The sequence below is a fragment of the Dermacentor silvarum genome, chromosome 2 (genome assembly GCF_013339745.2).
Source record: "Dermacentor silvarum isolate Dsil-2018 chromosome 2, BIME_Dsil_1.4, whole genome shotgun sequence".
In the NCBI taxonomy this organism is placed as follows: Eukaryota; Metazoa; Arthropoda; class Arachnida; order Ixodida; family Ixodidae; genus Dermacentor; species Dermacentor silvarum.
The window spans coordinates 26,911,685-27,033,776 of NC_051155.1; the positions used below are offsets into that span (position 1 = coordinate 26,911,685).

Here is a 122,092-nt window from a genome sequence, read left to right on the forward strand (position 1 = left end):
CGTGCACGTATCCCGACTGAAGCCGTACTTTTCCGTCGCCTCCTCGTGTAATTAGTCTGCGCCGAGACGGCGCTCAGCCCGCCGGGGCGGTTAGATGTTACGGGCCGCCTCCTTGCATTAAGGAACGATCGCCGAGAAAGGCTGCGCGTGTTCAGCCATCTTGGCCATCTCTGCCAAAAGTCCCTGTATATAAATACTGTCCCTGTTTTACCTGTTTTACCTATTTGACGCCCCGTCACAATATATTTATTAACAAGCCGCTAGCTTGCGGCAGACCAAGGTTACATAGTTCGTGACACAACTTCGGCAGGAAGGCTTAGGCGAGCCTCTGTCCGCCATACCGGCCAAAGGAGTACTGGTTTCCAGTTGCCCGCAGTCTGCACTTCAGCACACAGGGTTGCCAACACAACATTCGATGTCGTCGGAAGAGAGGCTCGACGCTCAGAAACCAGAGTTCTGAGTCCGACTGCCAAAACTCCGGTAGCTTGAGAGTAGCGACGACAGGTTCGGGTACCGTGGGATTCGGTGTGACGTCGCTGTTTGGTGTGGTGTCCGTGATCAGCCGGAATGAAGGAGGCTGAAGGTGTTTACCGTGGACACTCGGTGCGTTGGCGAAGGAACGAGCAGGTAGTGCGTTGACGTCGGAAGTCCAGGGTCACCACTTGTGGGAAGACGTGATGGCGTTTGGTCGGCCCACATTTATTTATGCACTGTCACAGACGCTGTCGCTCTTGCCGCCATTCTTGCCGTCTTGTCACCGTTCTACTCTCGCGCTCAGCTCGAACGTGCGGAGCAGCCGAGGCGCAACATCGTCGTCGTCGTCGAGACGCTGGAGGCTCGCCATAGAGTCAAGGTTAAGCTTGTATGTGATAAAAATGAAAGTCAAGAATGTTCTTTATGCATGGAATGAACACATGAAAGAGCTCTACCAGTGTCATGCGATCCTACAGAATGACTCCACATTTAATACCTTAAAGCTTTCGCTTTCCGAAATTCCCGTGAATGCAAGAAGCACGCTAAATAAAGTGGAGGATATTGAAGCAATGATGCTAGAGCATGAACCGGACTTTATAAAGATTACAGAGACATGGCTTCATAAATATGTGTTAGCGAAGTAACACCTAATTCTTATGTAATGGTTAGGAAAGACCGGTATAGAAGAGGTGGTGGGGTTGAGTTAACGATTCGCGATAATATCGATTTTACTATGCTCCATGTTCCACCTGACATTGAGGCTGTATGGATTAAGAGGATTTTAAATAATCGCACAGTTCACATTGGTGGTATGTATAGGCCACTAAATTCACGAGTCCAAGTACTTTTAAGTCTCCGACGCTTAATGGATTGCAATATGAAACGTGGTGATAATATTAAAGTTTTGGGGGACTTCAACCTACCTGGAATAAACTGGAATGGCGACTCTCCTGGAGCAACAGAATTTCCAAGTTGTGAACAACTACTAGAACTTGCTTGTTCCTTTGGTTTAAACCAGGTGGTGTTGAATTACCAGTTGACTCAGTTTAATTAGTGCACGTACTTCGTCTATCCTCGACCTTGTTTTTTCTGTGTAATCACATTATGCCTTTTCTACTTCACTGTGAAATTATTGATGGTATCTCTGACCATGAGCTAGCGGTACTGTCGTTACACCTTTCCCCCAGCACGTTGCGCCTTTCCCTCAAGAACGTCGTTTTCAACTATGCTGGCTCTGTTGATGTAGGGCTACTGGAATTCGACCATCATTCTGATAATTCCATTGTGTTATTGCATGTAGTTACAAGTTATGTGATGTATTTCTCGGAATAAAAACGTGCACGCGTCCTCTGCGTAGATAAATTTTGCTTGAGACGTAAGACTCACAATGTGATTAAGGTATAAGTTAAAGAGGACGGGTCCCAAAATACTGGCCTTGCGGAACACCGCAGAGGAGGGCTTTAAAGTCCGAGTTGGCATTACTGATTTGGACAAACTCTTGTCATTGTGATAAATAGGATATTAGTAATAACGAAGCCTGTGCACGGATACCGTACATATTAAGCTTACTGAGTCAGATACTGCGATTTACAAGATCAGTTCAAGCTCAGATCGTGAAGCCTACAAGTACATCGAGCACAACGCGTTTATTTTGAAGCCACCGAATGATGTATTCTTTCCGTTCTAGCAGTGGCGGACTCGGCTGACATGCATTTCGTAAAATCAAATTATATTTCGTTAATATTTTGTGTATTTATAAAATCTGATATCCGAGAGATCAGAATCTTCTCGAAAGCCTTCGAAATAATAGGCAGGATTGACACTGGCCTATAATTTTGCGGATTGGCTCAATCTACTTTCTGATACTGTAACTCGTGTAACATTACCCTTTTTGTGGAAAGATAGCCGATGCTATGCTAGAATGAAAAATATATTTGAACTAATATATATACGTTAGTTAAAAATATTTTTCATTCTAGCATAGCATCGGCTATCTTTCGGCTATTTATATATATATATATATATATATATATATATATATATATAGCTTGAACACCCTATGTAGTCCTACTATAGGTGGTCTTCCCATGAAATATGAAAATATCAATAGCGCAAACGATGAGAGGTAAGTTGGCGCAAAAAGTGTCGACAGTCTTACAGCGCGCTGGTTGCTCGTATTGTCTTCTATACTGCGGTCTCTAAACTATCTATACGCTAGCGTTACCCATAACCACTGCAATTGGAAATTTACTACTAGTCGTGCTATTACTGTAAATTGAAGTTGCATAATATCAGCGATTGCTGTGCAGTGCGAAAGTTATATAGCGAAAATTATATTCGCTAGCGTTAAGAAAGTAGATTAAACTTTGTGCAGAAGCCATCGTCGATCATGTCAATGCAAGCGCTTCAAGACGGCTGTTAACTTCATTAATGTGGCTACGCGCTTGACGGCGTATGTTTGTTGCAATAATTTTTATTGGAAGCGTTTGCTGTTTCATTCCGTACTTCCGTATGGAACAGAGTCGTTAACCAGCACAACTGTAGCGGTACTATAGAATGCACAGCACGTGCGTCTCAACAGCGGTAAAAGATGGCGTTCGGCAACGAATGCGCCGCGCAACTAGGTTGTGCGAATGAACGCGCACTTTGCATTTGCATCGATGGGGAAATTCCAACCTCCGACCGCGAGGAGGCGAAATAACGTTGGTGGGGCCTTGCAGTTCTCTTCTAAGGACTCCAAGTTCTCATCCAGGTCTAGCAAAATGTTCAGTAAAAGACAGCACAAATTGTATCGAAACGCTCATTTAATCGGCACGTAACAACGTTGTTTATACACATAGTTTATCACAGTGTTTCTTTTGCGTCGCTTTATCTAAAGATGTCATTTACAAAGCTGTATTCGACAGAGATGGCACATGGCAAACAGCGCGGTGGGATGTAAAATATGTTGGAATAACAGCGTTCATTGCGAACAAATTGCCTTGGCTGGTGCAACTAAAAGCAACAGGAAATCTTGAAGCTATAAAGTTAAGTATAAAATGGTAAGCATTGACATTAAAATGCATCAACAATAACTAGTCCGATTAAAAGCATGTTGCCGCCTAATGCGGCCCATTCGTTTAGAACAGCCCATACCAAAATACAGGATGCATACATGCACCAAGCTTCTGTGCAATAGCAAGGCACAATGTGTCGCCAAATAGGCAGTCATACAAATTAAAGAGACGCATGACAGAAGAAGAAACAAACGCCACACAACACCCGTCAGGCGATCAACCTTGCGTCAATCGATTCGCGCAGTAATTTTAAATGCACTGTATCTAATATATTCATCCTAGTTTCGCCCAACTGGAATGGAATGCCCATAACACAAGTGGTGTTCTATAAATGTGTTCTTTTATTTCATATCCCAATCTAATGAAGACCCCGTGCTTAGTGGCTATTAATGGGAATACAGATATTCTGCATATTGACCTCTGCAGCGTCTGCTGATCGTTACTTAATTGCAGAGCGTTAGAAAAATCCACCGTGTATACGACGAACGAGCTAATGTTTTTTTTTTTTTAATAACGATGTCATGACTAGCAAACTAGACGTCCCATATTTACAGTATCAAAAGAGCTTATGGTTAATTAGCGTTGAAAATCAAAGGTGTACAGTGCATGTGATGTAATAAGGAGTGCTGAATTGAGAAAAAATATCTATCACGAAAAGAAATCACTCTTACATCACTAACGCCCAAGTGCCAACACTACGGGTTCAGGTGCTGAAGTTTTATTGCGGAGGTTCCTAGCTTAAGCAGGCACTATCTGTCCAAACAGCAAGTAGGGCACCAATGAGCACAGGCACGTCATACGTAGTTTTGTCTCCTACATTTTAGTGCTCGTATATGATTTTTCCCTACAAATATTGGCCTCTATAATTGTGCATATAAGTTCAGGCGATGCAACAGTGTGGCAGTTTTTATATGCTTAACTCAAGACTCATTATTTCGATGCTACTACATGCAAGCGAGGCACACAATATACACCACTTCTTATTTACCATAGCTGTGACATAGTAGAGTGTTTTAACATGCAAGTGCAACGAGCACAACAATTTAACAATGATTTTCTGGAATAACGAAAATGACAAAATTACACATAATTAAGATCATTCTATGCCAGCCAATGTACCAAAGGTATATTACAAAGAATATTTTTCTACGCACAGGCTACTACACTTTGATCCCTGAGCGACTTCTACAAATACCACAAATATCGACTGCTTCATTTGCCAAGGCACATTAGGTGTACTCAAGTAGTGAGCCAGAAGCCACATTATCTGCGTTCTGGCTGGTTTAAACTATATTGTTCTCATAAGTAGGCCTGAATAGATAGTAATCTTAAAAAATCTTCGGAGTAGGGATCTGCTTGAGCTAAAAAATTAATAACAATAACAGACTGCATGACATTTGTAAACTTTCCAGCATCATGTAATGAAAGAACTGGTCCCTTGCGTTGTACGCGGTCGACATATATGCAAAGGCATCCCTGTAGAAAAGAAGGCACACTGAAATGTTATTTGGACCTGGAGTTAGCACTACTATGTGGGGCACACGCATTCAAATATTAGGGAAGAAGCCCACCAGCAAAGCACATGCAGGTTGAGCGTGCGCTCCTACGTTCTCCAGGAAATTAATATCAGTGAGTTGTACACCCGAATCCAAGCTGAATGCCAGCCTCCATCATTGTCGCCATGTAAAAAAACAGTAACATGTTGCAAACACAGATAGCCCATCTCTATGAGTAATGCTATCCTTAGGGTACATGCTTCACTCTCATTTGCACACAGTAAAGTGAACATAACTATGATGGGAAAACAATTCACATTATCCATAATGTTCCTCATGCTTGCACACTTCTCCTTCGCCGCCGTTCATGAACGTCAACAGCCAATAAGACCATCTCACAAAAACGTTGACAAAGATAACAAGCCACTCAACAACGGTCAGAAAGCTGGGACATGTTTTCCGAAAACTCCCTTCGACAGCATGATTCTCTGCGTTATCCCAAGCGAGATGCTAGGATCCACTTCATTCATATCGAAGCGCTAGTAAGAATACCAAACTTTCTCAAAATCACTATGGATGCACACGCAAGACTAGAACGTGCGAGCCAATGCGGAAAGGATTTGTTCGCAGTCGCATAAGGCATTGCCTCAAAAGCCTTAGCATATGGCCATTTCACTAGACACTTCCTAGAAGCGTGACTCTCGCTTTATTTTCGCTTAATATTCATGCTGTATTGCGTAAGTAAGCAGCTTGAAGAAAATGCACCGTCCGGCGCTTTACTCCGTCATAGTGATCGAAGTCGACCGCACATTCCCATTAAAAAGTGTAGTGCCTCTACTTACCGCGTGAGCCAAAATCAAAGCAGTCTTTTTTTTTTACGCAGCACTTTTTCTTTTTCAACGCCTTGTAGCTGCGCACAAAGGTAGAGACGGCGCCGTGTTTGCCGTACATGTTTCTAACCTAACTCCAGTCAGTAAGACGCTTTCGCAAGTAAGAATGGATTACCCACTGCCCAAGTTCACGACCTATTAAGTTCATAGTTCGTGTTTTCTATATGCGGGCAGCTTGAGCACGCTAATGGTACGAATTAAACATTTGTGAAAGCTTGCGATAGCCAGTCCTGATACTGAACGACGCTACGCGAATGCGATGGACAATGAGAACACTGTTCTCACGAGCGAAAATCTCTCCGAAATCCCTGAGCCCTTCCTTAAATTGTGTGTGTAGTTCACCCAGGAAAGATTGAGGACATCACTAAGTGGAGAAATTTACGCCGTTATAAGTGCACTTTGGTACTGCCGACGCATGCTGCCATTTTCGAAACACTAGGGTGTCGCGTATTACGGACACTTTTTTTCCCTCCTTTTGCCGCACCCAATTAACGTCGGCAAACATGCCTTACAAACGGCAAACACGTCGTCACAGCCACCTCGCTGTTCTCAGTGTTACCGTAACATTGCCATTTAAGAAGTACTGTTATAAACTTCGCATAATAATAAGTCAGGAATATAGACATTCGGCCACTTAATTCCGGTCACAACTGGCACAAAATAACGCACCGCCGACTGTCGTCGTTTTGTTCCCTCGTTTCCCCTTCTGGCGGCGCACGCTTCAAATGTGTGAACGCCAGAGGCAACCAAAAAACATGCACGCGCACACGGCAAAATAAAACGTCGTCCGGGCGGAGACAACAGTCCTTATTCGGGTCACCGCAGAAGGAGGGCGCCGAGCGCCGAGGCAATCACGGCAACCAGCTGAGCAGCCGGGATCGCGGCGGCGCCGGCGCCCGTATTTTCGTCGGGCGTGGCACATTTGTCGCCCGTAAAGTGGCCGATGCAGGCAGCGTGCGCCATCACGTGGGGGATGTACGACTGGTCATGAACGCCGGTGTAGAGGTGCGCCCAGGGCCCCGTGGCGTACACCGCCACGTCCTCGCCGCCGTGGGTCTCCTCCTTGAGCGGGAAGGCCGACCGCTGCACGTAGTCGGGCTTCGCTGCACCATGGAGGAGAGAGAACATCAATAGTATTGCTCTCTCTCTCAACCACTAGTGAAAATAAGTCTCAGTTTAGGCCGAAAGACCAAGCATCGAAGTTAGTGGACAGCCGTATACAAAGTAAGGATAGTAGTTTTGTTGGCTGTATAAACTTGTAAACATAGGCATACTAACTAAATTAATAAACATGATGTCCCGCCCGCACAAGCAAACATGAACGCACCTGACTCAATGACCGCGGAAACTCGCTGTCAAAACGCTGGAGTGAGCAAGCGCCGCTGCAGCAGTGAGCGATTTGTCCTGCGTGCCACCGCTCGCATCAACGCCGACTTAGGCGCGAAAACACAGCGCAAAGTGGACTCTGTCACCGCCGCAGATGGCTTTCAAGATACGGCGGCTCTAGCGGACGCGCGCGCGCGTTCTACGACGAAGGGAGCCCGTGTAGTGGGTTTTCCTTGGCACTATCCCATTGCTCTAGCTACTCAGAGGAAATGCTATGTTCATGCTCTTAGTATAGAGTGAAGGACTTTTCATCAGAGACGTTGAGACTCCATTGTGTGGTCAGAACAACAGTGGTGAGGGTCTAACACCGACCGTTCCGTTAAACCCACGAACCCTGCAGGTACACTATAGTCATTCCTAGGAAATACATTCAACTGAAGTGGGAAACATCTTGTGAGACGAGTTCGACAGATGCGTGTCTTTAACCAAAGCTGGCTCAAAGATATACAGGTTTAGACTACAAGGCAGCCAACAAAATCGTACAAAGTTATATTGGAGAATAATAGTTCAGATGTGCTGCACAGCTGGTGTTCAACTGTCCTCCCAGGTGGGACGGCCCCGTGAGGTGTTCCTGCTGCGTGGAACTTATTTCCAACTGCTGGATGCACGCTTCAATTTTCAATTCAGTTAGGTTAAGCTGCATGCTCAGGGGAAACAGACGAATTGTCCATCGCGCAGTTGACCCGAGACATGATTTAATTTAACAATGGCTTCCACGACACTGCGTCCTCTGTGCGAATGACCACACCGACAAAGCCTTTTGATCGGCCCGTACGACAGCGGCCGATGCGCTAACGTCGCGCTCTAGAGAACAGATTTAATTTCTAGAGTTTTCTTAGTGAGTCGTAGTCATACATTGGCCATGTGGGCCTCGAAAGTTTTCGGGAACACAAGCACGTTTTCTACGACACCTGATTCACACCTCTTTAACGCGCTCAAAAACTAACTCCCAGGGGCTTTACAGTGTCCCATTGTTCGCGTTGCATTAATTATTGGCATTAGAGAGCGATCACTGGGTCTTATTTATTTACCGTTTGTCTCGCTTCCCGGTAATCGTATCTAATTTGGAAACCTGTGGTCATGATGAGACATTAGCGCACCTATATTTTTTAGCTGCCTACGATACAATGCGGAGATCACTTTAGGACTGCCGTCACAGTAAAGACCTGCACAAAATGCTGCGCTACTTCGATTCATCCGTGTAGTACGGTCTTTCAAGTTAGGCTGCCCGTGCCTCTCTTCTTAGATTTTGTTTGTTTTTTTCCACGCACAGTGAACATAATGTAACAAACCACACCAGTTCCTGCTAAAGAGACTTCGGGTTATTATATTTCTTTTTATCTGTGGTGTCCACACACTTACACATTTCCCCCAACATTTGCACTCAAATCGGACATTAGCTATTCCTCAGCGCGTCGCGAAAGCCCGTCCTCGTGAAGAGGTGCCAGTTGCATAATTTTGTATTCTATATATAAAACAGGCCTTCTCACTATATAGAGCCCCAAACGAGAATTGCCTCACGGAAAACGCTTCAAATGTCCCAGACACAATTGGCTTATCCATTCTCCACACACGAATATTACACTTGTTTGTTTGTAAAATAAATTAAAATAATTGTGAATACTCTAGCCTTCTCCGGTCAATGCACAAACTAATTTCTCAATATCATTTGAGCTTGCCCTCTCTAAATATCTATGACAATAAAATACAAATAATTGTGCGAATTCTTTGCTTATCTCATCTGTTGCTTAGGCCAGTAGTGTAACACTTTCTACAGTAAGCGTTATGTCCAGTGTTTCTTTCTTTCTTTTTTTTCAGCTTCCCTTTATTTTTGCGTTCAATAGAACCGAAGATTAGAAACAAAAAAATAAGGCGCGGTGTCAACATCTTCACTGACTAGTCAAGAAGCAACGCAGCGCAATTTTACAACATAAACTAAGGTGCTACGACACCTTAATTGCGTGTGTATATGTCCCTTTGTTTTCGTTGATACGACAGCTCTTTATCTTCTCCCATACCGCCGGCATGACTCGTTTGTGCAGCTTCAAAATGAAGGTATCAAATGCGTTCACATTATAAAACTGTATGTCCATCAGGCTCCGTGTTCCATTTTTCCAATTCAACGAGCTCTGGGTATTTTTGTAAAACACAGATAACTTGTAAGAGTTGACATCAACAGTCGAGCTGTAAGACACAGTTTAACTTGGAGACAGTACACACTGAATATACCCACGCCAGATGAAATCATGCAGGTCTGGGCATGTATTTAGAGAAAAAAAAAAGGACTTACGCTAAAGTTGTTCGTTAGAATGAATTGCAAACCAGTCGTGACGTTGGAGATATTATTAGGGAAGGTGATCGGCCAAAGAGCACTTAGGTACGGAAAATTTTGCAATTACGGCCAAATACGGCGTTTTGTGTAGAGGCTTATCGGAGAGACGTTAATGAGTAGAAAAAAATAACGAAGTTGCCTACGCCGACATGTTCAAAGGTTTTATTTGAATAATAATAACGAGTAGTAGTAATAATAATAATCGTTTTATTTGAATAATAATAATTTTCCGACCATTTGAATAATAATGGTCGGAAGAATTGCGTGAGAAGAGCGGCTTACCAACTTCTTCGTTGGTGAAGTTTTCTTTGGAGTCAGAGAAACCGGGGCCATTTCCATACGTGATGACAGTAAATGGCAGCTGGGTGACGTCTGAATATCCAGCAATACCTGCCGAACACAAAACATACAGAAGCAGTGGTTAGGCTGATACATAGTTTTCCTTAGGACTTCGTTACTAAAGAGCGGTTAAGCCGCAAAACCTTGGAAATGTAAAAAGCTACAAAAAATAGTGCAGCGAATGAGTGAGCGAGTGAGTTAAATGAAATTGCAAATGTTGCCAACTACTGTGCCTAATCGCTTCTCCAGAATCAAAGGAAGATAGCATGAGGTGACTCGTGCCGACAATAAAGCACATTTCACAAACGTGCTTAAAAGCTCAATATATATAAACAACAACAAAACGGCACGTTCTGCAGTTCCTTCAGTTAAACGCAAGTCATTTATTGAAGTTAATAGAGTAACACAGCATTGAACCGACTAATTTCCGACCTGAGCAACGTATCTTCGGTGTAAGCAAGAAACGAACTTCACATCGGCTATTCTAAAACTCAGTGTATACACACAGCACCCTGCAAGCGGCGAGTGCGGAAGGCTCCACCGCCGCTCCCCTTTTCACGAAGGCGGTTAGTCGACCACGTTCCTGACGTGACAGTCGCCGCAGCAGCCCGTACCCTAGCTGGAAGTGGAAAACCCCTCTTAGCGTGTTATTCTCTTCGAGGGAACTCTCCGTTATGTATACCATAGCTAGTCTGCCCGCAAGAAGTGTAGGTTGCAAGCGTAATAGATGCGGTCTGAGTGTAGATGTGGTTGTCGTCCGTGGTTTCCTTGAGCTTGCACCGGACTTCAGTTAATGAGCAGACGTACGCCAACCGCTGTCTGCGGTTGGCGTACGTCTGCTCGAGGCAACCCCGAGGCATAGCGCCGTTGGCATCCTGCTTTATCCTTACAATCTATAGCCAGCGTTTAGTATTTGAACACTCTATACGTTGGTTGTGTTCCCCTGCTACAAAGTGAAGGGCTGCATATATTTAATCATTTTATAAATGGCGCAGCTCTCCAGATGATGTAGCCAGCATACTCGTAGTTGGTTGTAGGCACGTTGGCCGAGTGCAGCTTTCATTTATCCGGCTGCGCAGTATCTCAGTCACCCTTAGATCTGCTCTGATCGTTTGAAGCTTCCCAATGAGACCAGGTGCAGACAAGAAATGGTTACAGCACTTTTTTCTAGCTATTTATCAGGGTTACTGCTCAATGTACTAGCAGTTATTTACCAGTTTGTCCACATATACGTTAATTGATATTTGTCAGTGACTCTGAAATTTCGTTATTTTCATTCACACTGGGAAACCCGCCGCGGTCGCTCAGTGGCTATGGCGTTCTGTTACTGAGCACGAGGTAGCCGCTTCGAGTCCCGGTAGTGGCTGCCGCATTTCGATGCAGGCGAAATGCACAACGTTGTTGTACGCAGACTGAGGCCCACGGTGAGGAAACCCAGGTGATCGAAATTACTCCGGAGGATTCCACTACGGTGTCTGTCACAGTCAGAGTTTTGGTTTCAGACGTGATACCCCTAGAATCAGTGAATGAATGAATCAATTACATTAGAAAACGTTGAAATTAATATTGTGACGGTGAAGGGAAAAAAGAAGGTGACGCGAACGAGTGGAAGACGAAGACTGGTCGTTGCCTGAACGCCATATTTCTTCGCTTGTAAATATACATCCTTCTACACTCGTGGGCCTGCTTTCTTCCTGCAACATTTTGGTGGAGGTGCTGGGTACAAACACGGAACTTCGCAGTGGACGTCATCTACCTGCCGCCACAATGGCAGATCAACCGACACAACCGACAACGCCTCAGCAGTCCACGCCAACGGTCATCCTCAAATTCTTCCAAAGGAGTGATAAGTGCGACGGCAATGCCGTGTGGCAGCACATGCGTCGAAAATCCAAAATTGAGGATGGGCACCCGAGCGCAGTTTTCGAGGATCCAGATTAAGGTGCTCGGTAGGGCAATATTTCGTGACAAAACCACGTCAGTAAACGGAGACATGACGTACTCGCCATCAGGTACGGGAGGACAGGGCGTCAGGAGGACAGACATTGGTAGCCGCCTGTGGAGACAGCCTTGCAAACTCAGCAGAACATAAGCAGGGTGAAGCACAAGTTGTTGCGTCTGCGTCGGCAGGAAGCGGGAGATCCAGCTGTACAACACCTGCGGAGCAGTCAATTTGGGTAGAGTGTTTCGAAAGGAAGTCGAGGTCGAGAATTAGGTCGTGTGGACAGTGCTCGAGGACGATAAATAAAACAACGCTATAATGGCCCGCAATGGTCCCACGTGCTGTGCACATTCCAAGAACAGGTGAAGTACTCCCATCGGCGACTCGCACAGTGCACGGTACGGCGGGCGTCAGAACCTTTTTGAGCCTTCGGCGGAGAGCAGCGCTCATAACTGAAAGCTGCGCTCCTGTGTCAACGAGAGATGTAACAGGAACACCATCAACTTCAATGTCCAGTAGGTTTCCACGTGTAGGCAGGGTCAACAGAGGATTTGTGGGCCGGGTTGGAGTTGCAGCTTCACCTCCGGGAGCTGCACCGCCTAGTTTCCCGAAGGGAAGCGACCGGTTTCAGATGGGGACGAAGAGCGGTGAACGAGAGGCGAACGGGACCGACGGCCTTGCGGAGACGGGGAGCGACTGGATCTTGGTGGAGCACTGTCGGCGTTGATGTTTCTAGGCGGTGTGTAGGCCGAGAAAGTGCGATTGTCTGGTACTTGGCGGTAGTGACTCGGAGACGACCACCGAGCAGACGACGACCAGCGATTACGGCAATGACGGGCGATGTGTCCAATACCGGAACAATTAAAACAGATGGGTCTGTCATCTGGTGTGCGCCAGTCAGCGGGGTTGCGGCGGAGTGGCGGAAAGCTTTATTCCTGCAACAATATTTTTGAACCTTCTTGTCACTTTTATACGAACCGCTTCAAAAACTCCAGAATTCTGAGTCATGTGGAACCTCATGGCCTGAGAAAACGAAGTGCTGAATGCAGGACAAATACAACCACAAGGCAGTTTTCTTAGGCGTCCCTTTCGTGTTAGCTGATGAGGTGTTCAAAAAATGTCGCATTTTCGCCCGAAAACCGACGCTTGAATTGCGATAGCAAATTAGTAGAGAGGGATACGGAGTATGGATAGCAGTTTTATCGGCTGTATAAACTTGTACACATTCGCTAACTAACTTAATTACCATGGATGGTGTCAAAAATAAGCAAACTTCAATAGATCTCACTCGACAACCGCAGACCACCGCTGTCAAAACGCTGGCGTGAGCAAGCGCAACAGCAGCAGCGGGCGAAGGTTCGTGCGGTCTATTGCTTCAACGGAGGCGTGTGCAGTTCCCTTTCAAGATAGGGTGCGGGCGTCCCCCCGCCACCGCCCAAAGTACAAGTACGCAGGTACGGCCAGAGTAGAAGCCGCACCCTCTCCATCCCGCGCTCCCTTCCCGCTTTCCTCCTTTCGCAAGCGAGACTGAGTCACCAGTTCCCCTTGCGCCGTTGGTGCCGTAGCACAACGTCGCCTCCCCCCCCCCTCCCTCCCTACCTCCCTCCCGGCCTTTCGCGCGACTGTCGCGTTTGCTCTCTGCCATGCTTACGCTCTTCGTGAAAGAGCGTCCCTCGCGCGCTTTCACTCGCACATACAGCATACGGTGCGCGGCGAAGATTTTATCGCCCTTAGACTTTATACGAAACGTCACAGCGACGGCGACGCCGACGGCAGAAATCCGCTTGGAGTATCACCATAATTGCTATCGCAATAACAGCGCGCGTCCGCAATGCACTCACCGAGGATGTTGGTGCCTCTCTTCGGGTACCCGCCCATGGTGAACGTGTGCGAGTGGTCGGCCGTCACCACCAGCAGGGAATCTTCCATTTTTAGCGTGTCGCGCGTCTCCTGAACGGCCTGGTCGAACTCCAGGGCTTCTTCCAGGGCCGATCCACCCTTGCTTTTGTGGTGGGCCATGTCGATGCGCGCGCCTGTTGCGGTAACATGGGAAGGAATAAAGACACTCGTACAATACCTACGATACCAGGCAATTGTTTTTATCTTGTTTTGAAATCTCGCTCGTTATTACAGTGATATGCAGCACGCAAAAGGGTAACCTGTTCTTGGTTTGCCTGAAAAATACGCTGTTCATTGAACTCAATAAAAAACACATTTCGTGCAGTTATCGTTCCCTCCAGTTTTATTGCTTTTCTACAAGGGCAGAGGGAACCCACATTAATAAAGTTTACCAGTTCAATACAATAATACGACATGTTTGCCCACATCCGATCTCCATTAATAAGATATAACGTCGCGGAAGGGTCCGGGTACTCCCAGCGTGGGAATAAAATGACATACAAGTTAAAGGCAGTAATTCAGGGTAGTTAGTCTGTCATACTGGGATCATAAGTAGCGTTAAAATCAATAGGACACAAATAAGAAAGACAACACACTGCGTAATGCGAGCTGCATCGTGCCCTTTAAACACTAATTGTGATCCAAGTATGAAGGTAGGTGTCACTGTGGCAATTGTGCGAATCAAGCACGTCTCGAGAACTAAAGAACTAGTATTAGAAAAGAAAGGTTCTGAAAAGCGTCGCGCTGTAGCTTTACTCGTGTGCAGAGTAGATACAATTAACAAGAAGAATCCCAGAATGACGAAGTGAAAGACTGTGGCCTGCAGGTGTCGCTTGCTTACCTTCGACGAGCAGCACGAACCCCTTGGGCGCTTTCTTAAGGATCTCCACAGCGACTCTGGTCATCTCCGGCAGGGTGGGCTTTGTGGAGTCAGGAGTGCTGCGCTCGATCACGTAGGGCACGTGGTCGTTGTCGAAGATCCCTGCCGGAAGAAAGGCAGACGTCAAGCACGTATTGGGCGCGCAGTGAACTCTTTCGCAACGGAAAGCACAACGAGATGCACAGAACAACAGCCGTAGGGGAAATAAATTCAACATCATCACCATCAGCTTATACAAGCGAAGCTTGTATACGGTAGCCTGCGCCGGCATTGTAATGGTAAAAAAACAAGCTGCTGTGAGAGCTGCACGGGTGGCTCGTGCTCGGCTCGTGCTTGGCACATGCTCGTGCCACTGCTCCGGCGTTCGTCGTCGTCGTCTGCTTCCACAGCTGGCTGGGTTGCCGCTGATCATTCCATCGTAGAATTTCACTTTTCTTCTGTCTTTGTAGTGGAAAGGCCGCGTCCACGGGTGTGTGAACCATTGCTTAAGGGGGTATGAGCCATTGATTGTCTTACGTAACAGACAGATTTAGTTTTGAAGAAATTTCATGGAAATCCTTCCAGAATGAACACGGTTGGGAAAGGGCTCGTCGTCGACGTGTCGATTCTAGAGTGAGGGCTTCTGAAGCCCAGGCGAAACGTCAGCGAAGAGTCGCGAACCTTGAGTAGCGGGAGCGCGATGTTGAGGCCAAACGACAGCGTCGCTTAGCCCTCCGGGAACCTGACAACGATGGTGCACCCATCGGCAACGCTAGCGCCAACTTCCCTGGTGCAACGGCCAGGTTTAAACGCCAGTTTCTCAACCGGAACTTCGGAGCCAGCTGCAGTGCGTGTGACCGGTTGTGGTTCGAGCCAACGTGGAACTCGTCAGTGCAATTCGTTCGCAGGAACACCGAAGAAACACACGACAAGCTTCGCTTACCCCCGTCTCCTCAACAGGAGAGGGGCTACATATTTCTTTATGTCCACTGGCAGGGTGACATCCTACGATCTCCAATTACCCCTGTCTTGCGCAAGCTGCTTCCAACTTGTGCTTCCTAATTTCCTAATTTCATCACCCCACTTAATTTTCTGCTGTCCTCGACTGCGCTCCTCTTGATTCCCATTCTGTAACTCTAATTGCCCACCGAGGGAAGTCCTTGGAATTCACCCAAGGCATTACATTGCCTGACAAGCTCCATATTTTTTGTCTTTATGTCAACTAGAATATGGGCTATCCCTGTTTGCTGTCTGATCCACACCGCTCTCTTCCTGTCTCTTAACGCTACGCCTAACATGGGAGCGGACCAAACATGCTTTTTTTGTGCTCACGAGTTGCGAAGGGAATTCAGGGCACAGGCTCCTTTCCCAAGTGTGTATCCACTGAAGGAAGTCGAACGCCAAGCCGGGGTACACTTGTGTCCATTTGAACCAATGATGCCCGGCGGCGGTGTGAATTGAAACCACCACCTCCCGCTGCCGAGGCGGGCGCTCTACAACTAGGCCAATACATCGCATCTCACGTCACAGATTTTGAACTATTTCTTGCACGTGGGCTCTTCGATGCAGAAACCGTTCTCGAAAGTTGCAACGTTGAGTACCGAGTCCTTCAATCCTTTGCAATGCAACCTATTCCTCCACCGATAAAGTGTTTACCAGACCCGAAAGCACACTGTCAAAATTCATTGCGAGACACCGCGAGCTCAGGCCATAACTTAAAGCTTTATCTCGGCAAGCTCTATCTGGGAACATGAGAACGGAGAAATTCTTTCTCTCAGTAGCCATTGCACCAATTTTGTAGAAGTTCGTTGCATTTAATTAAGGAAAAGGAAATTGTAACTCTAAGATGTTAATGGTTAACTTATGCCATAATTGTTTTGATTTCTGAAAAATTATTTTTTAAAAACACTGAAATATAAATTTAATTCTAACTCAGCAATAAGAAACGGTATCACGACTGTATAAACTGAGCTATTCATACATGCAAAGCAGACATGTTGCTGTACTGCACCCTCAACGACTCCACTGCGTAGGTCTTTGGCAACACCCTTCTAAACTTATCTGTTTGAGGTAAGCTGCATATTCATATACCGTATTTCCCGTTTGACAAGGACAGCGATATTTGTTTTTAATGCCAGAGTTGCATAGTATTTGTAAATTCGTCCTTCTGTTCCGTTGGAACTTAGCGGTTTTCGGCACTTTTATAAACTATTGTGGGTCTTAAACATAATTTATGCTAGAATTGCTGCGATTTACCTTTGCTTCTATCTAAAGCGAAACAAATGTAATCGGTTGTATCAAAAGCATTTCTGCTTCTTACAGGCATAAGAATTGGGAAGTCGGAGTTGTCTGAGTTGTCTGAGTTAAAGCTTCTCTTAAGGGGAGCGTCACCACATGTATTTCGAATTTGCGCCTTTCCCTGCTTACAATGGTCCTGTTGCGGTAGTAGCGTAGGTATAGGTATCGCATAAGCAGGATTTACTGATACACTCTAAAGTTATATTCCAAAATTATGGTGTTTTACATGCTAACACCACGATCTCATTATGAAGCACGCCGTAGTGGGAGACTCCGGAATAATGTGGACCAGCTGGTGTTTTTTAGCGTGCACCTAAATTTAAGCACACGGGTGGTATCGCATTTCGCCCCCATCGAAATGCGGCCGCCGTCGCCAGGATTCGATCCCGCGACCTCGTGTATAGCAGCCCAACATCATAGACACTAAGAAACCACGGCGGTGAAATTTCCATTCCTATTTACTGCCGCTTTCTAGCTGTGGTTCACGAAGAAGGTTCTCTAACTGCTTTAACTGCTTAGCTAGTAAAAAAGTAAAGACAATCCTGTGTCACGTATGTTCTCAGTTCTCACCGAGCAGGAAGTCAGTCTTTCCAGGCATGACAGAGAGCAGCTGCTGACGGTTCCACACGTAGCTGGCATTGCCCATTTTGGACCTCGCCTCGTGCCATTCCTTGATCAGGTCTTTGCCATCTTTGCGCATGCCATCCTTGCCTTCCTCGTCCTGGGTGGCACGGAACATCTTCCTTCCACCACCAAGGATCACCTGATAAGTGAGAGATAATTGCGCGAAAAGCTCACTACGCATGATGCAAGGAATCTCAGCGAAACGATCGCAGCGGACTTTAACGGAGTTGACACGGTTTCATAAAAACAACAGTTGTCGCGCACAAAGTACTACAGCACGAATCTTGGGCGTGTTGGCATCGCATATTTCACTGCAAAACGTTAAGAGAGAGAGAAAAAGCATAATGGAAGCTGAATACTGGTATATGCAGGCAGTACCCAGCACCAATGAACAAGAAAAGGGCACTACACAGAAGCATTAGGCAGACCATAAATTCACGCTATTATGCCGTTGTTTCTTCCTCTATCGGCTTCAGTTCACAGTCCTTCAAGATGACCTCAAACCATGTGTTTTTTTGTGCGCATCTTGTCTTCATCTTCTCTACAAACGTACTCATTGAATTACTGTTATCGCTGAGGCAGCTTTTTTCCCTGTGATCGCTTTTTTCCCCCGTTTTATTCTGTAAACTGGAGGTGACATGCTGTGACTCAGGGCGTAGAACCGATCAAGAACTCTTCCTCGAACAAAATTCATGACTGCGCCACTGCTTTGATTAGTATTACACTCGCCTAATCGCTCAACTCGTCGCGCATTGCCCGTAGTAACCGAAGAGTGACACTTGTCCCAGTCAGCGCAGCAATGCAAACACAAAAACAGGAATTCGTTGTAAATCCTATTTCCGCCATCAGTCGTTATCATCCAAGCTGCAAATGGGTGTCGCACTAGACAACAAATGGCCCATATCAACATCTATAAAAGACGAAGTTTATTCGGAGACAGCCACATATCTGCAATGACACAACCAAACGTCTACTGGAGAAGACATTTGTTTCGGTGCAGTCTCAGCTTGATTCTTACAACAGAACGGATCATTGTGATAGTGCTACGTACAAGCAAGGAAGGAGAATAAAAAAGACACGAAAAGGCAGCCAGGTTAGCCAGCGTAAGTACCGAATGGCTACACTGTGCTGGGAAAGTGGTAAAGGTAATAAAAGTGATAGAAGGAAAACGAATAAAGATAAAAAAGCATACAATAACGCGATGCAACGCACTACACCTTTCAATGTCGGATGCACAATTCACAAGTCCTTAAGAATCTGAGCACTGCATTTAAGGCCTTGAGTGCCGAAACCTGTCTAGAGCAGTATCCTAGGACGTTTTCCTCCGTCAAGAGGCGATCGTCCAGTTTTTTGAGCGCAGTCGCGAACACTTTTCTTGCTACACCGTAACAGGGACAGTCTCGGAGGAGGTGCTCGATCGTCTTCTCGTATCCACAGTTGTCGCAAGCAGGGCTGTCGGTCATTCCAATGCGAAAAGAATACGAGTTCCCGAATACCACGCCGAGCCACAGGCGGCAAAGAAGTGTTGATTTTGCTCGTGGTATCCCTGCTGAAAAACAGAGTTACAGACGTCGATCCAATATGTGAGGACTTGCGTTGCTCAATTCACTTGTGTCCATCAGTGTCAGTGTGAGCTCGCAGACGATCGAGTGGCTGCATCTGTTCTCGACAGTGGTATTGGTGCACAGCGGACATCGTCGTGGGCGGCTCGGGCGGCGTCATCAGCACTCTCGTTACCAGAAATTCCGCAATGACCTGGTTATTCAATAAATATATGACAGACGATGTTGTGGCCCACGCCTGATGGTCAAGTAGTCGGATGTCTGCGACTAGCTGCAAGCTAGTCCGTCATTGAACCTGGACAGCAGACATTGGACAGCTTTGAGACAAAATACGGACCATGACTGAGGGTTTGTGACCATTAAACTCCAGAGCAGTACGGATAGCTGTGAGTTGTGCAGCCAGCGATGATTTAACGTCAGCCGTCTTGAACTGGGCGATAATAGATTTCGCGGGAGTTACCACGGCTCCAGCTGAAAAAAACGGAACCATCCATGTAAACGTATAGGCGTTCGCTGTGCTTGTCAGGCAGGAATAAAGGTACGCTTCATTTTAGAGCGACAGCTGACATCCTTGCTTTCGTTTTGATGCCGCCAGAAATTACTAGAAGGGCATGCAGCGTGTGCAGGCACCACATCGGTAGGGATGGTCGTGCTGATAGTTTGAAATTCGATGGGAAATTTCCGCGGTTGGCGGTGAGAGTCCTGCTAAACGTTGTATGAAGTCTAGCGGCAGGAAAGCAGGCGCGATGATGCAATGCAAGTCGGGTGAAGTGCTTGATGTGCATCTCTAAATCGTCGACTTGAATGGACGTATTGATGGGGTTGTCATGCGCGGTGGCTATTCGTGCTGCCGTGGATGCACAGCTGGGAAGGCCGAGACATTCCCAGAGCGCGGGCTTGCACCGACTGGAGGGCACGGAAGTTGGTCCTACCCGTCCCAGCCAATACAGGGAAGTTAAAGCGTAGAAGACCCAGAAGCAATGTGTTATAGAGTTGGAGCATCGCTCTCACTGATGCACGCGACGACTTTCCCACCAGAAGTCAGGGGACATTAATGAGTATGGTTAGCTTTTCTTTTCCAAGTAGGTGACTTGAAGGCTCCAGGAGAAGTCACGATCTAACATCACTCCTAGAAACCGGTGCGTCTTGTCATAGGTAAGTGGCTAGCTGTTCATGAATTCTGATGGCGTACGGTCTCATTGTTTTGAGCGTGAAAGCGACCACGGAGCGCCCAAGGCGCCAAGGATGGCTGGATCAGTTATGTTGTCGTGAGCGCTTTTAACGCCCAATCTCCTTAGGCTTTTATTATGCCGGATTGACAAGACAAGTTGAATGAAGTTGTATACAGAAGTAAGTCCACGTCGGAAGCCTGCCATAGCGTCAGGATATATCTCGTAATCTTCTAGACACACCTCTAGACGGGCCAGCACCATCTCTCCGTCACTTTTCCTAGACAACTGGCCAGATCAATGGGACGATAAGACGCCACGTCTATGGGTGATTTGTCTGTTTTAGCAGCGGAACGAGGCGGCTGGAATTTCATGCCGGAGGAACCACTCCCGCATGCCATTAATTGTTGTATACGTCCAGAAGAGCATGGCAGGTGTGATGAGATGGACTCTCCCGCGTTGCGTTAACGCCGAGTCGACGCCAATAACTGGATCCCGTCCACCACAGTACCCGCGGGTGCGAACCTTACACGTTAGAGCGTGGAAGCACGAGGTAACCGGTGTCGCACGTGCAGTAGCAGAGAAACAGAGGAGTTCACGCCGGCAGAAGCAGACGAGGACGAAAAGCGGAGCAAGGAAGACGCGTTGGCTTGGACGTCAACGCTCGGGAGCCCAACATCTGGCAGAAGGAGCCGGTCGAGCGCCATCGCACGAAAGGACCTCTGTACGACACGTCTACCGCTCCCGTCACCCAGCCGAGGAACAAGGGTCTGCCAGAGCTCGCCTGCCGTTTCCTCTCGTGCAAATCATCGAGCTGCGCAGCCACGTCAGCTTCGGGGGACACCTAACCGCGATCATGCTGGCAGCACGAGCGCTGTGTAGAAACGCTTATCTACTGTGCTTTATCGTATGTCCAATGCTTTGTGTGCTTGTACATATCATTTTTGTCTTTGAATACATGTTTGCTTTCGTCCTTGTCACCGGTTCTTCCTTGCTATCCTATGGGACGTCATAATGTCCACTGACTCTCATAATTAAGTCTACTCCTCGAACCTAATTGTGACAGCGGGCTATTGTAACGAGGTTGCCTTTCCTCTGCACTTCGCCTTGATAGCAACTCACAATTTGGTGATAAGCTCGCAATAGCACTTTCTTGTAGAAGAGCCGCATATATAACCGCGTCATGCCGAGGTGATGAATGTCTGCACACTACTAACATAGAGGACAACATAGAGGAAATTACTTGTACTTCCTAATTAAATTAAAGAAATGATAAATTAATGGAAATGAAAATGGACGAAAAAAAAAACACAACCGTCCGCAGGTGGGAAACGATCCCACGTCTTCGCATTACGTGGGATGGCACGCGTAATGCGAACACGTGGGTTCGTTCCCCACCTCCGGCCAGTTGTTTTTTTCATCCATTTTCATTTTCCTTAATTTATCATTTCTTTATTTCAATTGGTAAGTACAAGTAATTTCCCCTAAGTTGTCCATGGTGTCACTGTTTGTTGGCTTCTTACGATATGATTAATAAAAATCGGGCCCCTCGGCTCCCTTTCTTCTCGTTCATTACATAACGAGGGCTCGAATCCGGCAATATTGATGCCTTCAGGTAGCATATGTGGGTTTATTTACCAGTTGCCTTCACCCAAAAAGATCACGTACTCGTGATGCCTGCAGCAGAAAGGATGATCCACATCCGCCGCCAAGGTTTGTGAGTGGTGGCGCTGGCTAACACACTCAGGGTTAATTCTAGTTGTAAGACATAAATACCCCAGAAAGTGGATGAGAAAACGGCGCCGCGGTAGCTCAATGGTGAGAGCATCGCACGCGTAATGCGAAGACGTGGGTTCGTTCCCCACCTGCGAACAGTTGTTTTTTCATCCATTTTCATTTTGATTAATTGATCGTTTCTAATAACTCATTTACTAAGTACATGTAATTTCCCCTATGTTGTTCTTGGTGTCACTGTTTGTTCGCTTCTTATGATATAATTAATGAAAATCGGGCCCCTCTGTTCCCTTTCTTCTCGTTCACACACACACACACACACACACACACCATATATATATATATATATATATATATATATATATATATAGTTCCTGTGCTTTTTCAAATAAACATACAAGAAATTGCATTCCGTGACGTGTCCATATGTTTTCACACATTTTTAGGGAAGGGATTGTTTACTATGAATGAAGAACTTCGTATCAGCAACGGAGTTGTTGACAGGTTGCATGCGTAACTTAGTAAATGAGAAGCAGAATATTGTAGAAATAAATCACCATGAGGTTAATCTGTTGCAGGGGGCTCCAGGCGTTCAGCGAGGGACAGAAATGTCCCTCGTCTACATTAAGACGTTACTTATCATATTAATAAAGGTATTGCAGTTCAGTTTCTTGCTCAGAATAATGTAATGTTTAAAAATATGCACAAAGTCTATGGACTAAAGCTACCATTAACCTGGCCATGCGTCGAGAGCCCTATAAGATTGTAAAGCAAAGCGGAAATCGAAACTAAGCGATGGAGAAGCTATTCCGGTTAAGAACACCGAAGAAGCCGAAGCATATTTGATACTGTAGTTACATAGTGAATTTCTACAGTTTAACGTAAACATACTAGGCATAGGGGCGTGAACGGAAAAGTAAGCTCGCAGCTCGATGTTGTAAACTCGCTCAAGCCGGAGATGGGAGGTAAGAGCATTTAAATATTGTTCAACCAATCTCGTACTTGATGGCTGTGAGATCATACAGCTCTCTCATCAAGTGAGTCTACAGTAAGAGCAATCAGTGTAGTCTGCAGCTCGTTTCTTAACAAGGTAGCCATTGCACGTGGTTATATCACTATTTAAATGTGCGACGGTGCGTTGTACAGAAGCAAGCGCTTTGAACGGGGGCTGTTGAGAGCGCCTGTATCACGTCACACTGATAGCACAAAATTTGCGTGAATATGGGGGCATACGGCTCGACCAAGGGTTACTCTACTTGGAAACAGACTACAGCGACTTGCCGCGCAGTGAGCAACATAGAGCAGCACCAGAAGTGTGACAGATCTCACATAATGCCGCTCAATACAAACTCGGCGCCAGACGCAGCGACAACGCATCGCCGCGAAGCAAGTCACTCGTGGCGACACCAGGCTAAAGTTTGACGCGAATGCGGCACAGCCATTGAGTTCAAAACAACGCATAAATGTGATGCATAGAACAGGACCATAGTCAGCTTCCTCTTTCGAAGGCAGTTTGAGGATGTTGGGCTCGGAGAGATAACTGCACAATTGACAGAACACAAGGGCACTGCATACACCACGCGTTACACAGGGTTTAGGTCATCCATAGAATACACCGCTAAATTCAGTGCATATAGGTTCGCTTACATTGCCAATAATGACCAATTTGACGTGTGGGGAATTCGGCCCACAATGCTAACACGCTGCTTCTTTTGCACGTAGATGAATAGCCGTGAGCATGTTTGGTCGAATTTATATGACTCATAGTGCTCAGCACGTTCATAGCCGCGAGTTACGGTACCACGAAGCACTTCACGTTTACCTATTTAAACCATTATTTCAGCGATTCACCACTTTATTAATTGTGTGTGTCTTACGACCACATCCCAGAGTACGCAAATGACGCTGGTTGGTTCAGAAAAGAATAGAGACTGGAGAGGGCATAGAAAAAAGTTCACCGACGATTACGAAAGTCTCAATGCGAAATTTGAGCGCAGCTCTATACGCAGCTCAATGTGTCGAGTGCGGCTGGTTGCAAACGAAGCGAAGTGTGGCGCGACTGCCTCGCTAATCGGGAAATCGCGAGGGGGAGCGCGTGGGTGACGCGTGGGAGCGATTCAGAGCAGCCGCCACAGACAGACCTCCGCTCATGCAGCACTTTGTTTCCATACAGACGATGCGCTCGACTGACGCCATCTCGTAGCCATGGACGCCGCAGAGCCCGTCTAGCGCGGCACTACGCTTTTCTTCTCATGCTTTCTCCATACCCTCCTCGTGCGCTTTCCTCCTCGCGCTCTCTTCGCTATCGCCCTCTTTCATCTGCGCTCCGCGGTCGCTCTTTCATCTTTCGCTGTGCTCCGTCGCTCGGTTACGAGGGACGCCGAGGGAAGACGACGCAGTGACGGGCGCCTAATAACTGCGCTCTAATAACTAAGCATCGTTTATTTTCTCTGAATATTACAATGCTCAAGAAAGGCGGTACACATCGTAAGAGTTGCAGACTTAAACGCTTGTTCTATGATAAGAAATGCAAGAAGTATAGTTGACCACAGACGACCTTGTTGCGCTGATACTTTAGTAAAGCAGGGATATTATTTCCAGCATATTATTCTGGTAAGCAAAGTGTACAATAACTTATCATCTTGCTCGTAGACCTCACAATCAGAAGTCAGTCCAAGGGGGCGTATCTTGTTTTTGTTTGTTCCGGGCGGTGGTGCCGAAGAAATGCAGTGTGAGCAGCACTCCATGTCGACGACAGAACTTAGCGGTGGGACGCGCAAATATTCCAAATTACCAATAGCACTATAATAACTCCATTCGGAATAGAAATATGTTCGATTGGAGGCTTCGATTGTCCAGTTCTTTTATTACGTGGTAATGCCCGAATTAGCGGAACTGCTGCAATTGTGGAGCCTGCCAGGCTGCAGAAAAAATTCCGATTTATGATGTGCACTGATTGCTTGATGTGTTCGTTGTAAGCCTACTTAAAAGGCGGAGCTATCCACTTGAAACTAACTTATAAATACCCATACGTGCAGCAAATAGATAAGATAGCTTTTTTGCAGCTTTTATACATCCGTTTATTCTTTATTACATTCAAAAAGCAAGAAGGAATGTATTCCACATACGATGTGCTATTTAAAGCTCATTTTTGGTTTACTACGTTAATTATATGATCACGCCTTCAACACCAGCACTAAAAAGTAATATATCACCAAATCTTTCAGTATGTCGAGATAGAATGCCTTAAATTTCAGGTTACATTACAACTGGAACTTAATAGACGCGTTTACATATGTGACGCAGCGTATTCAGACATTCACGGTAAAGACGGGTACGTAACTTTTTCTTTTTTTACACGCTTCAGCGGATTCCCTAGTATCATTCTCCTATATAGTTTTAGCAGTAACATAAATTACAGCGATACCACTTCGTGGACAACCGTGGGTCTTAATTTATCTCTTACAGCTGTACAACTTGTTTATGCTTCATCCCCTGCTACACAGCACACCAGTACGGTACAGCTGACCACGTGATGTCAAAAAGCCCTCCATATGCATCAGCAGTGATCTCGAAAGTAATGTTTTATTTTGTTTTTGTTTTTGCTAATGATTCTCATCGCCCACTTCCGAGTTGCATGAATCCCAAAGGGGAGTGCTCTCACGTAAATGTTTCGTCTCCTCTCGGTAATTCCATGCGCAATATTGATTGGTCCGTCGTTCACTCATCGAATTCTCCAAATGACTTTTTTGAGGTGGTTGAATTGGCGCCAACATGTCATACCATCACGCGAACGTACAGCACTATAAAAGCAACATGGAAAATCAGTGTTTCACGTGAAATGCATATAAAATACGCAAGATGCTAAAAAAAGTAACTTTATGAAGGTGTGTGTGTGCAATGTTCTTGAGGAGGCTTCTATAGAGTCTACGGTATTGCTGAGACACCGGTTAAAGGGATGATTAAGCGCACACAAATGTGATGCATACAATTTGCTCTGGGCGTTCGATACGCGTAGCGGTTTTCAGAAGTGTTTAGTTATGCGGTCGGGTCAAAGCGGCGAATTCAGAATTCGCGACCGCGAAGCTGTGCTTGGAATATTGCACTGTCGCTAGGCAACATTTACGACGACAACTTCCCCGCCACCTGTGTTTTAAACACCCGGTGACTAATACGGTGGCACGACATAAAGGCAACAGACGGCTTAGAACGGATGTTACGCTTCTATGGAGGGGGCCAAAAACGTCACAAACACAGGTGTGGAATGCCCGCTTTTACGGCTAATAAATGCTTCATAGTCCTACCACGCCAATCCTTTCCATGTCCCTAGGTGATAAAATGCGCGTGTCTTGTTCCCGACTTTTCACTGCACGTTCAAGGCTCGCCCAACTACCGTGTGCAACAGTATCGACTGGTGGCCCGTCACTTCGTGACAAGAGAACAATGACAACCTTTTACAGCAAATCTGTCTATGGCTAGGCCATGGCGTCCGCGCGGAAAAAAAAAATGTCATCTTCGGCAATGGCTCGAGCGTCGTCGTCTTCTTCCACAGCTGGCTCCGTAGTCGCTCGTCATTCCATCGTAGAATTTCACTTCTCTTCTGTCGTCGTAATCGGGAGGCGGCGATTACGGAGGTATGAGCCATTGCTTAAGGGCGTATGAGCCATTCATTGTCTTACGTAACGGACAGATTAAACTTTGAAGCAATTTAATTTCGAAGAATCGCAAGCGGCAATGGGCGGGCGAATGCTGCTAACCACGCCACCGATCAAACTCGAGACAACGGCGGACTGCGGACATACCCTCAGTGTCGTCGTTCTCTAGGTCGCAGCTGAACGTGTGTGTAACCTCATAATTGAGATATACTTTAATGAACCCTGGGGATTAACCTAGTGATGAATACCGGGGCTGCACCTTTCAGCTTCGCTGGTTAAACGTCTTCACTGAGTGGAGGGGCCGACAAATTATTTTTCCTTTATTGCAAGAAGAAAAAGAAAGAAGAAAGTCACGCGATACGGGAGACCTAAACTCCTAAAAAAGCACAATATTCATTCCTGCCACCGAGTGCGTTGCGCATCTGATCCACTGGCTTGGGCCGTAGTTCGCCAAAATCGTTTCATCCAGGCGATCTGCGTTATGACAGCCCATGTTTTAGTCCCTTAGTTAATTTTGTAATGTTCCCACAAAAATTCGGAAACCTCTGAGCTTTCCGCGTATGCGTGTCTCGTTCACGTATGCAGATTTCCTTAATTTTTGGAATAATGTACCAGAATATGTGGCTCAGTACGAATACATTTTTGTTGTTTATTATGACTTGCGACTTCGTTTTCCTTGTCAAACAAAGCTTTGACGAAGAGACAGTTCGTTTGTAACCCGCATCATTAGGATTACGTCCGTTCGTTTATTCCCTGTTGCATTTTAGGAAGCTAGTGCTTAAATGCAAACACATATTTTCAAACGCAGCTAATTAAAGAAGAAAGCCCGATTTCTAATTTTGCAAACGAATTCCGAACGAAGCAATTACCTTGAGTCAATCAGGTTTTCCTGACGCAGATGCTGACGCGCGCTGCGTTAACTCACTTCGTGGTAAGCAAACACACGAGTGCCGCTCATAGGACCAGAGAATAGCTCCTAGCCGAGCAACAGACGAGCCTCGCCACGCACGCCCGCTCCGAGCGCTCATGTTTACGACAGTGCGTTCAGCGGCCACGTCGAACGGCGCACATTCAAATCCGCCGGCGCACACGCTGGCTTTTCAAAACACCGGAGCTGACGCGCCTCTTTAAAAGCTGCCTGTCGACCATCATGCGCCGCTTCGCTTGAAAGAGACGCACCACAGGGAGGCCCTCATTACGTATTTTTATCTTTCTCTCTCCAAAAACATCTCCCATTTTCGTTGTTTTCTTTTGCCTTCGTTTTCTCTGCCATCCACCTATCACGCGGAAGGCACAGAGCTGCGACGGTGTTGCAGGCGACCTGGACACAAGGAAAACGGGGAGACGTGAAGAGAGAGAAGCAACCGAAGAGGGTGAGAACCGCTTTCCTTCAGCAGATTCCGGTCGTGCAGACTGCCTTGCGTCAGTGTCACGGACAGCTCGCCGGAGACGCATTGCACGCGATGTGGAAGGCGATTGGCAACGCTCGCATTACTCGGAAAGTGGCGCCAATGTGCATACGCTAACGCGACGCCAATTCGCTCGATACTCGCCGTTCGTGAAGCGAATGAACAAACTACACGCTGATGGCGTTAAACCTAGCTGACATGCACAAAGCAGTCTCGCGGAAGATTGCGCTCGTGCTGCGCCTTGACAGAAGACCATCACAGCATTATCAGCATAGGCATAAATTAATTCTTTTTGCCGAGTGTTTAGTTCAATTAGCGACACGGCAATGTGCCTAGCAAGGGACGGGGCCGAAGGCCTGAGGACGAATGCGACTTAAAGCGAGAGCCGCGACATAATCCGTTACGATAGCAGCAGATAAGGTGATGTGTCCCGTCTGTGAATATCGCCGAGAATGCTAGGCGAGCACCAAGCACGCCTCTGGATGATTGATTAAAGCCTCTCTCTCTCTCTCTCGAGATCGAGGGAGAGAGAAACGTAAAAGTGTAGTTTCATAAACATTAAGTTCGTACAGCAAGACGCAACACTAGCCACAATTTCGCATTATACCACTCGTAACATTATGCGAATTTCCTGCAAATCGAGGTGAGTATTCGCTAACATCATGCAGCCATGCATTGTCATCGTCATTTATTTCACATTTCTCGGCCCCGATATAAACCGTAAGCAATAAAAAAAAAACAGAAGCAGGCAAACTTCTTTGGGCGAAAATATTGTAAAGTATTCGTAGGCGAGAACAAACGAGTAAGCTGATAGAGCAGCATTTGAACAGCCGTTTTAAGTCGTAAAATAATGAAAATGCAACGTAACCAAAGATCTAGAAAGAGCTTGTAATAAAAATATATGCGTAATATCTGGGTAACTGTCTAAATTTTATTGTGTCACGTTCAAGGAAAGTTTGCTCTGTAAAAGCCCTCCAGTCTTCGATGACGGAACGAATGCAGATATGCTCCTTTTCCCATGAAGACATCGAATGTTGATTGTGTTGAAAATCCGACGATATGTGTGGTAGATGAAAATAGCAGTTGGAGGAACAAGTGAGCAAGATTGCGATAAACTTTGCGAAACATATAATAAAACACGCTTGAGATTTCATCTAGTCTCTTGCATCGTCTGCCAGTTTTCTTCGCTGTCGTGTCACTAACGCGGTTTACGTTTCTTTAGCTACGGCTATTCAACAGTGCTGAACTGGTTACGCACCGATCTCGCACGAAAAAAAAAATGCGCAGCAAGTTACCATCGCAGTCACTGCGCATTATTGTGCCTGGCTACACAGGCGGCTGCAAAGATGTTAATATGGAATTGAAGTAAAACAGTCATCGCGGTCTTGGCGTGTTGTCCGAGATGAATTGGCACATTGTATTATTCAAGAGGAAGGCTACACTAACGACATACTGCATTGACTGCACGCCTAGGCCGCGAAAAAGAAAATTGCCTGTTCTCTAACAGGATTTTCTGGCGGGATAGTTGGTTCGTTATGAGAGCTCGTGAACGCAGTGAAAAAAAGTCTGCTAAGTATACAGGATCGAGGATTAAAGCTGGCTCGCGAGACCGTAAGCATCTTCTGGAAATCGCCCTCGAAAGCCGCGATTCGGAGACGGTGGTACTCCACCGCTAATTTACATAGGCACAACAAGTATTTATCTTTGCCCTGCAAATGCGCCTGTATGCGTCAATTAATTCCTCACGGCCATCCGAATTTATTGGCAAGATATCAGTGTTACGATAACCTCAAGTCTGCGCAGTGTAAAAACTTGCCCACGTGGCTTTCTGTGGCACCGTATGCAGCGGCGAAGAGCTCCGCCTTTGTACTGCGGACGCATAACTCTTGCCGGAGTTTCGTTCGCGTGCACATATCCGGCAATCGTAAAGTACGGCGATTATCCGATCTCTCTGTACACGACGACAATTCTCGTGCTATTTTTGTCGCTCGAATGGCTCATGCTATAGGGATGACGCGTCACGGCGACTGATCAGTCATCACGCTCTTCCTTGTCAACAACGACGGCGATGTCCCTGCCGTACCGTCGTAACCACGTTTTGAAGGAAGAGTGCCAAATCGATGGAGCCTAAAGTTCGGCAATACCGTGATCAACACTAAGTAATCGTAACTAATGCGGACACCTTCACACGGTGTTACTGATATCACAAGTAACTATAATGACTGAGGGGCTGGATTTTCTTAGACACAACAATGCAAAGTGACATACATTAAAGCCAGCGAAAGCGCGAGGGAAGTTAATCGTTTTGTTTATTTGGAAGGGAGAAATGAAAGCAGACGAAAAAAATACCATGCCGCTGGTGGAGACCGAACCTACAAGTTGGGTATTTAAGGTGGTGGTCCCACTCCGGCTGCACGAGCCCCCCGTTTTCAGTACTTTTGGAGTAACCGTGGCGGCTCTTCTACTTAGGATTTAATGTTGTGGCATATACCATTAAAAAGCTTAATTCTTGTAGATTACAACAATATATAATATAAGAAAATTCATTAATGTCATTTAGAAATAAATGTTCAAGAACAAGCATGAGATACATGGTTTATGCGATCTGTGTCTCAGTTGTGACCATATTTAGAAGAAACTACCGCACTTACAGCATTGCGGCTTGCTCTGTAGCGTTAGCACATATTTGTCTAGTTCCTAGACGTAACAAAATAATTTTTATTTTTTACTTTTTGGATAATTTGCTTTTGAAAATTGCCAAATATCGCAATCTTCTGTTGTAAACAGCCCGGCAACTCCTTGCTCAAGAAAGCAAAATTTTGGATTAAGTAGAGTTCAAGGAATTTCCATTTAGGACGCAAAATTTCATTCATGAACCCTGAGTAGTATGCGAAGCAGCCATGGGGTCGACTCAAGGTAATTTTATCAGCTGTATAACTTGGACATGCTTCACTCCAACAGACAACGTTGGAAAGCCAGCTTGCAAACACCAAGCTTACACTGATACCCTTAAAATCGCTTTCACTGTTAAACACAACTGCATTGCTGAGAAGAAATTTTTACACGAGCAATTTAAGCCGTCTTATATCAAAATGTGAAGGCCCTAGGATCTTTTTTTATTATTTTATTAATTTTTTGCTGTGGCCCCGAGGCGCGTGCGTGTCCAAAATTTAGAAAGGCTCGGTTTTCAACCTTACCCTCAACGTTGCCTATAACTAAAGTACAGCAAAACAGCATCAGCATTGGATGATGGTGTTTAGCTTCGCGTTTAAGAGTGGAACGCGATAGCATTCATAGAGTTTATACAGCTGATAAAACTTCCTTGAGTCGACCCCATGGCTGCTTCGCATACTACTCAGGGTTCCCCTACAAGGTAGTCGATCCCATGGCTGCTTCGCATACTACTCAGGGTACTAGTATGCGAAGCAGCCATGGGGTCGACTCAAGGTAGTTTTATCAGCTGTATAAACTTGGAGATGCAGCAGCACCAGCAACGCGCAGAACTGTTGTCGACGCCGTCGTCGTTTTGCCCGCGTTCGCACCGAACGCGCGCGGCGTTGGTGACTGTTGCCGGTGCCTCTGGGGCGCCTACCGTCGCGCCTCTAACCTAAGCTGCTTCGCATTATCGCGCGCAGAGCGGCAGCTGTTGCCATTCGTTGCGCAATCCGGAGAGGAGAGGAGCGCCGGAGAGGAAATGAGACAATGAGAGGTTGGCGCTGAGCCGTGCTCCCTCAAGGGCTGCAGAAGATAGCGCCAACCTTTCCCTTTCCCTCAAGAACCACTTATCATCATCATCATGAGAGGAGGGGGAGGAGGATGCGCATGAAAGCTGAGAGGAGAGATTAGACAATGAGAGGACGGGGAGGAGCATGCGCATGCGCAGTAGGGGTGCGGACGCATGGCGGTTGGATGGATGGAGGGAGGTAGGGAGTGACATAACCCCGAGCATAAGATGCTTCGCATCTAAAATGTGATGCGAACGGAGCCGATAACGCTATCGCGTTCCACTCTTAAAGGCGAAGTTTAAGCGTCCTCCAATTTTTATGGCTGGGAGTGCTGGCCAGCCCCGCACACAGCCAAGGCGGCGGTAACGGAGCATCCTCTTACCATGTGACTTTAGGGTATCAACTGGACAACTAAGAGTAATGGGCTTGGTTTCATTATCCAAAAGTGTTCGTGGCCAGCCTTGCTTCGACCCAACTAGCCTAAGCTCAGCTTGAAAAGGCTGTAATTCCGTGCCTCATGTAACGAGATCATGCAAGTGCGCCTTAAGGCGCCTAAACTACGCTGAGGCACTTGCTACGTAGCGTATAGGTGGGTTGGTATGAATTCTTTTCAGAGTATAAACGTTAAAAACCCTAAAAACGATGAGAAGATAAACGCAACAGCGCGAACTACAATGGTATTTCGCTGTAGCACTTCGCAGATATACAGAATCAAGGAGTCGGCTTCTTTCGCTACAATAGCATGAGATACGGCGTTGCAATATCTTTGCCCTTTTGTGAGAATGTCTCTTACCCTTGCGTATTATCGGATAGCATTTGTTGTTGCGAATGCTGAAGAAAGCGTATTCTGCGAAGACCTTTGTCCGTTCTCAGATAGAATATTTGCGAAAAAAGAACGCCTCTTCGGCGGACGCATCATCATCAGCGGTCGCAGACAAACGTGAAGAGTGAGTTGCAAAAATTATCGAAGAGAAAAATTGTCAGAGTGCTCAGCACGAGGTCTGTTTTACTATTTTTGTTTTCAGCGGTAAAGCAGATAACATAAAGCACACGGATGCATAAGATATGATTGTATTTATGCGTGTCATTGAAAAAATGGCAGTTCTAAGCAGCATCTCTATGCGTGCTCCTTCGCTATCTCCCTTGTCTGCGTAGTTTGATGATTAAGCAGAATGACGAGTTTCTTTACGCCTGTATTACGCCATCTGTATAAGAGGAAACATTACATTGTTGGCACGGCTTATCTCGGGAAACTTCCACCCCATGCTTGCTCAGCACGGTGATTTTTTTTTTTTTTTGTGCCAGCAGAAGTTAAGGCGCATTTTTAAAATTTTTTATTTAGTAACTTCACTCATGAAGCGAGCCTCGTGAACTCTTCTCACGGACGGCTTGCGCGGGAAATGAATTTTCTAGGGGCTGAAGCGGCGTAATACTTCGCCAAGAACACGAATTAACGCAATCTATAAGATAGAACATATGAACAGAATTAATGTGCGGATCAATGTTGGCGATAGGTAGTGCCGGACTGGAGATTCGCTGCTTGAGATTATTCGTCTATCACTTCCTTCATTTCACTCCAAGTCACGAGAGGCGTTGCTGGATTGACACCCCAAAAATATCATACTTCGTACTCTTGACGTTATTCACAGCTGTGGTCTTCACCTTCCTTGTTGCATAGGAAATATGTTTCCACAAAAACCAATTAAAATCCGTGCGACTACTTGTTTAATAAACCTGCTTCGTTTCACAAGTAGTTCGACTTGACAAGGCACTTCAACCACTTTCTTTGGATGAGATAGAAACGTAGTATTTCTGAGGAGAGTTGCCTCGGTGGCTTGATTCAGCGGCCACAAGGGTGTCATTGCGAGCTGCTTCTTTAGCACGTTTCAACCGCAGGCAACTCCTTTGTTTTACAACTAAAGTAGGTGACGCCAAAATGTGCGTCTTTCACGTTGCAGTAGCCTCCGCAAATCACCCCTCTCACAGCTATCGCTTTTACGGCACTCTTGGAGAAACCAGATCGGTTGAAGAAATTCACGTTTGCGTGCTTTTTTTTATGCATTCATGGTTTCATGTGCGTGCACTTTGCCAACGATAATGAAGTAGGTAGTGTCTCCAACACCTAAGGGGGTAACAGCTGCACTTGCTCTTCTTACCATGTATGCTGCTTGACTGACCTCACAAGCCTCTTAGAGGCATACATGCACTCGAACGTGATTTGCTGAGACAATCGATGTGCGTCCCCCGTCTGGGCCGTTCATTGGTTGGGGAGTTGTACTACTGAACCTGTTTCACAGGTTTCATTACCTGTTGTATCGGCGCTGTACGAATGGGGCGGAATGCAACTTTGAGTTCAGTGTGCCGTGCTAATGGTGTGCTCGTTAAATAGATAGAAACTTTATATGTGAAAAAGAAATGAGGGACTAGAGGATTCCGACTATCTACTCGTTAAATAGTAATCTTAACATCTCGCGTCGTCCGTGCCTTCATTTCTGACCGCTTGCGTCCCACGCAGCCCACTGTACCATCAAGAACCAACGCGTGCGACCTTTACTTTTTCCCCTCTGGACCTTCCATAAGTGCGTGAAAAAGACAATTGCTCTGCATCTACTAAAGGGATATTAAATACGATTTTGATTACGACGGTTTGTTCCTCGTTAAGAACTTTCCATGCAATCCTCGTATTCACAAATACAAGGCGTAGCCGTCAATGTAAGTTCTACATGCAGGTGTACAACTTCGAAATGAATTCTCTTGGGCACAATATTGTCTTTTATTGCTGTTGTTTTTCTCACAACCAAACACGGACAGCGATTTATCGAAGTGAACCTGCCAATTCCAAGCTGTCCGAGCGGGCTGCGATGAAGCTCTGAATTAACTTATTATGTTTCTAAGCATACTATGCTTCTACATTTGTCTATAGGCTGTACAAAAACAAAGCGCACCGAACTCTGCCTATCAACAGCATGGACAAGCTCGAAAGCGCAGCCAGCATTCCCACGTTTATTACGGTGAATTCTCCTTCAAATCCTCTCACATACTTGTCTTTATTTCGGGGATATATATATATATATATATATATATATATATATATATATATATATATATACTTGACGTAATCACAGCTGTATTTGCGTGTCGCGTTGATCGCGGCGTTATTGTGCTGTAGGCGACTGCACGTGTTGCACAAAGCCATCGCGTGATAGGAAGAACGCTTGCAGCTATAGGATGGTATTTTAGCGTGCTCGGACACACTGTGTCGTGCTCAAATACTCCATGCAAAGCGGCTACACGGTTCGCAAAGACTGGACGTACGTGCAGGATTGGCGCCAATACATGCGACGCCCCTATTGAATGTTCGCGTGGGTTTCTACGGACGGTTGTTTCGAACTTGAGCCGTTTTAAACCGTCGTTGAAGTTGCATGCACGGCTTGCGTGTCCGCATCATCTTCTGTTACTTGTTCCTTTATAACTTGTAAATTGCTACGATGTCAGCGATACGCATGTGGCTTTGCGCAACACGTAACAAATACACACATGCATTTTCATAATTTTATCTCCGTGGTCCGACTGCGGCGCGGAAGTGTGTTCGCGCACGCTGGCACCTTCGCTTTATAGCGATGGTGCCAGCGTGCGCGACCCTGTCTGCTCTGAATGAACTTAAAGTTCCGAGTGACGTTCTTTCCTCTCGCGTTCTTGCTCTAGACTGTTTCCCGTCAATTACGCCATAACGTGCCTTGCTACGTTTCATCTCGGTGCACAAGCAGCCCGCTTACAACCGTGCACTGTTGTAATGCAGCTAATAGGGCTAATTGCTTGGGGTTATTTAATTAAGTTCCTGAGTTTTACGTACCAGTACCATCATATGATTATGAGGCACGCCGTAGTGGACACTAATAAAGTTATTCATCCATCCATCCATCCATCCATCTGCGGTTTTTTAACGTGCCCCCAATCCACGGTACACAGGCGTTTTCGCATTTCACTCTCATGAAACGCGGCCGCCGTGGCTGGCATTTGACCCTGCGCCCTCGGGTTTAGCAGCGCCAGGCCGAAGGCACTACGCCACCACGGTGGGTGCTTGCGATTTTTTCCTAAATGCCGTAGCAGTGCGAAGAAACCGGAGAGGAAAAAAAAACAACAGAGAGACACAAGTGCTTGCGTCTGTCTGCCAGACGCAAGCAGACGCAAGCACATGTGTCTATCTGCCTTTTCCTTCGCGTACTTTGTGTGTTTTCGCTGTCACTGTCTCTGAGAGGACGCTGTAGCTCTGAAGATCCAATCTAAATACATGGGAATGGAGAAATTGCTTTTTTCCGAATACACTGCACCAATCTCGATTGAATCTAGTGTTCAAATCTAAAGTTAGAATCTAGAGAGCGGAGGGAACAGCTTTTTTTAAAGCACATTACTTCTTTTACAAAACTTCATGAAACTTGGGAAAGTAAAAAAAAACAAAAAAAGCTCCAGTAACAAGCTATCAACACACCATATATCAGTATTAGGGTGTGTTCAGATAAGCGCAAACTAAGGAGTTTTATTTATTTTATTTTCTATCTGTAGACAGGAACCAACCTTCGTTTACCGAAGCTCAGCACGTATTTCTAAAAAAAAACAATTCAAATTTCACTAAAGGTGGAAAACAGCGTTTTAATGAATTGTAGATTTTACACGTTCGAAATGGCAGTAGTTGACTTTGGAACCCTCGTCTGCATACTGTCCTCTGCATAACCATTGTATTCAGTATATAATAGACTGAACTGGACCTGATAATAAATAAACGACCTGAATAAACTGATAATAAACTGAACGCGACGATTCGGTCCACTGTAAGGGCCGCTACTGGGTGGTTCTAGATAACAGATTCTGCTACTAGAGCTAGTAGCGGCAAGCGGAAGTACGCAGGGCGCGATAATTCGCCGATGCACGCCTGCGGCATCGGAGCACTGAACGCGATTGCATCTCCGATGGAAATTTTTCTTCCAAATTTAGGACTGCCCAGTTGGGAGTGCGGCCCTTACACGAGTCTTTACGGTATCTACATCACTAGCACTCTTGGTTGATGGGAAGTCAAGTCTATGTCGTCCACAGTATGCTTTCGAAAAATTGCCAAACTGTGGCTTTTGAGCAACTGCCTATGACTGAAGCTGAAAAATATTTCTCACAAACATTCAAAAGGTTTCTCAGAAACTAAAAAAAGAAGTATGCAACTACAGCAGGCACTTTTTTCGTTATGAAATCCCAAAGATGTCGAACTTGCAGAAAATGCAAACAAAAAAAGTTTTAGAGATGTTTAAAAAAAATAATCGCCAAATTTTATGAAAATTTTGTAGAATACCCATCCAGAGGTAGTAAATCAAGTATTGCAAAAATGTTCCAATATTTTATTTCAAGTAGAAAATTGAGCCAATATTAAGACCCATGTATGGTCATCATAACGATGTGTCTCGTTCGAATAATAAAATAAAGATCACACTGGTATTGAATTCTTAACTCACCTTTTTATTGCGTTAAAGAAGAGTAACTCAGATTGTGTCTTTTTTTTCCTTCTTTTAGCCATGAAATGAGTCCTACTTGAGTTTTCGGGGCTTCTGCATCCGTAATCCTACTACTTTCTACTACAGTATGTTGAAGTAACAAGCACACGAAGGCGCGTACAACAAGCTTTTCATACTAGTCGGGGGGAACCTATTTCTGGCATTGACCTCTAATTGTGCTACCTGAAATGAGCACCGTGTACATGAACAATGCACCAGCCTAGAGTTAGGAAAGCGCGATGACGCCAGTGCAGTGCATGAGCCAGCTGGGTAAGTTCGGATGAAGACAGTCGCAAAACGGGTCCCGAATATTTTTCTTTTTACACCGAAACTGTCTATGGCGAGGGTTCCGTGTATTCTTCGTTTCCCGTCAACAAATTTGCTTGTGCAAAAACTCAGCTCCCGAATTTGATGAAATATAGCTTCATTCTATGTCAAAGCTTATACGTCTCATCGCTTGGATATGCATTACCAGTAGATTAGTTATCAATAGGCACTATTTTCAAGATCAGTAGACTGTCAGGTAGATAATAAGGGTGTCTCAAAGATTTGCCGCTGAGCGACCTGCGTCGGCCATGCGTACGCTCGCACTGCCCTGCCTTTGTCGTCGTTCCAAGCGCTTGTGTGCCTAGTTTCCTTCCGCTCTCCCGGGGCGGGGGTCCCGTCGAGCGTGTCTAGTTTCCTCCGGCTCCCCGAGGTGCCGGTAGTCTTCCACACGAATGTATACCGCCGATAAACACTGCGGATCGAAATAAAAGTGTGTGTGCGTGTGTCTTTCTTCGGGATGACCGCCGTCACCGCTCAACAGAAATAAGATTGGCTCATACCTTTGATCTAAATTCTGTGTCACCTGTATGTCGTGTGCTTAGGGGCTTCACTCATACTTTTATATTAGGCATAAAATATTTGTACACCACGGAAGCGCGACTAATTTTCCAACACTTTTTTTTTCACGCACAACAAAACTGAGACAAGGTGTAAAAACTCGTTATCAAGCCGCAAAACGTTGGATAAATTAAACACGCGTGGTATAGGGAACACTTTTTCACACGTTAAACCTTCTACTCCACCTATATACCACCTCTTAAACGGACTTAAGGCCAAATGAATTGTTTTATTCTTCGCCCGACAATGCGCGAGAAAGTTAGAGGCCTATTTGGACGTCTTTTTTAAGGCGCCTTGGATTAAGCGTTCCACTTCAAATGTTTATTTTTGCTACGTTGTTCATGAAGTGCTGCACAATAAACAAAATAGTTTGTTCACCAATATATTGCTTTTGCTTGAAACTGGATGGCAAATTAGAAAAAGAGGGCATAAAAAGTAAGGTTTTCGCCTGTATTTTTTTTTATTTAAATAAAAGACTTTCCAACTTTCCGACAAAAATTTTCTACTATCGCTGTGTAATTCCCATCACATCTGCGGCTTCTGATTGGATAAACAATGTACAAGCACTACAGCGTCGTGTTGCGCCATGTCATGGGAAAAAGTAGTGTGAGACAGTGATGTTTGCAAAAACAGCTGCGGTAACTGACGGCGCAATTTTTGTACTTTTCTCTCATTATAGCTCTACGGCCGTCGGTCTCATCTGATGCACCCAAAAACGCTGCCAAGCACGCTCGAATGACAAGCATCATTGTGTACTTGTTGGTCCTAAGCTAAGCTGCGCAATTTTTATTTGTGCCGCTCTGATCACCAAAGGCCCATGCTCTTGAATATTCCAGTCCTTTCCAAAGAAGCCGTATTCTGAGACGCGTTCTGTACAACCACGTAAAGTACTTAAAGTTAAATCTTTCTTTCTTAAACTACCATAAAATTGGTATTAATACAGCGAATTTCCGCCTCGTCTTTTAAAAAAGAACATTCGCTGTTTTTTTTTTCAGCACCACATTATCCTTTACCGCACCAGACAAACCTTTTTATATGTGCATCGTACGGTAGCATGAAAAAAAAACACCGCCCAAGCACTCCGTATAGATGGTTAACAAGCGAAGCTGAAACGTGCGGACCCGGTGTTTAGCCGTGGGTTAATCCCGACGCTGTATTGTAGCGTTTCTCAATTATTGGTTACATGTTTGTGTTTCTAGTGGAACGCAAGGGCCAATGACGGGCGGATGCTGCTAACCACGACGCCGAGCTAACTCGAGATATCGAACGCATGCGACAACGGCGAGCCGAGGAGGCGGCGTTGCGTGCAGAGCAGCATCAACGTGGCAATGGCGGGAACACGTTCACCGGGGCCAACGCCCGCTTTCAGCGGGAGTTTCTCGAGCGGCACTTGGCGCACGTGCTTGGGTACGACGCAGAGAACGACGTCACTAACGGCACTGCCAATGGCGCGCGCGCTTGGGTGCGACGTAGAGAACGACGTAACTGACAGCGCAGCCAACGGAGACCTTTATCGAAACATGTGGCGAACGGTTTTTCGTTTCGCCTAGCCATATAGAGCTTTCGCTGTACAAAATACACAGGGTCTCTTATATTATCCCTAAGGCGACTCGAAGGCGAAAGCATAGGTTCCGATGCATTAATTACACGGTTTAATTAGCTACATTCATTTGCTGTCTCCTATCTTAGTTCGCTGAGTCATTCATCTTAAATCGCTGATAATCCGGTTTGCATCAAGCTGTCCCATGAAAATGTTGGCATACGTGGGAGCGAATCGTGTACCCATGCTTGTGCCGAAAGTTATCCACTTTCATCGCTGAGTCATCCATCTTACATCGCTTTGTCATCCCTCTTAATTCGCTTTGTCATCCCTCCTAATTCGCTTTTTTCCACTTAATTTGCTTCGTCCTCCTCCATAATTCACTTTGATTCCTCTTAATTCGCTTGGTCATCTTAATTCGCTTACTAATCTACTTTATTTCAATTTGATTACTCTTAATTCACTTTGACTCCTCTTAATTCAATTTGATTCCACTTAAATCGCACTGAGTAATGTTAACTGTTTGTTATCCACTCATGGCCAGTCATGCTTTGGCCCGCATTAACAGCATTTAACTGGCTGGGGAGCTCATTAATCTTTTAGAGGCGAAGCACCTTAGGGCCTAGCCTTGTCCCTCCCTCGTCGTCCGTAGCTCTGCTTTGCATGGAGTCCGCTAGGGGCGCTGAGGTGCAAAAGGGCTATATAAGCGCTCGTTCCCGACGCGCGCTCTCTTTCTTCTTCAGCCATGGATGATAGCGGTCGCTTCTAATAACGGCGCGCCCGCTATGGATGAAAAGGCGAGAGTGGCGGCTCAATTGCAAGCGGAGTCGAGGGCTCGCAAAGCTGATGCAGCACGGCGACGCAGACAACAAGCGGACCCGGAGTCTAGGGCGCGGGAAGCTGCAGCAAAACGGCAACGCCGGCAAGCGGACCCAGAGCTGAGGCCTCGCGAAGATGCAGCAGCACGGCAACGCCGGCATGCGGACCCGGAGCTGAGGGCTCGCGCAGCTCGCGCTTGAACCGAGCGTCGGCGCCACCAACGTCAGGTAGAGAACGGTTCCGGCGTTTTGACGCCGTTTCCTGCACTCTCGCCGCCTCTGAGTCGGCTTGCCGGCGTCGCCGTGCTGCTGCACTGATCTCAAGGGAAAACGAAGTCCGCACTTCAATACCATATACAACCAATAAAACAACACTGTATATCCTGTACACGCGTTGTCAATCATTTGCATGTTCGAGTGGACAATGTACGAGGAATTCACGGTTACCCGAATGATCCCCCGGTGCTTCGCCCACTCATCATCATTCACTTCGTGGATATGCGGTCATTTTTTTATACGATACGCGCTGGTGGCCTGTTTTCGCTCAAGGATGCTGAAGGTCGACTGAACGATGAGACCTATAAGGCTCATCCGAAAGCAAAAGTGCGCGGAAATAAAAAAGGTGGACATTGAGCTGCATGCACCTCTTATGTTGTCGTCTGGTTTAGCGGGTTGCTTCTTTCTTTTTTTGTTCTCAATGAATCTGTAGCAAAGAACCCGTTGTACTGCATTTCATCATATAGTAGCTGTGCCTCCGGTAATGGTGTATGCACTACCGCGACGAGTCTTGTGGCGAGTGAAAGCATGCGCCTCTACCTTGAAGCCGGCGCCCGGGTTGCGATGGATGAGCTGGTAGGCGATATCCTCGGCGTCACATCCTTCGGGTACTGCTGCTTCCCAGTCGCGGTGGCCCGAGTGCGCATAGCTTCCAGCAGGCGTGGCGTGCGTCACCTTGGACGTGGTCACGATGCCCGTCCACATGCCGGCATCCTGCGCCCACTTCATGATGCTAGGCAAGTGTGTGCTCGTGTCGTTGTGGCAGACGCCGCTCTGTGGAGGACACACGCGACAGAGCACACAGTTCTCGTTATTGTCATACATGCGAGAGTAGCCGGCATTGTTCTTTCCCGCTAACTTCTGCTTACACGCTATCGTCAAAAAAGAGAGACGCAACGAGTAGAATTAGACAATGCAGCTGGCGAACATTTTATAAGAAGAAATCTTTATCTTCGGGCAGCCGTGTGTTCGCACGTGTAGGGCTACGATGAATTTTTATAGGCAGTATTTTTCAGTATAGCTTAGCGTTTCTGATGTTAGTCTAGTGGACAATGCAACTATAGCTTGAATAACAACTTCATAGCGTTTCAGCATTGTTACCAAAGACAGCCGGTAAATGCTGGCCCGCCAACAAAAGTAAGTCAGACTGAACCTTTTCAAACTGCTGCACGTGAGAAGCCACCCACCCTTAGGAAGTTCATTATAGGAAGTTCCTCGTAATTCTTTTTCTTTTCGCTCTTCTAAGAAATTTCTCTGAGCACATCTATACAAAACAGAGACACGTGCTTGTGGCCAACTTAAGGGTGTATCAATGTTACGAAAGAAAAACTCACAAAACATTCATAACCTCGGGTGGAGGTGCCATGACCGACAAATGACCATTCATGCAAGGTTACGCAAGTGCAAGCATACATTCTAGGTATGCACGTCTACGTTTTTGCTCATCTTGGGCTCGGATTAGTTCAAGATAAACGTTTGTTGTATTTTTTTTCGTTTATTCATGGCCAACCAACATTCAGTGCTGCAGTCACGCAGCCCCAGAGTCGTCCACGGGAATTGTGCACGAACCTTGACGCGAGAGTCCACGCCGAGTGTTTCGACGTTGGCCTTGACGCCACAGAGGTAGGCGGTGGCCGTGTTCGCCGAGTCCGAGGTCTGCACGTCCAGGCCGTAGGTCTTGGAGAGGGACACGTGCGGGAACTCGTCCCACGAGAGCTGCTGCTCCTCGCCGCTCGTCTTGTGCAGCCGCTGGCCCTTGTAGATGCGCGCCGCGGTCACCGTGGGGATGCCCATGCCGTCACCCAGGAAGAGCACCACGTTGCGTGCACGGCCCACGTTGGGCTGACGCACCAGCCGCTCCCCAATGCCCTTGGCTGCCTCCTGGTACCAGTGATTCTTGTCAGCTGCAAGAAGGTAATGAGAAGAGACGGATCGAAACGTTATGATGGTTTACAGGTGCTGAGTGATGCGTTTGTTAGCGCTATGTTTATCTGCACCTAACCCCTTTCACGCCAACTTGGGACACTGGAGATCTGCCAACCTCTTTCACGCAAAATTCAGCCCCTGGGTATGTGTCGCTCTTCAGCAAGAACAACAATAAAAACGATTTAAATTTATCTCGTCTTGGGCGGAATCGAGCCAGCGTCACACGGATTCCTCAAGCACAACAGTCATACAATTTAGAGAGCTGCACCACAAATTTCGTTCTTTCTTACGTTGTAGTGTATTTTGTGTAACACTGCATGCGACAACTGTGCAAGCACTAGCCACCACGTCACACATTGATGGCCTCAAAAGGACCTATAAAGCACAATGTGTACATCTTGCAACACAGAAAAACCAGAAACATTTTGCACTTGGAAGAATGGCCATGACCGGCAACTGATCAAGTTGGTCCAACGTAGTCCGGAGTCCCCCACTGCGGCGTGCTCTTAATCACATCGTGATTTTGGCATGTAATACCCAAGACGTTATTTTAATTTTTTTAGGTATCCGATCAAAAGGTGGTTACAATCCGCTTAAAGCTTTGTTACACCGTACATGTCCTTCGACTAGCCAATTCTTTGAGCAAACTGAAATTTATAATTAACACTGGGATCAAAATTTCGGCCCAACATGCGTGTCTTCCGTGAACTATTTAGTCTAAATAAGAAAACATATCAAATGGCGTGTCATCTTCTTGGGGTGCGATCAAACATCGAATGCCATGCCGATTCAAAATTAGGTAGTTTGAAACACCCAGGACAGTATTGCATTTCAACAACTTACGACGTAGTGGTACGCATATTGAAGTACATTACAAAGTCCAAAGTTTACAGGCGAAAAAAAATGCATTTTTTCAACAGCCAAGTTCTCACAGGTGGCGTTTCACTGTGCACTTTAAGAAAATATGGCGGACTTGATCTGGTGCATTTGCTTGCGCGACAAATAGTTCGTCGTTTCTTCTTTTTTTTCCGTGATATTTCATAATTAATACTACGATCATACACCCAAGTTATTTTGTTAATGCTTTGTGTAGCCCAGTAGTTTCGTCCCAATATTCTGAGCGTTCTTGCTTGTATTGTTTTACGTATGAAGTATATTTCGCTGGGGACTTCTTTTTTGTTCTGCTCCCTGCTGAATATATCTACATAGTGTCAAGAAAGTGACTATGCAAACATTTATTTTTCATTTTTACACGGCCCCTTTACGACGGCGCTATCTGTACGTTCTCTGGTTTATTTGTCAGGGCATGGCGTGCTTCAGCCGGTCCCCAAGATGCCCCTATTTCCATGTACAAAAACAATTTTCTTTGGATTGCTGACTTTTTCAGAGTCGTCGCATGGCTATATGCGACACCAAATGATTGGACGGTGGTTAGGCCTAGGCCCAGCCAACTAAACTGCTGGTTTAAATAAAAGTTTGTTCCTCCTCCTCCTGGATTGCTGAGCCACACATGTACTGGATATGTACCACTTCTCAAAGCCTTGCTTTCACTACAAGTTGGGTCACTGCGTATCTGTCACTGAGTATGAGCCAATGCCAAAAAAATTATGTTATATATCTCTTCTGTTGGGTGGAATCGAACCCGCGTCATAAGAGTTAAGACAATATTGTATGAATACATATTCAGACGTGCGCCACGCGCGGACTTCGTAGTCGTGCTACCAGGTGGCGCAGCGTTTCCCGAGGGAGTGGAAGAGAGGAGCCCTGGTGGAGTACATGCCTCCTACGTGAAGCGTTTCGGTGGTGGAAATACGATGCATTGCTGCATACCTTCACTGCTAATCTCATTATCATTGACAGACATCCAGAGATGGTTTCTTCCTTCATTTTTTTCACTGATCCCTATCCCGGTAATTCTGACTATTTTTATGTACCGTGTTTTGTTTGATTCAGCCGGTATTTGTCATTAAATGGAGAATTTGAAAGTCTCCAGATGTGCTGGCGTCAACGATCTTTGGGAGATGCGACGCTGCATTCATCTTTGATTCTTTGCGAGACTTTTTCAGAGTCGTCGCATGGCTATATGCGACACCAAATGATTGAACGGTGGGGAGAGTGGCTTCTCTGCATAAATCACGTGCTTTTTAGGGGCGAAGCTCCTTAGGGTGTGGGTCTGTCCCTCCTCAGTAGTATGTAGTAAGTAGTAGTAGTCGTCGTCGTAGTAGGTAGCCACGTCTACTTTTACGAAAAAAAACGTAGCCGAAAGTTGTGTCCGTAGCGCGGAATCGAACCAGGGACCCTTCGCTTCCGAACGCGCTGCGCTAACCACTACGCCACGAAGCGCACATGGACACGCGCACCACGATGACAATAAATACCCAACATTAACGAAAGACTGCACGTTTCTAATGCGTTTGTGCTAGCGCGTTACGGCCCTTGTAAGAAGCTGGTGTAAGACGCTGTGGCCACTCCGCCTTAGCCCCGTATTCATAAACGCTCCTCGACTTCAACTTGACTTGCCACCGCCTTGGGCAGCGCGTTCGAAACGCGTTGAAGGCGGTGGCAAGTCAAGTTCAAGTCGAGGAGCGTTTATGAATACGGGGGTTATACTCTCTAAGCAGTCATGTGATGGCGTCGGCAAACGCGGTGCACGTTCCGGCATGAGTAAACGGCTGCGTAAGACGCTGTGGTCTCTCCCCCTTACTAGAGAGTACTGCACGTTTCTACCGCGTTTGTGCTAGCGTCCCCTTAAGCGGGAGATGGTGCAATTATAATGAAGGGCGCTGTGATAAAATAGGAATGACGTCACGTATGGAGCGTGTCATTGGTGGAAGTCAATCGTTCGATTTATTACGGCGAGACTGGGCGAATTACACGGAAGATTCACGGTTTACCGATGATTCCCTCCGGAGCTTCGCCCACTCATCATCATTCACCCCGTGGATATGCGGTGTTTTTTCCCTCTACAGACCTGCATCCTTAACTGCAGCAAACTACAGAATAGCACCATTGATTAAGTAGTACGCGGCCGGCATCGTGCACAGGGCAAGAAAGTAATAATATCGATACAAAGAGTCATTCGAGCCTTGTAAAAGTCACACAACTTGGCCCAAGGGGATGTACAGAGGCAGTTGGTAAATACGTTCTGCGGAACCCCGCGATGTGGAGGAAGGTTCGTAAAAGGGAAGAATTATAATTCCCCAGACTCAACCACAAGTGACCAAGGAAAGTGATAGTTCTTCGAGAAAAGAAATTTTGACAGTGGAAGCAACTATCTCGTTCATAAATAGGTAGCTGACACGGTGTAATGACGTGGCGGGTAGCTTATGGTACGTTATTACATCAGTGAAATGCTGGCCAGGTAGAAGGGCGAATTGCACCGTCCGTACACTTGAGAATTTCGGTTTAATATTTGCAACACAAAGTGGAAATGTATTTCCATTGATTGAAAGCCCTTGAAGTCAGCGGAGAAAGAGTACCAGGAGAGCTGTCAACATGGTATGAGTTCTTGGTATGCTTCCCGTGACGACGAGTAGTTCGTTTCGAGGCGGTTTGATATGCTAAATTAATCGTTCATCTGGTTATTTTCCAATTTCCTCTGATGCTTCTCGCTCAGTTCTCGTCCTAGACCACACTTACTGTTATTTTCTAACCTTTTGAGATTCTTAGCAAATGTTGCAGAGCGGGTAAGTGCCGTTCCTACTTAGCAATCAAATCAAGTCACGCTCCTTCATGAGAATTTCGCGTTCCCACCTACGTTATGAGATTATTCTGCAGAAACATTTCCTTCTTCCTGTATCTTTGCAAGCGCGTGCAGTTTACTTCCGCATATTTTTCGAAAACAGCCTCCTCCCCCACCCACGTCGTCCAGTAATAGTACCCGAAACAAGGGCTGCAGTGCGTGAAGGCCTTCAATAGACCATCACCTAGTATTTTAAAAAGCACACTATCAAAAGCGACATATCGGATCAGAGTCAGTGGTTTATAACAAACAGATGGCATAGAAATTGTTTTGACGAACGCAGTCTACGTTTTTAACCTGTACTTGACGTTTACGGGTTTTCTCTCAGTGTAGACACATACTTTTCATACTACGTTCTTGGGCAAGTTGCAGATATTTAGAGGGTGGGAAACAGGACCAAAATTGACAGTGACGAGAGAGAACACAGGAGAGTGTCTTTCCTGTCCGCTGCCCCGTCACTGCCAATTTTGTGCTCGTTCTGACTCTCTAAATAAACCTATACTTATGTACATGTAGCGTCAAAGAACTTGAAGCACAGCATCCGCCGAATGTCAGACCGTCGAGTCACAGTCGAACTTTCTACTGTTCGTCGCTGTAACACCCGCATTATTGATTTCAGCTCTCGTAAATAGGTGAATGGCACGATTACTTTGACGTTTTCCAGTGTATCGAGTAATAGTCGACGCGGATTTGTCATTTTTCGTAAACTGTCAAAGGAGCTACAGTTGAAAAACGGTGAAAACAAAGGTGTACGCATCACATCATTGAAGGCGCGGCTTCCCATAGAATCAAACATGGGCGCTCGATGTGCATATTTAGAGCGATAGCTTTCATGGGATGGTCTCCCCCATTTGCAGTTCGTATGTATGTTTCCGTCTCTCTCTCTCTCTCTCTCTATATATATATATAACAATTTCGATGGTCACTTTACAAACTGGTTTGCTCGAATAATTGGGCTACAGACGCACTCCTAGAGTACTGCACGGGCTCGGGCTTACCCGAAAGCCCGGGCCGGGCCGGGTAGCGCAGTTTTTTCACGGGCTCGGGCCGGGCTCGGGCATGGCGTGTGCTTTTTGACCCGGGCCCGGGCCGGGCTCGGGTTTTTTGACGCGGGCCCGGGCCGGGCTCGGGCTTTCTGGTGGTGCGCATGTAACGTGCAGCGAGTTAGTCTCGGGCCAGGTTCGGGCCGGTTTCGAGCCGGGCTCGGGCCGGGCTCGGGCTTAAGGTAAAGGAGTGGCGGGCCGGGCCGCGCGGGTAACGGAGATTATTTTCGGGCCCGGGCCGGGCCCGGGTCTCGCCATATAAGTTTTGATCGGGCTCGAGTGGGCAGCCCAATGTAAAAACGGGTACGGGACGGGCCCGGGCTGAAAAAATCGGCCCGTGCAGTGCTCTACGCAAGCCTACAAAGGCGGAATAAAACACCCAAAATTACCCTCGTCCAGGCAGCGCTTTGCGATGCTTTACGTGTTAGGCACATCGCATAGCAGCTATTTTCACTATTAGACTTCACGCGCTCATCTTCTAGCTGACGATAACGATCGACATTACGGGACGAGTTCGTCGCCGAAATGGACTGCACGTTTGTCACTGTACAGGGACGCTGAGGCGCGTTTCTATACAAGCTCAAGCGGGTCGTGTTGTGTGATTCAACACGTTTTAATGCTGAATAAACGTTTTAGTCCCTCTGGAAGGTCTACTATGGTGGCTCAGAGACGCGTTCACCACTGAAAACTGCAGCGGGCTTCTTGTCGCAATGCGCCTTTCGGACACACCGAAAGTTCGTGTCCATTGATTGTGTCAGTGCTTTTTATCTGCACAATTTTCTTTTTTTCTGAAACAGCATGGAGTGCATATGATGAGCGTGAAACTAAGACAACATGCGTGGATCAAAGTATATGTGATGGTGTCGGACACAGCCACAGGGAAAGCACGAACGAATACTGCTCAAAAGAAATGCTAACTATCACGCTTGCCGGTCACAACAGCTGGCCAATCATTTCTGTGCCACTGTCTGTCACGCTCATGAAAAAGTACATTGCCTATTCCAAGCAGTTTAAAAATTGTCCGAGCTTTTTTTAATTTTTTATGTGCACCGTTGCTTTTTCATTTTGACCCAGCTACAATATTTTCCGTGTCATGTCAGAAGGTAGAGTAAAACAGTGAAATCTAGTGTCATGCTTTATGAAACCAAATTGAACGTACAGTATTAGCAGCAGCCATACCGACGTCTCAATGCAGGGGATTAAATTCTGTTGTTCGAAATACATATAGCAATACAAAGCACCTGCTGCTCCAAACCCTAATTCGTGCCTGTTTACGTTGCTTACACAACAATCACGAGTACATGGCTCACGTGGTTTTCTTTTTTTAACGTTTTCCTTTGTTGCTGGTCATTTGTATAATTTAACCTTCAAAACCTAACGTAGCGACACAGAGCGAACAAGGCTCATATGTAGAAACAATGAGAAACCAAGTGACACCGGCATATACTCGTATAATATAAAAACGATCGTTGGCAAAGTATAAAGAACGCACGTGGACCAATGGTAATCAACCCCCTATTATTATACTTTTTTAGCATGAAGAAACACAATACGTTGCAATTCAAAGTGTTTGGTTGGTAGCAAGGGTTTCAGGTTTCAATTGTTTGCAGTGGTAGCAGGTAAGGTTTATTAAATATTTTCGGATTACTTGCTTCGTGAGCCTGAAATATGTTTGCATCTCTGCGAAATAACGACAACATTCGTCGAATCCAAAAAGTTGCGTGTTGTAAGGCGCACATACTGACGCGTTTTATGCGCTTGAATGTCTAATGCATATTGCCGCTTGATGTCGATGAATGTCTTCACACTATATTGCACTCAGCTGTTGTGCTGGAGGATCCTGAGCTTGTGCATTTGCGTCCCGCGAATTGACGGAAATTGGCACATACTACCACATGGTTATTCTTGAACCTGTAAGATAACTCGAGGCATTGCAAGAGGACGTTTAATGTAGACATAGTATTACAGTGTCGCCCTCGCTACGCAAGATTATCTACCAATGGGGAGGTTAGTGTCCCAATATTGCACAAATGGCTCAGAACGAAGGGGCTCATATTCAGATTCCGTGGTCTGGGTTGGTAGTCCGAAATATTTCAAGACTAATATCTCCTTGCGGCTCTGCGGGGAAGTGGCTTGACAGCGCTACGTCGAAGCAATAATTGTTACATGAAATTGGCACACATGGCAAATTCAAATAATAATAAATTTAGCGCCACAAATACGATAACAGAGCATTAAGAAACGTGCACTACGCTACGACAAATTTTCTTCGCGGACATTTTTTTTCCACTTGAGATAAAGTCCTCAGAAGACAGTGTCTTTAAAAAGCAGCGTGTTTAGTTTGTTTACCGACTTCCAATTTTTCGAGAAGGTAGACAAATTAATTTAGGAAGAACAGCAACTTTGGTTAAAGTGAGATCTCTGGCTTGGCTGAGCGACGAATTTTGATGTGCACACAACATACGGATCTTAATGTTCTCGCTCACCTTTTCCAAAGACTATTAATTTCTGATGAAAATAGCAAAAACCGCACTTTAGCTCTTCAGAAACATAATCCATTGAAACGGCGCCATGACGTTTATTTGCTAAATGACCCAGGTCGAGTTTTCCTCCCTCGATTTCACAGCATATATGCAATGCACTAGGGCAGCTTAGACTTTAGTAATCGCGCCATCTGGCAGTGCTAGAGAACTGGATAAAACGCACAGTGTTCAGAACGCGTTGTCGTTGAATAAATTCACGGAATGCCTTGCGCGCAAATAGACTGCAGCGTGAGACTATGGCGCCATCTTTTTTATGGCAAGTGTCCTTGACATGTCGTCCGTGTGGCGAATTGAATTGTGCGGTTCCTCTATGATCTTTTTGTACATCTATTAATTAAGCTGAACGGGACAGATACAAGCTGTCAGGTCCCAGGGTGTATTAGTCACTCAAGCTGCACAGACGTGTCTTAGTTCCCCAATGAATGTGTATAGAGCACTCAGATTGCGCCGAACCACAGCTGGCGTTCACACAAGAGATGTCACGCTATCAGGACTTCATTAGGGCATTACGAAAGGCCGGGTGATATGGTTCGGCAATTATTGAAATTCCAGCAGTGATACCCTATTAAATAGGGATTCTTCTTTGTGCCCCCACGCGGAAAGTTTTGAAGCTACTCACTAGCACTAGCGAACGGGTGAGGGTACAACATTTCTGCAGAAACGTTGTACCCTCTCCCGTACAAAGCGTACAACGTTTCTGCAGAAACGTTGTAGGCTAGGAAAAAGATTACATTGTTCAACTTTTCGCAGGTTCTAATTAGCGGACAGGCAAGGATAGGAATAAACTTTATATGTCCAGGCAACACATATAGCCATCAATCATATGAACTATATGAGCACGCAAGAACACTTTTTTTGCATTTGGACAATCTGCGATTCCCCGGCATGACCTATACGGATTCGATACTTCGAACTCTACTCAACGCACGTCCCTAAGCTAAGTACTGATACCGGCAACACTTGTAATGTGGCGATACTTTATTATTGCGATAGCAATTATATGGACACTCAAAAGCAGATTTCTGCCGTCGGCGTCGCCGTCGCCGTGAGGTTCCGTATGACGTCAATGGAGATGAAATCGTCGCCGCGCGCCGAACGCTGTATGTGCGAGTGAAAGGGCGCGAGGGACGCGCGCTTTCACGCGGAGTGAACGCACGGCGGAGAACAAACGCGCGTTCTGCGCTGTGCTCCCTTAAGGGCTGCAGAAGTATGCGTCTCTTTCCTCCTCTACAATCACCATATGTGTAGAGCAAACGTGCCTTCTTCCGACGCGCGACAGGCTGTGGGGGAGGGGGGGGAGGGAAGGGAGGCGACGTTTAGCTGCGGCACCACTTGCTTATTTATATCAGAGGCTGCGGCAACAGTCACCAACGCCGCACGCATTTTAAGCGAACGCCGGCAAAACGCCGACGGCGTCGACAACAGTTCTGCGTGTTGCCGGTGCTGCTGCATGTCCACGTTTATACAGCTGATAAAGCTGCTATTATTACTCCGTATAGCTCTCTACAAATTTGCTATCGCAATTGATGCTTCGCCTTTCAGGTGAAACTGCGACAACTTTATTGACTTGAGTCACGGATTACGACCACCTTTTGTGAATATTATAGATATATATTGTGAGCACAATATTCATCCTTCATCTTCGTTACCTGTATATAATCATCATCACTGTGTGCGTCACCTTCGTTCAGCGCATGGCTCAGTCGAATCAAGGCGTCGACACAACTGCTGTGCTGCTGCCGTTGAATATGTATATGTATATTATCAATAAGAAATGATGTCGGAGTTCTATAGAATGCAGCATGATGTCCAGACGGGCTATTTTGTCGATCTTCATCGCAGTCGATTTTTTATATGGACGCGCTGCAATAGAAATATTAGTTGTGAGTGAAGCACTGTCCCATAGTGTTTTGATTCTTACCTCTTTCTGTGCGCGTCAGCTACTGTGCAATGAAAAAAAAATCTATTGATATGATTTACAGAACCAATCTATTGGGGTACAAATCACACAAAACTGATAATTTAGACTGTTGAGTTATACAAATAATTCGTGTTTTTGTTCCAAAGAACTCTCTTATTAATGGAACAATCTCACGCATGCTGAAATAAATTACGTTGTCGTATTCAACAATTGTGATGTCTATTTTGGTACAGAGTTAATTGTAAACTTTGTGGTTCTCTGCATTTATTAATTTACTGGTTTCCGAAAGCTTTGTGAAATATTTGAGGTGCTAAAAAAACGGGCAAGTTTGCACTCGATCGCGCAAAGCTTATAGGCACAGCGAAACTCACTGGCTGCTACTACTAGGTATTAAATTGGTTGCTGCTAGGTCTTCACTTGGTTTAACTTAACTACGCATGTAGGAAGGTATTCTGGAGCGATTATTTTCGGAGGTACCTTCCCTTTTGCGTCATTTCGCGTGACTAGCGCTGGACACATCAGCGCCTACAAGCGACAGCGTTCCTGGAATGCCACAAACGCAGGCAGGCTAACCAAGGTTGACATACTGCCAAGAACGCTGCTGCTTGCCGACACCGAACGCGTTCGAGGCTAGCCGCTCGATATCAGTCGGCCAGCTTCGCTTTGTGTTGAGCATTGCGCGGCCTAGTGCAAGCTTTCGCCTTTTTTTTTCTCCTGGCTCAGCGCGCCGCACCGAGAAGAGAGGCGGGAGTCGGAAAGGCAGGAAGTTGGCGAGGAGGAGAGCGCGTGAGCGTGCAGGCGGTCTCTTCCTCCTCCTCCGGGTTGCCATGGCTACGGCGCGGCAGTTTCTTGGCACGCAGCACAAATTACGGCTGGCTTAAACAGCTTCGCTGTTAGAAGTCACAGTGTCGCCCCAGAAGGCGAAGCATCGATTGCAATAGCGAATTAGTGGACGGCGATACAAAGTACGGATAGAAGTTTTATCGGCCGTATAAACTTGTAAACATACGCATTCTAACTAAATTAACAAGCATGGTGTCATGCGCGCATAAGCAAACATGAACGCATCTCACTCGATCACCGCGGAAACTCGCTGTGAAAACGCTGGAGTGAGTGAGCGCGCCAGCAGCAGCAAGCAAATTGAGCTTCGTGCCGTCGCTCGCATCAACGCGATCTTAGCCACGAAAACACAAGAAGCTGCAAAAGCTGCCTTAAAAATTCGCTTACTAAGTAAATTGACAAGCACGGTGTCACGCGCGCACAGGCAAATGTCAACACATTTCCCTCGATGACCGCGTAACTTGCTATTATAAATATGGAGCAACGAAGAACGGCAGCAGCGGCGAGCGCATTGCCTTCCGTGCTGCCTCTCGCTTGAACGCAAACTAGGCGGGCGAGAACACAGTGCACACGAAGCCATCAACAGTCGGTTAGCCTTCGAAGCCACCACACATTACCTCCAAGACAGGACGACCGCCGCTACGCAGACCCGCGCCATTCGCAGCCCCGGCCGGAGTAGAAGTGGAGACACACGCTACCCTGCCTCCCAACCCACCCCCCACATGCGCACATCTTCCCACATTCGTTTCTTGCGCACGCGAGAAGACGATGCCGCACCAAGCTACCATCCTTCTAGGCTCACCCTCATATGCTTTCCCGCAATCTTCTCGCACTTGGACTTCATACGAAACCTCACGGCGACGCTCATGACGACGGCAGCAATTCGCCGGGAGTGCCCATATAATTGCTATCGCACTAAAATGGTCCCGAAATAGCGCGGGTGAGCTGATGATCCGTGTGTTTGATCAGTCTGCATGTGTTTGATAGTTAACAATTCAGTGGCCTGCAGAAAATTTCTCGACTCATCTCCCAAGGCCCTGCCCGCATGGCTAGAGACAGTATTCAATTTCAGGAAACACGTGTTCTATGATTTCATGTATCTGTGTGGCAGTCTACTATACTATATTCCCAACTTGCCCATCAAAGCGAGTTGCATTTCAGGTAAAGCTGTGCTATCACTAATCCAACAAATTGTAATTGCAAATTATTCTAGGCTTTAAACATCGCTTTGCCCTCACTAACACTTTAAGCACCGTGAGATGGCAAAAAGAAAGAAAAGAATGTTTGCAAGTTCAACGTATATGCTTAGAGTCACTGCATGTCCGTGAATGTTTCAGAAAGCGTAAAGCTCCAAGCCGTGGAAGAGATACGCTTATCAGCACTAGAGCAAAGGCCGGAAGGAAATGTAAACGTCGACAACACTACCGAAGATAGTGGCGATGTCTGGACCTCTCGGAAAAGCTTGCGCCGAGACACTTTTTTTTTTTTTTGACACGAACGACAACCGGCGTCTTCGCCGTACACCATGTTGCTTTTTCCACAGATATAGCAAACCACTGAGCGAAACGAAAAAGTTCATTTTGCCAGCTGGTCCTGAAAAGATGGCTCGGAATTACACTGCTGATGGAAGTGCTGGGCATATTAGTGGCGAAAAGGAATGGGGGTACGGGGGGAGGGCGGAGAAGCTAGACATACCCTGGAATAAGGAATGAAATATAAATAAAGATTACGCTAAGTGCGAGAAATAGGCAGCGCATTGAGAGACCATTCACTTACCGAGCAACGCTCGCAGCAACAATGGCAACTATAAAGGCGAGGGCAACACACGACGTCGCATCGTCCGCTACACACGCCCGAAAGTCGAGAACACACGGCCCCAGTAACAGTACTGGCGCCGGCACCATATAGCAATCGACAAAAACTAAACAAAAAGCAACCACTCAGCTCCAAGAAATTGGAGCAGCAAAATTTCATTTGCGTCTCTGTACCCTGTACAAGGGATCCTGTACCATGCGCAACCCGAATACGGAAAAACTTAATCACACGGCACTGTGCGTTGTTATGCATCCTAAACTTAGGGCTAACTTCATTTTGGCACACTGAAGACTGTTTTAGACCTCGTCACTCACGTGGAGCCTGAAAAGGCGTCAAGCTCGATGACAGTAATACCCCTGACACACGGGCACTCTAAAGTCGTTTACGTAAGGGGACATCTACCGGAAAGGCGTTCAAGCGCAGCAACACACGACAAAGGAGTATCTCCCTCCCGGAAAAGTTCCTTTGCGGGAAAGAAGATCGGGTATCTACTTTTCGAGCGGAAAGGCGTACTCTCGCATACAGCGTGCACAACTCATCAATAGAAGAAAACGTTACATAACTACGGTGCCCCGTTAGTACTTTTTTTACCTTGGAAAATGTATTAATCTTTAGCGGTAATGCGATTTGTCAAACAGTAAATATTTACTCTAGCTATACTCTCAAACGCTCGCGCAATGTCGCTAGCGCCGCCATGTTTAATTCCAAATATACACCTTTATAAGCCATCAAAATCTTTAAAAATTTTTTTTGGTCCTACAGTCACTAAATGTAATTACGTACGCAGATTTTGTAAATGTTTTCTCTCTTGCTGCTTTAACAAACAGCGCTTTTTTGTGGCGTTCATTTGAGGAACCACCTAAAGTTAGTGCAATGTCGTGTGTCATCGGCGGAACTCCTTTCTACAAAGGGTCTTTCGGAGTAACAGGTGTTTCCTGCAAAGGACTTTACTTTTGCCCGTGTGTCAGGGGTATTATAGCTTTCCACAACAACAAACGGGCTTTTGACAGAGTTAGCCACGTACATGTTTTGTCTTGGGGTAAGAGGACTGCTGCTTCGTTAGATTTCAGATTTCTGAGTCAGCGTAGTGTTTTCATGATTACCAGCAACGGGAGCAGTAAACCGTGCGAGTTGAAAGCGGGGGTCCGCCCTCCTACCGACGTCAGTTCAGATATCAATGTATGCAAACGATATCTTATCCCCAGTCGTCGGGCAATGACTGTGCTAATTAAAGTACGAGAACTGCTTCTGAAAGAGCTATCACCGCACACTTTCCGATAGAGCGTTGCATGGACGTTTCAGCCAAAAAGCCTGCAGTATTACGATTTCTTCTCTTTATTACTTTCCTCAGACAGTCTATGAGGAGGCCGAGACAAAAGGTGAATAATGCCTGACGGGACCCCGGCCACCTTTACATAAATACACAAGAATTTAGTACTGAACAATACAATGACACGTACAAGAATAAAAGGAGGCGTCACAACCAGGTCAGTCTTTCAGTCAACTAGACTGTAATTCCTGTTGTACGGACGCATCGCTTTCTCGAGATGACCTAGACCGAACGCTAACGTGGGAAGCTCATATATGCAATATTGGGAGCATGTAATTCAAGCAATGGATTTTCAGCCCTGTACCACAGGCAGGACAGGGGGTAGCACAATAGAATCCCTCTTAAAGCTCATAGCTCTTGTACGGCAAGCCGTCTCATATTCATTCGCAGTCATGCAAGTCTATTGAAGTCAAACGTAGGGTAAACAACATCACAGCCCGCAGTCTCCATATTTGCCTCGGTTTCCCGCGTTCGACCTTCAGCAGCCTTGTGATCACCCAAGCAAAAGAACCGACAGTTCAAGCACTTCGCATTCAAGAACTCTTCCGACACTTCATTTGCTTATCGACAAAGCATCATGCTCACCGGCTTCGTTACAAACTTCTTCAAAGCAGTGAGCAAATTGGTCACACTTTACGAGCTCATGAAGAGGTGCTTCCATTACAAAAAATGTTCTGCGTCCAGATATCAGCTATCCTGCTTGGCAGCTAATCACAACTTCTGTGACGATGAGCATTCCAGGAATCGAAATGAAATCGGCCATGCACTACCTAGAAGCGAAGCTTTACACGCTCCAGCAAATGCACTGGTTTCACGAGGGTTACATATTTGTATTCACAGAAGAATCTACATCAAATGAAAGTTCGAGTGCAGTTTTCCTTATTCCTGCGTATCGAGTAGACAAAGTTACACACTCTGACGTAGGACATCATTTACGGTAGCAGAACTTTTCGGAATATCACAAGCTGCAAGATTTATTGCCGAAAGTGACAGCAGTCGGCACTGGATGGCATATTCCAACTCTAAAGGAGATAATATTATTACAAGAAGAAAGCAGGCCCACGAGTGTAGAAGAATGTATATTTCCAAGCGAAGAAATATGGCGTTCAGGCAACGGCCAGAGTCTTCGTCTTCCTCTCGTTCGCGTCACCTTCTTTCCCTTCACCGTAACAATATATTTTTATGAAGATGATTCCATGATATACAAAATTATTAAAACATTGACAATCGCTTCCCTTGCTGATCATGAGGTCTGTTTTCAGTAATTACCGAGCCACGTTTGAATCTTGGGAAACGAGGCGGCATAGAGATTAGCTACTCCAGCATGGCCTGACACTTTCGGTGTTCGCTGTATCAGACGACAAGAATGTGCTTCGCAGGCACAAACTTTGCAAATACATGTGGTTAGATGCATCTGCAAAGTCTTCATTCCTATACAGAGTTTACCCATTACTGAGGTTTTCATCGAACCAAAAGATAGACCGCACGCTCGACACGCTTCTCCCTCGCTTACGCTTAGATGTAGCCTGCACGTTTCGCTTCTTGCGTCGCATCATAAGACGAACGTACCCGCATCGTAGTTGCTGTGATAACTCCAACGCGTCAGGTGAGGATATTATCATATAATGTACTCAATATAACCAACAGCGGTTTCGCCTGCGTGGTCTTCTGAACACCCTTGACAGATTTCCTCTCATACTGGGCAAAGTGCTTGAACCGTGGGCATGCCCTCACAAACGGAGACGTACTGTAAGCATCCTTCGCTATATTTTTGTGGAAACTAATCTCATGGACTGCCTATAAGTGACATTACTGCTTTATCTTCTACACAGTGGTTCTGTTTTAACAAGCTGATTTCGCGGCGGTGTTGTTCTTATATGTATATATGAAGATACTTATGTGGACTCCTTCACTTGTGTGACCCACCTGTGAACCAGCTGGCTCTGACGTAGCCTGGCTTCCCCTGTCTGTATACATCTAAACAAACACAAACAAACAAAGACCCATGAGCTGTCCAAAGTGTGCTGCCCCAGCGTCTACAGCATACATTCACCACGTGCTGTGGTGCTGCCTAGTAACAAGGGTTACTGGTGAGAGTATTCTAAGGGCTGCCCAGCCGCGAAAAGATCAATCACGCGTCGTCTCGTGAACAATAAATTTGCTTGGCAACTATTAGAATTTCTACATAAGAAGGACCTCCGCAGTTTTAGGCCATCGGGGAAGCTGCGTGAAAAAAAAATAGAAGTATTCAACCATCCTATGTGATCAGCCGAGGTTATATCTCGTGTCGCTCCACTCCCATATAATTTCCTTCGATAAAGAACGAACACCGGTGTATCCAAAGTATACGTTGCCGTTGGAATGCGTACTCGTGGGGAATACGTACGCTTTCGTTACACATTTACAGGTGACCGCATCCATAAGACGCATCAGAGCTGCACCGTGGGGCCCCTGCCGAACGGTGGCTTCACAAAGTGCCAGGAAAAGGGAGAAGTTTCCGTTGTCGCCATACGAAAATCGTAAAATGCGACAGGAATCTCAAGTAAGCTCCGGTCAGGCACGGTGATGCAGATGACATACGGATCGCCCCTACCAATTAAGTGCGCCTGCGGGCTTTAACGTTTTGTATGAAGTGTATTTCGCTTTAACTCGGAAATCAATGGCTCGTGGTTGACCGAGACGCCTACCGATGAAGCTGACGCTGTTACTTTTGCTCGAGGCAGAAGCGTCACTTTTGCGCGAGCATTTCTTCTACAAAATTACTAATGAGGTGCCATGTCGAGCACCTATGCGTTTTCTCGAGCGGCAGAGATAGCGTTAGACTATTTTATCATAGCAATATCGTTACCGACACCAACTTCCGCCCGTTGCGCATGAGCGGAGTTTACAAGACTGGATATGTGCGGCCACCACCCTGCAAGTTTACCAGGAGTTCTGTCGTGGTCACGTGTCTAAATCCGCTTACTCTTTATTTAGCCATTTTTTCAGCTGTGATTGGCTAACAAGGTCGCAACACGCCCGCTAATTGGCTCAACATATGGAATTTGACAGCGTCCAGTAGAACATTGATAGTGATAGTAAGCTCCCAATGGCGGAAGTTGAGAATGTCCGCAATAGTACCCCAGTAGGGTGTATACAAAACTGGGCAGCACGAAGAAAAAAATCTGGTCAACCACCAGCCAAGACAAAAGAAATTCCAGTCGCCGGGGGTCGCAGTCCCTTCAAGTAGAATGAGCTCCACCAAAATGGCTTCTCCCATTGCGGATGGGAACGATTGCGGTTGCGAAGCTGTTACGCGAACGCGTTTAACGAGAATTCATACTAAATTCTTGTTAAAAGGAGTGCATGACATGCGGCCGTTTGGAGAAGCGATCAAGTGGGCGGATATAACCGAGAAATTAAGCGAGGAGACCGGCAAAGCTTCTTTTCACGGAACGCCAGTTCATCTTTCATTTCCTGCCACGTGAAGAATTCGAGAACACGTGTGCTTTGCGGCGCACGCACTGTACGCTGGAAACGTTGCAATCTGGAAAACGTTGACATCTGTCGCAAATGTTTTTGCTATACGATAGGGACATGCCTCTAACCCTCTGATCTCAGGTAGCTGCGTAAAAAGGCTCACTACCACTGGGCACACTTTATGTTGAATTGACGTCACAGCGCCTAAAACCATTTGAATATTTCCATAATCTTTTCCTAATGATTAAAAATCTACCCAAACGTTTGTCGGTAAAAACGTTCATAGGCAACCAAACGCATTACAATATGAAGCTTTTGATATTATCGTCATCTACGTGTACTTGACAGCGTCACGTACGACCCCCGACAATTACGATTTGGCTTGTTTGGGTGGAAGCACAGCGGATTTTCTCTTTATGCCATCGTCGTCATCCTCTTATAAAAGCGTTGTCGCGTGTCCAAAGATCATAATAGTGCTTACAAGGTATATGTAAACTGGTAGCGAAGCTTGCCTAGGAGCCCACATGTCAAGACAATGGCCGCGTGTGGCAACCGTCGCCATCTGTGTGCCGTGGGGACAACTTCAGTAATCAATCAAATAAATAAATAAAGAAAAGATTCACGTACATCCGGAAATGGAAGTGACGTCGTGATATCATGCTGCTTGGCGCGAATATTTTAATTTTTTTAGCGTCCGGCATTTAAACAGCTACGCCAGGAGTTATTTTTCTTCCGAGGCTTAGGCGAGCTTGCGACTCGTCTCAGCTGAAGCGCCAGCGTGTGATTAAAATATAGGAGTGGCGTATGTCTCAATGCGAGCGTAATTAGGCTGTTACTGACGGCAATTGCTCCAGTAGGTTCCTCGGGGAGGTGAGCGAATAGGATGGAAATAAATGACAGTACCCAAAGAGATTTCAAAAGCAACTTCACTTGTATTCGTGTAGAACAATGCAACCAATATACTTGAGGAAACAAAACATATGTTTCAATGGATGAACAGTACTATGACCAGCACACAGTCGTAATGTATCGCTACATATGCGAAGCATTTTCACAGTATCAATCGCAATTCCGCGCTACACCATGTATTCGTATCGAGCACTTATCAGACAAGACAAAATTGCACCACATTATCATTCAGAAAGCATTCGAATCGCTAATTTTGGTGCCTGTAGGACACTCAGAGCCTGTGTTACGGAGAATGAACGAACATAGCGCGACGTTTCTTCGCGGAGCGCTCCACATTTATCGTGACGAGACACAGCGCGTCGGATGCCCGCAGCCGTCAACTTACGCGATAACAAAAAACGTGCACTCAGACCTTTCGCCAATGAATGCCGTGCGCTAGGCCACGCAACATTTGAAGTGACACGCACGCCACACTTTGAACAAACACGCAAGAAATTTTTTTTGAAAAACTCGAACGAAACCGCCGCATTCAAGTGAGCCTCACCATTCCGCATGACATAATAGCTGGCTTGCACAGTCCTGCCCCAGAATCACTGGTAAGTAGGGGCCCCTGAGAACGAACTAATAGATTGTAAAATAGAAAACAATTAACCCTTGTAGTTTCAGTAGAGCAGAAATTTTTGAAAAGGGGCCATTTACTCCTATGATAGTATCCTGATTAAAAATATTCGAACTTTTTTTTACATAGAATGTATAGTCTCAGTGTTTGTCCCCCCCACCCTCCCTGACTTAGTCGCGCATCAATCGTCCACCCCTAACTGATATCTCTGGCTTTGGCACGTTCTTCGTTCAAAGCTTCGCGACCTATTTAGATGGACCTTGGAGCTTAAGCCTCGCAGTTCTCGCCACTTTCACACTAGCGTTCCACGCATAAAAATTGTCCGCCTTACACCGTTACGTGGCACGGCTTGGAAACACTGCGGGACCCCAAACGAAGTTACTTAGCGAGCTACGTGTAAAATGCTTCGCGCAACAGTTATTCCCTGAGAGCGTCGGAGCTCCATAATTTTGAATTTAATTGAATTCTAGAGTTTTATTGCGAAAACCACAACCTGATTATGAAGCAAGCCGAAGTGGGAAAGTCCAGATGAATTGTGACCAGCAAGGGGATATTTAACGTGCCCCCAATGGACGAGACACGGGCGTTTTTGCATTTCGCCACTATCAAAATGCGGCCGCCGCGGCCGGGATTCGATTAATTAATTTATGTATTTATGAGGTTTTACGTGCCAAAACCACCAGATGATTATGATGCACGCCGTAGTCGGGAACTCCGGATTAATTTAGACCACCTGGGGTTCTTTAACGTGCAACAAAATACAAGTACACGGGTGTTTTCTGCATTTCGCCCCAATCCAAATGCGGCCGCCCTGGCTGGGATTCGATCCCGCGACCTCGTGCTCAGCAGCCGGACACCATAGCCGATAAGCCACCATGGTGGATTAGCTGCATAATTTTAAATCACACAGCTACCCCTTCGCATGCCCCATATATTATCCAGGTTCCATCACAATAACTCCAGTAGCTGTCACCATGAGCTTTAGCCGACATTTAAAGCGAACATTTTTCGTCGTATATAGTAGCAAAATACGTAATGCTTCCCAAAGGAAACACAGCATGCACGCGCCTAAGCATTGATTGCACAGTATAAAACAGTCACAGAACATGGTCATTTCAGGAGGCGTTGAAATGCTGTATTAGTTTTATGCAAGGAAGATTGCAATGTCCTGGGTCTGAAGAATCTCCGCAAGCGGCTACTAAATGCACCCAACGTTTAGTGCCGTCGTATAGAGAACGTTGCTTAGATACACGGTTCCTGCGCAACCGCAATAGGTGCACGTGGCTTACGCGTCTTCTATCTTATTCGAAAATTGCAGCTAGTGCACTCATGAGTTACAATCGCAGACGTAAGGGTTACGTTTCCGCTATAGGGTTGCCAAACCATTCCTGTCCTCTAATCTCTGCTTGCCTAACGCAATCCACACTTTCACTTTTACGCTGAAGAAAGCATTTCCGCGCTAGTCTTTATCCTGGAACATGAGGCTACAGTAAAGCTTTATCTGCTTCTCTGACATATTTTACGACACAATACAGGAGGCTTCATGTCGGCACCAAATACGCCGACTGCGTCGTCTCCCACCTGCAAAGATAAAATATTTAACGTCAGCAGCCACGTGAACCAGCGACTGTATCGCACGTCTGGACGCCTCAGTGGGCGTATCTATCACGTTTGCATCCCGAGGGTGACCCCGGCAACTACGGCACGGCACACGCGTTCATGCGCCCGGACGAGCCCCTTGGCATAGGGTGCAGCCGGTGAGATAAGACAATCTAATCGGGCAAGGTGAACAGCGCTGCGACGATAGCGACATACCACACACTGACGCCGTCTGTCTCAAGGACGGTAAAAAAGTTCACCTGTAATATGAAGCCGTCACTTTCAAGGACGCAGACGCCCTAAGCCGGTTGCAGAAGAACGGCCACGTATCATCAGCATGGAAGGCTATTCCGTCTCTACGCTGACGTTTCCAAAGAGCTTATCCTTCCGTTTCAGTCTCTTCGGTGTGCGGTATCACTACAGAATGTAGTGATGAGCAATCACGTGCACGTTTTATATCGCCTTCGTCACAAGCGCAATACCGAAGATGCTGAGCTCTCAGTTTAAAGAAATGCTTCCAAACGTGGCGTTCACATAATATGATAGCCACTGCCTCGTAACTACGGTATACTTGTAGGACTAACGGGAACAGGTGACCGATAATACTCCAGGGCTGAAAGCTTTAGGCATTGAAGCGAGAACTGAATGTCAACCGGTATTTTTGCATGCTATCATAGCAGGTCCTCACTCGTGCTCTGGTCATTGAAAAGGACCGTCACCAAGCGGCACGCGAGGTTTATTGCACCCGTGGCATGCAACATACGACATGTGAAACGAATGGGCTCAGTGAACGTTTCATTGGCCACCCGATAGTGAGCAGTTTCCTCCCGGCCTGCTGCAAATACCGAGCAAATGCGCGGGGTTTACTGTTCCAAGATGTCTATTAAAGCGACGCTGCACCAGCAAAATGACAGCCTATCGCACCAAGTTAACCGAGCAAGTTCGCTGACATTTAAGTTCCCAGTGGAAACAGTGCACCGGCAGCTTTCTGCGCTCGGTGTGTCTGGTTGCGTCGTTAAGTAAGTCTGGTTACGTCGCGCAGTTTTTTTTTTTTCTCTCTCTGGCGACTTGTGCTCCTTGGACTCGTTTTTGTTTTGTTTGTTTGAGCACGCAGCCACTATTGGCGAACGCGTCCGGTTAAGACACTTCACATAATATCAACGCAAACTAGGGGTCCTCTGCTCTTCAACGATTTGTGGCGCGCGCCGGAGTAGCGGAATTGCTACTGCTATTGTAGTGGAAGGTTCGAGGTATTGAGTTACCTAAAGACTGCGGATTTTGAAGTTATTGTATTAGCGTCCTGCCTTTGGAGCATAGGGCAGCAAGCGGGCAGCCATATTTTGAGAATACACACACATCAAGGGTCTCGCGTAACATGAACCGAGCTAGGATATCAAGTGGTAACTAGGCGAATGGTAAGTGCACCATTCCAGTAATGTGCCATTAAGTGGTAAACTTAAAAACACTAGGCGAATGATACGAAGAAAATAATGTTCGTAAACGTCATGAGATGCTCAAGATATCCCTTGAAATGTACTTATAGTTAGTTAATGATGCAAACTTCTAATTGCTCGATTTAGGGCAAAAGTTAAATTTGAAAAGGTGCGCCGCCTTCTAAATAAGATCCAATAAAGTTATTTTCACGATTATATATCTTACGTTATTTCTTTTCTTTTTTCACGCTCTCGAGGCAACACACAAGAACAAGAAAAAATATGGGAAGAACGCAAATATGCCTTTGGCCTTATTCTGATAAGGTGCGTATCAATGTTAAGTTTGATTCAAGTTATATAAAACATCCGGTATATGATATCTGCAGTGGTATGTTAGCTAGCCGTGGTTTTACGCAAACAGTAGAACTTTGTCGATAAATTGGCTACAGCTTCAGGTAGTGTGCCCTTGAATATAAGAAATATTTGTGCCAAACAATTTTGCGATGTGCTTTAAAGCGGCTTCACAGCGCGATGTCTTGTTCGCAAGAGCTGCTTTGTGCCGCGGTACACTTCCACAGGAGCATTTGTGCCTACGGCAGAAGTTCCGAGTGTGTCTGCTTTACGTAAAGAGCCGAAACACGACGGTTTAGTACGGAATGCTTAGCAGTCACGTCCCGCCTTTGTGTCTTAGAACACAAAACAGGAAGAGGGCAGCCATTTTTTTAGTACCTGATTTGGACGGCGTGAAGAAGCGAACAGCTAACGTGACATGGCATGCGATTCGTTGCCGGCAATAAATCTTCTGCACTGAAACCAGAACGAGTTGTGCTGCGACGCCATAATAGAGTTCAACGTGCGCAGTGAGCAGTTTTTATTAGCATAGATCCGGTCTATCCGACAACACTTGGCGTCTGTTAGTCTCGAAGCAGATGTGGTTTTGTTCAGGCGTCGACACAGCGTCGACGTCAAATTTTCAAGGTATACTTCGTTAGGGCCAAATGCACATAGGATCCGAAGAAGGCTGAAATGCAAAGACGGCTGGGTGCAAATTGAAGAACACCACGCGGTCAAAATTATTTCGGAGTCCTCTACTACGACGTCGGTTGCAGCCACTATGCAGGCCCAAACAGTTCAAACCCACAACTTTAACGACCATGGCTAATTGAATTTCTACTGTAAAAAAAGATTCTTCAGTGCTAGATGTTTGTTGTTAGGCGTCAGTATGAGCACTTTCTTAAATCAAACAGGTATTGAATCTATTGGTTTGCGTATTACTGCTGCATTTCAAGAAGTACAGACGTTACTGTACAATATGCATGTCTCGTATCAGAGAAATACGTTCGGGGCAGGCGGCCTGACCGAGCCAGGCCTCACGGCACCAGAAGATGCACCAATAGGCACCAGAAAATGAACAGAAACCACAATGTAAAGGTTTTGATCGATGTCTCACTTTCATCGAAGACGAAGTCACCGTCCTCGGCGATTCGTAATCGCTCACTGAAATACCACAAGCGGTTGCTGTGACAAGTCATTGGTTCTCCGAATTGCCATTTACCTCGAGCCGCCAGTGTCGTTATTCCAGAGCCGTATGAAAGTACGGACGTACAAAGAAAGCACAAGAATGAAAAGCCGTGCCGGTACAGTAGTAGCTTGATAAGCTCAATACTATGCTACCGATGCGGAAAAAAAAAACGGCCAGCATACTGAAAACATGGACAAAGAAGCACGGAATGACGAGAATAATGCAGGACTAACATCTGATTAAAAAAATAGAAATGGGCCCGTTGAATCAGGGCCCGATAAGTTATGTTCTCGTTTTTGTTATGCGCGGTCCGTAGTCAATTAAGTGGCCTCTTTCTCCAATAGACGTACAGAAAGATCGCTGACGGACACGCTGCCAGCGTGCTGAATGGTCATTATTTCTATCAGTTGACTTGACAGCCTGTTCTTTTTGTGTTGTGCTTTGCAGGCCAGTGCACACTACGTGCAGGGGTGTCAGTCGGAAGGAGAAGCAAGGGTGCATCAAGAAATACACGACGCAGTACACCAAATGCAGTAACGGTGTCGTCTCAGCATCCTCCTATCTTGCGTGAATTTTACGTGGGGCGAATGGGAAAGCGCGTGATCGACAAGACTAAATGAAAACACGCCACCGCCTTCAAATAAACTCCCAGTGGCCATTCGGTGTTTTCATTACATGTTCCGCATTTCCACTGCCAAGTTCCCTGAGTTAAAATACAAAGCGTGTCACAACGCGGCAGACCGTTGGCAGCGTCGATCAAGCTTCGAACGCAGTTTTCCGCGAATATGGCTGGCAAACGTTTGAAACCATCATTGAATGAATTCGTTGTAGCGTCGTTAAGTATGCGAAGTACGTCAAACGCAGCATACGGCCATGACAGTACGATAATTCTTGGGGGAAACCGTCTCTAACTATACCTGAAGAACGCTAGCAATCTAGGGCGAAGAGCGTGAAATTGATTGCTGCAGCTGTTCGCGTGGAAAGGTATACGTTCAGTATTGGAGGAACTCTTGACGCGAAAACGGTACATTTGAAGCATTTCATGATCGTATCGGTAATTGATTTTCGAATGCATTTGAAGTGCAGGTCTCCCATGTAAAAAATACTATTAGAGCTTAGAACCAGTAACGTACAAACTAACTTTTGAGATAGGTTGCCTACAGTATTAGTGTCCAATCCAGCACAAGAATAAGTACAGAGGTCCTGTACACGATAATCGCGTGGGAAATTTAAGAAATAGAAAAGTAATTAACAGCAATTAGAATTCAGATGCACCTGTAGAAGCTATAGATAAAAAAACTACAAGGACGAGATAAAGTGGTAGAATGCTTGCACTAAAGTTTTCAGGAAGGTAAGAATGGTACGAAGTAAAAACGTTTCTTGTGAGAAATTTAAATTGAACGAACAGGACATAACATGTTTTTCCTTCCAAGAACTCAGTATTTTCACAGGTGCACTGCGACTGGCCGGCCAATAAAGTTACCACTGAGATTGCACTTGCTGTTTGCAAGTGGCGATGAAATTGGGTTTTATATATGTTAGAGCGACTAATTTCCTATTCCTTGGGTTATCCGTCATGTGAGACCCTTTGTCAACAAACAGAATGGAGATAAATATGACTATGAACTATGACTACGAATCCTTCACGATATTGCCAAATCAAGGCCAGTGAGCCAGAATACACCACATGCACAAACGTCACGAGGAGATCCTCTAACGGACAGGCCGCATTGGTTGCCGGAAGGTATCGTTCTAAACCCCGCCAGCAAGACGAAGCCAGACTCGTTTTGAGCGTTTATAGACGAAGCGCCTCCACGTCATGCTTGGCAGTGACGTTGAGATTGAACGCGTAATTTGAGTAGACTTGACGTTTCTGCAGCCAACACAGCAAATAGGAAAAGAGACGAGCGATAAGCAGAAAATACAAGCAATCGTACTTTTGTAAAGCGGCTGCAATAATAACGCTAAGAGCTTGACATAAGGCACGTTGTTCGAGGGAGTATGTCTATGTACACAATTCTGCGTGGCCGGGAAGAAGGCGCGCTTGTCAGTTGTCTCGGGGCATTCGATTAGAACACCGCTAATGTACTCAGCGCGGGAAACACACGACGCATTTTCAGGAAGACTCGCTGATGAATGGTAGCACTCGAAGACTGCAAAATAAAAGGAGAAAAAACCAAGGCTCGTGCCCGTGGGTACATGATTCATCTCTATTCCTTATTACCACAATGCGTCAAATAGCAATATCTCCTGTTTACGGCTATGTATGCTTTAAGATAAGAAGAATTTCTGCGACCCGTGGCGGCGACTATTCTTGGCAACTGCTCGCCCTATATTTGACGCCATTAACGAAAGTCCTCGCGGCCACCTCCTCTCCACCATTCCTTCCAACGAGCCTGAAGCAGTCAGCGCCTGCCTCAGTGTCACTGTGTTATCGCTCTCTCGTAGCTTTAGGGTACCGAGCTTAACAACAATACAAGCTCTCACAGTCATTGGGTACAAAAACACTACCAAAGGGCCTCGAGAGAGAAAAAATGCTAGGAGGTCCAGAATAGACAGACAACCCACAGACTACGAACATAATAATAACATGATTGACTATTAACTATCAATGCGTGCGTGTATTCCAACAGCAAACATTTACCTGTCGGACCACGTCGGGGTCTCACGTGCTTTGTCTGCTCCATTTGCGACGCTTCTTCTTAACAGTAATTAACTGTTAAACATTAATTATCATAATAAATATCTTATTAATTACCTAATTATGGATAATAGCTTCCACAGTCCACTTAAGCAGCTTCTCCAGGAGGAAGGACGGCACGTACTTATTTACCGATAATATCCGATATGGCACACCATACAATTAAAAAAATTCGAGGACACCTAAGCTCTTCCTATTAGTTGAGAATGCGAAAACATTAATGTCCAATTGAATGCCGCTGAGCGGTCCTTCACGTTATGAACTCCTCGCGGTCATGCGAAAGCGTTGAGATGCTTGACGTGTTTTGATTTGGACTTACCGAGGCGTGGTTAGAACGCGGGCGAGAGCTTGCGCGAACAAGGCACGCGTGGATAACACAGGCTTCCGAGAGCGAGGGTGACGTGGCGTCGCGGATATGCCCTTTCCTGTCACGCAGCATCTGGCCAACGCCTCCTAGACAGCCAGGCCTGCACACTCTGTTTTATGACGTCAGGTTATTTGGACCGAAGTTACCATTGCCAAGCCCGGCGTGACGAAATCGGTGGCGTCAAAATAACCATGGCATACTCGGGACCTTCAACATTAGACTCTACGACAATCGGGCAAGGTAGCAGAAGAGAGATAATTTATTAGAAAGGCAGAGAGGTAGGGCTGAGCTAGCATGGTCTGGCCTGCTACTCTGCACAGGAGAAAAATTGAAGGGCACAAAAAAGTGATGGAAGATGATGATGAGGGCAGGAAGAAGGGGTGCATATATATACACTAACACAATGGTTTCCTTAAAGTATTCAGTTTATTCAACTGATCTTCAAGTAGCCCAGAGCAGTCCTTGTAGCAATTGATGCTACGGTACGGTCACACATTGCGGCGAAAATGTTATGTTCGGAAAATGACCGCCGGTCAATGCCTGCAAGAGTCCAAGCCAGCGCCTCCCGCTGTGATGCGTAGAAAGGGCAGTTGCAAAACAGATGTTGTAGAGTCTCAGACACTTGGCAGTGTTCCCAATTCATGCTGTCCGTACGGCCAATAAGATGCGCATAGCGTTGAGTGAAGGCGACGCCCACGCGAATCCGGTGAAGCATGCTTGCTTGGCATCACTTGACTTCAGCCGGGAGGCGAAAAGTCCTGCACAGTCTATTTCCCGCAGGCGCCTGTACCGATGGTTTGGTTAATCCCAGTAATATGCTGTGTAATCGCGCATGAGCGTAGTCAACAAAGAGTTTACATCGCTTCACGAGTAAGAATCTTTACTTCGATGGCTGTAGGAATAGCGGTTCTTGCTTCCGCGTCAACTAGCTCGTTGCCGGCCAAGCCGCAGTGAGCAGGTACCCATTGGAAGGTAATTGAATGACCGTTCCTCTGAGCAAGATCAAATATTTGTAGGATGTCTAATGCTAGCATCTAATACTGGCCTCTCATCGAGAGAAAATCGATGGCTTCCAGCGCTGATATCGTGTCAGAAAGGGCAAGGGAGCATGACGTCATGCAGCGAATTGCAAAGGTCTTGCGCTATATGGGAGGCGTTCTTAAACGTTGTTTTATGCATTGAAGCACAAAAGTAATTGGGACGCCAATGCATTTCTCCGCAAAGTTCGGGAAATAATATCTCGAAACTGATGTCATCCTGAGAATTCGGTCTAAGTGTATCCGCATTGCGAACTCAACGGCTAAAATTTGTAAATTGAAATATGGGCCATTGGGTAATTAGCGAAAAATTTAATGAATTTTTGTTACTTAGTCGATTATAAAGTTTATTTTTTTGTGCAAATAACGTCCACCTCTTCGAGTGGACCAGCTCATGAACTAAAATTGTGCGATCTGCCATAGGCAACCTTTAAAATTTTTTTTGAAATTGTTGGCTGAATCACACGGTATACCAAAGTACGAAAGAAAATATCGCTGTCATATACGACCTTCAAGTTCTGTCGTCTGCAGGCCAGTCTGGACAGTCCTAGTATGGTGCAGACATTCACTGCAACGTACGTCGTCGCAGACAGAATAACTGTACAAGACGTATCCTGTACAAAGAGTACAGGACACATCAACAACCGAGGCTCCGAGCTGAACCAGCTGCCAATTGTTGAATTTGAGCGTGCTTCGACAGTTGGTCCATGGTGTTCTGGCATTCTTTTACCGTGCCACATCACGTACAATTACGTAATTTAACTAGCCAACGTTGCAGCATTTATTGTAGTTTGGATATAGATATCTGCACAGCACATTTTGAACATTTCGGCTGGTTACCTTCATCAAACGCTAATCAACCAGCTTAAAACGTTAGAAGAATGCTGAGCACTAACAACCTACGCCGTATACATCAAATGCGTTTTGGGACGACGTAGTTTCCCGAATCGATTATTTCTTGAGAATGGGTTCATCACTGCCTTTGTGACATCATTCTACGGCGGCTAAATTTAGCCTCGCTTTCACAAATCTCCATCACTAACAAAACAGAGAGCGCGTTGAGAATAACACAATTACCTCACTCATCGCCAACTAAGACAACCTACAAATAAACGCACACACAAAGAAAGAAAGCTACAAGTAGCATCATCACCGCGCCGCCAACTGCCTCTATTATTCGGTCTGATATTTCTCTGCAATAGTTCAGACAGGCCTGATCAGCAGCGTGGGAGAATTATACAGTCAGAACGCTATTGAATAAAAAGGGCAGTGGCATTACGAAAGAAGCCCAGGTGACAACTACACAATTACCGGCAACTGATGCAGCCGTATGCTTGACGAAATAAGTGAACGCGCCGGAGTATAGAAGTGACGGAGCACATATTGTTCAAGTGCATGACTGACAGCCTGTACATGTAGGACAGCTCATTCTCGGAGAGCACGCGCTTTCACGCATTGACAGTTTTGCGCCATTCGCTCGGACGAGGCAGCGGATGGAATGCGGAATGCAGGGTCAAAAGGCCTTAGACCTTCCGGCGCATCTACGACACCGCAAAGAAAAAAAAATGTCACAGTTTCGCCCTAAGGGTGAAGCAATGAATGCGATAGCAACACAGCAATGTCATACGAAGTAAGGTGAGCGGCTTTGGTAGCAATGTGAATTGTAGTAAACATGAGCTGATTAAGTAAGCAGGTGTGCTGCGCCGTAAGTAGACCGACATGAAGAGAGACTCGATGACCACGAGAAGGCGCGTGTGAAACGGTGGTGTTGATGAGAAGCGCTTCCCGTGGGCAGCGCGTGCGACGAGACACACCTGTAGCGCTGCACTGCCGATCCGGGCAGCATTGCATGTGTAGCGTGCGTTAGAAAATGTGGCCCGACTATTACTAACTGAATGGCCTCACACGGTCTCCCAAAGCAAGAGACTTTCTAACGCGGCCAGGGTTCGGGCGTTTTTCTGCAACGAATGCAAGCTGCCTGCACCGCAAATTAGGGAGGAACCCCCGCCACACTCTCATTGCAACAAGAAAGCGCCTGCAGCGCTCGATTACAGCGCAAGTTGAAGGAACGCGGCAATCAAAGCTTTCTTTAAAGTTTTGTACAGGTGCTAGCTGCCCGCTCGCATGCTCCACGCGTACCGATTCCTCACCATTTTCGGTGCGAATTATATAAGTGCACATAGGAAAAATAATATATATTTAACGTTGTGTCACATTGGTGGTGCGCACTCACTCGTGGAAAAATAGCCGATCATATATAGCCTAATGAAGTAAATTCGAGCTACCGACTCGGAATTCAAACTTTACATCGTAAGAATAATTAGACTGGACAAATACTCGCCAGATGCGAAGTTTGCTTTCGAGGAGACCAAAATGATTCCCTCTAAATACCATTGTGAAACAGGTAAGGAGATCTGGCCTACGCGAAACATAAAGGGACACTAAAGAGAAACCGGAAGTTCAGCTTTTATTGTATATTATCCTATCACGATCACAGACATACCATTATTACTGCGAACAGAGGTTCATTAAGCGAGAAAATGGCGAAAAACTGAAGGATAGGTGCTGAGGCCTCTTCGGATTTTCCGTACTACACGTTCGTGACGTCGGAGATCACAAACGCAGCCCGGCCACGATGTTGGAACGTTTGTTATATATCACCCCCTGTCATTATCCCTTGATTATAGATAAATGTATTGTTTCTAGAGAAGCCTGCGACACAACAGTTTCCAACATTTGACCTAAATAAATTCCTCACACTGCGTGAGTTAGGGCGTGAGAACTGTTATTCGAACAAAAATACGCTGTGCGCTTATTGGAATTGTAGAAAGTTGTTGATGCAATAGCCGGTACAACCACGCCACCGCGCGGGTAAAGTGCATATATGTAAATATCCAAACCAGGCCGTGGAGGTACTGCTGTTTTACCTGGCGGCGTAAGCATGGCAGTGTGGGCCTAGGCTTTCTCTCGGGTATTTCTTGCCGAGTAACGAGCACATGCTACTACGTACCCGACAAAAAAAAAAAAAAAAAAAATTCGAGCACAAAAAGAGTGGCCTGCTGTCGCACTGTTTCGACGTTTGAAGTTATCTGTACAAAAGCAATGGTCGACTCCCAGCGAAGACGTCCTAGCTGTCAAATATCCATCCTTGTGCAACGAGCGTCGTCTGCATTTTTTGCATGTGCTCCGGAAAACAAAGTTTGAAGCGGGTCAAGGAGCTATTTGCGCACCTCCGAAAGCATGGAATACACAGAAACAACGTTTTTTTTAAGTTAAGGTTTCTAGGCAAACTCTCCCAGACATTGCTGACCGTGTCTGCTTCTGAGGGCTGCCGCTACTCTCTTGCTCACTAAGCTCCCACACCAGATGGCAATCTTATAATGAATCGCCTTATATGTAGCGCCATCTGAACCATGACTCCAGCAGACGTGTGCCATTGGCCGGCTCTGTTCTATACGAAATCTTGCAGTGAGAAACCAAACACCCATTAAATATCCTCTGTGTAATACATATGTGTTTTCAAGCGCGTAATTCGTTTAATAAAGTGATGCTGCCTTTGCCTTGTTCGCTCAGGTCTGGCGCGTCTGGTCCGTCGGCGTTCTGCCCGGTAAAGGCTGATTCACACTAGGCCGACACAGCACCGATTTGGTCTGCCAACTGTTCGCGACAGCATTTTCCTTCCTTTCAAACGTTGGCCACAGCGTTTTCCGTCTTGTAAACTGCTCGCGTCATCAGTCGGCAGACCAAAATCGTTCTCGTTCGGCGTAGTGCCGTCCTGTAGAGTAGTGGATTGTCAACTGTTACCGGGTTGATCCCGTAGATGAAGCGACGAAAAGTGGGCCAATTCCGAAGACTGTAATGCGCGGCCGCGTAGACCGCACGGGTCGCGATGGTGGGGGTTTCCGCGTGTTGCTAATTTCTAGGGCAGGCACTTAATTGCTATGCTGCAAAATACATTGCCGAAGATGAACAGATTTATAGTATTTAATTAACCGCTTCACATATTCCAAATATTGCGTTGGATCTGGATAATCTTGCTTGTTAATTTAGGCAGATCGTTCTTGCAAAGTTTGCGTAATTACCCAAACAATAAAGATTTAGTGTTAGAAAAACGTTAGCCGTGCAGAAAAAGAAGAGAGGAAACGGCGTTTGTGTTGTCCGTTTCCCTCCTCTTCGGTCCTTCTCTGCACGCCCAATTTTTTCTAAAGCCATGATGATGATGATAATGATAATAATAATAATAATAATAATAATAATAATAATAATAATAATAATAATAATAATAATAATAAATTACGGGTCCACAATGCATAGGCTTTAGGCGACAAACAAGGCGCCGGCGGTCAGCACGAGAGCGACCCGTTTTCCAATGAACATGTCATCGACCATTTCCTGTTAGACACATTCACCGTCGTCAAAACCTGGCGTCGGGCTCGCTTCCTGTGATCACGTTTCTGCTTCTGCTTTTTGATGCGGGTAGATGGTTAGTCACATATTTTCACTTTTCGCGGGTTTTGTTTATCAGCCGGGAAAAAAATTTAACGAGCAAAACGCACCTGCAGCCGAAAACGTGCCATTTTTAAGTTTCTTTCAATTTTCTACCAGTTCTTCATTGACAGCACGCCGTTCAGAACAGTACTTAAACAAATAGCTAATTGCAATTATTTATTCAATTCGATGACATCAACGAAAATATTATACGCAGCTGCTCATACTCGCCTATGAACAATATCCACTCGGTTATGGTCGCATAGACTGACCCGTCTTTTTTTTTTTTTACGCGGTGCATAATAGCGGGGAAACCCTATCTATGAGATAAAGGTATTTTTCTGCTTATTGACTTCAACATTACATTACTTTTAGAAAGACACATGGAAACTTATCCACCGGTTACAGGGTATGGCTGGGAACCGCCTATACAAAACACTTTTTACACGGTATGGACCACAGTGAAATTCTTCAGCGTGTTCCCGTGTTGGCGAAGACACATATCACACTCACTTGGAATGCTCGCATTATGAGACATACACCAAGACGCCGACCTAAATTGTCCTAATACCCGCCACGGTGACTCAGCGGCTATGACGTTGTGCTGCTAAGCACGACGCTGTGCAGACGTGGTTCGCAGCGATGTGATGTGATCACATTCTTTGTAATATCGTGGTGTTATTTGGACTTGCACTATATTAACCCATAAGGTAGATCTTGCCAATTTCATATCTGTTCCCTCCGGTTACGCCACAAGACAAAGCCATGATGTAACCATAACACCCTTTCGAACGCACAACAGCTTTAAGTACTCGTTTTTTTCCAAGGACAGTGAGGGAGTAGAAGTGAGAAATGACGTTGTTTTGCAGCCATCTCTTGAAACGTTTGCCTGTGGCATCTAACTGCGTCGGAATTAGTGTTGACTTAGTCCTTGTTTACTCCCGGTTCTACTTATGTATACGTTTTTAATAGCTTTCTTTATTTTATTTTCTCTTACTGCCAATTGTTTGTAATACGTTTGATTGTATTAACCTACCCTGGTAATATCCCTGTTCGTGACTGCCGTATCAATAAAAATAAATAAATAAATAAATGTGATAACGTAAATGTATGTTGTATGTACCATCAAATCAAGAGCCAAGCAGTAGACGGCGCCCTATTTGTGCGTCAAGATCGCCTCCTATATCATGCCGGGGGAAAAAAGTACGAAGATGTGGTACCGAAACACTTCGGTATTTGCCTTTCGCTTATCACGATGATAAAATTAATCGGAAGGGGCTCCCCCACAAGTGCTCAGCGATAAGGGAGGCCCTGGTGCGCATGCCCTTGGCACGGTATCTCGAGTGTCTACGTTGCAGACGACAGAGGGTTTATGACCTTCACGAAGACGGAAAAAAAATTGAACTACAACAGGTATGTAAAAAGAAAAAAGAAACATTCGAAGATCACAAAGAATAAAGGATAACCGGTGCTTAGAGGAAGAGCAAGTAACCACAAAATGTCTTTCAAACTGAGACGAATGAACGGGTCCTATTGTCGTACGCAGTTGTATGCTTCTCTCAATAAAAAGTTAGGCCAACGTAAAGGATTAACACAGCGAGTTGAGCGGGTTCGGTAGGATCATTTAGATTCCCCGACAGATTAAAATATCATTAAACTTGGAGTATTTTTGGTAACGAGTGTTTTGTCTCTGTGGTTTACTCTTATATGGCACTAATTGCCACGACAGCGGAACAAAAGTCAGACATCGCCCCAAAAGAAATCTAATAAGTATAATAATAAGTGCGAGGGCCGGCGTCGTCGGTCATTGTGGAGGCAGATGTCAACGTACGGCTTCGGAGCTCCAGGGCGGGGAAGACGGATACCCAGCACTTCCACCAAATGCCACGGGATGTTCTTGTAAGTAAAATCCGCAGGGCGTCTGTCAGAACAGGAAGACGGAGCAGTCTGAGCTGTAAACCGATAGAGCGCGCACTACTAGTTCGGTGCCTTCCTCTTCCAGACTTCACCATGCCTGTGCCGAAATCTCCAGTACAATACTTAATTTAGCAAGCCGTGGAAGAAAGCGCACATGCTTCTTAGTGTCAAGCTGTTTGAATGCCAATTGAGAGAACGAATTTCTCTGACTATAAATGTTATGCGAAGCGAATTATTCGAGAAAATGCACATACACGAAACTGTAAGACTTCATTCACACAGCCGTCAAACGCTCCGTCACGTCACCGTCACCTCAAAAGAAAAGTTGCAGTTTCGCCCGAAAGGAAAAAGCATCAACTGCGATAGCAAATTTACTAGTAGAGAACTAGACGGATAAGGATAGTACTTTTACCGGCTGCATAAACTTGGGCACATTTGCAAACTGAATTAACAAGCATGGTGTCAGCGCGCACAAGCAAACATGAATAGATCGCACTCGATGACCGCAGACAAGCACTGTCAAAACGCTGGCGTGAGCAAGCGTGGCTGCAGCAGCCGAAGGTTCTGCGGTCTACCGCGTCAACGGAAACTGAGCGGCGAAAGCACATCGCATAGGTAAGAGCCGTGTGGCGATCGCTCTCAAGATACGGTGCGCGCTACAGCCCTCAGCCGCTCAAAGTACAAGTACGAAGTTACTGGCAGAGTAGAAGCCGCGCCCACTCTCTCCCGAGCTGCCTTCCCGCTTTCCTCTTTTAGCGTGGGAGATTGAGTCCCCAGTTCCCCTTACGCCCAGTCGCAAGATACGCATCTGGTGCCGCCGCTAAACGTCGCCTCTCATGCCTCCCTCCCCTCCCCCCCCCCCCACGGTCTTTCGCACTACGGAAGACTTCGCGTTTTTTCTCCGCTGTGCGTTTGCTCTCCGTGAAAGCGCGCGTCCCTCGCGCGCTTTCACTCGCACATACAGCATACGGCGCGCGGCAACGATTTTACCGCCGTTTGACTTTATACGGAACCTCACGGCGACGACGACGGCAGAAATGCCCTTAGAGTGTCCATATAATTGCTATCGCAATAAATATGAAATAAAGGCATGGAGCTCCTTTTGATGGGGATACTCTTGGAATTATTTATGAAATGCGTTTTCCATATCGGCCGTTTCTCCTAGTAGTAAAGTTCATCGAGTTGGCCCGCTGCAAAAGACGTATTTCGTCGGGGAAGAAATGCAATAACCCTCGTGGACTTGGATTTAAGTGCACGTTAAAGAACCTTTCGTGGTCAAATTAATCCGGAGTTCATCACTATACGGCGCACCTAATAAAGGTGGATTCACACGCGAGGGCAAAATCCCTGCTCCGCGGGCTAAACAGTCACGTGATCACTTGAATCCGGCGCAGCCGAGTTAGGTGGCATTCCCACAGCCGGAGCGCCGTTTGCGGACTCCGCGTGCTTACTCTCGACTCCAACGCTTATTACCAGCTGCACTTTTGCATACTCGGCGTGCTCTATATTCCATGACGCTGTGAATCCCTCAACAGGAGCCAAAAAAGTGACGGTTGCCTCGTGACTTAGCGTTTTCTTGTGCACCTCACTCATGTTGAGGTCACGCAGGCTGCGCGGTCTGAGTAAATAAAGTGCGCGCGCAACCATGGCCGGTATTTTGTAGCGATGCCTTTCCGGTAATAATGCCTTTTCGCGCTTATCGCGCTTTGTCAGTGGTCAGAGCCATGGTTCACTCGCGTTATCAACGGGATCAGCCGGCCGTGAGCGGTGGATGATAAGACTAAGTCATGAGGCATCGCTACAAAATCGCAGCCCATGACTCGCCTTTCTCGCTGCACCACAGCAAAAGCATGTGCGGTCACTGCTACACAACAACACACGTGGCTTCAAGCCGACAACGCGCCATCGTGGCCACGCCAATCTGTCCAATGTTGACAGATTTGACGCTGACTACGCTAAATTGACGTCAGACGACCGCCAAACGGACGGATGGAAATACCGGCGAGCATTTTCAATCTGGACCGCGAGCGGAGGAGGCCGTACTAGGCGAGGGCGGCAGGTTTTGATGATCCACTACGAAAATTCCTCCTCCGTCCTGTCGTGTGAATGCACCTTAATCGGGTCATTGTTATGGGAAGTGAAACCCAAGAATTTCACAGCCTTCAGGGCTATTTACGGAACCATACTTGCACAAAAGCATGCGCAAAAGCAGTTAATGCGCATCGACTGAATTAGCGCAACACTTCATACATTTAGCATGATCTTCAATGACAAAGCTCTAACTCAAGTGAAGCCATAACAAATAGAGAAGGGGCGAATGATTAGTGAAGAAAAAAAATAAGCTTAAGCCTGTAAGGTCCAGTGATTCCATTTGGAATCACAGGATTTATCAGAGTACAAAAATGTACCGCTTCAATTTTGCAATATAACACCGCTCCAATTAAAGTAGGCGCATGCGTAAGCACGTCAAGCTGCCCTAGCAGATGAACGGCATGAAACCAGATGCGAAGATGAAGAAGGTTGCTTATCAGACAGGATAAAAGTCTGCTACAGCTTAGCCTACAGCTATCTTTCTCTATCCTTTCTCAAGTGAGCGTATCTTTATTTCCGCTAGCGAAAACGCTATACCTGCCTGCAACCAGGTATTGCGGAAGAGATAGTCCGACGACGCGTTCTTTTCAGTAGCTCACCTTCTAGGCATCCTTCTCATGGTTTATCAGATTGCTTTCTTTACGATATGCCTCCGGCCGTGCAAGTGGTGTCTATGCAACATGAAATCTCGAATATGTTACCGAACAAAGTGCACGTCCGCCTTTCGGCGTCATCTCTGACGAACCTTTTTAAGGCTAAAGCCTTATATGCCCCATGAAGTGGAAAATCTGGCGAGCGTCCGGAGTTATCCGCTGGAAAGAAAAGCCACGTGACCCAGTGATGACGTCTAGTTCTCGGCGCTGGACCTGCTGCGGCTCACACTGCGAAATCCCACGGTGAACAGCCACGTCGTCGGACGGATGTTCACCGTGGGATTTCTGTTCACCGTTACCCTGAGATCGACTTTGCCCAATTCGAAAATTGAGATGACCCAAGTTCAAAACCGGCCTGGCCCAATGGTAATATTGACTAGGCCCACCCCCAAAATTAGGTCGGCCCACCCTCAAAATTGACTTTGCCCAATTCAAGCACATGACCAAGTGATCACTTCATGTGGCATAGTAAAGTGAACAAGTAAGAACCTTAAGTTGCAACGTCACATGACCAAGTGACGACGTCATGTGCCAATGTCACGTGATATGGAAATCTAAATAGAACGGATCAATATAGCCGACACGCCCAGAATGCTTTGGCATTCAATGCATGTAAGGAGACTTAAGGGCCTCCGTAGCTTTTTTGCAGAATTGATGTGAAGAAAAAAAAACTATTCATATCCAATGTATATCTTCCAATCTATGAAGCGAAGCTTTCGTGAAACGGTTCATCAAATTGCATAGATTTGCATATTTTATTGCTGCGTCTTTGGAGTAAAGGAAACTTGCGCGCGCCGTTGTTGCGCAACGTTACACACGCGGCCATCATCTCAAAGAGCAAGTTGGTGTTGGCACGGCAGAAGTATACGTGCGATTGTGGCCTAGTATAAATTGAAGAAACAATAAAGTCTGGTAGGGCCCTCATGAACCGCGCTTGCATCATCGTTGGTAAAAAAACGTTTTATTTAATTATATAGACCTTGTATCACCTTGTACCAAACTAGCTCAACCAAGCGGAGCAATCTGAAGGCTTGAAGGAATTCTAGAGCAACCGAGTGAGCCAATCATTGGTTAGTATTTTCAAATCTCTCGTAATTATTGTAAATATGACGGTATTCTCAGCAAGAAGCAGGTAATAAATGAAACAAAAAGTCATTGTGGTCTAATTGTTTGAGCATCGGGCTGCTGTGGTGACTGAGGTTTGATTCCACCATCGTGCACATTTTTTTTATATGTAAGAGTTCTTGAGCTGTTCGGTAATACCGAGTACAGTAGCCTCAGCAGCAGCCAGCAACCGCGGTCAGGTAAGTCCACGGGGGCTCGCAAAGCAAGCTTCGCTTTACAAAGCAAGGACCTTAGCCACACTTTCGCCCAGTGTGTTATGCCACACATGCGAGATAAGGAAGAGCCGAATGCTCGGAAAGTTAACGCGTACTTAGAGAAAGCCTGCTGTCGACGGCTCGTGTACGTAGGGTTGAGGCATCGCATGCTACGCTATCATCATGGAACAGTCTCCGCAAATAAATGTTGAGGCTACGTGCAAGGAAAATCAAGTTTGGCTGTCCACAAACTTTTCATTTTTCTTGCTAAGATAGCCGTTTTATTACACACTGTTCCTTTGTGAAAGGTGGTGCGCAGCTTTCCTTTTCTTTGACAACCTCTACTTTTTACATAGATTCTCAGATTAATGAAAGTATAAATAGTCAAATTCATCGCACCGTCGATCTCAGCACCCACGAACAAAGATGGCAACGTGAAACAACCTCAATCGGAACAGCCGGAGCCTGCCTTGTCTTGTGCGGATCCCGGTTGGATGGATGGATGATCAATCCATCCATCCACGGATGGATGCTGTGAGCGTTCCCTTTGAAACGGGGAGGTGGGTTGCGCCACCGAGCTCTTATTATTTTGCCTAATGTCCTACCTTTATTTTTGAGATACACAGAATTACACACAGAATTTCAAGCACAGATATACACAGAATACAGCACACACAGAAGCACACAAATATACAGAATTTCAAGCATCAAACTTTTTGAACCATTACTGGGAACTCTGTTTCTGTACGTGTCCGCTGTTGGTTGTCTCCCTACTTTTCTGCCACCAAGCCTCCAACCGCCTCTTACTAATCTCTATAGCGGACATGTTTGCTTTCCCCCTGCTATCCCTGAACCCAAGGGCTTCAAGGTCAGAGGAGCCTAGACTGGCAGCTAGATAGATTTCTTCACATTCCAATAAAACATGTTCCAGACACCGTGGATCCCTGCAGAACGAAGCAGCACCGAAAGACGGCGAAATGAAGAATAGAGCTAATATCGTGAATTTTCAGCTGTTTAAGTATACAGGAAGATGATGGTACAGCTTAGACAGCTAATTTACCTGATGTTTTAGCCGAAATTCAAATGAAGGGGAGTTAAGCGGGTCATGTGATGCGTACAGCAGATAACCTGTCGTTTATTAGAGTAATGGGACATGTGCCAAACGAAAAAAAAAAGCATTCGAGGACGGTGGACAATTAGGTGTGGTTAGGAACGGGGTTAGACCACGTGATCGCATTGGCGAATTTTCTGGCACAACATTCTGTTGACTGCAGGAGAACTTGTTTCTGAGCTAGTATGTGCTTACTTAATGACATGCTGTAGCGCAAAGGCACAATCACCAAGAGGAGACACAGGAAATCACAGTCGTACAAGCGCCTGTCACGTTTGTCTCTGTCTCCTTTGTGACTGCCTTCGCGCTACAGTATATGTCATCCTGTGAGCTGTCACAAGAAAAGAACAATGGGAGAACTGAGGAAGAGGCCTTCGTTCTTGTGTGGACACGACATGGTCTGATGGTGATGCTGAATAACCTAGAGACATTCCACAGAAGAACCTTCGCTATTCCCCAGGGGCAACATTTGAAGCTGCGTGCAAACCGACGCTACTGTGCTCAAGACGATACCTTCCCTCTTCCCCGTTATAGCCACGGAGAGACGGAGATGTCGAAGAATTCATTTAGTTTTGCACTCGCCACAATTCCGCAAGCATGCTTCAAGACATGTTCGAATGTTTGCAGAAGATCTTCCAGCTGCGGGCATGCAACCATTGCTGCTTCCGAAATGGCCCAACTTACCTCGGCTACAAGCGTCGCAGTTTTTTAGCGTCGAACTGATGTGACGGACGTAAAGCTGTTTCAGTCAGGGGGATGAGAGGGTACTTTTTATTCGTTTTTATTACGAAGTAATGTTGTCCAGCGTGTAGTCTAGCAAACGTGATACACATGCAAAAAAAAAAGAAAGAGAAAAACGTAAAGCCGCCTTCTGTCTGCACGTGCACCTTCCCCCCAAATGATAATCCATTTCTGTGGATACTTACATCTTGAGCAAACGAAGACCGACTGAGATTCCGCGATAAAGCCGATTTTCTTATCCGCCTGTGAGCGTTGTCTTGGCAACTTGAACCATTTCAACCCTCACGAAAAGAATATGCATCAATATGCATCAATATGCATCGTAGGTCTCCGTCGTTTTACACGAGTAAAGTTCTGCCAACTTGCGGTCACCGATTTTTTTTAACTGTTTCAACAATTCGTTCAATTGTGTAGAATTATTTTGTGTCCTGTCTCTCTTTGGGCGCGCACCGCATGGACATTTCACGCTTCACATTGCAGATGTAGCATACGCCACCTTGCTACGAAACGATGCCAGTAAAATATTCAGCGGCTTATAAGTCGCTGTGGAATCAAGGGTTTTAGGTTTTGCGCACTCAAAGTTGGGGGATGCAAACCGCCAGGCGTGCAAAAGAACGAAAGAACGTATCCAAACAAAAGCAAAGGGAGTACAAAAGAAGGCAATTCATGGCGTCAGACTTTGGGTACACAAATGCACATGGATGCGCTATTTATAAAGCTCCCTATTACCGCCAGTGAACCAAGCAATGATGATGCTCGGTCAGCCCACAGAAAATACTTGCATTTATTAGTCCTAAGTTTACGAACAGACGCTGTAAAAAAACTATTTCCACGCATGCGCACACTATCTGATAAAAATTCACCGACGATTACGATACTGCCTAATGCGAAATTTGAGCACAGCTCCATAGTTGTTTTCCATTTCGCGATATATTGAGGCAAACAATTTAAGAGAGACATGTAGCAGAATCGGCAATCGTCGAAAATCTGATCTGCCGGTCAAGCGCGGCGGCTTTTCCACATGACTCGTCGAAGGCTCCACTGTAAATGCCGGTGTCGATTCACAGGTGTCGATACAATCGCGCGGTTTTTGTGCAAGATGCTGAAACAAGGACGCAGTATATATACGGTTGTTCCGTGGTTTGTTCGAAAGCGTAACCAAGGCAACGGTCAAAGGGCATTCTTGACACCTGTCCGCCATTTTAATGTTTGCTATTCATTCCCTTTCGGGCTACCAGTAAACAAACCAGTAGGAGTCGACGGCTATAGTCTCTTCAAGAAACAAACGATCGTATTCAGATGCCACCATTTCATCTTGCAATACATGCAACCCCGCCACGCGATGACATATCATTCTGCAAAGCTTTGGTGAATATTTTCTTTTCTACAGCTTGTCCGTACCTGAAGTTATAGTGCTCGCAATAGTCTTTCGCTTGCGCTTGTTGCTTTGCGTAATATAATACCACCGTTGCGTAACTTACAATACAAAAATGCACCATAAAAAAATCAGCTTTCGCAAGTGCTTATTATTACTGTCTTCATTACGTGATTGACCGTTTAGATCTAATGTTGTAGTGGGAGAACGTAGTTGTGAGAGACGTCACAATTATGTTATTGAGATTGATTTCAATAACACAGGTTTACTTAAATGAACACGAAACTCAGTACAGGAAATTGTTTTGCGCACCACCTTACAGGCAAGTGCTGTTACCTAGAATCGAGGCCAGTACACTGCGACTTGCAGCAAGAGGCCCTATAGTGATTCCAAGCCACGGCTGCGTGTATCTCCACAGGTTATCTTGCAGCCAATGATCTCGCTGATTATTTAAATGATAGATAGCGTGCTTTGCTACCTATGAATAATTTTTACGTAGAACTAATGGCACACAATGGCTATAAAAGACGTAGTGCAGGGCTTCAGATTAATGTTGACCACCCGGGGCTCTAACGTGAGCCTTAATCCAAGTACGGGTTTGCAATCCGAGCAGTCGAAATACGGCCACCGCAGCTGGCAGAAAAGCCCGCCACCTTGCGCTCCCCAGAGGAACACCATACATTCACTGATCAACCACTGCGGGTATAGGTGATTATTCTTCCAATTTTTTTAAATATTGAACCGATTATTTGGATATCCACACAAACTTCTAACCTTACATAACGCGACCAATCGCGAGACATAATTATATGAAACTGAGTATAGCGATTCATCCTTAAGAAATCCTGTTCTTTTGGCGCTGAAAAGTTTAAAGGAATGCTCGGTTACATTTTTTTATTTCTCTGCATCGGGATCTTTACTATGAGCTCAGGCCATATACATATATATATATATATATATATATATAACTCAAATAAAAAAACAGACAAAAGGCGATTTCCTTCTACACGAACAGGTCCCTCTCAGCAGCATGCTTACATGAACGCTAGAAGTCCCCGACACCTTTATGCAAGCGACAGCGTAACGTCAGCGTCACTCTCGCTAGAGCGACAGGAAACAACAAAACATAACGGACTAATATTCCACTCAAGAAATACTCACGCTCCAACCCTATTGCGTTCAATGACACACCGTGCAAACGCAAACTGACAGAACGGCGCAACTTCGTAACAAACTATAACGCTCTGTTCAGCGTTATGGCTACTTGTTTGTGCCATTTAAGTAGCAGCGTTCAACGCAAATTGAGTGTTAAGATAACAAGGCCTGAAATAGCACATCGGCCGGGCTGTTGGCGAGTGGTATAGGCAGACCAAGGTGCCCAGCGGGTAATCGATCAGCACTAGCTCATCACAACAGTGGAAGTATTTCTGGAGATTAAGAAGGCAGCCAGAAACAAACAAACCAAGGCAGAGCTTCATACGACGTGCGAGCGAGTTTCTATTAAGGGTGCGCGCGTTCTGATTTTAATTTAGAGCGCCCCAAAACTACCTTTCATATTGTTACGGCGCCGCCAAGAGTGGCGCTTTGTCGTGTCGAGGTGCAATCGGTCTCGACAGCCATCTTGTTTGTATATCGTTACCTTCCTTGTAAACAGCATAAATACACCTTTATATGTAACTTCCGCAACGTAACCAGATAATTCAAAGAATTATCGTGTTCTTCTCTCCGGTTTTCTTTCACGCGTCCTGAAGCCAACAACGTGATCCAGGTGAGGTAACTAGAGTAATAGTTGTCTGTTGGTCTTCCGCACACGAAGGAACGAGTTCTGATCCGTCTTCTACCACACTCAGCTGCCTTGCACTCGCACGCCCGCTCTTCCTTGTCGCCCGACTTCGCTGTGATGCGAAATCAACTGAGTCCACCTCGAAATAGCAGAAATGCGCGCAGTTCTGGTAAGCGTAAGCTGAAAATGCTCTCAGCAACAAGAAAAGTTGAGCAGAAACCCTCGACAATTATTGTCAATGTAAGCGAGTAGATGAAGGCTTAAAGAAAGATATTCGCCTTATTAAAGGAACGGTGCGCTTGGCAATTAAGATATATTTTCTGTGAATGAGGACATTCAGAAAGCATGTGTTATTTCATTGCGTAATTCCGATGATAACAGAACCGTTCACCGGCACACCTACGACGGTAGTATATAGGTGGTAAGCACATGCGTCTCAAACCGCTATGGCAGTAGGCGTTCGGCAGCGAACGTACCCCGCAATGCAGGAGTAGGCTACCAACTTCCTACCAGCAGCCTCCAACCGCCGTGAGGTGATAGCAGTGCGAACTAAAGCATACACACGGGAACAAGCGCTGACTTCCAGCTATCGGTGTTTGTTTATTGGCCGGATTCATATACGCGGAGGAAATGAAATGTCATGACGTGATAAAAAACAATAAACAAAAGAACAGCAATTTCCGAAAGCATAACTACGCAGAAAACAAAACCACGCAACCCTGTAGGTGCGCTTGCTGGGGCTTTCTAAAACGAATAATTATTTTTGCTACAATGCAACAGAACGCCTACGAACGCAATTATGTTCCCGCGCCACGCGCGCAGCCTCAGCGAGTACATTCGTCCTTATGTCTCCTCACCACGGCCCATAAACAAACGCCGATGGCTGGAAGGCAGCGTGGTGGTGAAAGTGCACACGCAGTGCAGTACGGCGAAAACGCACGTGTGCGGCAACCTTGAGCTAACTCTCGAGGCCGCTTCCTTGTTTTCTGCAGGTGTAAAAGAGCACCAATACACTGTGATAGAAAGGGAGAATACTTCGCGATGAATATATAGAAATATCAGCGCGAAATGCACTCATTCGAAATATGAACATATGCACTTCCGCGGCGAAGCTTATGCACAGGGGCGTAGCCAGGGGGGGGGGGGGGTTGAACCCCCCCCCCCCGAATTTTTTTCCGCACCCCCCCCCCCCCCCACTTACCCACCCTTTGTTCTCGTCGCTTCGCGCTGACATAATTCATGAAACCGGTGCTACTATCACAATTTCATTCCTGGGCGCTTCCGTTTGGGTTGGTAATTTACAGCGAATCATGTCTGCATATATGGAAAAAACTGTCAAGGTGTTTGTCAAGGCTTTGACACTCTGTGAAGTTTTGGGCGAGCATGTGGCGGCCGCATTCTGAAGCAACAAATGCGCAACAAATGAAGCAATAAATGCAGCAGCCGCATTTTAGATGATGGCGAAAACGCTCGAGGCCGGTTTACTTAGATTTAGGTGCACATTAAAGACCCCAGGTGGTCGAAATCTCCGGTATACATTTCCGCCGCTTCCCTTCAGGTGCCGGTTAGGCCGCGCTCGCGCAGGCTACGTTCACACTTGGTCTCGAAGCTGTCGGAAGCAGCAAAATCTTGCAAAAATCTGCCCGCCTAGGCGTCAAAACAGGCAGAAAAACAGGCTGCGAGCCAAATCGGTCTCGGGCCGATTTTTTCGCCATGGCGAAGCGGGAACGCGGCGGAAAGTCGTTCTGCTTCACTGGAAGCTACACTAGCATGTAAACAACCGGTCGTAAAATTGAACATGACACCAAACGTGTAGGCTGTAATGCTGATCGACGCAATCAAGAGCCAGCCCTTGCTCTACGACAAGAGTGGCACTACAACGTACTGTCAGCAATACTCGCGATATTATTCAACGTCGCGCGACAGGAGGTGGGGCAACGAAGCCTTGGCGTGACCCAACTTCTCGCGCTTTTGCAAAGCCAGGCGAACCCACCACCGCCGTTTCCGAGGTGTCCGCGTTTTCCGTTTATTCATTGTCAATTTCTAGAAAACAAGTAGGTAGAAGTATAAAAGCCATTTCTTCTTCCACTTCCACGGTAGAAAATAGTTAGGCAGATTCCTCGTTGGTGCTCCATAATTCTCCTCGCACGTGTACGGTATGCTGCAGAAGTCGCGGGGTGAGAGAGAGAGAAAGCACTTTATTTGCACCCGTCAGAGAGTATGGGTGATCGGGGTGAGACGCAGCTCCCCCTTTCACCGCCTACCTCCCCCCTAGACGTCGGCCGGAATCAGTTGGCTTCCGGCGGCGGCCTGGGCTTGACAGATGGCTTGTTTTTGGGCATGGTCTTCCTGGCTATAAAGGGAGAATTCCCATGACTCTTGGTTCCCATGTAGACCGTTTAGCGCTGGGCAAGCCCAGAGCATGTGATTTAGGGTCGCTGTGCCTTCACAGTTTTTGCATTTCGAAGAGTGCACCTCAGGATGCCATTTATGTAGGATATACGGGTTTGGGAAGGTACCCGTCTGCAGTTTTCGCCAGATTACTTCTTCCTTCTTTGTGAGAGATCTATGGGGGGGGGGGGGGGGGATCTATGCTTTTCTCGTCGCGACGATAGATTGGGAGCGTAGGTCTCACGTAGGACGCGCAGGCTTTGGCGAGCCCCAACACAAGGACCAGCCCGGGTTTTAGCTTTGGTGTTCCCGTTGCCCCTTTGGTGTCCTGGAGGCGCCGACAATACGAAATGATGAAATGTTATTACAACTTGTAAATAAAAGCTATTAAAGAAATATTATTCCACCTAGGCACCAACCTGTGAGTCAGCGCTACCGCGCCCGTGTGAGGAGAATTACGGAACGCCAACGAGGAATTTACCGAAGGTCGCAGATGACACGTGAAGTTGCGTAAAATGATCACTTTTGATGACGGTACGTGGGTCAAAGAACGAACATACCGCTCGAAATAATGCGATAATGAGAGCCACCACGCCGACAAACGTACGCAGACGAGATGGATCTGGACGAAAACGGCAGCGGCGGACGCAGCGGTAGCAAAACAGATGTGAACAACTTGGACAGGCGCGGAAAAAATTTTCCTGCCACTTTGGCTTTTCTGCCCGCTTGCCGCTTCCCAAGTGTGAACGTATAGGCTTAGTCTGCGCGAGAAACGTCTCTTGTTTGCGATTGCGCCCCTACGGAAGGCTGGTAATTACTGTTCTGTTGTTGAATCCCAAACCAGCAATTATGGAAGGCCGGTAGTTGCTGTTTTGTTGTGGAATCCCAAACCAGCAATGTACACACGAAGGGGTTGATGACAGCAGTGAAATTCCACCGACTCGCAACAGAATGCACGAAACAGAAAGCCGACAAGCATGAATTACTGCTGTGCGCAGTACAGCGTAAGTAAACTCTTGTTGCAGGCGCTGACAGTTCTCGTCGGAGTTCACGCGTCCTGAGAAATTGATTATGTGCACTATGCACTGAACAAGACCGCAGTTCATTCCTGCATCACTAGTACACCAATGAGTCGAGATTCTGTGAGGTACGAGGCCGCTTCCTGTTTGCACCGGCGTAAGTGAAGCAGAAATGAGTTGCACGTACGCAGTACTTAAAATGCGTACACATGCCATATCTATGCCGTAAAGGCAAATGACGGCTGCAGCTCGCACACAGCGGAAGACACAGCGGCCCATGCACTTGCCGCAGGAAATGCAACCCTCTCCTATGAGGGAGTAGGGCGACGAAAGCTTCGAAAAAAAAAAAAGCCTTACGCGTTTTTGCGCGTATTTAAGTTTTCTAGCGCAAAGACGCAGCGAACAAGCTATTGCTATGGGAGTAGGTATAGCCTGGTCACACGTGCATTTTCACGCGTATAGCCGTCCTTGACTTGTGAAACGCACTTCGTCCCGACGAGGACGACGCCATCTACGCTTAACGGAAATTAACAATTAATGATGTCTTCTCCGATCGCACAGGTCGTCTCAAAGATGCGTTTTCGAAGTCTGGTCCATTCAGTGGCGCGATGAGAGACCGTTGCTCCAAACGCCCATTGTACCTGTCATACTTACTTTATTTACTGAGCTTAGTTTGCTTTTTACTTAATTTCTTCACAAGCACACGCACACGCGAGGGGGGGGGGGGTGCGGTCCCATGTTTTTGATATGCATGTATAGAGTCCGCTTAAACTACCGATATTCATTATTGATCACGAGACGTAGAGGAAAGCAGAAGCTTGCCCCCCCCCCCCCCCCGGTCGGGCCGGTGAACCCCCCCCCCCCCGAAAAAAAATTCTGGCTACGCCCCTGCTTATGCATCATCGGTAACACTAATTGCGGCTAAACTTGCGGCAACTACTGCATTCGCTCAATCGCAGCGTTACTCCTGACTTGCACGAAGCTTTTTTTTTCTTTTTTTTACGGCGCAGCTGTTTGCCTCTACTTCCGTATGCACCCCCCGCAAGCGTTCCCAGGGGAGTACGCTGGCCGTATCGTCCGTATGTTACGTCCGTATCACGGCGCTTGGACAGGAATGGCCGATGACGCGAAGCGTAAGAACAATTAAAAAATATTCGAATTGATGTCAAATTTCTCAGGGACGTTCCTGTAAACAAAGTAAATTAATGGCTATGAAAAGAAAACTTTGTACAATAGGTCTGAGTGGGAATCGAACCCGGGGTTGCGAGACGAGCATGCTCCCCTGACGCCATGGTGGCTCCACGGTAATGGGTGACTAAAGATGTACCTAGTGCGAGCGTGATTGCACACGTCACGTCGCAGCCATCTTGCTGACTAAAGGTTTCACACAAGGGATTATAATGCTTTCGCATCCCCACACGTAAGCAGCCCAAAGTCCCTCTGGCGAATTTTTTGTTCGCATTTCGCCTCTTCGTCGATAGCTTCCGTGGACGCGTCTTTTCCAGTCGCATTTGGAAGCGAACAGCGAGCGGCGATAATATCGCGTTTCACGGGGCGAAGCGGGAAACAAAGCTCGGTGTCGGCGTATTGTGATGCTGTATGAGAAAAATGTACTATCGCCCAAGAAACTAAACGGACCACGGCTCCGGAGCGGCTGCCTGGCCACAACGGGGCGCTGCTGTCTCGCTCCGCGCGCTTCGGTCGAGAGTGCAGTGGGTGACGTTAAGCTTCTTCCTCACTCTCGCGCTGTGTCTTGTCACGCTTGATAAAATGCCTAGTGCGTCGCACGGTTGCTCGGCTGCTGGCGGTCGCGGTGAAAGGGTCCATGCATAGCCGGTATTCAACACATGACGCTGTCGCGCAGCAGACGACGGCCGCAGAGAATGAAACCCTGGCACTGTGAAAGAACGAAGACCTGCTCTGTTTTTTTTTCTTGGCTATACTGACCTTATCTTTCATACCAGTGTCTGTCGCCTACGTCCCTTGATGCTCGAGTTTAGGCAACATCACCGCGACCGCCAGCAGCAGAGCAACTGTACGATGCATTACTCATTTTATCAAGCGTGACAAGACACAGCGCGAGAGTGAGGGAGAAGCTTAACGTCACCCACTGCACTCTCGAGCCAAGCGCGTGGAGCTAAAGTCCCTATATAAGAAAAGTACCGCCATCTACTCTTTTCTCCGCTGCCTCCTCTCCTAAAGCACTTGCTTCTTTCTTTACTTTTTGCTTGCGAAAGCAAAGTCGACGGTGGCGCACCTAGAAAGTCCACGTTGAAGCTTTCAGGCCGGGCGCGCGCCGCCGCCGCTGGCGGCGACTGCGGCTGCGCAGAGGACTTTCAACATGGCTCTGAGGCGGAAAAAAAAAAGAAAATATAAAGAAGTGAAAAGCGCGCGCTATCATCGCCAAATCGGAGATACAGGAGAGAGAGAGAAGCGGCGTTTGTCAAAGGATGGCGGTACTTTTCTTATATAGGGAATTTACGTGCAGCGAGACAGCAGCGCCCCGTTGTGGCCAGGCAGCCGCTCCGGCCGCCGGAGCCGTGGTCTGTTGACTTTCTTGGGTGATAGTACATGATTTCATAACGTATGCAGCCCATGTATGCAGCCTAAACAGCTTTGCGGTTTATCCATCCACGTATGAATGTTGCGGCCTTATGAATTTCTTTTCTTTAGCTTTTACTTACATTGCAAATGACAAATTCAAATAAATATGAGAAAAAGTCGCAGTTTCGCCCGAAAGGCGAAGCATCGATTGCGATAGCAAGTTAGTAGAGCTATACCAAGCAAGGATAGTACGAGTAGTTTAATGGGCCGTATAAGGTTGTAAACATTCGCTTAGCAACTAAATAGACAAACGCGATGTCACGCGCGCACAGGTAAACTGAACATATATTGCTCGATGACCGCGGAAACTTGCTGTGAAAATGCCGGAGTGAGAAATCGCGCCGGCATCAACGGGCAAACTGACCTTCGCGCTGTCTCTCGTGTCGCTTTAACGCGAACTAAACGTCGAAGCACAGCGCATACGAAGCTACCGGAACTCGGCGCATGCACTTTGTCCCCATCGCAAATCGCTTTGAAATTGAGCCCCGCGCGGGCGCGCACTTCGCCCACATCGCAGATCATCGTTTTCAAGATACGGCGACCGCGCGGCCGTGCTGTGAGCAGCAACCGACGGAGCGGAACGCACCAACTCTCTCCGTCGCCTCGCCCCCGTGCCTCGCGGACGAAAGAAGAACGCGCGCTTCCGGCGTGCCTTCCTCCCTCGTGTGCGCTACATTGAGCCGCCATTGCAAGCTCAACCTCGTAAGCTTTCACTCGCTCACACAGCTTACGGCAAACGGTGACGATTTTATCGCCGCTGGACTTTATACGGAACCTCACGGCGACGGCGACGAGGACGGCAGAAATGCGCTTGGAGTGTCCATATAATTGCTGTCGCAATAATATAAGCATTGATACGTGAATGGATCTAACTAGCAGCATTGTGAGCGTTCAAATACATTTACGAGATTACCACCCGTTCTTTCAAATCCCGGCATGCTTTCTTATTGGCTGCATGATAACCGCTATTGTTACTTTCGAGCACAGTAAACTGAAACGGTGTGGCCAAAAATCAACGATGTTTTGGGTTTAAACTTCCACTGGGAGTACGTAGTTTCTCAATCATCAGCCCATGTGGAGCACTGAAGGGAGAAGGTTTAACAAATTAATTGTGGCGCGAGGAAAAGAAGAGGGAAAACAAAAGGGAGTCAGGATAGGGCGCCAATGAAAAGGGCCCACTGTAGAAGAAATATGCTTTAGCAAGGTAGTGCGTTGGGCGAGTTGGTGCATAGTTTAACAAATGAATTCTGGCGCGAGGAAGAGAAGAAAGAAAACCAAGGGGAGACAGGATAGGGCGCCAACAAGGGGGGAAGGCTTCTTCCAGCAATCACCAACTACCCCTCTCTTGCGCAAGGCGACTTCATCCTACGGCGGCCAATTCCCTGGTTTCTGCTGTTTCTGCTGGCGATGAGGCGGAGCACCCAGCGCGATGTGCGCGCGCCTGTTCGAGCCTACAATCAGCCTCGGAGATCAGGGCACATTAGTGAAAATTGTTTCACTAATGTGACATTACTGCATGATTCTCACTGCAGTGATAAGCTGTGGTCTATCAGCAATGAGTAGTTCCGAAACGTATGATCGTAACAGCGTGCGTATAGTTTATTTGCTACGGAATAAGTGGTGCTGTTTATTAAAGCGAAATCTTTACTAACCTAGTCGAGCGGAGTTTCACCGTCGCCAGCAATTTGACCTTCATTTGACCGCAGCTTCGCCGTGGCAACGCACCACGTCACTCGCCACGCCGAGCCCCGCCGATACCGCGTGCGCTAGCCGCCGTCGCCGGCTTGGCGCATGCGCTCTCCGCAGCTGGGTCGCCGCCTGACCACGTGACTCGCCGCGTGCCTGGCTAATAGGAACGCCGCACTCGCCTAGTGAGTGTGAACTTGGCCATGGATGAGAGCGAGGCCGGGCCGTCTTCTCTGGGCGTTCCGTGGGAGCGGGAAGCATTGAGCCGTCGTCGGCAAGCGGCGTCTGACCACCCTGCGGATATCGCCCGCCGAGCTGCTTCACTAGAGAACATCCGTAATGCCAAGCGCGCGAAGCTAGCATCGGACTTGTCGGTTATAATTTATACCTGGCTTAACATTGAATGTATACCTAAGTATAATAATTCTTCTTCTTCTTCTTTCTGAGGTTTTACGTGCCAAAGCCAGTTCTGATTATGAGGCACGCCGTAGTGGAGGACTCCGGATTAATTTTGACCACCTGAGGTTCTTTAACGTGCACTACAACGCAAGCACACGGGCGTTTCTGCATTTCGCCTCCATCGAAATGCGGCCGCCTGGGCCGGGATTCGATCCCGCGACCTCATGCTCAGCAGCGCAACGCCTTAGCTGACTGAGCCACCCCGGCGGGTGAAGTATAATAATTACAGCTAAATCAAACGTTAACCAAAGGAAACCAAGACATCACCAGGCTAAACTAAGCTTTCGCTTTGCATATCCAGGGTTAGCTGAGCTAAGCCGCAGCCATTTTTCGGACAGGTTTTGAAATTGTTATCTATAGATACATTGCGCGAATTCCCCGTTTGTTGGGGTATACATTCGCCCACGAATAAAATAGTTTTGGTTAGTATTAGCGGCAAACCACGCAGTGTAAATTACCCTCGTCGACTGGTCGACTGACCATCTGCGGAATGCGCGACCGTCCGAAGCAGTGGTAGATGCTGGATTATAGACCTGATTGTTCTAATCAGCGCATTCTCCAAACATGCGGCATGACCATTCTAGTTGTTATTACGGCGTTAGCGGGTTTTCTTTTTTATCTGGCCACAGAAAAGGATGAGAACTATTTTTTCCGGTCTTGTTCCTCCCGTCTTCTACGGCGCACTCCACCGGCTTAGGTAAACTGTGTCCTGTCAAATAGCCACCGGATTCTTGTTACAGCGAAGCTGTTATAGGCTAGGTTCCAGGAGGTCGCGTCCGGCAACGGAAGTAGATAGATATACCGGAATCAGTTCAATTAATTTTGGCTCCATCTGGGCGGAGGTTTGGCTCCATGTGCGTGGTGGTTTGGCTCCATGTGCGTGACACTTTCCGGCCAGCTGTGCCTTAACACCGGTGTCAAAACGGATGATGGATGACCCATTGTTATACCCCTCACCACCACCGATGCGTCTTTCACAAGTGTCGCAATACTCGGCGGCAGCACGTCCCACCAATCGCTGTGCCCCTTTGTCTCGTGAAAGAGATCGCGCTAGCGCTGTTATCAGCAATTGCCCTTTGGACTCGCTATGGGACGGACGCTCGTTTAACCACATTTTTAGGATCCTCGCGTCAGGATCCTGACCATGCCGAGCAGTGTGCCGCGTCCGTGAACGCTATGGCTCATACGCTAGTCTATGACGATGGGGCGGACTTGGTGCCGCAAACGCACTACTTGGCCATCGCGCCGGGCGAAGACGAGACGCCGGTTTCCTTGCTCTTTGACGAACATGCCGAAGACGCTCAATATAGTGAATAATGCTAATATATAAACTCACTATAGAAATAATCACTATAGCAGACCCACCATAGTCACAGCTTCGCTGGCTTCGATCTTCACAGTTGTAGAAGGGCTCTGAAATTTTATGAGGTCCCCTTTGGATATTACTGCTATATAAAGGGCACAAAGGCAACGCCGAAGCACAATTAAAGTTTATATGTATCATGCAGGTTTACCAACCGCAGTAATCACTGTGTCGAGTAACGCCATCGGCCCCATGCAGGAGTTTCGCGTAGACATACCATAGTGTTTCGAGGTCTACTGTAGAGTTCAAATGCGTGAGAGCGATGCCCGTGGCTGACGCAAGAATTCTATAACGATTGGCGCTTTGATTTTTCGGAGTTACACACACTGGGCTGGCCTTCCTCAGGCGCGCACACTTGTGTTTTGGTTCCCACGCAAAGCGATCAGATGGTGAAATTTTCCAATTCAGGCTGTACATTCGCAGACACTGGTTCTCTTCGTTGACAGAAAACAGATAGAGCCAAAATAGTTCACAACACGTACACACATACGCGGCTCATTATCACGTTCCTTGCTTGCGCATCCAAGAGAAATGTCCGCATATTGTAGTTACTGATGCACCAAATTGCTATACAGTAGTTCCCCGACGACCTCGTATGAACTGACATCACACAAATTTCACGGAGAACGATCTTAAACATCTCCAAATCTTTCCGCAGCACGCGACAGCAGTGCCGCGCCTTTTAGCACAAGCTAGGGAAGAAGAAAGGCTTACCGCGCGCCCTTTCCTCCTCGCCCGATGAAAAGGCCGACATGCAGCAATCAGTAACTAGCTAGCTCAGACGAAACCGTTATAGAAGCGAGGAAAATGTGGGACCTTTGGTGTAGCACTCCACCGCCCGAGCGCGCAAGTACACGATTAAGACCCGGAGGAAACGCGTCACCTGTATCAACAACATGGCTGAAGCAGCACATGTCTCGACCCACTCCTTTCTGCATCCCTTCTTCACCTGCTTTAAGAAACGCTTCCCCAGATGGAGCATTTTACTATTTCAACGAATAGTCTTCTCTTGTTCACGGCCGGGGGTCGGGCTTTGTTACCCAAGGCACGTGCTGTCGCACAACCGAGTCGCGGGGCCCGCCCCTTCGCCTCTTTGAGCGGCACGCTGTGTCGCGCGAGATGATGAAAGGGGGAAAGGAGGACGGCAGCCACTTTCCAAGCCGGCGTTCGCGACGTTGGATTAGTCTGGCGCTGAGCCATGCTTGCTCAAGCGCTGCAGACGTTTCTTTTCTTATCAAGAATTACCACTCGCTCTGATGTCGACAACTCACACACGATGAATTGGGTTATATCACGTCTTGGTCATTGTCTATACTGTGTGCCCGCGGGGATTAATTTACCGCACGTTTGCTCCTATTTTTTGTTTAAGAAGGCACAGTTGATGCTCTGTGCGATGAACGCTGGTCGTCAGCGCAGCCGCATACTTATGGCGCATTCCATTGGGAGAACAGGAGCACTCAAAAGGGTCCCCATAGAGTTCTTTCAAGAGTAGCTCAGTTCCAGTGGGCGAACAGGAAGTGGAGCGCTGTGATCCAATGGCAGAACCGGAGCAGTTTGCAGACGCCGAGAGTAAAATCCCTAAATAAGAAAAGTACCGCCATCCTTTGATAAACGCCGCTTCTCTCTCTCCTGTATCTCCGATTAGACGATGATAGCGCGCGCCTTTTCATTTCTTTATATTTTCTTTTTTTCCGCCTCAGAGCCATGTTGAAAGTCCTCTGCGCAGCCGCAGTCGCCGGCGGCGGCGGCGGAGCGCGCCCGGCCTGAAAGCTTCAACGTGGACTTTCTAGGTGCGCCACCGTCGACTTGGCTTTCGCAAGCAAAAAGTAAAAAAAAAGCAAGCACTTTAGGAGAGGAGGCGGCGGAGGAAAGAGTCGATGGCGGTACTTTTCTTATATAGGGATTTTAGCCGAGAGCAGTTCGAGCTGCTCCCGCACAAAAAGCGGAGAGCGAAGGAAGCCACGTGACGGAATCGCGTCATATGCATTTAATTTTGGTTGTGCTTCCGTCGTTTTGTTTCAGCGTGCGGGAGCAATGCCGGCCGAGAAGCGAAGTTGACGTGATAATCACAGCCGAAAGTTAAACAATCCGGTCACGGTATCGGCATTCGCGCTCGCACCTGCTCTCGGAGTGCATGAAACGTTTCAAGGGGGGGGGGGGGGGGGGGAGCAACCAGTCGCAATCTCGCTACGTTACTGCTCTCCTCCTCTCTGCTCCTTGCCTCGCCTCTTGCTCAGCCAATGTACTGCGCCATTAGAAACACTATAGGGGTCACACGACTGTGCGAAGTGCTGCTGGGCCCATTTATAATGAGCGGTAAAATTAATGCCGGCAAAATGAAGCGAGATAGAAACATCCATTTCTATTGCATACTGAAGCGTCAGTAATTTAAGCTGAAGCTCGAGACCATCTCAAACTTCCCCATTCAAATCCAATAGATACAAAACGCACAAGTACTGTCACTGCAAAACAGATGAACTGATCCTAAAAAATAAGAACCTTGTGGTGTCTAAAAAATTTATTTTCTACCCACTGCTCCAAACAGAATTTTGACATGCGGCCCCCCATTTTTTTCTAAAAAAATGTTACAATTTGGTAAATCACAAAAAAAGCTAGGCCCGCATTTACAAAACTCTCGTTTGCTACAATTATTCGTGGAAGCCAATTCCTACCATTTCTAATGCTAGACAAATTAGCCAGGGCGGCCGACCAATGGCAAATGTTAATTACGAACAAAAAGCTTTGTGGCCGAATTCATAGATTTTAGTTTGTATGTATTCGACCGGGAGCACGACTCTCGAGACCGAATACCGTAACGATTGCCTTATGATGGCTGTCCGTTGGTTCCTTAGCCTCCCCTTCAACCGGATGCGTAGCTATGCGTAGTCAACCGGATGCGTAGCTATGAACCTAAAAACTTCATATGATAGCCACTGGGTGTCCACAGGGCCTCGGACATCGCCACAATGAAGTGGTCCGCAAGTTCGTGTGGCGGCAACGTTGGAAAAGACCGATAATACGGTCACTGAGAAGTGGGGTGGCTTGTATTCAAGGCGATACCCAAGAACTTATTGCTGAGTGTACACTTAAAAGTAACAAGTCAGCCCACTTCTCAGTAACCATATCATCGTTCTGTTCCAACACTGCCGGCGCCCACTTGATTGTGACCTATTGAATGCCCTGCCGCCTGGCGTGACCACACGCCTGCAGTTAATATAAAAAAGTAGGTCAACTATAAAACGCCTGCGCATTCACTGTCAAGAGGCTACTTCATACCGTACGTAGAATACCACATTGTAAGATAGCGGAGACACTCAAATTAAAGAGCCGTCTGAGAGGTGGGAGGAGAGTGTACTGTGTCGCGAGGTTCACGAACCACGATAATATTCAGGCCGGAGCCCGATACGGCCGAAACGAAATTCGCCTTTCTGGGCAAACGGAGACACTTGCTCTATTTTCCGTTATTAACAAGGGTGTGAGAATATTCAAAACGTTCGAATAATGAATCGAGCATTGCCCTACTCGATTGGATCTTTGTATTAAACTGTAAATATTCATAAATACGAATATTTTTCGAATATTTCAAATCGCAAAGGGTGCGGGACGAAGTACAAGGTTGGAGCAAAAGTGCGATTAAATTTCGTCCCTGCAGTCATAGTAGACAAATACAGAAGTTTCGTAGTGGAGCAGGCCACATTACTCAGGAATGCTAAACAAATCGCACTCACCAGTGAGTGATGAGTACGCGAATAAACTGCTCAGTTGCTCCTAGTTCAAGCTCTTAGACTGGGAAGACTTAGGAGTGAAGATCAACGGCGAATATCTCAGGAACCTTCGGTTTGCAGATGGCATTGTCCTATTCAGCAACAATGGGGACGAATTACAACAAATGACTGAGGACCTTAATCGAGAAAGTGTAAGAATTGGGTTGAAGATGAATATGCAGAAGACAAAGAAAATGTTCAATAGCCTGGCAAGAGAACAAGAATTCAGGATCGCCAGTCAGCCTCTCGAGTCTGTAAAAGAGTACGTTTATCTAGGTCAATTACTCACAGGAGACCCTAATCACGAGAAAGAAATTTACAGAAGAATAAAATTAGGTTGGATTGCATACGGCAGGCATTGCTAAATCCCGACTGGGAGCTTACCACTGTCGTTGAAAAGAAAAGTGTACAATCATTGCATTCTACCGGTGCTAACATATGGGGCAGAAACTTGGAGGTTAACAAAGAAGCTCGAGAACAAGTTAAGGACCGCACAAAGAGCGATGGAACGAAAAATCTTAGGAGTAAGGTTAAGAAACAGGAAGAGAGTGGTGTGGATCAGATAACAAACGGGGATAGCCGATGTTCTAGTTGACATTAGGCGGAAGAAATCGAGCTGGGCAGGCCATGTAATGAGTAGGATAGATAACCGGTGGACCATTAGGGTTACAGAATGGATACCAAGAGAAGGGAAGCGAAGTTCAGGACGGCAGAAAACCAGATGGGATGATGAAGTTAGTAAATTCGCAGGCGCAAGTTGGAGTACGCTAGCGCAAGACAGGGGTAATTGGAGATCGCAGGGAGAGGCCTTCGTCCTGCAGTGGACATAAATATAGGCTGATGATGATGAAGGCGTAAAAACACTTATTGGAGTCTCGAGGAAGACAAAGCAATGATGTGAGGGAAGTTCCGAATAATTCTGCTGCCGTATAATGTTGCGGTTATTGCGAACCCAGGGCAGACACCCTGTGCTTAATAATTTCCAGTCATTGAACTCGCTTAGCATATACAGCCGAGCGCCTTTTCAACGAACGAGTCTAGAAAAAGAAATGACCTGTATAACCAAGGAATATTTCTCTCACGGTTCCATTGTGAGCTTTACGGTGCGCGACCTGTATAACGAGTGATGTCGGAGGCACCAAGCACTTTGCTATAAAGACGTTCGACTGTATACGAATTCGTTTCCACACATTATTCGGACAGTATTCTCGTGTTTACATCCTATTAGAACGATTACCGGTGCTCTAGCATGAAGCTTCTTTACTTCGGCGAGTGCACAACACTGTACGTGCTTCAGGTAACATGCTGTTCCTCTCTTATTGCGGAACATTCTTGACATTGTCGGACCAATTTTCGTTACGGCTATCTAGGTGTCTAGCTATCCACTTAAAGCAAAAAAAAATGTAGGCCGATCCAGGAGATAGTGCAGTGTAATATTTTGCTCTGATCCCGAAGGTAATGTAGTCTAAAATGTGGGCCGTTCACGTGGGTATATGCTACTGAGCACGCGCCGCTCTTCAGTTATGACGCCAACTTGGGTGTATCTGCCACTGGGTATGCGCGGACTTCCCGGCGGCGCCACCAGAAGGCGCAACGTGTCCTGAGATAAGCGCAAGAATGGAGCCCGGCTGTCGCACATGCCTCATGCAAGACGCTTTTAGGCTATTGGCATACTCGGATAGCCTTCGTGGATGAGTTCTACCCAATCCTTTTATTACTTTCATTGACACGGTGCCCTAGATAATTCAAAATAGTTTATCATTTGCAAGCTACCCGGTTACCCGGAAACCTAATTGTGAACGGTATTACATGCATAATCAAATGTATATCAGCCTGACTTCTTTTTTTACCAAACGGACTCCGCTGAAACTTCATATTTCTAGTTCCTTTAGAAATCAGAAAATATTCGATATCCGATTCGATATTCGAAGGTTTTTCTTTTCAAAAATGTTTTTATTTGATTCCATACAAAAATTTCATTGTTCGAACACTCTTATAACTAGTCCTGCATCAAATGCTTGACACAACTGTTAAGAGCCAGTCAGTGTAATGATTCTAAATGTTTCTTTTTTATGTCGCCAAAATGTATTAAACATTGTAAGCGACACGCCTACCCAGTTAATTTTGTGTGTGCTGGCAAAAAAAAGAAAAAGTGTCTTTGTGCAATACTTCCCAAAGCACAAACATACACATTACCAAAAGCGATACAATCTCCTACACTGAGCGCAGATGTCAATGGTATGTCGGCGACTATGCTGTCCGTGACAGGCACCCGCCACTGTCACCAATGACGAAGCCCTGTCTTTCAATCGTTCTGTACGGTTAACTGCTCTAGATGAACTTGATGAATTTGAATTCATGCGAACTTGCACCAACCTTCCTTTTTGCCTCCCTGCAAACAGCATCTCATACCGGCCGCACGCAGGCATTACGTCTGACGTCGAGAATGGCTATTGGTTGATGTTTCTGACGAATACGGATAAAAAGAGCTGAACTGCTGGACAAGGTACAGTGGGCCCTGGCCTTGTTTCGTTGATGCTCTTCTCAGTCCAAAAGCGGTGCGAGCTATCGTTATGACGCGATGTGTCCTTTATGTTTCGGCAGTACACTCTCAGCGTTTTGCGGCGATTCCTCACGCGGCTTATTGGAGGAGGGAACAGCGCACCCTCTGCCTATAAGTCGAGCAGCACGAAATCTCGTTCTGAAGTATTTTACTGTTGGCAAACATCGCCGAGAGCTATTGTGAACTGGCGACTTCATAGTTTTGGTATTATTTGCTGCTACCCCCCCCCCCCCCCGCCGGAAAAAAGCAAGGAAGAATATTTCGTTCTCCAATAGCGCAGACACGACTGATAACATGTCCACAAGACTAGCCTAAACCTAAAAAAACTCGGGTAGGCTGTATCACACACGCAGCCACAGTGGGGTTCGTGCTGCAGATGGTGTATGGGCATTTAGTTTACAGAACTGACATAACCAAATAAACAAGTTACATTTATTCACGAATTCCAAAGCTTACATGCTTAACTATGTTACAGCTAGTGGGGCCCTTACAGTCTAGTTTACGCTCCATAGCCGTAGTGGGCCCGTTTGTTTTATAGAGGGTGTTTGGTCGCTATAACGTAAAGAAATATCCTCCCTACTGCGCTTGCCTCCATCTCGAGCGCTTGGAGAAGTGCGGTTTCCGGCGTGGTCAAATGAGTTGGAGAACTCTCCGTTATGCTTCCCGAGTCACTTTACACCCTTTCTAGAACGTACGTGTCGAACGCAGCGGGGCCATAGTCAGTGGCGTAGCCAGGTGAGGGCACACTGGGCGCGTGCCCCACCCCCGAAATTTCTGTATTCGTATGCGGCCTTCCTACACCCCCTCCTTCTCCACCCCCCTCCACTTCCCGTCCCCGGTCAAGTGGGTGACGCTTCCCCCTCCCGAGAAGAAATTTTTGGCTAAGCCACTGACCATAGCCAGGAAGCGTGAAATTTCCGCGACAATTAGCCCACTCGTAGGCCTTATAACTCCAGATGAGCACCAGTTTGACTTCGCTGGATTACATCTGCTATGGCATCGTGAGCGCTCTCAAACGCGATTATTCCTGCTCGGATGAACAAGCGTACTGCCGAGCAATACGCCTCTCTGAACGCCGCGCGCGAGGCTAAACACAGCTCCAAATGTGTCCTGCCGACCGCAACAGTAGCGTCATCTGGGCGCGTGACACGTGCATGATAAAGTAATGAATTCTTTCCTCGCCGCTATTAAGGCGCGTGGGCAGTACGGTTGCAAATATACAAGCGATAACGCTATAACATGTTTCGTTACTTGCGGTTTTAGCAAGCAATATTTAGCAAATCTGACAGATTTTGAAGACTTTTCCCGTCAAAGGGCGATAAAATGTTTTGTCCAGCTGCGTGGGCTGCTATAGGGGCAGTTACAGAATACACTACGTAATTACATAGGTCTTGAGAGACCAAACTGCGGACCGTGTTATTAGTACCACTACATCAACCTGCTGATGTACGCTGACCAAACGTCGCGGGATCGGCGCGTCGCTTTGAAAAGAACAAGGAAGCACCGTAGGTAATTTCTCCTCATCATGCAAAATGGCATGGCTCCTTGCAATACCTACTTCGACGAATCAATATTCCTCGAAAGCTATCCTTCTTTAAGCTTCTGTATCCGTTGACTTCTTTCTGCTAGCTACTCGCGCAAGCGTCGAGCTTATGATTTCCCGTTATCCTTTTAGCACAGTGCCCGAGCATACGTGGGTAAACATGAACGGTGCTTTTGTGAGCTCCAGAACGAGTTTTAGCGAAAGAATAGCAAGGAAACAGATTTACCTGCAAGTTGTACAGAAGTGTGAGCTTTGTTTTGCAAGAACCAACACAGGCACAATAAAACAGGAACTATAGTAAACCTAAACTCTCATAAAGCAAGAAGTCAATGGCACCCGTAGTCGGTAAATGAACTCAAGCTATTTTTGCTATTCTTTTGCCTGGTGTTTGCCGAGACCGAATGCTCGCATGCACATCATTAAACTTGCCTTACTACACAGCGCCGCATTTCCTGGCTGCGCTATTTTCAGAAACTTTGTTACTTGAATAAATGTTCAAAGTAAGCATTCTTTGTTTCCATACGCTAAGCACCCTGGTAATTTGCAAAGACTTAAAAATCTTTGTGTAACGCACTGCTACATCAAAAATTACTACGAATCTTTTTCTCGATGACCATAGTTGACTCTAATCACCTGGTTATCTGGCAGGTGTTTGCGGTCCTGCATCTTGCAAGACTGCCACAGAAAGTTTCCTTTTTAAAGCTACTGTTATGTACTATACTTGTCTATCACTCTAATCTCTAGTGCACCACGGCAATTAGATTAAATATTTTTCAATGCCTTAGCGTCCAGGCATAGCCCAATAATAAAAGTAGTTTGCAGTGTAGCGTGTCACCTGTTATTTCATGCCCGATGTTGTGTCCGCGTATAGCTTCGTGCTAATTGTGAACCTGAAAACGATAGCAACTAGAATTATTGTGATGTAGCTGCAAAATTTTTTTCCTCTGTCATCGTGCCTGAACATAAAAGCAACAAATAAACTTTATTTTCTTAAACCACGCGGAGGTAGTAAGGAGCACGTTTTTGCACGACAAAAATGACCAACAAATTTATCTTCGGTGCCACCTTTTCCTCTTATCAACATGTAAACGTCACCAGCACGCCGACACATTCACGCTCCCTTTCTAACGGGCAAACTTGCTGGCAGTCGACTATCAAGCGGCCACAATGTTATCGAACTATCGTAAAGAATTTTTGATCTTACTATTATCGGTAATTGTTTTATGGGTGAAACACTTGGATGCCAGTCACGTAGAAAGAGCTCAAAAACGACGACAGAACACTTCGAGCAGGAACGAATGCTTCTCAAACCAAGTAGCCATGTTTGATATTTCAGCGTACAAATATTCCAGTTGCGATTTTTTCATTCACAAATAATATATTTCGATGCTAAGCGTTCTTTCTTGCTGTTGTGTCTCAACATACCGCCATGAAGTTTTACGATTATTAACCCCTAATTCTAGTTCCATTCTCAAAAGAAGTCAATTGGAGGCTGGAAGCTTTTGATATTAAAGGATCATATTCGAAGTGTCAGTTAATTACACTTCATGGAATTGCGGAAGGGAAACTTATTCGCTGAGAAGAAACGTACAGCCCCGTCTCGCTAGCAGAAAGTGTCGTTGCGCAAAACTTGATGACGGATCAAACGAACGTGTAAATTACATAGAAAGGAGTGGAGAACAATATCGTCTCTAAATAGAAGTACTCATATGTGGGAACGTGCTTATATTTGCTTAGCATGAACCTCTTCGGAAAGTTCTCGGCGAGCACTTTTATAATACAGCGTTCAATGTCGGCACATGGATGATACTATGCTAACGATTCTTGCTCGATTCTGCTGGCAAGTTCAAGGCAGCTCAGAATACTATTCCGGCAGCGAGAGAACGCTGGCCCGTATCGCCGGAATGTTAGAACCTGTGGTGAACTTTGGAATATCGAATCCAGCCGGATCAATAAAGATGTTGCGCGCTGTTGTAATGCATGGTAGACCACGCGGTCCTACATTCTGCTAGGACGCGATGCTTTCGCTCCGTACTGACGAGCGCGAGAAGCGCTATACGCGGCCCCAAAGCACGATTGCCGAGCTTCGAGTGGGGCCGATTATGTGTGGCACTGCGAAAGTGCGGCTTCCGCGCCAACCGGAATCGTCGAAGTGGAGGCGCGGCAGGTGCCTCGCGGCGGCACTCACCTTCGACGGCCGCATTCGGGTTGCGGAAGGAGTGGTCCGTCGTGGTGACCTCGTGCGCCGAGCAGACGACGGCGCACACCACCAACAGCAGCCCAGCACGCGACATGGCCACGATCCTGCTTGCTCGACTCGCCGCTCGAGGCTGCTTCGCGTTTGAGCTTCCGTCGGTGCGCGCGCGGCTGGGCGGGCTCCTGGAGCTGGGCGCACGCGGCTCGCGAGTGACGGGCGGCTGCGGCGCTCTCGGTTATTGCAGGCGAGGAGGCCCTCACGGAGGGGGCGCTGGCAGCGGCAGCCCTGCGACACGTGTAGCTGCCGTGGGTCTTTCCGCGATAGCGTCCGTGCTGGCAGACGGGTTGCGCGCGGCACCTCGGATGTTTGCGCTTCGCGCTATTGCGCGGGCGTCCCAGCTGAGAAACAATGAGGCGCAGCTACGCTCGTCGGGAAACGTGAGACCTGTGCCGAAGCGTCGATTGCGGGGACTGCTGCGCGCACCGAGCCAGACGCGCGGATGAAATAAGAACGCCGGATTTCCATTTTGAGCCGCTTGCATTACGCGGAATATGATCCCGAACTGTGGCGATTAGCCGGAACTGCAAAGTATTTCGTAGCGCAAGTCAAGAAAAGAAGCTTCAGCTCGAGGCAAACTTCGATTTTCCTATTCAAATACGTATAAAATGCAGAAAAGGGTCCATTTGCAGAAACTACATTGCGCGTCAGTATATTGGAAATTTTAACAAATATAGTATACAGAAATATGATCTAGCACTTTATAGAAAACTTATCGAAAATTGAAAATTAAAAAAAAATTGAAGCATGAAGTTTACAAACCCATAACTGCAAGAAAAGTATGTATCGCAGGATGTAAAGTGCATCTGTTAGTGCACATAAAGCAGAAAATTTTGATATATGAGTTTCCAACTTCCATAAAGTTGTTAAAATCTTTATGAGGATTTTGCAAAAGTCCTGTTCAAACATCAGTGGTATACTTGAGAGCTATGTATGTTGCATCAGTGACATCGGCCTTAGATGTCTTAATATATGCAGTTTACAGGATACGTACTACTGTAAGTTATTACTGATTTACAAAGTTTGGGACCTGTATACGTGAGTCATTTTTTAAAATTTCGCTACTGTGAACAATTCTATACAGAAATTGTCGGTCTAAAAAAATCTTCGTCCTACGTTCACTAGAATTTAGCATCTTTTAAATACAACAAACCTCATCAAAACTGCTGGCGTGGATGTCAAGCCACATTATTTCTCTGCTCCCATGTATTGGGATAGAAGCTCCCGAACCTAAGCTTCAACTTAAGGGCGATGTCTTTAAAGTGGTACTAGTTCTTGGAGTTTATGCTTAGCAAACGTAACTTCGCTACTGCTCGACTTCAATTTAGTATTTGAAACGTGTGCCCTAAAGTCAATAATTTAAGAGCTGTAATTACTAGCTGAAAATTTGGATTTATTCTGTGGGCGATTTCTCCCTTTTCGATAAAGGCAACTGAAAAGGCGGAACAACGCCGTTACTATAGATTGTTTTACAGCATTGTGAAAAAAATATAATAAATAAAAATGCAGTTAGTATACATCTACTACCTGCCCATACTGCCTGCGTCCCAGCAATCATGCATAAAGTTTTTTTAAAGATTTTTAAGCAAATTTATTTGTACAGATGCTACAAATTGTTAGCCGCAACCTGAAAAAAAAATGCCTACCTCGTCATCTATTTGACGGGTGCAAATAAAGTCACTTCTCTCTCTCTCTCTCCAGTAAGTTTTGTTGCTCTTATTTAATTAGCTTGTAGGGAATAATTACTCTATGTTTGGTTCTTATTTCTAACGCAAGTACTATATCAGCACTCAGTTTCAGGAAACGTTCGAACGCATCTATTTAAATTGGCGAGCTTTGTATTTGGCGTCACTCGTTTTCAGTGTTTAAAAAACGTGCCCACACAAAACAAAAAATGCCGTCTTGGCTTCCAGCTTGCACGCAGTAACAGTCCTGCTCTCTAACATACTATGAATGAGCTAATGCAGCCCGTCTAATGGATCATTTCTGTCGAAAATATGGCTTGTCCACTTCCTTCTTAGTGGCTGCTACATTCATGGGCATTTTTTCATTGAACTCTGACACAAAAGTTTGAAAGCTTTGCTGCGAACACATCATAAAAAAAGTTAACAGAAACAATTTTTACGCTTGTCGAAATCAGTGACTACTTTCTGCGATCCTGTTCCCTATCTCCTTACCATCCCATGATCTACAGGCAAATTATATGGCCCCATCAGCCAAAACACTAAGGCGAAGTCCCGCCGCCAAATTCAACACTAACCATGACGTAACCACCAAACAATATTTCAAATCAATGTTCAACCCAGCCTCGCTGCCAATGCCAATGTCAAATCCGATACCATCCCACAGGATATCATATTGTTAAGTCACACCCAACCTCACTGCCAACTCCACCGCAACCAACGGTGCACTAAAGCGATTGTAGTTTCACCGCCGTTACAGCCCCTACCACTATAGACCCGTTTTCGGGCACCGCCTTGTATGATCACGTGGTGATGCGTGCATGGCTTGCCTCAGCTGCCTCCATGTTTACAATGTATGTCCATGACGCCCCGGTGCGGCTCAGCAAAGCTCTGGAACTGGCTGAACAACACGTAGCTTTGGACACAGCTTCGGAAGGTATGTAAGCGCTTTCTGAGCTCATTGTGTCCTGTAAAAACGGCGCGAGCAGCGTATACGTCATTGTACTAAACGCGGCGTTAGAAATGTATTCCAAGCTGTCCGAACTTTCGGCTTATCAATTAAATCAGGATCACTGTCTTTCTTTTCTTTCATTATTCGCAAACACCTTGAAGCAGACGATTGTTTTTTTGCTGTTCCTAGGTGCGGTCACTATCCGAATGTTGATTTTCTGCCCAATCGCTCGCGGGTGTGATTAGTTGCGACAGATTTGTTCTCGCTGCGCACAAGACTTGCAACCTAGAAGTTCTGTACTTTATAAAAGCTTGTAGCAAAAGCGTATTATCGCTAGCTACTGGCTTACTCCGTGGACTGTCAGAAAACATTCAGCTTTGAGGATTCGGGTGCTCTCGGTGTAGTCGCCATCACGTATGCTTCGCCGCTTTGGTTCAAGTGTGCCCCCATTCACTAATGCTTGAGACGTTGGCGACAGAGTGGATGTAAACTTGCGTGTGGGTTGGGGAAGATGCTTGTAGATGAGGTGCGAGAAACTTGTGTGCCAGAAAGTAGCGCTACTCGCTTTGTCACTATGGAACGAGCGCTACTCACTCTAGCCGACGATCCGGGATTGAAGTAATCATTTATTTGGAGGTTAGCGATCCAATTCTGGCTGATGAGAGAGTTTTTTTTATACGTGGAGAAAGCCATGCATCGCGAAGGGCCGGCAACACAGGTAGTCCTTATGTAGCAGCGTTCCGTGAGCTTGGTCACGCAGATTACATTCATTTCTTAATATGCCAGTCGCTGTGTTAACCGCCAACTAGAGCTTACGTCTTCCATCTACCACTGCACATTTTGCAGAATGAATGGAGCACCGTGCGTTTGCGAACACTCAGTTGTTTTTCCGACAGCTTGTCCCACAGAAGCAGGGCAGAAGTTGTAATGGTTTCGTATTCGTGCGCTTTCGTTGAGGCAACGTGGAGCGCGAAGCTGAAAGCGCTATCTCGTTCCTTCAGAGCAAACTGCTCCTCGAAAAACATGTATAACTGTTCGTGACGAGCCAGGAGTACTTAGCGGAGCTTGTCTGCCTTCTCCTCTCTGGACATAGCAGCTTGATGTTGATCGCGGCCCCCCTCCGCCTGTGGCAAACTTCGTTCGTGTTCTTCACCGCTTGGTGTAGATGTTGAGTCATTTCTAACTCAGCATGAGTTCGTTTCTATCTATTTTCTCATCTTTGAGAATTTCACTGGTTGGCATTATTATACGAGCTTTTTAAACGAAATATCTCGCACGCCATGGTCACGTCGTGTGCACGTGTTGGCGATGACATCATGATAATTTTTTTACATGTAGATGTATTTGTAGAGCCTAGATGTTAGTGGCACATACCAAACCCGACGTGGTTGCTTAGTGCCTATGGTGCTGGGCGAAGGTCGCGAGGATCGAATCCTGGTGGTGGCGGCCACATTTCGATTGGGGCGAAATGCGAAAAGACCCGTGTACTTAGATTTAGGTGCATGTTAAAGAACCTCAGGTGGTGCAAATTATTCCGAAGTCCCCTACTACGGCGTGCCTCATTATCACATCATGATTTTGGCGAGTAAAACCCCATAATTTAGTGGCACATACCCACTCAGGGGGGAATGGCCAAGAACCGGGTATTTCAGTAAAAAATTATATAAAATAAAATAAAAGGAGAAATGTAAAATAGCTGGAAAGAATCTTGAGAAACGGTAGAGAAAAATCAATACATAAATTGTAGTGAAGGAATAACTGAAACCCATAATACATCGAATCATTTATAAACCTCATGGAAAGTGTTTGGAGTAGCTTGCAGAGCGGCGCAAGCAGAGGGTCGCGCTGCTTGCTGATTATGACCGGCGGGGCACGAACTCAAGCCGGTGGCCAGCGCTGTTCAAACCAACTCGGCTTGATTTACCATCCATTCGATGTGGCATGGAAAGAAATTTGGCGGATCCTATGCATGTGAGTGAATCGAGGATAAGCGAACCTTTCTTTTATGTGTACTGAAATGTCTTCACTGCTGCTTTTCCTTTAATTCTACGTAGAATAATGCTCCTCGCTTCGTGCACGCTCTGGTCCCATTTTTTTTATTCCTCCTTTCTCCACACTCCATCTGTTACGGACTTCTTATTCACTTGTCTGCAGCCAACGCCTTCAATTTTCCTTAGCCATTCTTTTTAATTCTCTGAAGTTCAACGTACCTGAACCCCTACGGTAGCTTATTGGCTACGGCATTGTGCTGCTGAGCTCAAGGGCACTGGTTCGGTCTTGGACATGGCGGCCGCATTCCGATAGAGGCGAAATACAGAAGCGCTCGTGTCCTTAGATTTAGGTGCACGTTAAACAACCTTAGGTTGTCAAACTGATTCCGGAGTCCCCACTACGGCGTGCCTGTAATCAGATCCTGGTTGCGGCAGGTAAAACAAAATAATTTAATTATTTTCAACTCTCCTTGCTCAATGCATGCTTCTGTCCCATTGTATTCCTTTAACTTCCTGCCTCTTCTTCGGATCGTCTTTTCGGGCTCCTGCTCATTCTGGGGGATAGGCCAGAAATGATCGTATTGTCACGTGGTAATGGCGGTGAAAAACACCGTAGCAAACTGCATGCGAATGATGAAACTAACTATTTATTGGGCGAACCTGTCCCCACAAAAGCAAGTTGCAATCAAAGCGCAAAAATAGCGGCAAGCACAGTCGGAGATCATCGAAACATATGATCCGCGGGTCCAGCGCGTTGGCTTTAATACATCATTCATCAAAGGTGCTGGTGCCAGCGTGTCTTCCAGAAAGTACTACACAATTCGCGTCGCGCATACAACAAGATTACGCAAGGTTCGGTGACAACAGACAGCAGATAGAACTATCTATAACTTGCGAGAAACTTCCGATACATGCAGGAGTGTCCTGCGCTGAGTGATAGCATTTCTTAAATGGTGAATAGTGCTCACCCGAGAAAGATAAACAAGAACACGTGTCAATATCCCCAGCGGTAAACTCCCAGTTACGTTAACTTGTGTCGCCCAAGTTTTTTTCATCAAGGCAGTCTTATTTTGCGCACCATTCACAAGGAAAGAAAGAAGGCGACCGGACAGATCGCTTCTAACAACCAACGAATGTAGAACAAGTACCACGCTAGCCTTGCCATATGCCCTTGTCGTGGTTAAGCGAGCAACATGAATGCAATTTTATATTCTTTCGCCCTTTGCCTCTGAATATACAGGCTCTCTCCGCTAAAAGTAGCCAATGTTTTAAAAACGACGGAGTGTGCTAGGAGGCTCAAACCAACTCAGTGGTGTTGAGGATCGTGTGTCCTAGTCTGCGGTATTTTTTTCGTTTTGCAAAGTCAATTAATTAGTATAGACTAGTTGCCTAATTTTTTTTAGATATTGGTTTCACCAAGAAAGTGCCAATTTGAAAGTTGTAGATCACAGTTAAAAATGGCCGACCGAAGTGTTTGCAACTAAGTACCATTGATGGAGCTTCTTGTAATTGCCTTTAAAGAAACCCCGCGAAATACAAAAACAACCACGTGATAGCGCCACTATTTCAGCGCTCCCAGACGATCGATCAAGAAACGATATTCGCTTATCTGTACAGCGGTTCCGGGACGGGCTTGGCGTTTAGTAAGACTGTCGCTAGTAACTGTCGTTTAGTAACTGTCGCTAGTAAGATATGATCGCGAAGGAAAAGAAGAACGTAGCAATTGCAGTTTTCTTCCCGATGAAACAGTTGTGCGATCAACATTTACTCAAGCCCTAGCTTCTTTTCTTCATCTTTTTTTTCTTGCCTTTGTGCGTTCGGGCTTCATTCCACAAGTGGAGCGAATGATATGTTTATGCCACGTCACGTCGAAACGCGACACACCTTCATCACCGCCGCTCGCTCTCTGCGCCCGATCGCGACAGTATGGTCCCTAGAGTACTGGCAAGTCTGCCGTCCGCCGACGGGAGCGAGAACTGTTTCCGAATGACGGTGGTGGTGCCGCTGCGAGCATGAGGACTCCTCGCAGCGCCACCGAAGATGGAAACAAACTGGAAGGGTACGCGGCATTAAATTACCCTATTACAAAAACCAGCGTCTTGCAGTGCTTTCCAGTGTGAAACCAGCTCCTTTTTTGACGCTGGGTGGCACTGGGGACGCTGGCGTACGCTGGGAGTCACTGGGAGTCACTGCGACACTGGTGAGATCGCTGGAGAAGTGCTGGGTCACACTGGACGAGACGCTGGTTTCACTGCTGTGACGCTGGGGCGCACTGGTGTGCGCTTTTTTTTTTTCAACGACAGTGGTAAGCTCCCGGTCAGGATTTCGCAATGCTTGCCGTTTGCACTCAACCCAATTTTATTCTTCTGTAAATTTATTTCTCATGATCAGGGTCCCCTGTGAATAATTGACCTAGATAAACGTATTCCTTTACAGACTCTAGATGCTGACTGGCGATCCTGAATTCTTGTTCCCTTGCCAGGCTATTGAACTTTATCTTTGTCTTCTGCATATTCATCTTCAACCCAATTCTTACACTTTCTGGATTAAGGTCCTCAATCATTTGTTGTAATTCGTCTCCATTGTTGCTGAATAGGACAATGTCATCTGCAAACCGAAGGTTGCTGAGATATTCACCGTTGATCCTCGCTCCTAAGCCTTCCCAGTCTAAGAGCTTGAATACTTCTTCTAAGCATGCAGTGAATAGCATTGGAGAGATTGTGTCTCCTTGCCTGACCCCTTTCTTGATAGGTAACTTTCTACTTTTCTTTTGGAGAATCAAGGTAGCTGTGGAACCCTTGTAGATATTTGCTAAGATATTCACGTATGCCTCCTGTGCTCCTTGATTGCGCAATGCCTCTATGACTGCTGGTATCTCTACTGAATCAAATGTCTTTTTATAATCTAATAAAGCCATATAGAGAGGTTGATTGTACTGCGCAGATTTCTCGATTACCTGATTGATGACATGGATATCATCCATCGTAGAATATCCCTTCCTGAAGCCGGCCTGTTCTCTTGGTTGGCTGAAGTCAAGTGTTGCCCTGATTCTATTGGAAACTATCTTCGTGAATATTTTATCTAATACTGAAAGCAAGCTAATGGGTCTGTAGTTCTTCAATTCTTTAACGTCTCCCTTCTTATGGATAAGTATAATGTTGGCATTCTTCCAGCTCTCTGGTACACTTGAAGTTTTGAGGCATTGCGTATGAAGGGCCGCAAGCTTTTGAAGCATGAAATCTCCTCCGTCTTTGATTAAATCTACTGTTATTCCATCTTCTCCAGCAGCTTTTCCCCTGGACATGTCTTTCACGGCTTTTCTAACTTCATCACTAGTTATAGAAGGAGCCTCTGTATCCGGTTCATCTCTATTTCGAATGAAAGTAGTTTGGATGTTTTGGGCACTGTACAGGTCAGTATAGAATTCTTCCGCTGCTTTTACTATGTCATAGAAATTGCTGATGATATTGCCATGGTTATCTTTAAGTGCATACATCTTGCCTTGTCCTATGCCAAGCGTTCTTCTTACTGATTTAATGCTGCGTCCATATTTTACGGCTTCCTAAATCTTCCCCACGTTATAATTTCGAACATCCCTTATTTTCTTCTTGTTGATCAGTCTTGACAGTTCAGCGAATTCTATCTGACCTCTTGAGTTGGACGTTTTCATGTTTTGTCGTTTCTTTATTAGGTCCTTTGTTTCTTGGGAGAGCTTACCTACTGGTTGCCTTGGTGCCTTACCTCCCACTTCAATTGCTGCTTCTGAGATCATCCTACTTAAGGTTTCATTCATTACCTCTATGGTGTCTTTATCTTCCTGTTCTAAAGCTGCATATTTGTTTGCGAGCACCAGCCTGAATTGGTCCCTTACTGCCTCTCTAAGTTTGCCTGTTTCCTCTTGACTAATTTTACTCTTTCTCTCTTCAAATTTAGAGAAATCCTAGACCTAACAAACCTATGGTCACTACACTTTACCTTACCTAACACTTCTACATTCTGCACTATGCTTGGATCGGCAGAGAGTATGAGACCTATTTCATTCCTTGTTTCTGCATTAGGGCTTTTCGAGGCCCACTTCCTGTTGCTGCGCTTCCTGTAGAAGGTATTCATTATTCGGAGCCTATTCCTTTCCGCGAATTCCACCAACATCTCTCCTCTTGCATTCCTAGAACCGATGCCGTCGTTTCCAATTGCTTGCTCGCCAACCTGCTTTTTGCCCACTTTTGCATTGAAGTCGCCCATGACTACAGTATACTGAGTTTGCACCTTTCTCATTGCTAATTCCACATCTTCATAAAACTGTTCTATCGCTTCATCATCGTGACTGGAAGTTGGGGCATAGGCTTGTACTACCTTCATTTTGTACCTCCTATTCAGCTTTATTACGACGACTGCTACCCTCTCACTAATGCCGTAAAATTCATCAATGTTGCCCGCTATGTTGTTATGGACTAGAAATCCTACCCCGGATTCTCTCTTATCTGGAAGACCTCTGTAGCAGAGGACGTGGCCGTTAGTCAGCACTGTGTAAGCCTCACCAGTTCTTTTAACCTCAGTAAGGCCAATAATGTCCCAGGCAATGCCTGATAATTCCTCAAATAGTCCTGCTAAGCTAGCCTCACTCGAGAGGGTGCGCGTGTTGAACGTTGCCAGGTTCAGTTTCAATTAGCGGCCTGTCTGTGGTGGCGTGGAGTAGAGGTAGAACACCCGACATCAAATCTGAAGGTCGCAAGTTCGAATCCTGCTCCTTTCCACTACATTTTCAGGCATGGAGTGGTGCCTGACACCGGCAAAGAAAAAAAAATTCATATTGCCGAGAGCTAGGGGGGCTATACTAGTTCAGGTGCAACCAAACTAGGCAGGCCCACTAAGCTTCATCAAAGTCACTCCCTCACCAGAACAGGAATTGGCCTCCCTGGTGCAGTATTCGGCCACTACCTCCCTGATGACTCCGACAATTAACCCATGGCCCTCAGTCCCCAGTGGCTGCGGAGCACCTGACCAAGGCGGCGGTCAGACCTGCGACGTGGCAGAGGGTCAGCAAGCAGCGCGACCCTCTGCTTGCGCCGCTCTATGAGCTACTCCAAACACTTTCCACGCGGTTTATAAATGATTCGATGTATTATGGCTTTCAGTCATTCCGTCACTACAATTTATGTATTGATTTTTCTCTACCGTTCCTCAAAATTCTATCCAGTTATTTTACATTTCTCCTTTTATTTTATTTTTATAATTTTACGTTGAACTACCCGGTTCTTGGACATTCCCCTTGAGTGGGTATGTGCCACTAAATAATGGGGTTTTACTTGCCAAAATCACGATATGATAATGAGGCACGCCGTAGTAGGGGACTTTGGATTAATTTGGACCACCTGAGGTTCTTTAACGTGCACCTAAATCTAAGTACACGGGTGTTTTCGCATTTCGCCCCAATCGAAATGTGGCCGCCTTGGCCAGGATTTGATCCCCGCGACCTCGTGCTTTGCAGCCCAGCACCATAGCCACTAAGCAACCACGGCGGGTTTGGTATGTGCCACTAACATCTACGCTCTACAAATACATCTACATGTAAAAAAAACCTATCACGATGTCATCGCCAACACGTGCATACGACGTGACGATGGCGTGCGAGATATTTCGTTTTAAAAGCTCGTATAATAATGCCAACCAGTGAAATTCTCAAAGATTAGAAAATAGAAAGGAACTCATGCTGAGTTAAAAATGACTCAACATCTACACCAAGCGGTGAAGAACACGAAAGACGTTTGCAACAGGCGGAGGGGGCCCGCGATCACCATCAAGCTGCTATGTCCAGAGAGAGAAGGCAGAAAAGCTCCGCTAAGTACTCCTGGCTCGTCACGAACAGTTATACATGTTTTTCGAGGCGCAGTTTGCTCTGAAGGAACGAGATAGCGCTTTCAGCTTCGCGCTCCACGTTGCATCAACGAAAGCGCACGAATACGAAACCATTACAACTTCTGCCCTGCTTCTGGGGGACAAGCTGTCGGAAAAACAACTGGGTGTTCGCAAACACACGGTGCTCCATTCATGCTGCAAAATGTGCAGTGGTAGATGGAAGACGTAAGCTCTAGTTGGCGGTTAACACAGCGACTGGCATATTAAGAAATGAAAGTAATCTGCGTGACCAAGCTCACGGAACGCTCCTACATAAGGACTACCTGTGTTGCCGGCCCTTCGCGATGCATGGCTTTCTCCACGTATATATATAAAAAAACTCCCTCATCAGCCAGAGTTGCATCGCTAACCTCCAAATAAATGATTACTTCAATACTGGATCGTCGGCTAGAGTGAGTAGCGCTTTTTCCATAGTGACAAAGAGAGTAGCGCTACTTTCTGGCGCACAAGGTCAGCGTCTTTCTAATGACGTGAAGCGACGAGATCAGCGCATGCGCACAAATGTCACTGGAAGCGCAAGTTTGATCAGCTAGGCTCTTCCCACAGGCATAACACCGCCCCTGTCACGATTAACTCAGTGGAAGCTTCTCTGCTTATCGGAGGCAGCAAGTGCGCGTGAACCCGGACGCGTCCTTTTTATAACATCTGCCGCTGCAGTCCACATGCACGGTTAGATAGAGAACAAAGCGCTCAAAAAGGACAAATGGTTGATGCAGCACGTTTGAAACTAGGTCGAAAAGTTCCTAATCCCCTCTTGCGATACTCCTGCTTGCTCCTATTATACAGTTGCATTGCAGCGTTGCACGTTTTGTTCCTTATTTTTCTGTACATGCGCAATAGAGCAGCACATGCACCAAAAAAGAAAGGAGGGAGAGGGGAAACGCTTTACCTTACATTCGGCCCCGCAACGCTTGGAATGGCGAAGCTGGACGATCGTAGCCCAGCATTTTCCGGATGTGCGCACGAACTTTTCATCTTATTACTCCTGATGATGATAATTTCTTTTCGCGCGTCTCGGACTTACGGCCGTCACGGCGCGTTGCATTGCGCAGCTTGCAACACCGACACCGCGTTCCACCGCGTTGCAACACTGAGGTCACGTTCACACCGAAGGCGGAGCGGGCAGGCTGACAGGTGGATCCGGCCACGCGGCCACAGACTTTCCGCATTTTCCGCTTTGCGGAAAATTCAAGGTAAATACTCCTGGTAGCGAAGCTTCCATAGAAGCCCATACGTTCAAAACATGGCGGCTTATCAGCGGTTCATGGGGCTGATCGAGCGCCATCTGTGTGAGGGGGGAACACTTCCGGCGGAAGAAAAAATAATTTGACGTCATATCCGTTAAAAACACAAGTGACGTCATTTTATTCTCATAGGCACGAAATTTGTTTTCGGAGGCCTGCCATTAGAGTGTATATTCAAGTGCCCCGTCATTCGACTTGATGGGCGTTCCGAGCTTTCAGCGCGGAAAGTGATGCAGGAAAAGATCAGCCGTACGGGTGTCGAAATCGCATCGCTGCACAGAACATACTTTTTTTGGAGGCCGACGAACGCTTTGGGCGTAGATTGCGTAGAGTGCTCGTCCTTTCGTAGGACGCCAGGCCCATCGGCCAGCGCTGTCGCACGAAAACAACTAAAGTAAACAAGTATCGGACGGTGGCAACTCACTACTTTTGACTTCACAGGTTAAGAAACAATAAAACTACCCGCGTCACCTGATTCAGACAAACGTCGACATGCAAAACAAACAATATGGGAGGGGGGCGTATTGTAACACGTGCCCTTTATGAGCGCGCCTTTCCACGCATTCAAAGAGCTGCATTGCAATGCAAGTGATAGCGGCGTCAACACCAAGGAGGTTATAAAAAAAACTTCTTTTTTAATAACCTCCTTCGTCAACACCCGCCGCTATCGATGGGCGCTCTCACGGTGGGTGCTGAAAAAGGTATTTATTCATAATCATCAAGTAAAATAGAGTTGTACGTATCTTCTTTTCTTCCCATGCGTAGATAAAATGGATTAGGAATTTTATTTTCGTTGAATGAATCTAACTGCGTCTCGCTTTAATTAAAAAAATACTTTTTTTTCTTTCCAATTGTTTATTCCCTCCAAACATAGTCGCGCTTCAATCGCTGCTCCCATAACCACCCTTGCTGATGTCGGTGACAATTGGTTCTGAACCGCTTTTCGCCCGAAGCTTCGCGACCTATGTGGAACGACCTTGGAAAACACGCGACCGCTTGGCCGGATCGCGCCCGGACCAATTTTTTTCCGCGCGGAAAAATTGGCCGCTTTGGCCACAGCCAATCAGAACCCGAAACGGTGGAAGCGCTGGGGAACAAATGTAAACAGCCGGCCGAGAGAATGCAAATGGCGTCCACCATGTCTGAACCTGCTGTGTTCTCTGCGGAACTGCTACTGGACACAATCAAGCAGTACACGGTCCTGTACGATAAATGTAACCTAAGGGGCAAGGAAACAGACTATAAGAAAAGAATATGGAAGAAGATTGCGCAGGATTTGGGCGTGACTGGTAAGTGCGTGGTGGCGGCACATCCGTGAAAGTGCGGGATGCTGCGCCTCCCCGGCGGCGCGGGCAGCCTAACAACCCGGCCGGTCTCAGCAGTCGCGCACACTCGCGGCCTCGCCGCTTTGAAAATCTGCTTGGCCGCTCCGCTTTCGGTGTGAACGTATATAGCTTGACACCACGTTCCACTCCGTTGCAATGGCGACAACGCGTTCTAGCAGACACGCTCCGTGAATGCGTCTCTCTCACTCTCGCTCTCATTTCCTTTATCTCTCTCTCGAGCCTAGCGCACAAAACCGCTTCTTCATCTCGCAGAGCAAAGACGCCGACAACGGGGGGGCTCTGGGGCTCGAGCCCCCCCCCCCCCCCCCCCCATTTCTCGCCAAAGTGTCATCACCAGAGTTCTGTTGCCCACATCATTTGCGGTTTCTTTAGAGTTGCCTCAACAATTCACTAAAAATTTTATTGTGGCTGTAAGCTTACTGCACCAGCGCGGACGTGCACGGCTTTACATTCACACTTTCGCTTTATTTCTGCAAATCCTGACCATAGGACGACAAGCGCATTAGAAGCGCCAGCGGCGGCTACCTCACAAACATTTTTATTGCGATAGCAATTATATGGACAATATATTTCTGCCATCGCCGTCGTCGTCGCCATCGCCGTGGCCGTGAGGTTCCGTATGACGTCAATGGAGATGAAATCGTCGCCGCGCGCCGCCGAACGCTGTATGTGCGAGTGAAAGGGCGCGAGGGACGCGCTCTTTCACGGGTAGTGAACCGACGGCGGAGAACAAACGCGCGTTCGGCGCCGTGCTTCCTTAAGGGCTGCAGAAGTAGGCGTCTCTTTCGTCCTTTACAATCACCATATGTGTAGAGCAAACGCGCCTTCTTCCGACGCGCGAAAGGCGGTGGGGGGGGGGGGGGGGGGGGGGAGGGAAGGGAGGTGACGTTTAGCTGCGGCACCAAGTGCCTATTTATATCAGAGGCTCCGGCAACAATCACCAACGCCGCACGCATTTTGTGCGAACGCGGGCGAAACGTAACGGCGTCGACAACAGTTCTGCGTGTTGCCGGTGCTGCTGCATGTCGAAGTTTATACAGCTGATAAAGCTACTATCATTACTCCGTATAGCTCTCTACAAATTTGCTATCGCAATTGATGCTACGCCTTTCAGGTGAAACTGCGACCACTTTTTTCTCACTTCAACGTTTTTTTTTAATTTCGACTGTGAACACAATACACACACATACAATATATTTAAATTGCAACGTGATTTATTCACGTGTAAACGTCGATGAATTCGAGAAACGTCAGGCGAACGTCAAGAAGCGGCGAGGCGACCAGCAGTCAAAATCCGGGCAAGCGCAAGCTCGGGGCGCGTGGTTAGCACTAACACTGTGGCTTGCTTGCTGACTGCTTCGTCGTCGTCTTGTCTGTCTTCTTCATTACATTGGCCCCCGGGAAGTAGCGTAGCCATCCTGGCGACCTAAGGCGTTGACAGTATAGAGGGGTCATAATAGGGCTTGAGGCGACTCACGTGAACGATTTCTCGACCACGACGACGTAAGTCTGGAGACGGTGTCAAAGGCTCAACGTCATAATTGACTGGAGATGTCCGAGCGAGGATGCGGTAGGGCCCATGATATCGGGCCAATAATTTAGACGAAAGGCCAGGCGTACTCGGAGGAATCCAAAGCCAAACTAGGGCACCGGTCGCGAAAGTAGTGAGAGATCGGTCGGTGTCGTGCCTGAGCTTCTGGTGACCTTGGTCTCCGGTTGTCAAGGAACGGGCCAATTGTCGACAATCTTCGGCGTACTTGGCGACATCAGAAATTGCAGTGTACTCAGAATAATTAATTAATTTAATTATGGGGTTTTACGTGCCAAAACCAGTTCTGATTATGAGGCACGCCGTAGTGGGGGACTCCGGAAATTTAGACCACCTGGGGTTCTTTAACGTGCACCTAAATCTAAGTACAAGAGTGTACTCAGATGAGTCAGGTGTGTAGGGAAGCATAGTGTCCAGCGTGCATGATGGCTCACGTCCGTACAAGAGGAAGAACGGCGAGAATCCTGTAGTCGCGTGCGTAGCAGTGTTGTACGCATATGTGATGAATGGAAGGACGGTGTCCCAATTTGTCTGGTCTGATGCCGTGTACATCGTCAGCATATCCCCCAGAGTGCGATTAAATCGCTCAGTGAGGCCATTAGTTTGCGGATGAAATGCACTTGTCATGCGATGAACGATGTTACACTGAGGGAGCAAGGCTTCAATAGCATCAGACAGGAAAACACGTCCCCTGTCGCTTAAAAGCTCACGGGGAGCACCGTGGCGCCGTACGAAGTTTCGTAAGATGAAAAACGCAACGTCTCTTGCTGTGGCTGTAGGCAAAGCTGCAGTCTCGGCGTAACGCGTGAGGTGGTCCACGCCGACAATTATCCACCTATTCCCAGAGGTGGTCGAGGGAAGCGGGCCGTTTAAGTCGATACCGACGCGGTCGAATGGACGGGCAGGGCAAGGGAGAGGCTGAAGTGTACCGGCTGGGCGTTGAGGTGGAGTCTTGCGCCGCTGACAGGCCGTGCAAGCACGTATGTACTTGCACACAAATGCATACATTCCGCGCCAGTAGAATCGCTGCCGCAGGCGATTGTGGGTCAGTGTGGAAAGCAGCGCATATGTCTGTGCGCATGTGGCGAGGTACCACTAGAAGCCACCTCCGGCCATCAGACGCGTAATTCCGGCGATAAAGGAGATCGTCGCGAATAGTGAAATGGGCGGCTTGGCGACGCAGAGTTCTTGGGGCGGGATAAGTGGATGGGTCAGTGAGAAAGTCAAGGAGTTGACAAATCCACGCATCCTTGCGTTGCTCCGACGACATGTCTGCGAAGTCAATAGGCGACAAGGGAGCCGAAGAGGCTGACGGAGAAGCCATGTCAGACGCCAGCGGCGAGCGGGACAATGCATCAGCGTCCGAGTGTTTGCGGCCGGATCGGTACACAACACGGATGTCGTAATCTTGCAGGCGAAGCGCCCAACGACCGAGGCGTCCCGAGGGATCTTTCAGCGACGAGAGCCAGCATAGAGCATGATGGTCCGTGACGACGTCGAAAGGGCGGCCATAAAGGTACGGACGAAACTTAGCTAAAGCCCAAATTATAGCGAGGCACTCTTTCTCGGTGACAGAATAGTTACACTCGGCTTTCTTGAGCGTTCGACTCGCGTAGGCAACGACGTATTCTTGGTATCCTGGTGTATTTTGAGCCAATACCGCACCAAGGCCAACACCACTGGCGTCAGTATGGATCTCCGTAGGCGCATTAGGGTCAAAGTGACGGAGTATTGATGGCGACGTTAGTAAGCGCCGTAGCGTTCGAAAAGATTCGTCGCATTCTGTTGACCAAGCAGACAGGCCGTTAGAGGCGGTCAGAAGGTTGGTAAGAGGCGCGATGATGGTAGCAAAGTCGCGCACAAATCGACGAAAATACGAGCACAGCCCAATGAAACTTCTAAGTGTTTTCAAGGAATTGGGCTTGGGATATTCGGCTACGGCACGGAGCTTCGCGGGGTCCGGAAGAACTCCCTCCTTGCAGACGACGTGGCCTAGTATCGTCAACTGGCGTGCAGCAAAGTGGCACTTCTTTATGTTAAGTTGAAGGCCAGCAGAGGTGAGGCACGTGAGAATCGCACGAAGACGAACAAGGTGAGTTGGAAAATTGCGAGAAAAAACGACGATGTCGTCAAGGTAGCAGAGGCAGGTATTCCACTTGTAGCCACGAAGGATGTTATCCATCATCCGTTCGAAAGTAGCTGGGGCGTTGCACAATCCGAACGGCATCACGTTAAACTCATACAGTCCGTCAGTAGTGACAAAAGCCGTCTTAGGTCGGTCAGGGTCGGCCATTGGAACTTGCCAGTAACCCGAGCGCAAATCCAGTGACGAGAAATATTCTGCCCCTTGCAAACAATCGAGAGCATCATCGATGCGGGGCAACGGGTATACATCCTTCCGAGTTATCTTATTGAGGCGGCGGTAGTCAACACAGAATCTGATAGAGCCATTCTTTTTGCGCACAAGTACAACAGGAGAGGACCAGGGGCTCTGGGATGGCTGAATGACACCACGCGTAAGCATATCATCCACTTGTTCAATGATAATACGCCGTTCTGCCGCTGAAACTCGGTATG

At 46.7% G+C, this 122,092-nt stretch overlaps 1 protein-coding gene across 1 annotated transcript; it reads right to left on the reverse strand.

Annotated features, from left to right (window-relative positions):
• Window positions 1-3,260: 3,260 nt before the first annotated feature.
• LOC119441373 (alkaline phosphatase-like) lies at window positions 3,261-105,004 on the reverse strand. The gene is made up of 8 exons (XM_037705985.2): window positions 104,770-105,004; window positions 42,475-42,809; window positions 41,446-41,679; window positions 17,542-17,734; window positions 14,656-14,796; window positions 13,757-13,948; window positions 9,917-10,024; window positions 3,261-7,019 (listed from the first exon to the last, which is right to left on the reverse strand). The coding sequence occupies exons 1-8, from the start codon at window positions 104,873-104,875 to the stop codon at window positions 6,733-6,735; spliced, it is 1,596 nt and encodes a 531-aa protein (XP_037561913.1). The 5' UTR covers window positions 104,876-105,004; the 3' UTR covers window positions 3,261-6,732.
• Window positions 105,005-122,092: the final 17,088 nt, after the last annotated feature.

Bases quoted from the DNA above. Each gene is read 5' to 3' on its own strand.
- LOC119441373 (XM_037705985.2), bottom strand. From the start codon at position 104,875: ATGTCGCGTGCTGGGCTGCTGTTGGTGGTGTGCGCCGTCGTCTGCTCG. The intron at 17,735-41,445 runs GTAGAGGCGCAT...CTCACTTATCAG, and splicing joins ACCCGGGCGCCGGCTTCAAG to GTGATCCTTGGTGGTGGAAG. The intron at 13,949-14,655 runs GTAAGCAAGCGA...TTACCGCAACAG, and splicing joins GTTCGTGCTGCTCGTCGAAG to GCGCGCGCATCGACATGGCC.